Here is a 144,179-nt window from a genome sequence, read left to right on the forward strand (position 1 = left end):
GTGTTTTTGTAAAGGTATCCAACGATTAGGATTGCTTCCATGGTTTTGAAAAGGCTTTCCGTGTTTTTTTTTTAATTATTTTTTTTCTAATTTATCTTTTATTTTAAATTTATATTGCCTTTTTTTATTTCATATTATCCTTTTATTTTTAATTTTTTTTCATATTTATTTCATTAATCCTATTTTAAAAAAGTACCATCACTTCACTTTTATTTTATTTTATTTATATTTATCCTTTTAATTCTATTTAATTTTGAATGCTTTTATTTTAAAATATTAAAAATATGAATTTATTCAAAAATTTGTTAAAACATAAAATAAATTAATGAAGTTGTAATATTTTATAAATTAAAATTAATTTGATAAGATAAATTATTAATATAAATTTGAATATTTTTAATTTGTTAAATAAATTAATGTAAATAGCAAATAGTTGTCTCCACAATTTTGTAATAAAATTTTAGAAATTAAATCGCAAATAAAATATTTATATGAATCTTAGAAATGTTTTATTTATTTTATTTAAAATATAATAGAATATGTTTGAATAAAAATAGAATTTAATTTTTAAAATAAATTAATATAAATATATTAAAGGAATTTGAGATAATTTTTTCTAAAAAAATTGATAATATCCTTGACCATAACTATCTTAATTACAGTTACAAAATAACTTTAACATGTGTATTTTTATTTATTTTATCATTTTTTGAAAATTTTCCAAGCATTTCTATGAATTTTGAACAATTTCCACTCTATCGATATTTTTGTCAAAATATCCATTGATATTTTATCGATATTTCCAATTTATCAGTAAAATCCAAGTATTGATACATCCTTGTTTACAAATATTTTCATCATTGCTTGCAACTTATTAAATGCCTATTTTAGTGCTTGATTACGTAATTGATCGAGGCTTCAAGAAAATGTTTCTAATAATTGATGGTTTTCATTTCATACATAAAGGTTCCTTAACTCTCATCCATAAGTTATGAGTTAAATATCAATCAATATGAGTGTTTTTTATATCACCTTTGTGCAAAATCTTGTATATCCATTTAGTGCCTTTCAATCATAGTTTCTTTTGTATTGCTCAAGCTAAACTTGTAAACTAGGAATTTAATTCAACAAATTTGTTCATTATATTCTTGTGAGAGAAAAATAAAAGTGAGGTATTACTTAAGGATTCCAAAGTATGGGTATTGCTTGAGGGGTTGTTCAAGAGTGAGTATCTCTTCAGGAATTGTTGAAGGTATTTTAGAATTGAGAATCTAAGTGTAAAACTTGAAGACTTGGTTTGGAGGTCTTAGCATAATTAAAAACCTCGAGCTTAAAATTGAAGGAAGAAAATAGTGGATGTGGATTGAGATCAGGCTAAACAAGTCAAAGTTTTCATTTTCTCTTCATTTCTTTCCATTTATTGTAATTATCCATTTAATTTCTTCTTATTATTGTATTATTGATTAAATTTTAACTTGCATTCATCTAAGTTAGAACTTGTTAAAATCTTAAAAAGTGACTATCACCCAATTCTAAGAATGCCACTTACATAAACCTAACATTTAGATCCCTATAAACATATGAGATTCCCTTCCTAATTCTAAGAAATCTAGGGGAATAACTTGAAGGATATTTTGAATGAAGGAAAAGAGTTTGAGATGTTTAATGATAATTGTGTAACTTCATAACCGAAAATTTTAAAAATATAATGAATATTATAAAAGAAAATTTCAAAAACTAAAATCTAAAAAGAAAAAGAAAAAAAAGGTAAACAATAATTCAAAATAAAAGGAAAAAGGTTCACATAATAATAAGAAAGTTGAATATTTCAATTATAAAGGACTAGGACATATGGTTGTAGATTGTCCTAGTCATGGAAATATTAAGAAATCCAATCATGTGAATTGGAGTGATTCTTGAAAAATGGTATTACTCTTAATGCCACTTGAAAAACCATCAAAAGTCCAATAGGGAACACCCAAAAGGGGGTTGAATGGGTGATTTAAAAAATTTAAATAAAAATCATATGTTATACCAAAACTTTATCTCAAGAGATATCAGGGATGTCCTAAATATATAAATGGTTAAACCTAGAATCTTTAGGAATATAAAAATATGATTTTATCTTTTAGGGATACCCTGCAATTGGTTAGGGATAAAAATAATATAATTGTTATTATCCAAAGTATACCTAAAGAGATGTTAAGGAAAATAATAATTAGTTATAGGTATAACAATCATAATCTTCAAGATAACCAACCTAGTAACCTCAATAACAAACTAACCAATCAATTAAGAAGGTTTATCAATATCATCAACTAGAATATAAGTAGCAATAAAAGGACATGCAATGAGACACAAAATTTTTACGTGGAAAACCCCACAAACTATGGAGATAAAAAACCTCGAGGTCTAAGACCTACCAATATAAATCTACCATTTGATATCAAGTTGCATAGATTTACTTGACCACTTTATCCTAAAGACATACTCTCCAACACTTATAACTTGATCCATGTCCGCAACGCAACAACTCCCTATTGCTCCCTAATAGATATTTCAGTCTTATGACCTAAGGAGAAGATGCAAAATTAAGAGAATTGAGAGAAAAAATTTTCTCATTGAGAATAATTTTCATGTCTTTCCCATTACACTCTCCCTATTTTATATAGGCTAGTAAATAGAAATAGAAATGGAATAAAATAGAATCTAAATAAAATAAAAACTAATCCTAAGGATCCTTTATTTTCTAAACTAAATAGAAACTAATTAGGAATAGAAATAAAGAGTGAGGGATCCTAGGGATCCTTTATTTGGGTGTAACATTCTCTCTCCTATCAAAAGAAGCCTTGTCCTCAAGGCTAAAGTTGTGGAAAATTTTGTTGAATCTTGTAAGCATCTTCCCATGTTGCATCTCTTGGAAACACGTTGGACAACTACCATATTGTTCATTTTCAACTTTATTTTTCTCATCCTCCCTAATATTATTTTCATACTTCTCATCACAATAATAACAAAGTCTTTTTTCCTGTCTCTCTTGCATCTCTATGGTTGAATCCTTTTAATAGGTAGTAATTGGCTATTCTAATTCATTCTAATTCCCATATAATTCATTGTACTCTCCCTACTTTCGTTAGAGTCCTTGACTTCCTTGGGAATTGCCTCCATTGTCCCTTCTTACAACAAGGCTAACCTAATGGTTTGGGCTAGTGTGTTTGGTCAAAACATGGTGACTTGATTTTTAATTTTCTCTTTCAAGCCACTAATGAAACATTGAACAAAAAATTCCTCTCACTACCCTCTAGTTTCAATCATTATACTTCAAACTGCTCTTGGTGTGCCCTAACTATAGAAACTTGTTTCAATTTGTTTATTTGTCCAATAGGGTTATCATAAACACTAAGGCCAAACCTAGAAACTACATCTATAGAAAACTGTGTCCATTTGATTTCCTTATTATTGGCCTCATACCCTTGAAATCATTCCAAGGCCCTTCTTTCTAAATGTAAGGAAGCCAATCCTATATTCTCTTGGTCCCCAATTCCATTAATTTTAAAAAATCTATCACATTTGCAAATCCACCCTCTAGGATTCTCACCTTCAAAATTTGGAAAATTGAGTTTTGAAAACCTAGTTTAAAAAGAGTTTGTACCATGTGAGTGATAGCTTGTCTCATTTCTATTGATTAGCACCATCCCTATTACCTGATTCCTCTTTTCTAGAAGTCATATGTTCAAATTTTAGGTTTATTGATGCAATCATTCTTGATAGTTCTGATAAAGTAGCTGCTTGTTTATTTGATGAATCCTACAACTACGATAAAGTGGTTACTTGTTTATCCAATGAATCCTACAATTGCTTAACAATATTTTCAAGTCTTGCTCTAATCCCTTCTACCATGATTGGTGCCAAGACCATGCTCTGATATCAATTCTTATGACCTAAGGAGAAGATGCAAAATTAAGATAATTGAGAGAAATTTTTTTCTTATTGAGAATTATTTTCATGTTTTTCCCATTACACTCTCCCTATTTTATATAGGTTACTAAATAGAAATAGAAACAAAATAAAATAGAGTCTAAATAAAATAAAAACTAATCCTAAGGATCCTTTATTTCCTAAACTAAATAGAACTAATTGGGAATATAAATCAATGATTAAGGGATCCTAAGGATCCTTTATTCGGGTTGTAACATTCGACCACTCCAAAGGGACTAAGGTCTTCAACTAAATATTCAAATAATCAAATCCTTGAATGAAAGATTGAGAATGGTGTGACAATTAGGCTTTCTCTCAAGGAGTTTATGTCTTTAAGAATGGAAGGTATCTAATCTTTAAGATTTCTACAATCTCCGATCTCTAACCCTTAAGGGGTTATAATGAGGTATTTATAGGCAAATACCAAAAGAGTTTCGATATCTTAAGTTTTCTAAATAGAGTTCGAGTGAAATTCATCCTAAAATCATTTCTAAACTAGTAGGACAATCATGACAACTTGAGCGGACTTAGACCGCTTGAGCACTCTGCTTAAGTGGGTTAACCATTTGAGTGACCCCTGTTTCTTTTGAAAAATCATTTTTAAAGTCTAAAAGTGATACTGAATCTTTTTATACCTTAAAGAAGCCTTATATGCCACAATCCAAACCCTTTTAGATGTACCTATGACTTCTTGGTTGGACGACCAACAACCCTTGATCTTCAATGGAGAGAAAGTCACTATCTAAACAGACATCTATGGCCAAACATTAATTATAACAAAATTGTTAACATATAAGCAAGACTTAATGTCCTAACAATCCCTCCTTTTGGCAATTTTGTGACAAAATATCATTACATAAACCCACCCGAACTCTCATAATGGAGTTTACATAACACACATTAATGCTCAATTTAAAATAAACTAAGGGAATGCTTTGCAACACTTTGTAGAACTTATCTTCCAACCTTGTAACTTGCACTAGAAAACTATACCAAAGCTAAAACAATGTGATAGATAAAATAATGTCATGAAAGCAAATAGGATAGTTAGAGTTTTGCTTGATGCCTTGTGTAAGCACGAAAAATGAACAGATTCCTGTAGTGACACCAAGGTACAAAGCAAAGCTTGAGAGGAATATAGATGTATGTAAATCAAATCAACAAAATAGAAGCTTGATAAGACACAATAAATCAATAGTAATGCCCGAAGGTTTATTTCCAACTAGAAAATTGACAGTAATAACCATAAGAATAAGTTTTTGCTACTAGGATTAGTTTTAGAGAGATAGTCAATTCAAACATAAATAATTTGTAGGAAACATTAGTGTTAGGTATCTCTCTAAACTAAGTCATGCTTCCTAAGGTTGATTTGGTTTACTCTAATGTCTCATGTTCAATTAAATTCCCTTAATGAATGATTTAAAGAATTCAAAATTCAAAAATATTTAACCCTCCTTAAATTAAGGAGTTTCTATGAACACCTTATCTCTCCTAATTTTTAACTCCCCATTTTAAAATGAATTAAGTATTCAATGATCTCCCATTTTTAATGATCTTCATTCTCTCTTTTTTAAGTGAGTTAAATATTTAATGTTCTTCCCCTTTTTGTCACAAAAATGTCAAAGCAATTGAAATATAAACAAGGAATCACACAAGAAATAAGGAGAAACACGAGCATCATATATATATAACAAAAATTGATTTTTTGGATACATAAGATAAGCAATGAATACGAGGAATCCAGATCAACAAACACACATAAAGAAAAACAAAATAACTAAGCGTCTGATGGGGGTGGAGTAGAACTCGAAATGCGTACCCATTATATGATCAAGAGAAATCTTCCGCACATGAAAATGAGAAAAACTTTGGATAGGGCTATGCTGAAGTATATGCACGGGAAGAGCTAGCAACACTCATTCTCTAGTGATGCACAAGCTCTTCTTATAGAATCCATCTTATGCAACAAAACTTGACTGAATTGACCTTTACTGACACCATCTTTGTAGAATATGATTTTATGAGGTTTTAAGGTTAGAGGAGGAATGGATCATACAAACTCAATGTGTCAACAATTGATAAATGAATAATATCGATAGAGAGACTCTTGAGTAAAATTCCATTGGTAGAACCACAAGGTCGAAAGGAACTTGAAGCGAAAAACCATGAAGGAGTTCAAATATCCTAGATAAGGTCACCTAAGCCATATCTAAAAGTACACGAAAGGACACAAAAATTGAGAAAATTTCAGAGAAAAAACTAAATTGCTAGAAATGCTTTAAACGAAGTGTAGAACAATAGTGTGAAGTTAAAAACTCAAAAAATGATGAAAAATAAGGTCAAATGTCAAAGAGATGGAGTCTTAAAACGCTTGAGAGAATAACAAAACATTTGAACTATAAAAATGCGCATTGGATAGGTTTTTATAGTTAGATGCAATGTTACATACATATTAATGCTTGAACGGGATGCTTGATGGATGCGTTGTTGGATGTAACTACGAGTGCTTGAACAATAGAGTCGTTGGATAAGGCTTGAGTGTTGAATACAGTGCTTAGGTGGTCTGAGACTATTTTAAATTCTAAAAAAATGATAGAATACTCAATTAACTAACTTAGAGACAAGGATTGGCACCAATTGAAACAAATTTTAATGATAAACTAAAATGTGCAAATAATTAAGTTCATAAACTTTCAACATTAGCTCAATCAATAATAGATTAACTAAGTTACTTTAGATAGTATACATCAATCCATCAAGAATGAAGTTTCAAGTTCATTGGTCAAAGTTAATCATAATCTCATATTCGAAAACCCAATGCATAACCATCAATGTATAAGAGAGTCAACATAGAAACATAAGCATTGATGTTCAAGGGAACACGACTTACTGTCTAGTTCTATATTTCGAAATTGATTACTTAAAAGAGATCCACTCATGCCTTTGGTCAAATTAAAGAACACATCTAATCAATTTGAACTAAGATTGACAGATTTCTGTTTAATATGGCCTTGTTAATCTACATACAACACAACTTGACTTCCCCTCCCCTTAATTTAATATCTTTTTATTTTTTGTTATTTTTTTTCCTTTTTCTTTTTCTTTTGAAAATGGAAGCATTGTACACCATGATCAATATTGATTTTTTTTTCCATTCATGGTTACCTTTTCATTCAAGTAAATAAACAAAAATGATACGTTCAAAATAAGATAAGGCCAAAGGAAACACAAAAAGATACAAACACTAAGCTAAATTTTTTTTAAGCCTATACCTATGATGATCAATAGACAAGGCATATGCCTAGGGATTTCCTAAGGTAATCAAACCTAAGAGAATTCAAGGGTTTGGTAAGAATTTATGCCAATTGATGTTCAGTGGGGACAAACTCTAGAGAAACAACATTTTCTTCAATAAGATCCCTAATGAAATGGTGATGAATTTCAATGTGTTTAGTATTGGAATGAAGAACATGATTATTTGAGATATTTATAGCATTAGAGTTGTCACTGTGTATATTCGTGGTCTCTTGCTCAATTCCATAGTCTTTAAGCATTTGCTTCATTGACAATAGTTACGTACAACAACTCCCAATAGTAATATACTCACTTCAGTAGTAAATAAGGATGTGAAGTTTGTTTCTTACTAAGCTAAGCCACAAGACAATCAGCAATAAAAAAAAAAAAAACAAGCACTAGATGTGCTTTTTCTATCCTTAAAATTTTTGTCTCAATCATCATGGAAATATCTAGTAATCACAAAAGAAGAATCATAGAGATACCACAAACCATAATCAAGATTCCCATTTATATAGTGAATAGTTCTTTTAACAAACATTAAGAGTGACTATTTAAGGTTTGATTGATACCTAGCACAAACTCCAATGCTAAAAGATATGTTAGAATGGCTCGTTGTGAGGTAAAGTAAGCTTCCTATCAAACTTCTATAAAGTTTTTTCTCAACATCTTTTCAAGGTGCATCCTTCCTAAGCTTAGTGGTAGTGCTCATAAGTGTTTTAGAGTGTTTGGAAGATTCTAGATTGAATTTCTTAACTAATTCCCTAGCATACTTGGATCATTTTTTAATTGCCTAAACTGAAATCTTAGGAAGAAGGTTAGTTCACATACCATTCTCATCTCAAATTTAGTTTTCATCTCCTTAGCCAAACTAAGGGCAAGGTCACTAGAGGTAGCTTAAAAACTAAACCATCAACATAAATTTGAGCTACTAACAATTCATATTTAGACCTATTTATAAACAAGGTTCTATCAACTCTTGCTTTTTCAAACTTTTTCTCCAAAAGATAGGTTGTGAGCCTCTCATACCAAGCTCTAGAAGTCTGCTTTAATCTGTAAAGGTCTTTCTTTAACCTATAAACATGATTGAGGAATTTTGAAAATCCATTTTGTACATATGACAGGTTTATCTTAAGGTCTAGGGACTAAGCACCATACATCATTCTTAGTGAATTGATTTAACTCTTCCTAGAGTGTAATAATCCAAGATTCATCTCCTAAAACTTCATCCGCATTATTTGACTCCAATTGGGAGTTATATCATACAAGACCCATCTCATTTAATCTTGATTATCTCCTAGTAGCCACTCGTTCATTAACATTTCCTACAACATTTGAAATTAGGTGGTTCTTAGGTATTTTGGATCTATGGTTACTCCTTATTTCTTCAGATATATCATCTAGAGGTACAAATTCATCAATGTTATGGTCAACGTCTCTTTTAAGGATATCATTAGGGTTTTCTTTAGTAGTCTCAACATCTTTAAGGTTATCCCCAATTGATTCCTAGGTTAAAATTTGATTATCAATTATATCTTGAGCATACCTAGTATCATTTATAACCACATTAGAAGACTCCTCAATAATATGTGAATTTTGATTATAAGCCTATAAGCTTTACTAGAAATAGAATAGCTTATCAAGATACATAAATCAAATTCATCATCGAATTTACCAAGGTTCTCCCTATCCCTAAGTATATAGCATTCACTACCAAAGGTCCTAAAATATTTATGGCTAGGTTTTCTCCTAGCCTATAATTCATAAGATGTTTTCTTTGTTCCAAGCCTAAGAAAAATCCTATTAGCAGTATAACATGCAATATTAATAACTTTTACCTAAAATTGCATAGGGATATCATGCATGAGAATCATCACCTTAGCCATTTCTTGAAACACTCTATTCTTTCTTTCAACTACTCCATTCTATTGAGTTCTAGGGGCTAAAAACTCATGTTTAATTCCTTTTGATTCATAAAAGAGGTCAACATTCACTTTTTCAAACTCTTTATCCCCATCACTCCTAATTCTTACAATTAGAAGACCTGTTTCCACTTGTATTCTATTGAATAATGACTTCAAATGTTCAACGGTCTTAGATTTCTCCCTAAGAAAACTCACAAAGGAGTATCTTAAAAAAATCATCTACAACCACAAGGACATATCTCTTGCCATCTCTACTTTTAGTTCGCATTGGAACTATAAGATCCATATGAAGAAAGTCTAAAGGTCTAGTGGTCCTTATTTCTTTAACCTTCTTATGTTAACTCTTAGTTTGTTTGCCTTTCATGCACTCATTACAAATGGGTTTGGGTTCACCACTAAGTTTAGGGATACCTCTAACTTTTTCATTATTCACTAAGTATAAGGTCCCTATAGTTTATGTGACCTAGTCTTCTATGCTAGAGTTCAACAGGATCAAGTTTTTCCCTACTGCACACAAGAGGTGTTCTAGAGTTAGGATTTATGGCATAACAGTTATCAACTGTCCTATATCCTATGATGACTGCTTTTCCTTCTTTAAAAACTACCTCACATAAGTCTCGGTGAAAATTCACCTTATGGTCTTTGTCACACATTTGAGTAATGCTTAAGAAGTTTCACTTGATTCCTTTAGCATATAGAACTCCATCTAGTTTAGGACAACTAAGGATAACTGTACTATCCTTGCCTTTTACATGAGCTAGGCTTCCATCTCCAAAAGTAATAGGTCCACCATTATAATTTTCAAGAGAAGTAAAATAGGTTTTATCTCCTATCATGTGTCTAGAGCAACCACTATCAAGGTACCATTCACTAGAAGATTTAGCTTTAAGAGCATTGAATACAACTTGACATTTAAACCTATTCTTTCTCAACAAAACTTGCTTAGTCTTATATAGTGACTTGGAGAAACTAGATTGACTTCTAGGCTTCTGATTGGTTTTATTCACTTTCCCATTGTTCAAGATGTTATTTTCAAGGGAATTAAAGTCATTCATAAGTCTATTCATTTGAGTTTCAAACCTTTCTAAAAACCTAGTGTAGCATTTAAATTGGAAGTGTCCTGTTTTCTTATAGTGTGTACATAGTGACGTCTTTTTAGGAGATTTTATTTAGTTAGGGGTATCATCTTTACCTTTGTCAAACACATTTTCTCCACTAGAGGGAGTTTCATATTTATTAATGTACCCCAAACCTTTTTTTTTTTTTTTTTATCTACATTTATCAAGTATTTCATTAAGCACTTTTAGGGTGAAAAGTTTCATTCATAGATGAAGAAGGCTTATTATACTTGATCTCTTGAGTGAGAGCATTATTCTTCTCAAGGAAAGAATGATACTCAGATTTAAGAAATCTAATTTTCTCAAGCAAATTAGTCTTTTCAACATTAAGCATATAAATCTTGTTTTTATGAGCATCAAGAATATCATGATCTTTCATATAACTCTTAATTAGTCTTTCATGCTCAACAACAAGATTATTTAAGAATTCAACCCTTTGTTCATCGGTGAACTCATCATCATCTCTATCACAATCATTGGGATTGTACTTTGCATCTTTAGAAGTTGTGGAAACACTTCCTTGAGAATTTGCCACTCCATGTTGCTTGTATAGACTTTTTGGCATCTTTAGGACTAGGACAATTTTGAGCATAGTGTCCCAGACCTCAACAATTAAAGCATTCAACTTTCTTACCTTTGGATGAACCTTTTTTTTCACATTAGATGATTGTTCATTAGGTTTTTTTTTCATTTTCTAGATTCTTAGTTCTTGTAGAATCTTTTATTGAATTTCATGACCTTTTTAATCCTTTTAGCCATATGGGTCAATTTATCATTGGTTATATCATATTGTATTTCAATATCTTTATTCTCATTCTCGAGAGCCTTAAAAATGAAGTCTTTAGGCTTTTGGAAACTAGGTGGGGTCATCTCATATGTTTGAATGGAGCCTACAAGTTCATCAACTCTCATGGAATTGATGTCCTTGCTTTCCTCTATGGAAGTTACTTTAGGTCTAAATTTTTCTAGAAGAGATCTCAATATTTTTCTAACTACCTTAGAATTAGGAATAGGTTCTCCAGCATTAAACATAAAGTTTATAATATCACTTAATTCAGAATAAAAGGAAGAAAAAGTTTGATTTTCATACATCTTAATATCCTCAAACTTAGTAGCAAGCATTTGTAATTTAGAAATCATTACAAAAGACATACCTTCATGAGTGACTTGAAGAATATCTCATGTTTCCTTTACACATTTACAATTTACTATCTTGCAAAACTCATTTAGACAAACTCCATTAAAAATACTAAATAAAGCCTTAGCATTGGCTTCACTACCTTCATTATCTGCTTTGTCCCATTTATGTTTAGGTTTAAGTTCTCCTGTTAATTTTCCTTGAGCATTAAGGATCAATGGTGGTCCCTAACCATATTTAATTGAATTCTATACCCCTTTTCCTTACATTTTAATAAAATAAACTTCCAGACCAAGTGGCTGGAGTAGTATAAGGAACTATTAGGATTGATTGTGAATTCATAGAGAGCCCTAGATGGAGTTGTTCCACAAGGTTGTTCCGAGCCAACGCGACGATCCCAATATGCACAAAAATTGCTTTTGTATTGGATAAAACTCCTAAGCACTATAACCAGACCTAGTTACTTTGGTACTTAATTGGTTGAGCACTTGAAACATCCACTTGCTGCTTGTGCACTTCTAGATCAACTTCAGAAGCCAGATGCTAAACTTGCATTGCGGATACCGGTAAGAGAATATCTTAAAAATTCTTTCTTTCTTTTTATTTAATGACCTTGTTAAGAAATTCTTTTAGAATTTTTTTAAGGAGCATATAAGGAACATAAACTCAAGTTAAAAGTAGTCTCCATTCTAGGTTGAACATTGTTAGATTAGTTCTATGCTCAATCTTTTGTCTCTTAATTATGTTATTTTCGTTTTTCAGGTTTTTAAGGTTCTTAGTTAATTGCAATGTATCAACGAAGTTTGGGAACATGTTTTATTCCAATCTTTTGAGTGACTCAAATGATGAACCACTTTTTAAAACCATAAATTTCATATTTAAAGCTACATTTCAATGCCAACATCTTCCTGGAGTAGTATGCATAAACACATTTTGAAAGACTAAATGGGACTTTTCTCATATTATAACATGTTTTATATTATTTAATGTTTTTTCCTTTATTTAGATTTAACTTTTTTTATTCTTTTTTGCAGGTAAGATCTATTTGTGTTAAGTTAAAACATCTAAGTGCTGAAGTATCTCTTTATATTGTTGATTTTTGAGTAAAACTTAAAATATTAAGGTAAAATCTATTCTTGTTAAGCTAAAACATCTAGGCCAGATCTATTTTCGGAAATGGAAGGTATATTTAGAATATGTTATTAGAAATCACTATGTTTTCAAAACAATTCTCAAAGACTTGTGTTGATAACAATTGATAGTGTGTTTCTAAGTTGATTTGTTAACAAAAAACTATTTTTAAGATCCCAGACATTCTAGTTTTCCAATAGTGATTTTAAGTTCATGACAATTAATGGCATTATACTTAATTTACTACAAAAGTAAGAGTACTTGATCATTGTATTTAATTTACTACAAACAATTTATGGTATTGTACTTAATTTACTATAATAAGTGTCCTAGTATACCTTGATTATGTATCCTATTGGGTATTTGCTTCACTTTTTTTTAGCTTTCATAGGTTTTATGTTCTTCAATTGTATTATGTACCCTATTTTTCTTTATATTCTCTTACTTTTAAAAGTAATTCCTTCTAGAGTCTAGACATGATGTTTTATACATTTGCTTCATTTTTTTGCTTTTGAGTATAAAAGACCTTGGTATAGTAGTGATGGTATATTTTTCTCTAATATGCTTTCTTTCTTCTATTCTTTCCCTCTTTTGTAGTTGATGTTATATACTTTAAGGTTTGTTTCCTTTGCTTTGTTATTTCTCCTCAGGTTTATTAATGCAATCTTAGGTATCTTTTGTAAAAAGAATATCTATTCTAGGAGAAGAGTATGTGAATAAGCCTTCTTACATGAGTAAGTGGTATGCATTCAAGGTGGTTGTCCAAACTTCCTATAGATCCCACATCAATATTAATACAATAAGATGTTTTTTAACCATTGGCTATCCTATTTTTTAGGTAGAAGAGAAAAGATTAACCAAAGGGGAAGTTGAATTCAATGCTCACTATCATGCAATTAGGTTGTCTTAATTTATATTTCTTCCAAAGGTAACATTTAAAGGTGTCTCTAAACTTGTAGCTTCCCCATAGATATGTCATTTTCATGCATATGTCATAATTATATATAGGATTGAAACACTTATGTTGTAACTGGTAAGGAGTATTCCTCAATCAATATCTTTCTATGATTCAAATCCCTAGAGTGTAAAAGCATCTTCTAAATCTATTCATTTGTTTTGGTTACTGCTATGAGACCATTGTTGTTGGGATTGACCTCCAATAAGAAAGACATGATGTAACAAATTTAGAAATAACTATCCTCTTGTTATCCTCTTGGTATATTGACATTGATTTCAGTATTAAGCCCATGTCTCTTACATTGTACATCACTTGGGTGCATTAAGAGTTGCATAGAAGATACAAGTCATGGGTTCCTTGTAAGTAGACAAGTTATCCATAATTGGTTCATGGATTTGGGCAATCCAGTAAAGACTATAGTGCACCACCTCCTAATTAGAGGGATGATTTATCTTGGCCGTTGGGATGAATTTCCCCTGGTGAGTGCACTAGTGTATGTGATGCACACTAGACATGACCTACGATAAATCATGACACAGGGCTATCAATTGTCATGATTCACCAAGCTACTACACTTAATGGACTCTCAACCTTGAGAGGATATTGAGCATGTTTCAAAATCAATAGAAGGCTTTGACCTATGGGTGAGACCTTAAAGTGGTCATATATCCCTATGAATTAGGTCACTGTTGATGAAGGCTGATAGCAACAAGTATTCTCGATAGAGGTACCATGATATCTCATAGGATTGAGACAATGTGTCCCCTTAGGTGGTCCAAAGGACATATGATCATGAAATTCGTGGTCACAATAATTCCTTTAGTGGAATTCCACATATGCTCCTAGGAGGTAGAGTATGTCATTTGATCACATAATAAGTAGGATATGTAACCTAAGGATTTGAGAGGTAATCTTGATAGGTGATAGCACTACCTTGTTAGATTACGAACACCAATTCATGGGAAGTTTGCCCTTATGTACAGTGATGATTGTATAGTGATGACTCTACCCTTATGTATACATTTCACCTTCTGATGAATGGAAGATGGTATAGCACCAACTTTGTGAATCCAAGGTATGGACCCACATTTTTCACGCACATCCCCACTTGATGGTGAGACTCGTTTTCTTAGTGAAATATTGATTTTTATAAAATTGGAGTCACCACTAATTTTTATTTATTTTTTTAAAAAGAAAATAAAATAAGAAATAAAACCCTAAAAAATGACTCCTTATTTTTGGAAAATTGTGTCTTTGAAAAACCCAAGTTTAAGTTTGGAGATCAGGTTACCTACCATGAAGGTACTATAAAGGTAACACCCATCTAAGCCTTGAAAATAAGTCTCTATTAATTAGGTTGACAGGAGTATGAAAATTAATCAATAAATCAGAAATATTAAAGGAAGCAGAGGTGATTAAATTTGAAACCAAATAACATGTTATTCACATCCAATCACACCAAAGTAATCAATCACATAAGAAGGATGTAAGTGTACCTAGGTTGCATCCCAAAGCACTATCAGGAAAACATCAAGGTTAATTTAAACAAAACAATATACAATATGAATTCTATCTCATTTAAGGAAAACAAGCATTGATCATACCACAATGAAATAATATCAAGTATGAAAAGATTATCACACAAAGTATACATATTCACATAATTGAAAAGATCAAAGATGTGGGGGATGTACTTAGATAGCCTGAATTACTTACAAGATGTTTCCATAAGCTAAAGAGGGTTAGATTATACATAATAATAATTTGTAAAAAAATTACATGATCAAAGCCTCAAAAGATTACATGATGTATATGTAACTTAAACGAAAAGCTAAGAAACCAAGGAAATGTCAAATATCATAGAGGACATGCATACAAACTCATTGTTAAAGTTAAACTATGTATAAGAGAGCTAAAACACCAAAATGAGTGTCTAAATCAAAGTATGTAGCAAGGGATGGAACAGTTGCATTCATTTAAAAAGTCATAAACAAATATCTAGAAACATTATTTCAACATGAAAAAAAAAATCATATAGCATCCTTATTATGTCTATCTTACAGGATGCAAACTAAAGTCAAGTCAATATATGCCAATTAGCACTAGATTAAATGATAAGAAAATCACTATATAGAAATTCTAACATTCAATTAGGACAACAAGCTTTATAAAACAAATCCTAAAAACTATCTAGAATGAGAATTTAATTACAAAAATATTCATGGAACATCTCCTACATGTCTAGTTTATCATCCAATTGACCATGAAATTTATTAAATAACTAATTAATCATAATCTACAAAAATATCCTAGAAGGTCCAAAATAGGACAGAATCCCATGACATGCATAAACTAAATTTTTTTAATTAACAAAAAAGTGTGATAATCATTAAAAAATAAAAAAATTAAACGTGCTCAAAATGTCTAGTTTACGAGAAAAATAATGGCAAGGTCAAAAGGCAAACAAATCAATTTAGAAAACAAAAAATCAACCCTTATGTTTAAAATAAAGTTAGTGTAGTGGTTGCAGTAAAGGAGAATTATTTCTCTTAATTAGAAAAACATTTTTAAATCTTTTATATGTCTAAAATCTAATTTAGGAAATCTAGAATCAAGTAAAAATAATAAAATAAACTTATAAATTAATTTAATAATCTAAAAACTCATAATCTAATTGGATATCCAGAATTGGGTAAAAATTGAACCTACCAAAAGATGAGTTCATAACTCATACTTCAAAATTGATTTTCATTGCAAACAAAGTTTTAATATCAAGTTCAAGAAGTTTACAATATCATACAATCACTAGAAAAATTTTAGAAACATCCCAAGTAAGCCAAATTGAATTTGCTTTTCAGAGATGCAGTAAATTGAACAAGGTTGAAACAAAGGTTTTAAAAAATGATTTTTTATTTTTTTATTTTTTATTTTAATTTTTTTTTTTTTTTTTGTAGGGGTTTCAACAAATCCCCATTTGATTTACATGAATCTAACCTATGCATTCCCAACGTCGCATAAGCATTGATAAACTCATTAAAGCCAAAAATTATTCCATTTATTTGAGACCAAGAGCTTAGATTCATGTGCTACTTAAAAACAAAATTTTATTGAAAACAGAATGAAAATGTGAACTGAATGAAATCTAGTTGCATGCTTTAAAAAAAATGGACCTTAAGGACCCTAAGTGAGTTTTTGAAATGCAATTTAATAAGGAACATTTTGAGAAAAAGATTTCTTTTTTAAAAATGGAAAAAATATATTTTCAAACAACAAAACATAAGCATCAAAACACCAAGCAAAGCAAAAGAAAATAAAACCTACAAAGCGAAATTTTTTTACAACTAACCAAACTAATATGATGAGAAGATGGGCCAATCTTCATCATTTTCTAAGGGCCTCTAAAAATCAAATTTAATAAACAACTATGAAAAAAATAAACTAAAAACTTCTAAATCAAGTTAAATAACAAGATATCAATCAAGAACTAGCAATTAGGATTCTAAAAACACATAAAATAAGATAAAATTAATCAAGTACTAACATTAATGATTTTAAAACAAAGGCTAATAACATGGGATCAATTAATATTAACGATTTTAAAAAAATAACATGAGGTCAATCAAACTAAAAAACTAAAATTCCTAGAAACACATGAACTAAGATACAATCAACAATAACTAATATACATAACTTTAAAACATAGTCACATGAGATCGATCAGAATAATAACCAAAATCCTAAAACAAATAACTAAGATAGATACAAACAAAAACTAATATTAATGATTTAATACCTAAACAAAAAATCATGGGATCAATAAAATAACTAGAACTCTAAAACAGATAACTAAGATAGATTCAATCATGAACTAAAATTGAAGAACCTAAAACATAAAATAGGATTTGTCAAAGTAACTAATTAAAAATAAATAAATAAACTAAGATAGATTTAATTAAGAACCAAAATTAACGAACTTGAAACATGAACTAAAAATCATGGGATCTATTAAACTAATTTACTAAAACCTTAAAAAAATTATAAACTAAAATATGATGAATAAAAAATTGAAGCTAATAAACTTAGAACATGAAGATAATAGTATGAGATAAACTAAACTAAACAATTAAAAATCTAGAAAACACACAAACCAAATTCGATGGATTAAAAACTAAGATTGACAAACTTAGAACATGAAAATGATGACATGAGGTTAACTAAACTAATCAACTAAAATTCCAAAAAACATACAAACTGAATATGATTGAGAAAATAAAGGCTATGCTTAAAAGAGAAAAACACCCAAGAGAGGGGTGAATTGGGTTTTTCAAAAACTTTTTCAACACAACAAATTCAAGCACAATATAATAAAAAATAAAAATATAGAGTTAGAGAATTCAAACTCGAGTTTTATTGTGGTTCGGCACTTCCTTGCCTACGTCCACTCTCTTCAAACTCCTAACCGAGTGAGGGTTCCACTAACTTGAAGCTTCAACCAAGCTTCCAATCATTTACACTTGGATTTAAGCTCTAATGGGCTCTTACATAATCTCTTCAAGATTCAAACCTCTTGAAGGCTTTAACACTCAAGTTTTACAAGAACGAATCCCTCAACCTAGCTCAAAGATAGCTCAAATACAAATTAAAGTTAGGATGACTCACAAGGGTGCACTAAAAGATATGCAAGTGAGGATTTAATGCACTAAGAAGGAAATGAGAGCTTTTAAGACAAGAACAAGTAGGTAGACAATTGATTGCAAGTGTTCTCTATATCATAAATGAAGTGGAGCTCTCAATTTATAGGTTTCTAAGCTCAGGAGCCAAGAATAGCAAAAAATAGCCTCAATCGGTCGAATTGGGAGTCAACCGGTTCACTAGCCGTTGGAACATTTAATGCTTTGGCAGGTTATCCTTGCCTCGATCGGACCTCGACCAGAGATCGACCAGGAAGGGGAGAACCTCAATCGAGAAGGGAAGGCTACTGGAAGAGAGAGTGTTTTTTACACTCCTCGACCGAACCTCGACCGGACAAGGGCGACCGGTTGACCGGTTCCCCAACCGGTTGAGTCGGTTGGCCAGAGCCTCGACCGGTTCGGCCTTTTGGACCCGAAAACCTATCTTTTTCACTTATTTTCTTTTCTAACACTTAAGCAAGGTCTTTAGGTAAATTAATATGCCAATTTTGAAACGTTTTGCCTAAGGTATATTTGATAAAACTCGGGCTTTAATGAAATCGTAATTTTAAAGAATAAACCGGGTTTTCAAATATGCATGAAAAGATATGAAAACCCTAAGTGCACCCATGCATTCATCTTACATTTGTTTCCTATGATTAAAAGTCTTCCGAAAGTCTCGATCTTGTATCAATTTGGTCCTTTGATGAATTTCCGAATTTATACCTGAGATTCTTTACCATTCAAACCAATTAGTCACTTAACCATGGTTTGTTATCATTAAAACTAGATTATGAGAACCCTTGGGCTAACAATCCCCCCATTTTTTTATGATGACAAACCTTGGTTATCTAGGAGAAGAAAAAAAAAACCTCCCCCTCAAACCAATCATGGATCAATCAATAAAAATTTATGAATGTAAAACCAAGATAATTAGGAAATGCGACTTTTCAATAGGAAACAATGTAAATCATGAAAATAGCATATCATATATATATATATAGTAAAGTCAAATGTACACGAAACATAAACATATAAGCTAATCCAAACAGATATGACAATGATATGCATGTAGGTCTCCTAGATCCTAGATATCTCTCCCCCTTTGGCAAGATAAAAAAGAAACGAAGGGGGTCTCGATGAAATCAAGGCTGAGGAGGTGGAGATGGAAACACGGAGCGGAGGTAAGCCATCATTTCCTCATGCTGACTCTCCTAACGACTCTCAATGCACTCAATCCTCTATTGGAGATGATCAAATGCAACCTACTATTGATCCATGCGATCCTCTATACTCTCAAATCTCTGTTGCAGATACTCAAACTAAGAAGTGAAGCCAGTCTGATACTGATCCATGTGATCTTCCATGGATTATAATCGAGTATCACTAACTACTGCAAGCTCCTCCATGCGAGTGCCAAGTGAGCTGATCCGAGTAGATAAATCCATCCAAGGCACATGATCAAGAGCATGAGGTGCCTGATGAGGTGATGGCTCGGTGTAAGGAGGCTCGGTGAAAGATGGATGAGAAGATGGTCCCGCTGTGTAAGCCGGCTCAGACATCATCGGCTCAGGGAATGTGACCTCAAAGTGAACACCCTCAGACTGGAGTGGAGAGATGTCAAGCTCGAGCTCTCTCTGCTTAAAGCCTCTCTGAGGGTTTAACCCACTCTCCATCTCTTGGATCTCGGCCTCCTCCTCTACTTCGGGATGCACCTACCCCTGTCCCCGGGCCTATGTTGGTGGTTGCTTTGCTCTCCTAATCCAGGAGCCATTGGGGGCCTTCTCAAACTTCATTCACCCCAAAGACTGCTCATCATAAGTGTCGTAAATACTGGGGGCCTCAAAATCTGTCTCTCTACTCAAATAGACCTCGACATCCTTGAATACTCAAGTGAGGAAGCGGCCATAGGGGAGTACGCAGGTCGTGCTCTCGTAGCATGATATCATGCGCATCATCATTAAATACCCCACGTGAATCCGTCTCCCTGTCAGAATGGAGTCCATAATGAATGCCTCAAGGTAGGAGATCTCATCTTGGTGTCCACCTTGTGGCAGCAAGATGAAGCAGATCATGTGGTGAAGGAGTTGGCTGATCACGGTCAGGCTATGGGCCGATAGTTTTCCCATCGCCTAGGCATTTGCAAGGCTGCACATCCTCTGAACTGCCTCTCTAGGCTCAAAACTTGGCATAGTGGCCAAGCCTTGGACTCATATACCATGAGTCCAACTAGAGCAATGTCTAAAATACGACAAATGCTCTCTGGGTCCAATTGGATCTCAACACCTTTAACGGTGGAAATAATCGGTCCACCAAGTCCATATGTCACTCGCAAATAGAATGCCCTCACTAATGTTCGAAAAAATAGGCTTCGAAATAGTCACTACAGGCAACCACCCCATCCGTTCGAAAAGTCCCTCAAACCCAAAATGTTGTAGTTGGGAGAAGTTGATACTTCTCCTTAAAACCACTTTCCTCTGAGCGAACTTCTACTTGTACCTCTGATAATTCTCTACGGAATCGAAAAGAGTCATGTCAAACCTCGCCTTTCGGCGAGCCTCCGTTTGAGTAGGCTGAGACGGCTTAATAGGGCGCTTGCCTTGTGCCCTAGAGGCAACCGTCTCTCTCCTAGGAGCCATGAGAATGAGTGAAACAGTGAAGAAGAAGCTGGTAGAGAGAGAAGCACACACACCTGAAACCCTAGGTGCATGGGAAAAGTGCTGAAGTTGGCTGTGACACGCGAACAAAGGAGAAGTCGTCCCAAATCCAAAGCCCTAGGCCCTAAATTCAAAGCCTTAGCCTCCAAAAATCAATTTGAACCCCTCAAATTGCTGCAATGGCATCAAAAATCACTTCTGGGCAGCTGAATCGACACAACACTTTGAAGAACCAAAGGAAATGATGAGAAAATGAAGCACGGGATGGGTATTTAAATCGACAGCCCCGACGAACCGGTCGACCGATCTTGATTTGGTCGACCGCCTGGTCAACAATCAACACGGTTTGACTTTTCTCATTTTGTGCGTTTTCTCATCTCGTGATCCTCCCCTTGTCCTTTACAGCTGAAATCCTCAATTTTTTATGCCCAATGCCAAGGGAATTTTGAGTTTGGGTAAAAAATTAACCATTTATCTACTTATATGTCTATATGATGCATATGACATGAAATTCATGCAATCAGAAGGTATATTCATCAAGAATTCATTAAGCAATCATTAGATCATAAAGAAATCACCCCTAGTTGTCTTCTAATATCAACAAATTGTTCTTCACTTAGAGGTTTTGTAAATATATCGGCAAGTTGATCTTTTGTGCTTACAAATTCAAGTGTAATGTCACCCTTTTGTGCATGGTCTCTAAGAAAATGATGTCTAATCTCTATATGCTTAGTCCTAGAGTGTTGCACGGGATTTTTTGAAATATTTATGGCACTAGTGTTATCACATTTAATAGGAACATACTCAAAAGACAAATTAAAATCACTAAGTGTTTGTTTCATCCAAAGAGCAACATAAATCGGCTGCTATGTATTCAGCTTCCATCGTTGACAAAGCTACCGAATTTTGCTTCTTACTATGCCATGAAACAAGTGAGTGCCCTAAAAAATGACAAGTGCCACTAGTGCTTTTTCTTTCAACCCTACAACCGGCAAAATGGGCATCCGAGAATCCAATTAATTCAAAGTTATCACTCTTAAGATACCATAAGCCTTTGTCCATTGTCCCTTTCAAATATCTAAGAATTTGTTTTACGACACTTAAGTGAGATTCTTTAGGACAAGATTGAAATCTAGCACACAAGCATACACTATACATGATATCGGGTCTACAAGCGGTCAAATATAGGAAAGAACTTATCATGCCTTTATATATAGTTGAGTCGATAGATTTATTTTTCTCATTTTTATCAAGCTTAATGGATGAGCTCATTGGAGTCTTCATTGTTTTGGCTTCTTCCATGTTGAACCTTTTGAGAAGATCTCTTATATATTTTTCTTGATTGATGAAGGTTCCTTCCTTTAGTTGCTTGATTTGAAGTCCAAGGAAGAAGTTGAGTTATCTCATCATGCTCATTTCAAACTCACTATGCATGCACTTAGAAAATTCTTCACAAAGAGAGACATTAGTAGCTCCAAAAATAATATCTAATAAAAGGATCTAAGGCTCAACTTACAAGGTTAAGGTGACTCTAAAAAGAAAATGGTTGGCTGAAAAGGGTTCCTAACAAAAACGATCATATCTACTAGCAGTATGCAACCTCCTACACGCTTCCAAAGAGACGAAGTGCTTCCATGTAAGGTGATGATCATCTCCACACATGCGCTACCTCACATCCCAAGGATTTCCTATGGTGAAGGCTCTCACATTTCTTAGCACTCGGTGGTGATCTAAAGTGTATAGTGAATGGTGTGGGTGCATCCGAAAAACCTATCAATCTCAAACTGCCAAGAAAATACATTTGTCACACAAGTATCCTAAAATCTAACTTTGGGTTATACAAGTTTTCAAAGATGGGACTCCAATCAACATCAACATGATAACCTCCTCTAAAATGCTCTTAAACATACATGTAGCCCATTACAAGACCTTACTCCGAATCACTAGCTTGGCTAAAGAGTAAGCACAAACAAGGTCACACATATACAAATGTGAAAGCCAAGACAAAAGGAACGATTGAGAGTAGAGAGTTAGAGATAAAGGGATAAATGTGTGTCTCACATAGACAAGCAACATACACCATGTAGAAGAAAAGTAGTCATACAACAAGCAATCATGCAAAGAACAAGTATATCATCCATATCTACACACAAACTAAGGAAGACTATAATAAACAAGATGATTATACAACAATAATAACCAACATGCTAAGATGAACAAGACAATATACAACAAAAAGAATCAACATATCAAGATGAACAAGACATACAACAAGGAGGATATACATGCTAAGATGAATAGAATGAATATATAACAAGAAAAAACATGTTAAGATAGGCAAGAGAATCAATCAATATAATCAACATGTCAAGATATCAAATGAATATAACAACAAAGCATGCGCCATAAGGAATCATCATGTCAAAATTCTTAATGTGTCATCAAGACTCAAGCATACAAAAGCACAAAAAAAAAAAAAAAGGAGTATCCACTTATCGACTAATCAAATGCCACATTTTCCTCAACTAGACTTCAAGCTTGACCCGTATTCATTGTTCCCTAGTGGAGTCAACATTTTCTGGATCTGTGATACATGCCCACTCAAATAAACAATGAGACTCGCTTTTTATTTATATAAAAAAAACTTATTTTTCAAAAAGATTTTGGAGTTGCCACTTATTTTTGTTTCTTTTTAAAGGAAAACAAAATAAGAAATAAAACTCTAAAACATGATTCCTTATTAGGAAAAGCATGTTTTTAAAAATCGAGTCTAAGTCCAAGGGTCAAGTTACTCATTGGGAAGGTACCATAGGTAGCACCTTTTTAAGCCCTTAAAAACAAGTCTTTACTAATTAGGTTGAGGTAAGCATAATAATTCATCGGAAAATCAATGGATACCAAGGTGAATATAAGAATATACAACAAGAATGATGAGAGTGTGTCTAGGAACAAAATAAGACATAAATAATGATGAAAAATAAACATATAGACAAGGAGAAAATGAGAGCATACCTTTAGCAGTAAGCAATATGCTTTCTTAAGAAACAAGGTTAGTTTACAATAACATGTATAAAAATCTTATATATATATATATATCACAATAGCAATGCAAAAATAATTGATGTTGAACAAGTGCAATATTTAGGATTGATAGAAAAAAGTGTCATGGATGTTAGGCCTTACCGATGCCCAAGTTTATTTGCATGAATTAATTTACATTTTCTTGCTTTCTAATGATCATAGAAAATAAACAACAAAAAGGTAGAAAAAATTCCATTATTTTTGGAATTGTAAAACTTATTCATATGATTAAAAATTGGTAAAATTGGAAAATTATTAAAAATCAAAGAAAATAAAATGAAAAGTGCATGCCAAAAGAAAAAATGGCAGCAACTAATTATTAAAAATTGATTTTTATTGATATAGAATTACTAAGGAGGAATTTAAAAGTCAAAAAATTGAATTTATTGAAAATAGGATTTAAAATCAATTTGAAAAGCATGTAAAATCTTCACAGAAACCTAGATTGCACTCTTAAAGAAAAAAAAGTGGACAATTGCCTACCTAAAGGAGAAAAAATGCACACATTGGGCATGTGCACTACAAGGTAGGATTGTGCATTGGGAGGAAGGGAAAGTGTGCATAGGAAAGACACACAGAGAGGGACCAAAACTGTGCATTGAATTTGCACACTAGAAAACAAAGATGGGGACACACACTAAAACTGTGTGCAAAAGGTGCGCACTCAATTGAGTTTGTGCACTTAGAAGAGACCAATGCACTAAGTTGAGTAGAGTTTAATGCACTAATGATGCATACCAAGGAAAGGTAATGCACACATTAAGCATGTGCACTACAAAGAAAATGGGGCATGTGTGCTTAAGATAGCACATTAGGAAATAAAGTATGCACGAAAAAGAGCACACATTAGATCGTAGACTAACAAATTGCACATTGCAAGGGAACTTCACCTAAGTGCATACACAAAGACATTGCATAGTAAAAAGGGAAAGTTCACACAACTCACTCACTTAAACAAAGGCCAAGAAGTGAGTAATGAAAGTACACTTAAAAAAGTTGATTGTGCACTTGGAAAAGGAATTACACATCAGGATGAGAGAAAAGAAACGTGCATTAAAACCATAATCAAAAGGGTGCATGTACGAGTGAGTTTGTGCACCTAGGAAGTGCACTTAGAGAAATCACACCAAAGAGGAGCCACGTTGCTCCTAGGGAAGATAAAAAATGGTTCACTTTGCAATATGCAAAAAGTAAGAGGAAAGAAGTACGCTTAAAGAATGCGCACTTCCATAGCCTACAAAAAAAGTCATGATGTATAGGAGAAAAAGAAAATAACAGGGAATCGTTTGTCTGTATATGAGCATGCACAAACTCAAAAACCAACCTTTCCATGGCCAAGACTGGTCATGAAATTATGAGCAAGACAAGAACATATGTGTGCTATCAAACATGTAGATAAAAATGAAAACACTTGTAGAACAAGCATGGTATAATTTGATGCGTAAAAAAAAAAAAAATCAGTAAACAAGGCAACACACACTAGCAAGCAAAGCAAATGCAAAACAAACTACGCATTTGAGGTGCACAACAAAACTGACTGATTCGACTCATGGTAGCTTAGCTTTAAAGGCGTATCAACAAAATTTATACCTTAAATACTATTACTAAAGTAGCCAAGCTACTATAGCATAGTGGTTCTAGGATCATTCACTGGGAAGGGTTTTCGCAAACACAAGTGATATTCCAATTAGGAAAATAGGTGATTTTCTTATGGATGTTAGCTTTAAAAGAAGATGTAAATGTTTTAGAAAGATTTAAACTAATTTAAGCTAACATTAAAGACTAAAAATGAAAGGGTGTAAAAACAAGTTTCTCAAAGATAGGATAGCTATGCTCTGGCTCTTATGCAAATTGGAAATCTCAGGATAGACTCCTCGCGTTGGGGTTGCAACTATGGTGATGCTTGCTTCCCGAACCGGTATGGATTTAGCAAATCAAGTTTTAATCCTTTAAAATGGCAAAACAGATGGTAGTGAATTTCATCAATGGTTATTCACATTAGACTTCCTTTGAATGGCTCATAAGAGATAACTAATAGTCTAAAGCTAAAAGCTTACCAAATATTGGCAACTCAAAGTCATTCCAGGTGATAAACTCACCTTTCAATGGCCATTGAAATTGGTTCTAACGGATTATGCAAAACTTGGAATTGAAAACCTCACCTTCCAATAGCTCGTAGGAGATAACTAATGGATAGAAATCCAAAAGCTTATCAAGTATTGGCCGTTGGAAGTTGTCTAAAGGAAATAAAAACCAAACTTTGCATTAATGAACCATTTATGAAAAACGACTACCTTACCTTCCAGGTGCGAGAAATTTCCATGGGATTGCATCCAAGCCATCACATAACATCCATACTTTGAGAAACTTAAAAGGTTTTAGCCTCTCATCCTTGGGGATTTCATCCTCCAAGGATGTTTGGCTACTAAGAAAATGAGAAAGAAAGAGAAGGAAAAACAGAGCAAGGCTCTGTGCGTCGATTCTATATATTTCAATAATAATCTATATATTTCTATATATTTCTATATATGTTACAACGGATGCAAGGGAATATAAATAGAGAAGTTTTTCCAACCTTCCTAGCTAAGAAATCTTATGATTGGTGGATTACAAGGAGAAGAATGGAAATTTATACAAAAATATCTAAAAGAAAATATCTAAAGTGGAGTCGGCAAAAACAGAGGAAAATTCGCACCACGCATGGGCTGTGCGAATTTGGAAGGTGGTGTGCGAATTTCGCACACCGTTCGCACAAGCTGAAGGTGTTGTGCGAATTTCGCACAAGCCTGGAGCAGTTGTCTTCCGAAGGCCATATCTTCCTCATTTCAGCTCCAAATCAACACGGTTTGAAGCGTTGGATTCTTGACTTCCTGAGCTTTGAAATGGTATATAGTATGTAGAAAATGGACTTCGGGAAGTGCTCCAAAAGTGCTAAAGAAGACTGCAGTTGTTGTCCTCTGTTTTCTTCACTTTGCTTGCTTTTCCTCTTTGCTTCTCTTTGCTTCTTTCATTTGCTTGGCTTGTCTTAATGATCCAAAAAGCTGTCAAAACACTAAAACTAGCCACAAATATGATTAGAAGTCATTGCTAGGTCCTTAACATGCCAATTGGAATAAAGATGGAGAATTACTACACAAAAGTGCTTAAAACATAATGACTTAAAGGTGTAAAATAACACTTTTTGGGTAGTAATCACTCCCCCCAACTAACACATTGCTAGTCCCTGAGCAATGAAGGAGAGAAAAATAAAGAAAAATAGATAATATAATATTTTACAAAATCATGCTGATCACTCCAAAAAATAATCAAGTGGCATGATTGGATCAAACTCTCACATGGCAAGTCAAGCATATAAAACTCAATCATCAACAAAAGTCATCAAATAACTTACCTATCACAACATGCAAAGAGCGGGCATTATGCAAATTTGAGTATCAAAATAATTTCCACTCCCAAAGGACAAACTCTTAATCTTCCACAAAAATCTGTGTTATTTATTAGTTTCCGGATATAATATGTCAAACTAATCTCTCCCCTCAACCTAGTTCTTTTCAAAGCTTAGCAAACTAATCAACCTCCAATAGGCTAAGAACGCACCTCTTTTCTTTCACAATTTTTTCTTGTAGGAGTGCAAAGCTTAAAGACATTCTTTTCTAAATTGTCCATGTAACGGGGGTCCATCGATGACTCCCAACCAATTAAAGTTTAGGGCATCAAGCTTTAAGGATTTTTCAACCACTAACTCCTCGGATTTCACCCCGGACTTTTGAGAATGAATTTTTAAATACCCAAGCACCTACAGTATGTTAAACTCCACCTATCCACCCTTGTAACGAGCATTGAGGTCGGTGACTCCCAACCAATTAAGGCTTAGGGCACCAGGTTTTAAAGATTTTCACCATATACCCCTCGGACCTTGCTCGGGTTTCAAGGCAAGCAAACATTTTTCTTTCTTTCTTTATTTTCTTCAAAGACTCACTGGCCTTTTACAAGGTGTCCCAACACTATTAAATTGAGGTCAAAGGTACCAAGTCTAAATTTTCCTAAGTCAAGGGGGAAAATAGTTTTTCATCTTATAAACGGAACCTATTGTGCACAGTGTGTGGATAGCTTAAAGTGGAAGAACTAAGCTTGAATTCAATAGAAGTTTCAACAATTCATCAACTTTAGTAAGCATAATACAAACTCTAAGACTATGGCAATAAGATAAGAATTTAATTTCTCCCATTTACTTTTGAGAATTTTTCCTTAATAACCATGGAGAGTAGAATAAAAACTTTAAAAAAAATTTAAAATTAAGCAAAAAGCAACTAAATTACCAAAATAACTTAGCATTAATAACAATACTTCCTTCCTCAACTCTCCCCCCAACCAAGCTGAACATTGTCCTCAATGTGACAAAAGCGATTGAAAAATAGGAAGGAAGTGGTACCTCCTGAGTGACATGAAGTCTGAGTCATATTGGAGAAACCACATGTTTCAAAGAAAACATAAGAGTTAGTGAGTAGAGGAAAAAGAAAAATGTCAAGCTTAAACAAAAATGATGTTTATATATGATGTATCATCAGTAATACATCCAATCCCAGAATATAAAACATCAAAACATGGAATTGTCTATACTAATATAATATGTAAAGACAAAAAATAAAGAGATGATCAAATAATGGTAAGGTCCTGTGGAGCTGATGCATCTGTGGTGGCCTTCTGAGTGGGTTGGATCAGGACTTTGGCCTCTATTCTGGTATTCTCCTTAGATGGCATAGTCTCCTCAACTGGAGCTCTCAGTTGGAGCTATGGGCTTTGATAGTTTAAGGAGGTCAGAAATGGAGTGAGAGGCTTCATGTGTGTGATCCCAGGGTGCGCGGGGCTCTTTGACTGCTCTGGGGAGCTGAGGCATAGCCTCCTCGGGTCTTAGGCATAATGGAGCAAAGAAATGAGGCTCAAAGGCTTGGGATTGGGGAGGGTAGGGATGAAGAAGCTCAAAAATTCGCACAAGGGGGGGTGGTGTACGAATTTTTCGCACAAGGGAGGGTGGTGTGCAAATTTCGCACACCACAAGGTGGTGTGCGAATTTTTCGCACAGGGCACTATTCACCCGCGCAAATGCGAAATTGTGGTGCTTTGCGTGATCGTCTTCAAACTGCCATAACTTTTTCGTTTCAACTCCAAATCGAGTACTGTTTGAAGCTCTGGACTCCTGACTTCCCAAGCTTTGAAACGAGATATAGTACGCATGAAATGAACTTCAGGAAGTGATCGAAATGTGCCCAACAGTTGCCAAAATAGGGTGGTGCGAATTGCTCTGTTTTCCTCTGTTTTTGGCTTCCCCTCATGTGATGTGGACTTGGAGTTGAGAAGGTTGAACCACCATGCACTGTCACTGTGCGAAAAATTCACATTGACTGTGTTCATGGTGCGAAATTCCACTGAGAGCTTTGCTTATGCATTTTGGCTCCCCTGTTTCCTCTATTTCACCTCCATTTCGATTTTTGCATGCATCGTACCTGCATGAACACTTCAAAACTCATCTTAAAAACATATTAAAACTAAATTAAAGCTAAGAATTCAAACTAAAACATGCATAAATTTAAAGAAAGCATAGAATTTAAATGAAGCTGATAGCATGTACCCCAAAAAGGAGATGAACTATTTAGCTCATCCTCACTCACACACCCACGTCATGCTGAATTCCCCCTGGATCCCAAACAAAATTGGCATCCTTCCCATTTGGTCCAAGGGAATTCGTTTCTCTTCTCTTCCCTGTAGAAGTGGATGCTTTAAAGGGTTCAGGTAACCCTTTATCATCTTGAACCTTATGATTTTCAATGGAAGGTTGGTCCATAGAGTTGTCATAGCAATCCCCCACCAAAGTGTCGATCTTCAACACTTTCCTTGATCTTTTTGTATTGGTTCCTTGAAGGTTATGATGGGGTTGAGGAGGAAGCTTCCTTTTCTCCCTTACTATGTCGAGATTGGTGAGCTTCTCAATGGAGTCTTGAACTTTTTCTATCCTTAGTGATAGATCATTATAAACCTCCTCCATTCTTACATTTATTGAACTCTCCAAATTATCAATCTTTTCATTAAGATGAGAGTTGATATTTTGTTGCTCACCTACAAAGTCCTCCATGACTTTGCTTATCTTCAAAATGGCTTGCTCCAATGAAGATGTACTCATTATGGTTGAGGTTGAGGTTGGGTTGTAAGGTTGGGATGGTTATTCCAACTTGAGGTGTAGGAGCTTTGGTAACCGCACATGTCTCTCACAGTTGGAATGGTAGGGCACTTCCCTACCGTATGCTCATATGAATCATCTCCATTCAAAGCATACTTACTACCCCATTGGCTTTGTTGAACTTGCCTTTTCCCTAATTCAATCCGATCCCTCATGGATAGGTATGCAAATTTGTCCTTCGGTTGATGTTGTGAGAGCTTTGATCTTCATATGGAATTTCCATTTCTAAAAAAAAATGATATTCAACTAAGGCTCTTTTCTTCAACTTGTACCAAGGTTCCCTCTTGGTCTCGAATCCAACAAGGAATGCACAAATTGAAATTAAAACAAAAATAAAAGAAAAGAGAATAAAAAATTTAACTAAATAAAAACTAAACTAAAAAAAAATTATAAGAAAACTCACCAAACTTGTGATGAAGATCACAAGTTACCCTTAATGGTTGCTTCACTGTGCTTGTGGCACCTTCCCCGGCAACGACGCCATTTGATTCGACTCATGGTAGCTTAGCTTTAAAGGCGTATCAACAAAATTTATACCTTAAATACTATTACTAAAGTAGCCAAGCTACTATAGCATAGTGGTTCTAGGATCGTTCACTGGGAAGGGTTTTCGCAAACACAAGTGATATTCAAATTAGGAAAATAGGTGATTTTCTTATGGATGTTAGCTTTAAAAGAAGATGTAAATGTTTTAGAAAGATTTAAACTAATTTAAGCTAACATTAAAGACTAAAATGAAAGGGTGTAAAAACAAGTTTCTCAAAGATAGGATAACTATGCTCTGGCTCTTATGCAAATTGGAAATCTTAGGATAGGCTCCTTGTGTTGGGGTTGCAACTATGGTGATGCTTGCTTCCCGAACCGGTATGGATTTAGCAAATCAAGTTTTAATCCTTTAAAATGGCAAAACAGATGGTAGTGAATTTCATCAATGGTTATTCACCTTATACTTCCTTTGAATGGCTCATAAGAGATAACTAATAGTCTAAAGCTAAAAGCTTACCAAATATTGGCAACTCAAAGTCATTCCAGGTGATAAACTCACCTTTCAATGGCCATTGAAATTGGTTCTAACGGATTAATGCAAAACTTGGAATTGAAAACCTCACCTTCCAATAGCTCGTAGGAGATAACTAATGGATAGAAATCCAAAAGCTTATCAAGTATTGGCCGTTGGAAGTTGTCTAAAGGAAATAAAAACCAAACTTTGCATTAATGAACCATTAATGAAAAACGACTACCTTACCTTCCAGGTGCGAGAAATTTCCATGGGATTGCATCCAATCCATCACATAACATCCATACTTTGAGAAACTTAAAAGGTTTTAGCCTCTCATCCTTGGGGATTTCATCCTCCAAGGATGTTTGGCTACTAAGAAAATGAGAAAGAAAGAGAAGGAAAAACAGAGCAAGGCTCTGTGCGTCGATTCTATATATTTCAATAATAATCTATATATTTCTATATATTTCTATATATGTTACAACGGATGCAAGGGAATATAAATAGAGAAGTTTTTCCAACCTTCCTAGCTAAGAAATCTTATGATTGGTGGATTACAAGGAGAAGAATGGAAATTTATACAAAAATATCTAAAAGAAAATATCTAAAGTGGAGTCAGCAAAAACAGAGGAAAATTCGCACCACGCATGGGCTGTGCGAATTTGGAAGGTGGTGTACGAATTTCGCACACCGTTCACACAAGCTGAAGGTGTTGTGCGAATTTCGCACAAGCCTGGAGTAGTTGTCTTCCGAAGGCTGTATCTTCCTCATTTCAGCTCCAAATCATACACGGTTTGAAGCGTTGGATTCTTGACTTCCTGAGATTTGAAATGGTATATAGCATGTAGAAAATGGACTTCGGAAAGTGCGCCAAAAGTGCTAAAGAAGACTGCAGCTGCTGTCCTCTATTTTCTTCACTTTGCTTGCTTTTCCTCTTTGCTTCTCTTTGCTTCTCTCCTTTGCTTGGCTTGTCTTAATGATCCAAAAAGCTGTCAAAACACTAAAACTAGCCACAAATATGATTAAAAGTCATTGCTAGGTCCTTAGCATGCCAATTGGAATAAAGATGGAGAATTACTACACAAAAGTGCTTAAAACATAATGACTTAAAGGTGTAAAATAGCACTTTTTGGGTAGTAATCACTGACACCGATAAAAAGAGAAGTAACCAGACAACAAAAGCAAAAAATAAAACGTGAACTAGGTACACAAACATAGAGAGGAGAAAACTAGTAGAAACAAAATAGAAAAAGAAAAACAAAGAGAAAATAAATCAATAAACATGAAATCACATGAAATTATGTTTCATGCATTATTAACATGTAAAAAAAAAACAAAAAAACAAAAGAAAGAACCAAAATGGGTTTAAAACTAACATAGGGGCATAAAATCCAAATATCCAAATATAAGGTATAATGATGGATTTAGATCCAGGTTTCTCAAACAAAACTAAATAATCAATAAATAAAACAACACCAAGGACAACCTATGACCATCTTAGAATCAATAGAGTCAAGTGTGTGGTTTTTTATATTCACACCCAAATCAACAAGCAATGCCCAAAAACAAAAGAAGGATGAAGAACAATGTGATATAGAAGATAAACATGAAGCTCACAACAAGCATACCTAAAAATACTCATCTCCAGCAATATATGCTAGGCTAACACTCTTTCATTTTTGAAAAAACCTAAGAATCGGCGAGACTCTTTCCTCTTTCTTCTTCCTCTCATGTTTCTTTATTCTCTTCCAAGTTTTTCTCTCTCTCTAAAAAACTCTAATAGTAGAATATTCTTTGCTTCTCTCTCTTTCTACCTCAAAAATAGACATGCTCTCCCTATCCGAAAAAAAAAAAAAAGAGTTTCTCCCACATAAGACTTAAAAACCTTTATAGAGAAAATGGATGAATTTGTCCACATCTTCATCGAAACTGCCAAGGTTCTCTAAAACCCTATAAACCCTCTCTTAAAGCTAACATAGGCCTAAAGAACATGGACAAGGTTCGGGCATCCTAAACCAAAGCTCATCAACAAGCCACTCACATAGGCTAAACCTAAAGGACTTCTAAAAGTCAATATATGATCCAAATAACTCCCTAATGGTCTAAAAATTTTGACTCAAAATCAATAATCAGTCAAGTAACCACATACCAACAAGAGACTTAATGAATGACTATGTAAAAGGATCATAGACATGCACTACAAAGGATCACAAGATGAGAGAAAGAAAATGAAAACTATATGATATGTGCTAAGGGAAAAAATGGAGGGTTAACACCTAGACTCCAAAAAATTGGAGTTTACAAACCAATCTATGAATAATAAAAATGGATTTTTACAATAGATAAAAAATCCTACACCTTTTATAAGGTTTACAACTCAGCTAAAGATCAATAAAAAACAAATCCAACCAATATAATAATCACAATATATAATCATCATGTTAAAGATCACAAAATCACATGCGCATACATTCATCCCTAGAAAGGATCTAACATGTTTTTTCCTAACTAGGCTCTAATATTAGTTGTAGGGAATTTTGGATTACTCAGTTCCCTTTCCTATGATCAAGTTATGTGCATGCAATAACTTCTTGGGGCATCTAGATCCTAATAATGAAAGCAAAAATGCATTTTTTTTTTTACAAAAATAAATCTAATTATTTGAATAAGAAAAATTTACCAACGATTTGGATTTTCTTAAATCTTTTTCTTTCAATGAAGAACAAATCTGAAGTCTCTAAAAGTCTCATAGACCCATGATCTTCTGCCCAATGACTCTACTTTGAACCTTGCCACTTAAATGATGGGGGTTTGGAGAGTGGAGGTTAAGGCTCTCTCTTTGTTATGGGAGAATGGTAGAAGAATATTGAAACCTTAACCCTTAAGAGGGTATTTATAAGGTTCCTCCTAGACTTAATTAACTTGAGCCCACTATGGGCTTTGACCACTAAATCTAAGCCTAAAAAGGTCCTAATTGATTAATTAACTGAATAAGACTATCTAATTAATCCATTAGCCTAATCTAGAGACACCATTGTGCAATCTTATGAAATTATCAAAACACCCTTATGCACATAAGTGAACCAAGAGTTGATCCAATCCTCATAAAATATGTCATTAAGATATATGAGCTTGAGTGGAAACCACAAGGACCCATAAAACAGTACTAACTCCCTAAAAATCCAATTTTGAAGTTAACTAATCATCCTACTACAAAGAGTCAACTGTGCTCCAATCTCCCATGAACTAGTGTTTGTGATTTAATAAGATGAAAACTATCAGCCTCTTAAGACTACCTCTACCATCCTTGAGTTTCAAATCCTCTTATATAGTGATCAATTGACATTTCTTAGCTCACCAAAAACTTATTTCCACTTAAGGAACTACTATGACCATAGTTTATTTGAACACATATCCTTAGGATCACCTAAGGGAACACACATGTGGACTTGTATTTTTCACATGCTTTCTCACTCAATAGCGAGACTCACTTTTTATTATAAAAAAAATTATTTTTAAAAAAGGTGGAGTCACGATTTATTTTATTCTTTTAAGGAAAGAAAAATGAAATAGAACCCTAAGAGTGACTCCTTTTGGAAGGAAAAGTATAGTCTAAGAAAATCATGTTTAAGTTTAGGATTCAGGCTAACTATCAAGAAGGTATGATAAGGTAGCACCCCTTTAAACCCTATAATAAGTCTCTACTAATCAAATTGAGGTAATTATGACAATTGATCAATAAATCATAGATACTAAGAAACAAAGAATGTAGCAAATAAAAAGGACACTCAAACAAGGCATGTATATCAAGTAAAATCAAGCATATAAGAAAAGGGAAAGAACTCGTCTCAATAGCAATCCAAAGCACTTCCATAAGATAATAAGGTTAGTTCAACAAGTATAACATAGAAAATGTCCTATAACACACAAACATGCATTTCACTCAAATAAAAAATCAAAGAAGTAATTAAGGCATAACAAGATGTAATCAAGCATGAGAATATATAAAAACAAGGCATAAATGTCCATGAAATTAAGTAAATATGGGATATAAGATAAAACAGTTTCATAAGATCAAATGGATTAGCTTAATGAATGAATTAATAAATATAATATCATAGACAAGGTCTCATATTATATATAATCAAATCCAAAATAAAGAGTAACGAAGTAAAACAAGATGAAATAATGCACAACAATTAGGTTAAAGAATAAAACATATATTAACTCACTAAATAATTCTAAATAACATGTCAAAAAAAGTATAAGAATATGAAATAGAACTCGTCTAATATATATAATATATCTACAATATATAACAAAAGTCAAAACAACCTAAAAACATGCCTAAAGAAGCTAAATTATCAACAACAAATAAGACTTTCAGCAGTAGGACATGACAAAAGCAGATGAACTTATAAAATAAATCCTAAAAAATATCTAGAAAAGGAATTTTATCATAAACAAAATTAGACAATATCTCTGGTGTCTATATTACAACCCAAAAGGTCAAATTATTTAATTATGTCTTGTTTCATACCAAATTTAATCACAATCACATTGGTAAAAAACCTAAGCAAATTTCAATTGTATATTAAAATGAATTTATTTGACTAACCTAGAAGCATCGTAAAATCAAGAAAATACATTGTAGAATACATTAAATATGTTTATTTTATAGGAAAAATAGCAACATGATCAAATTGCAAAAGGAGAATATTTAAATTAAGCCAAATTGTTGTTGACTATAGAATACGATCAATGCAGTAGGTATAGGAAAAAAAATTTATTTCTCCAACTTGGGGAATTTATTTTCAACAAAAAAGATCCTAAAATTAACTTCAAGAAATTTAAATTAAGAGAAAAATAAGAAAAATAATTAAGAAAGTCAAAAATTAATTTAATGTAGCAAAATCAATTTGGGTGTCCAAAATAGTGTTAAAATTGGACTTGTGTAAAAATTGAATTAAATCTCTTAATTGAAAAATGATTTTAAGCCCAAATTAAATTTTTTTTAACAAGTTTAGGAAGTTGGGAACATTATAAAAATATCAAAATAATTTTAGGAAAATTCTAACTATGCTAATTTTAATTTTTTATTTCAGAAGTTAGTGAGTTTAACAAAGTGGTAGTAGGCTTTTATTTGGAAAAGTTGAATATATGTTGGACTTCACCAAGGTCCAAATTAATGTGCACAAATTTAATCCATGCTTCCCAATCCACCATAATCATGGTGAAACTTATGAGAACCTGGAATTACTCGTCATTCTTCCAAAAAAGAGTCATCTCTCTAAATCCCCATGATGTGAATATTTCTTTCCTTCCTAAATCTCATTTCCTTATCTTCTCCCAATGGCAACCATGTATATCCTCATTCCTTCACAAATCTACTTCTTTTCTTATTTTCTCCTCAATGTCATGTATATTTTTCTCAAATCTCAAGGACCTTGCTTTCCTTATGTTTTTTTCATGTGACAATCATATCTTCCATCTCAAAGACTCCTCAAATTTCCTCATTTTGCCAAACAATCCCTATACACATATCATGCAAGGTGACAATGAAATGCTACCTTAAAGTGCAACTAAGAATTTTCCTCAAATGTGCCTAATTGAAATGAACTAAGAATGCATATTGATGAATTATCCTAAAGTGCACCTAAATAGAATGAACTAAAATGCATCTAGATGAACTATACTAAACTGAACCTAAATGGAATGAACTAAGAATGCATCTAGATGAAATATCCTAAAGTGCACCTAAATGAAGGCGCAATTAAGTGAACTAAACCTAAAATGAAATTAAGTGAACTAGATAAAGAATGCAACTAAGTGAACTAAACTAAGAATTAGATTTGTGATATCTTAATAAAGGTACAATTGTATCTCATAGGATTGATATAATGTGTCCTCTTGGTGATCTTAAGAATTTGTAACAAAGTTAGACTTAACTATCTTCTTTCTATCCCTTTGGTGTATTGACAATGATTAGAGCATTCAATTCATATATCTTATATTGTACATGACTTGTGTGCATTAGGAGTTGCACAGAAAATATAAGTCATAGGTTCCTTATAAGTAGATAAGTTATCTACAGTCGATTCGTGGATATGGGCAATCCAATAGAGATTGTAGTGCATCACCACCTAATTAGAGGAATGGATAGTCTAGGCCATCAAGATGGGTTTCCCATAGTGAGTGCACTAGTGTGTATGATGCACACTGGACATGACTTATGGTGAATCATGACGTAAGCTATCAATTGTCATGATTCACAAAGCTACTATACTCTATGGATTCTCAACCTTGAGAGTATATTGAGTCTATGCCAAAATCAACGAGAGGCTTTGACTTATGGGTGAAGCACTAAAGTGGTCATATATCCCTACGGATTGGGTCACTATTGATAAAGATTGGTGCTAATAGGTATTCTAAATAAAGGCACCATGATATTTCATGGGATTGAGATAGTATCTAGGATAATCTAAAGGAAATGTGATAATGAAATCTGTAGTCACAATAATTCCTTTAATGGAATTTGACATATGCTCATTGGAGATAGAGTATGTCATTTGATCACAAGACAAGTAGGATTTGTAACTCATGGATTTGAGAAGTAATCTTGATAGTTGATAGCACTACCTTGCTAGATTATGGATACCAATTCATGAGGAGTTTGCATGCAGTGGATAGTAGGTCACAGAACTAAGCACTTGGTGTCTTGTTGTAATATACATTAGGTATTGGAGTGCAGCTGACTCTTTATAGTAGGATGTTGAGTCAACTTCAAAATTTGATTTTAAGGGAGCCAGTACTCCTATGGGTCCTAGTGGTCTCCACTCTGAGCTCATATTCTTTGATGACATGGTTTATAAAGGTTGGATGGGTTTTTAGTTTGCTTTTGTGCATAAGGGTGTTTTGGAAATTACGCAAGGTTGCACAAGGATAAGTGAGTAGTATCTTTGACTAGGCTAATTGATTAATTGGGGTTATGTATGGTTAATTAATCAATTAGCAACTATTTTACGCTAGATTAAGTGACCTAAGTCCATGGTGGGCTTAAGTCACTTAAGACCAGTAGGAAACCTATAAATACCCCTTTAGAGGTTAAGGTTTCTATACCTTGCCATTTTCTTCCTATAGTCCAAAGAGAGAACCCTAGCCTCCACCTTTGAGATTTCCACCATCTCAGTGCCTAGACACAAGGAAGAGTCAACGAGCAAAAGATCATGGTGTTAACGAGATGCATTACGACTTTGGAGTAATCTACATCGATTGAAATTGATTCAGGAACATCTAGATCAAATGTATGTGGCTTTATTCTCTAGATCTATGATTTATGTGGTATCCATATTATTTTTTAATACTTGTTTATTTGTTACGATAGATTTAGAGAGCCTAAGATAGATTTGCATGCACCCTACACAATCCAAGGCATGGGAATGGAGTTATCCAAGGTTCCCAACAACTGGTATCAGATTCCTAGGGTAGGTTTTAACTATTAGATCTATTCTAGGGTATGCTAACTCTGTTTTTCAAGGTTGTTTTATTCATCTCATGACCTTAAGGGATGAATGAATGAAATGTTTTTATTCATTCAATTAAATATATCAATTTAGTTGGACTGATTGGTTAAAATTGTGATATCATCTTTGCCCTTTGATTCTCTAGATTGGGTTGTACACCACATAGGGGCATAGGATTTTTATTTGGTTGTAAATTTTTTTTTTTCAATAGAGGGTTGTAAGCTCTATTATAGAAGGTAGAAATTTTTTATTATTGAACAATTTTCAGTTTTTTTGTATCCATCTATGGTGACCTAAGAGAAAAGAAAGATTTGTGAAGGTTCTTTTTGAGATGCTATGGTGGTTAAAGAAAAAAAAAGCATTCTTGGAAGTTTTTGGTTTGAGATCCATAGTTGCACAGTGATGTCAAATTAAACTCAAAATTGGGACAACCTCCTAGTAGTTTCTTAGAGTAAGCCACATATGGATTTGAATCTTAGGAAGTTATGAATCCAATGGTTCAAGCAAATTGCAATTCAAAGTTGAAATGAGGGAGATAGGGCCAATTAAAGCAAGGCTACACAAAGTGCATGGCAGCATAGTGACATCAACTTTGATCCAAATTTGGGACCATTTACACTAATTTTCTAGGGTAAAATCACCTATTATTTTGAAGCTTAGGAATTTAGGAATCCAATAATTCAAACGGATCACAATTTGAAGTTGAAATGAGGGAAATATGGTAAATCGAAGCAATGTTGCGAAAGAGCATGCTATTACAGGATTACATACAGGTCTAATCTCTTTTGGTTGTTTAGGCTCATTTTAGTGGCAATTGGGCCTTTGGGGTTTTCAATTTTCACTAACCTTATCTTTAGTTGCAGGGCTATTTTTGGTAATTTGGATTTTATCTAATTTTTAATTACCAAATATGCAACAAGATCCCTAAAAGTCATGATAGATAATTTATGATAAGAAGGGTTACCAAAATAACTTTGGAAAGTTTTAGTAATTTAATGGAGATATAAAATATTTTGAAAATACTTTCCAAAATGGATTGTTTAATTCTTTTATGGAAATAAACATTTTTTTGGAGTTTTTCATAAAGAATATTTTATCTATTAAGGAATTACAAAAATGTTATATTTTTGGTAGTATTTAATGAAATAAATTATTATGAAATTTTCATCGAAATATTTATTAAGTTGAAAAAGTGTAATGAATAAGGAAAGTAAATCTTACGAGGATTTTTTAATATAAGAAGTAAAAATTCATTTTTTGGATAAGGTGCTCTCAAGATTATTCAAAATCTCATAAATTGGTAATTGCCTTATTAAACAAGAGTTTCCAATTTGGAAAATAAACATTTTAGAAATTTTCATTAGAGATAATTTATCATTAAAATATTATAACTAAAAGGCTTAGTAATTTGATGGAAATAAATTTCTTTAAAATATTTCCTAGATAAAATATTTATTAATTGAAATTGTGTATAGAAAGAGAATTGTATAAAAATAGTTTTTAAAATTTTGAAAGTGGATATTTTATCAAAATTCTTTTTAAAAATTACTCTCATGGACATTTTAAAATTTTCATGTCCATATTCCCCTATTACATTAGGTATCTAATTAGGAAATAAATATTTTTGAAAATTTTCAAAGTAGATAATTTATTCATCAAGGAAATTACTAATGGTTTTAAAATGATCTTATTTATCTCAAAAGATTAAGTGGGAGAGGACTTTAGGCAAGCCCACAACCTCCATTGTTGAGCTCATCTTGATTTGGGTTCATCACCACCCCACCGGCGAGTTGGGCCCTAAGAATCAAAGGATATGGACTCTCCATTAGGACGAGACTAGACATATCTATAGTGGGAGAAACCACCCCACCGATTGGATTTTCTTATTTGGTGATATCGATAGTTCAAGGACAATGGTTATACACTTATCATTGGAATTAAAGTAGTTGAATTGTCCACCACAGTCCCACTTGCACAATCCATAGGCTAAATAAAAGGAATGTTGATCTTACCAAATAAAAAGTATGATGATAGTCATGAACTGCCTACCCTAAGTTTGATTCTTATGATACTAGGATACCTTGCAAAAAGATATGTAGTTTAAGAGCATTACATTTTTGCTAAATTAATTATTAGATGCCTTGAATGCTCAATTATGTCATATGTTTAGTTATATTCTTTGTTACAGATATCATGTTGGTTTTATTATCATTCTCTTTCTCACAATAGACCCTAATCACTTGGACTAATTTTATTCTAGATATAGTAACTAATTGCATAAAGGCTAGTTTAGGAAGAGCTAGCTATTCCATATCAGCTAACCTAGCAAAAGGAAAGAGTGGTATATCAAGGTGGCATTAGATGGATCAGAAGACCAAGTGTCTTATACTTGTTTCTTTGGATAATGAGTTGCAATAGCAACACATGTCTATTACTAGAGACTTTGATGTTCTCTTTCTAGTTTGCAATGGTTATTTGGTGATAAAGGTAGGTCAACTTTGACAAGCTACTCTTAGAATTGTTATGAACACTAGTATTCATATGATCTTAAAGACATTTTTATTTTCCTTCGGGAATGGGTAGGAGGATTCTAAAAGATTATAGGATGTTCATATGGAAATCAAAGGTTCTTCAAGTTCTTCTATCAAGAAGAAGAACAACAACACCAAATAAGAAAAGTTCAAGATAAAGAATAAAAGAACAAACTTAAGGGCAAGTGATTCCTTGGTGACTTGTTAGGACACTAGAAAAGGAATGCCTAGTTTACCTAAAGGAAAAAAGGAAAGTATACATCATTTTCTCATAGTTGAATATTTAGTGGTGGATTTCACCATTAATGGTGGATAGATTTCAAACCCACTATTTGTAAGTCCTTATAGGATATTCAACAAGTGAGAAGGTTAAATGATGGGATTATATTTACCTTAACTTCAAATACAAGGTTAGTTATGTACGTTAGTAGGAGATAATATCATTTTCTTTTATATGTATTCCATTATCACTTTGCCAAGTGATGAGAATAGTCAGATCTCAGGATTGAACCTAGCACTAATTAAACATTTGGTATCTAGACATAGGTCATATTAATCTAAATCGGATCCAAAGACTAGTAGAGTTTGGACTCTTTGATTCCATAAGATCTTCAAGTCTATGAATCTTGTATTGATGGTAAAATGACTAAGAGGAGTAGAGTTAATGAATGTTTGGAATTAGTGCATACTAACATGTATGGAACTTTTAGTGTCCATGCATGGGGAGGGTATGGGTATTTCATCACTTTTTGTGATAATTGCTCTAGGTTTGGATATGCACATAGTGATTCGTGCCCAGTCGGGTGTTTTAATAAAAAATATTTATAAATCCTATGACCTCATACTAGCGTAGCAAAGCTACTATAGTATAGCAGCTCTAGGGTCGAACTCTGGGATGGGTTTTCATTCTACCAGTGATATACTCAATATTAGAAATTGAATCTGATGATTTCCTTTGTCAAAAACTTAAAGTTTAAAAGAAAATAAAATTTGTTTTGAAAGTGGTGTTTGAAACTAAACTAACATAGACTAGGTAAAAATGGAAGAAAGAAAGTCTCCCGGAGCTAAGGGTTGCTAGGATCAAGTTCAGAATGCAAAGTGGAAATTCCGGATTTCTCATCTCGTATTGGGGACAACAACATAAAGGATGGTTGTTTCCCGAACCGGTATAGGTTTAACAATGAAGATTTAATCCATAAAAAGTCAATAGAAATGGTAGTCAAGTTCCATTAATGGCTTTAGACACTATGGGTCTTCACCTTGAGCCACTTTCCAATGGCTCGTACATGATAACTAATGGACTGATGTGGATCTAGCAATAAGTATCCACAGAGACCTAAAGCTTATCATGTATTGGTCATTCAAAGTGATTCTAAGGGATTTAAAACAAAACTTTAGATTTAAAAACCATTTATGAACTCCAACTACCTGTATTTAATGCACGAGAGTTTTCCACCTTTGCATCTGGACTTTTCACCTAGCTTCCTTCACTCCAAGAAACCAAAGGTTTAGCCTCTCATCCTCTGGGAAAACATCCTCAGAGGTTGTTTGGCTTCCAAGAAAAAGAAAATAGAAAATAGTAGAGAGAAAAGGAAAGCAAAAGAGAGCTCTGTATTTTACTAAGTGTAAAATATACAATATCTTAGTGTATTTCGAGAGATGATTTACACCCCTCTTATAGTCTTTACAAAGCAAAGCCTGTGATTGGCTAATTACAGGGATAAGAAAGGAATTTACATCAAAAAATACAAAAGAAAATATCTCATGTGGAGTCGGCAAAACAGAGGAGATTTTGCACCAAAGTCGCATGGGCTGGTGCGAAATTCGCACTTGCATGGGCTGCTGTGCGAAATTCGCACTTGCTTGGGCTGCTATGCGAAATTCACACATGCTTGGGCTGTTGTGCGAAATTCGCACATGCTTGGTGCAGTTGTCTTCCGAAGGCCATATCTTCCTCATTTCAGCTCCAAATCATACACGGTTTGAAGCGTTGGATTCTTGATTTCCTGAGCTTTGAAATGGTATATAACATGTAGAAAATGGACTTCAGGAAGTGCTCCAAAAGTGTGAAGGAAGACTGCAGCTACTGTCCTCTATTTTCTTCACTCTGTTTTCCTTTGTTTTTTCCTCTTTGCTTCTCTCCTTTACTTGGCTTGTCTTAATGATCCAAAAAGCTGTCAAAACACTAAAACTAGCCACAAATATGATTAGAAGTCATTTCTAGGTCCTTAACATGCCAATTGGAATAAAAATGGAGAACTACTACACAAAAGTGCTTAAAACATAATGAATTAAAGGCGCAAAATAGCACTTTTTGGGTAGTAATCATATAGGAAATCTAATGCCTTGGATACATTAATTGAATTTAAGGCGGGATCGGATAACCTAGTGAGTATACATACCAAGTCACTTTGATTAGATCAAGGTGATATGTTTAGTAGGTTTGATTTTTTTTGTTGGAGCGTGAGATTATTTCCCAATTATGTGCACCAAGGTATATTTTGCAAAATAGAGAAGTGAGAAGAAGATATCAAACTTGGATGGACATAGTGAGATCATGGATAGGTTTCTCATTATTTTTCCCATATTCTTTTGGGTATATGTCTTATAGACTGTGTAATACCTCTTTTTCTTAAGAGGTATATCAGTTTATAGAATATATATAAGAGGATTTTAAGGTTGTTACCTTTATAGTCAAGATCATCAGAAGATATTTGTTAACATAAATGTCATGTTTTTTATGTAGACTATATGATAAGGAATAATGCCAAGAGTGATATATATTGGAGAATATATTAGAAGATAGTCCCACATTGCATATGATACTAAGGATCCAGAGGGTTAAAGGCATAGCATTCCTATGATTTCTAGTACACCAATGCTTCATCGTAGTGGAAGGTTTATATCCCATAGATTATGTTGAAGTAGTGAGTAGTGTTTGTGCTCACTTAAGGCAAGAAGCTATGAAGAAGTAGTTAGAATCTTTGTATTTTAACATAGTTTGGGTTCCTGTAGGAGCACGTAAAGGGATAAAACTCATAGTAGTAAGTTGGTCTACAAGAGGAACACAGGAGTAGATGGAAAACCTGATTTTTGTGTGGCTAAGACTATAACTAAAGGTTATAGTTTGAAACTTTGTTTCAATTGTGGAAAACATTTTCAATAGTGGTCATACTCAAATCCATCATATTACTCATATATTGCAGTATGTCTCATTTATAAGATACAACAATCAAACATTTTCATAGCAAAGAGCCTTGTATGTACAAGAAGGCATAAAGAAGTGTGGTGATGTGCTAAGATCTTATAGGTAGATGATAATATACTCATTGGATATGATGTAAGGATATTGTCATCAATCAAGATCTAGAAGTTTACTTAGTTCTAGATGAAAATATAGAGGAAGACACAATATATTCTTGGGGTTAAGGTCCTTTATGTCACAAGATGCTTCAAAAGACCATCCCCATAGGGGTTATATAGAGGGCAGGAAGTTTCTGGAGACTCCTGAAGCCATCTACACTAAGCCATTGGTGGGAAGAGTGTGGAAGGTTCTAGAAATGCCTAGAGATGTCCACACATCTCTACACTTGGCTAGGAGAGCATTGGGATAGTGTGGGGTGTTCTTGAATCTTCCAAAGTCATCTTGTACATACCCTTGTACATGTGTAGGAGCTTCTAGATTATTCTTGATTTATAAGGAACCCTTCAAGGTTCTAGAGACTTTCTAAGGTGCCTATGAATAGGTGAGGCCCTCATTTGGCCAAGGCACCACCCAAACCTCTTCCTAACCAAGCAAGTGAGTTCCCAAAGCACGTGTAAAGCTTCCTTTGAGCAATAAAAGCTTTCATTATTTAAGAGTTGCCTACTATGCCTTCTAAAGCTTCCAAGTCGTGAACATCTTAGCTTAGAAAGCTAAGCATTAGGAGTAAGGCTGACTTAGTAAGATCAAGTGTCTTAACTTATCTAAGGGTCGCATGAGCTTATGAAAAGATTAAGTCTGTGACAAGTGGTATCAGAGCGCCGTTACGAAGCGGGGATAGTAAAGAAAGCATGTTGGGCTCCAACGTGGAGGAGATTGGCAAGCAAACCTATGGAAAGAAGACCAAGCTTACTGCACGAGGCAGGGGTATGAAGGATAAATCTCGTGATGTCATAGCCAACCTAGAGGCAAGGTTAGCCAAGGTGGCACTAGCCATGGCAGACACCCGAGAATGGATGGACTTGATCGAGCAAGGCATGGAGAAGGGCTTAGAGAATCTAAGGGAGAAGATCTAAGACCTTCGTGAGGGGGTGCTAGACTAGCCGATGTCACACGAGGAGTTCATGTCCTTCCAAGAAAAGGTCTTGAGCATGCTTGCTAGCATGGAGTCAAGGATAGAGGCCTTAGCCACTCAAATGAAGTCCTGAGACCAAGAGGTTAGGCAGAGTTGGCCATCTACAAGGCTGTTGTGTTGCACGAGTCATGGCCACACACGAGGCATCTAGGGTGGAAGTGCCAAAGCCATAAGGGTTTAGTGGCAAGTGGGAAGCCAAGGAGTTGGACAACTTCTTATGGCATATGGACCAATACTTTGAGGTTATTGCACTGACTGATGAGGTGACTAAGGTAAGGAATGTAACCCTCTACCTTACTGACACAACTACTTTATGGTGGCGTTGGAGGTTCGTCGATATGGAGAAAGCCTGTTGCACCATAGAAACATGGGAAGACTTCAAGAGGGAGATCAAGAAGCAATTCTACCTCGAGAACATGGCTTACCTGGCTAGGAAAAATATGAGGCATCTCAAGCACACAAGCTCGATGCAGCTACTAGGTGCCCTCCAAGTCAACCCAAAACCTAGTACACCTAAGACCTCCTTACTATCAAGGGTGCAAGTAAAGGAGGCAAAAGAGGAGTGAACTGAGGTAGCCCGCACACACATGGACAAGGTCACTAAAGGAAAGGTAAACTCGATGGGCAAGAGGAAGCAACACTCCAAGCATTGAAAATGCAAGTGTCTGCATCCATCCGAGGCCTCACGGGAGAAGAAGGTGAAAAATATCCTTGCTAAATGGGTCACCAGGAAACAAGGGGTCCCTTATATGATAGAGTATCTAGTCCAATGGAAATGACTACCTAAGAGGCAGACAAGTTGGGAACATGTGGATTCCTTGAGAAGGTTCTAGAGACACATCGAGAGGCTTCAAGAAGAGACAACGACGGGGACATCGACGACATAAGTGGGGGAGAGTGTCACAAAATGCTTCAAATGACCCTCCTCATAAGGGTTATATAGAAGGCAGGAAGCTTCTGAAGACTCCTAGAGCCATCTACACAAAGCCATTGGTGGGAAGAGTGTGGAAGGTTCTAAAAATGCCTAGAAATGTCCACACATCTCTACACTTGGCCAGGAGAGCATTGGAATAGTGTGGGGTGTTCTAGAACCTTCCAAAGCCATCTTGTACATACCCTTGCACATGTGTAGGAGCTTCTAGATTATTCTTGATTTGTAAGGAACCCTTCAAGGTTTTAGAGACTTCATAAGGTTACTATAAATAGGTGAGACCCTCATTTGGCTAAAGCACCACCCAAACCACTTCCTAACCAAGCAAGTGAGTTCCCAAAGCACTTGTAAAACTTCCTTTGAGTAATAAAAGCTTCCATTCTTTAAGAGTTGCCTACTACACCTTCTAAAGCTTCCAAGTCGTGAACATCTTAGCCTAACAAGCTAAGCATTAGGAGTAAGGCTGACTTAGCAAGATCAAGTGTCTTGACTTGTCTAAGTGTCACACGAGCTTAGGAAAAGACTAAGTCTGTGACATTTAGAAGCCATGTCACCTACATTAATGAGCATTTGGTCAAGTACATGATGCAAAAGTTCAAGAAGGGTTTGTTACCCTTTGGGTTTGGGGTTGTCTTTCCCAGGATCAATGTCCTTGGACATCCATGGAAAGAGATTACATTAAGGCGATATCTTATGACTCTACAATGGATAGTCTTAAGCATGCGATGTTATGTGTTAGACCAGATATTTGCTTTGTTGTAGGAATAATGAGTGGATATTAGTCCATTTTCTTATTAGAGCTTTGGGCGGATGTCAAGCATATACTCAAGTATTTTTAAAGAACAAAGGATTATATGCTTGTGAATCTTTGTGATAAGTTGGTACTCTTTTCATACTAGGAATTGGACTTCTAAGTATGTATACACTCTAAGTGGTTTTTGTTACTTCTATAACAACAAAAGAAGCCTTTTGGCTTATGGTTAGTTCCTTAGGCTATATCGTCTGAGATACTGTTATGTGATAAAAGTGGGATGGTGGCATAGTCTAAAGAACTAAAGTACCACTAGAAGAAGAAACACATAAAGAGCAAGTGATAACTTGTTGTGAGATAGTATAGAGAGGTGATGTGATTGTAGAGTAGATTCTTTATATAGTACCTAGTCTACTTTTAGGGCTAGTAAGAGTTTGTTGGGATTGAACCACTAAAAGCAAGACATGACATAACGAAGTTAAACTTAACTGTCCTCTTATTGTCCTTTTGGTGTATTGACATTAATTTGAGCATTCAACTCATATCTCTTACATTGTACATGACGAGTGTGCATTAGGAGTTGCATAAAAGATAGAAGTCATAGGTTCCTTTTAAGTAGATAAGTTATCCACAATCGGTTCATGGATTTGGGCAATCCAGTAGAGACTGTAGTGCATCACCTCCTAATTGAATGGATAACTTGTCTTGGCCGTCGCGATAAGTTTCCCATGGTGAGTGCATTAACGTATGTGATGCACACTAGATAGGACCTACAGTGAATCATGACAAAAGGCTATCAATTGTCATGATTCACAAAACTACTATATAGCATGAACTCTCAACCTTGAGAGGATATTGGGACTATGTCAAAATCAATAAGAGAAGACATGGGTGAGATCCTAAAGTGGTCATATATCCCAATGGATTGGGTCACTATTAATGGAGGTTGGTGGTAATAGGTATTCTTAATAGAGGCACCATGATATCTCATAGGATTGAGACAATGTGTCCATTTGGGTGATCCAAAGGACATGTGATCATGAAATTTGTTGTCACAGTAATTCTTTTAATGGAATTTGACATATGCTCCTTAAAGGTAGAGTATGTCATTTGATAACATAATAAGTGGGATTTGTAACTCAAGGATTTAAGAAGTAATCTTGATGGGTGATAGCACTACTTTGTTAGATTACATACAATAATTCATGGGGAATCTACATGCAGTGGATATTAGGTCAGGGAGTGAACTACACTTCGGTACCCTATATATATATATATATATATAGGGTACCGAAGTGTAGTTCACTATCTGTAGTGGGATGTTGAGTCAACTTTAAAATTTGATTATGAGGGAGTCAGTACTCCTATGGATCCCAGTGGTCCCCGCTCTGAGCTCGTATTCCTTGATGACACGGTTTATAAGGGTTGGATGGTTTTTAGTTTATTTTTATGCATAAAGGCGTTTTGGTAAGTACGCAAGGTTGCACAATATCTCTGGATTTGGATAATTGATTAATTAGGGTATTGTATAATTAATTAATCAATTAGCAACCTTTTTGGGCTAGATTAAGTGACCCAAACTCATGGTGGGCTTAAGTCACTTAAGCCTAGTAGGAAACCTATAAATACCCTTTTAAGGGTTAAGGTTTCTATATCTTGTCATTTTCTCCTTACAGTCTAAAAAGAGAACCCTACTCTCCACCTTTGAGATCTCCACCATCTCAATGCATAAACACAAGGAAGAGTCATTAGGCAGAAAATCATGGTGTTTACGAGATCCATTACAACTTTGGAGTTATGTACATCGATTAGAATTGATATGGGAACATCCAGATCAAAGGTATGTGACTTTATTCTCTATATATATGATTTATATGGTATCTATATTGTTTTTTAATACCTATTTATCCATTGCAATTGATTTAGAGGGCCTAGGATAGATTTGCATGCACCCTATGTGATCCAAGGTATGGGAGCTAAGTTATCCAGGATTCCTAACATTCTTATAGGTTCCAACAGTCCTTACTCAAGCTCATATTCCTACTAGCATCATTTTTGAGGGTTAGTGGGGTTATTTATTCACATATGTGCATCTTGTAAATGTCATCACTAGACTAGGTTAATTGAATAATTGGAGCCTATTTATTCATTGCAATTGATTTAGAGGGCCTAGGATAGATTTGCATGCACCCTATGTGATCCAAGGTATGGAAGCGAAGTTATCCAGGATTCCCAACATTCTTATAGGTTCCAATGGTCCTTACTCAAGCTCATATTCCTAGTAGCATCATTTTTTTAGGGTTAGTGGGGTTATTTATTCACATATGTGCATCTTGTAAATGTCATCACTAGACTAGGTTAATTGAATAATTGGAGCCTAATAAGGTTAATTAATCAATTAGGACCCAAGTGGGTTGGATTAAATAACCCAAGCCTAAGATGGACTCAAGTCACTTAAGCCCTTAAGGAAACCTATATAAACTCCCTTAAAGGTTAAAGCTTTTGTCTTATTCTTTAGTTTTCTAGAATCTAGAGAGAGGAACCTTAGCCTCTACCCCTTTGGGAGGATTCCATCATTCTCTAGCACCTAGATCCAAGAAAAAAAAGTAATCAAGTAGAAGATCTCTTGGTTTTCAAGATCCACACTAGCTTTTTCACCTGTTGGAATTTATATACCTAGATCTATAGTTTTGATGTGATAAATGCTTTTATCATGTAGATTTAGGGATTCTTAGGATAGTTTTATATGCACCCTAATCGTTACTTCAAAATGTTCATATATGTCAAGATAATTATTGTTTTAGAACTCAATTTATGTTAGTGCAAAACATGACTAAACCTTTAATTCTAGGAACTCCTTTTATTACACTGCTTTACTTTTTTCAAGTAATCAATGAGTGTGTCAAAACTACAATATTAGAAAATACCATATTTTTCCCTTTTATATATTTATTAACTAAAAAAGTCATACATCAAGTTAAGAGTGATTCAATAAATAAAAGGATAAATTTAATTCAAAGAAAACAAGCTCACATAAATTTTCTATCAAAAGAAATTCAATATAAGAAAATAGAAGAACAACTTCTAGAATATAAAGTTCAAAAAAGAATAAAAGAAATTCAACATCTTTTTCAAAAAGAAACGTGAAGTGAGTTTACCATATTTTCAAAATTTTGATGAGTCCACAATTTCCATTAAACCTAGACCTATACAAACGAATGAAAAACTTTTAGAATATTGTAAACAAGAAATTGATTCATTATTAAAGAAAAAATTAATTAAACCCTCAAAATCTCCTTGGAGTTGTGTCACTTTTCATGTTTAAAATGTTGTTGAGATAGAAAGATGTGCACCCAAATTAGTTATGAATTATAAACATTTAAATGAAATATTACAATGGATTAGATATCCTATTCCTAATAAGCAAGATTTACTCAAAAGACTCCATAGTGCTATAGTTTATTCAAAATTTGATATGAAATCAAGATTTTGGAAAGTTCAAATTAGAGAACAAGATGATACAAAACTGCTTTTATAGTCCCTTTTGGTCATTATGAATGGAATGTCATGCCTTTTGGTATTAAAAATGCTCATTTTGAATTTCAAAAATATTATGAATGACATTTTCAACTCTCATTTTCAATTCATTATTGTATGCATTGATGATGTCCTAGTATTTTATGATTCATTAGAAAAACATTTTGTACATTTTAAAAAGTTTTTCAAAGTAATCAAAGCAAAATGGAATGGCATGTTCCACTCCAAAACTAAAATTATTTTAGATTTTGGGACATGAGATTTATTAAGGTAAAACAAAATCGATTCAAAAGTCAATAGAATTTGCTGACAAGTTTCCTGATGAAATAAAAGATAAAAAACAATTGCAAATATTTTTAGGATGCTTAAATTATGTCTCTAATTATTTTAAAGATTTGAGAATCATTTGTGAACCTTTATACAAAAGACTTAGGAAAATGCACTTGCATAGACTGAGTCTCATACTAAGTTAGTCAAAGAAATTAAACAAAGAGTCAAACATTTACCATGCATTAACATCCCTCATCCCAATGCATTACTCATTGTAGAATCACATGCATCTAATATAGGTTATGGAGGCATATTAAAGCAAGAATATAATAATCAAGTGCATATAGTTAGATATCATTCAGGGATTCGGTTGGACACTCAGATAAACTATTCAACTATAAAAAAAGAAGTTTTATCAATAGTTTTATGTATTTCAAAATTTCAAAGTAATTTGATAAACAAAAAAATTATTTTAAAAATTGATTGTAAAGCTGCAAAAGATATTTTACAAAAGGATGTTAAAAATTTGGTTTCAAAACAAAATTTTTCAAGATGACAAGCTTTACTTTCAAACTTTGATTTTGAAATTGAATTTATTAAAGAAAAAGTTGAATTCCCTTCCTAACTTCCTTACTCGGGAGTTTTTGTAGGGTAAGGATTCTCCTCCATCCTAATGGGTACTCCTGTTAGGCCTCGACTTCTTTCATCATCTAAGAAAACCAAAGCTTCATATGCTATGGTGTCAAATGTCCCAAATATTCGTTCTTCATTTCCAATACAAACATCAAATTCCTTTCAAGTCCTGAGTCCAGACTTTCCTCCTCTTTAGCCTTCAAAAAGTTTTATTAAAGTTTCTAAATTAACTTTTTAAAAGTCTTCTTGTTCAAAGTCAATCTAGTCCTAGTACTATTTCAAGAGTCATTGAGCCCGAGTTCAATTTTGAAGAAATTCCTCTTCATTTCCAAACATTCAATATGTCAAAAAACCCAAAACATTAGAAATTGCTTTCATTAGGCCCGAGTTCAATTTTGAAGAAATTCCTAGAATCCTTCCTTATGTCTTTTCTCAAGGAGTCAATTTCAATTCTAATGATCTTTTAAAAACTCGTCAATTTTATGAGTTTATCTTTGTTGATATTGATTCAGTTGAGATTACTCATAGTATTGATAAAAAATAATCTTCAGAAGATTGCATTTTCCAAGAGTCAAATTCTTAGAGTCATGACAATTGCTAATTAGAATAAAAAAAAAAAAAAAAAACCCTTCACTTGCAAAAGCATTTAGTCAACCTTTCCATCCCATGAGTTATAACTACATAGATTATATGGATGCCTGGTACAATATGTTTTGTTTATAGAGCTACCAACATTCATGGTTTATTCAATTTTCAAAAGGCTATAATGTAAAATTTCCTGTTTGGTTTAAAAAATGGTGGACTTTCTTTGGTTTACTAGAATCCATATTTCCTCCTGAGATTTAAGAAAAAATAAACTTCTACAAGAGGAAGACTTCAACTCAGTTTATTAGTTAACCGAGACTCCTAACATCTTGTTCTATATTAAGAATTCTATGGATTCTGACATAGAATATTATCAAGAAACAAGAGCAACCTCCTTCTTTTCCACTTTCTCTCTCCAAGGAATTCAACATTAAATGGTGGGATAAATTCAATCAAGAGTTCGTATGCCAATAAAAGATTTTGAAAATAATTTCAAGGTTGGGATCATCAAATTCAAAAGATTCAGCAAGCTCTTCTCAAGGGCCAACTCAAGCAAAATTCATCTCTAAAAAGCAAATGTCAAGCTTCATTAGCAGTTACTACATATTTAGAACAATATCGTCAAGGACTTATTCAAACTCTTAAGCAATTTAGTGACAATCAAGACAATGAAGAGACTAAAGACATAACCTTATCAGATGACTCATATGTAGACCCAAAACTAATCCTTTATGGTGGACCTATGGGATAATCTAGATAAATATCTTTGCAAACTTTTGTATATATCCAAAGGATAAAAATAAAAAATAAAAATACACATGTAAAGTTTTAAGATGTCGAAAGATGATAAGAATGATAGAAGAAGACAAAAAATCAAGTCTTTTCAAAACTATTCAAGATAAACTTCAAGCGGTGGATTTCTAAAGGTATCAACCCCATGGATTTCAACAAGCATCAAGTCCATCAAGTTTCTTTATAAATAGAGACTTCAACTTCATCACAAGGTAGAACGGAGAAAGCAAAAATTAGAGCTATCAAGATTGTTCTCTAAAATTTTTCTCTTAGCTTTTGTAATCTTTCTCTTTTCAAAAGTCTTTCCCTTTATAATCAAATCTCTATGTTGTCAACAAGTCAGTTTGTAATTAACAACTTTTTTGTACTCAAGATATATTTTCAATACAAAAGTTATTTCAAATTCAATTTCTGTATTTTTGTGTTCAATTTCTGTTAAATTTTAGACAAAATTAGACGTTAAATTATGTTTTGATTCATAGACAAAATTTATCTTTTGATGTTTTTGAACCGTTTTATGTCTTGGGTATGAATGGTTTTCATAATTAAAATTAAAAAATATGTGATTTATCTACATCAAATTATTACTAGTTACAAATCTTTATTTTTTAAAATTATATATTCCTTTATCTCCCAAAAATTCTAGTTTATAAAGGAATCAAATACACATTAAGATATCATTATTTTGTTAACAATCCAACCAAACCTAATCCCAAATCCTTGTCTTTTTAATGCTTAATAACTAACAGCCTCTAAAGACCTAAATTTCTATTTTCTTCACCTGATTTTTTGGTGCGAATTTCAACCTTAGACTTCTTGTATCTTCTCATCTTCAATTATGACAACCCCAAAGTATTTTTAATAATGTGTGACATAAGACAAAAATGTTTTTAATATTAGTAAATTACCAAAAAGCATAAAATTTAATTATAAAAAAATTTATAATAAACCAATTATTTTTCACACAAAAGGATATATAAACATTTAAAGTAATATATAATAATACTAATATTACTACTAATAATAATAAAATAATAATTTTAAGTAATTAATCTTTGAATTATTAAGGTATATCTAGTATTTTTCTTATTTTTATTAAAATTTTAAATTGTACTGAAAAAAAAAATTGAAACCATTGGGATAAATATGTGTCTTTCTTTTCTCTCTCTTTTTTTTTTTTTTAATTTTAATTTTAATTTTAATTTTTATGTTGAAGAGAAGTGGTGAGAAGAATAAGATGACACATTTTATTTTCAAAAAATAATTTTTGAAAGCTATTTTTTTATGTTTCAAAGAACGAAATTTGTTGGAGAGCCTGAAATATTCTAAAGCATTTTTAACATGTAATTAATATTTTTAAATATATTTTAAAAATAATTCTTATATCTAGTCTTTTATTTTTAATTATTTTATATGTTTTATAAAATAATATTTAAAAACAAGTAAAAACAACTTAAAATAATTATAAAATGTTATTTAAAACTATTTTATTTTTTAATTTTAAAAATAATAGATGAAAAATAGTTTTTAATTGACAAACACATTTTCCTTTTTTTTTTTTTTCCCGGAAAAAACTAAACCGTGTTGGAAACTTGGAAAACGATTGCCTAACGCCCTATTGTATCGTCATCAGACATTCTATTAAGGTGATATAATAAAACTCATGGATGTCTACCTAATAATCAATAATTATAAGGGTATAAGCGTAATTTTCATTTTTATGTTTTTTGAAACAACAAAATTGAACATGACTGAAAAAATATTTCTGAAAAACTGTGTTGAAAGAGAACGTATATAAATGGAAAGCGAAAAGACTTGGACCTGCGGGTGACTAGTTCCCACTTGCCACATTCCTCCTTTTTGTCTGTATATGTTCACTAAAAATACAAATCTAGGGTTTCAACTTTTCAATTTTCTATGTACTGTTTGCACTTTTGATTCACAATCATCGTCCAGTTCAGATGAAAGTTGTGTTTAATCGATTCATCCTTGAGGAATATGGACGCATCATTTTCAGATAATCTCACAGGTTTCATTCTCGCCGTCGTCTCCAGCGCCTTCATCGGATCCAGCTTCATCATCAAGAAGAAAGGTCTCCAGCGAGCCGCCGCGTCGGGGCCTCCAGCCAGTGAGTAGAGAAGTTTCTAGATTTTCAGTACAGGCGTAACCCAATCTTCATGTTTGATTTTCCTGCTCTGTTGATTTGGGCATTGGTTGCATACAGTTCCAACTGTAGTGAAAATCGAAATCTTGTTTGATTTGATTGGTTTTAGCTATTTAGTTTGATATTAAGTTTTTTTTCCTTAAAAAAAAAAAACGCTTTTGCATTGAACTTGATTGAATTTGATGGACTTAAATGCTAAAATCATCAAATGAACTGTCTTTTTTGGTCATCTTGACAGGGCTACGTGTACAGTTCCCACTGTACTGAAAGGTAAAGTTTGTCTCAGTTGATGGGTTTTTAGCCGTTCAATTTGGCATTTTTTCGATTCTTTGTGTTGAATTGGTATGAATTTTGATTAAATAAGTGCTAAAATCGTTTAAAAGGTGATTTTTTGCACTTCCTGATGGGCGATCTGTACAGTTGGAACTGTATGTGAGTGGATGCCACTGGCTTAACTTCATTGTGATGGAGGATTGTTTTGTTTGTTAATATAAGGTTCGGGTGGATACGGGTATTTATTAGAGCCACTTTGGTGGATTGGCATGGTGACGAGTAAGTCATTACTGAATTGTAAAACTCTGTAAAATTCTTCTTTTGTTGATTTTTGAAAACTGTGTGGAAATTTGATATGGGTATTTGTATTTCTTCAATTTTTGGCAGTGATTGTTGGGGAAATTGCCAATTTTGTAGCCTACATTTTCGCCCCTGCTGTGCTTGTAACGCCACTTGGAGCATTGAGTATAATTGTTAGGTGAACTGGATTTTCGTTTTGTGATCTGTTATGTTGAATCTTAGTGAACCTACATTTGGTTGCTCTGAATTGGATTTGGTTTGGATTTTCCAATTCGATGGAGTATGAAATTCTTTCTTTTGCAATTATTTTAGCAGAAATAGGGCCTATGAAACTTAAATTAAATGACATTTGATTGGCATACAGAACAACAAACAAACTGTGGATTTGGAATGGGTGCCGCTCTGGCTCTCTGCTTCCAATTCCCAGGCACCAGGCTCCAATTTCATACAACCAAATGCAGTTTGAGTGTTTGAAATAGTTAACTTTATGGTGTTGATTATATTTGTTGCATTTGCAGTGCTGTTTTAGCACACTTCTTACTGAAAGAGAAACTGCGTAAAATGGGGATATATGGGTGTGTTCTGTGTATAGTGGGGTCTACACTGATTGTTCTTCATGCACCTAGTGAACATAGTTTGAGTTCAGTCGAAGAAATCTGGGAATTAGCAACTCAACCAGGTATATGGATGAACTTTGGATGTTTTTTTTGTTTTTATTTTATTTCTGTTTTTTATTATTTAGTTTCTCTAATGATATTGTTTGATTTAATTGGTCCAGCCTTTCTTTTGTACACGGCCTCAGCAATAGCTGTAGTTTTGGTCTTGGTGTTGTATTGTGAACCACGCTATGGGCAGACAAATATAATGGTTTATATTGGCATATGTTCCATAATTGGATCTCTGACGGTTAGTTTTTTCCCTTTTTTTAGCATTTTATTTATAGCTTTATAACAACATCAAATCTAGTACAATGGATGTCAGAATCACGATGTTCCAAGATTGATGATGTAATATCTGGCTCATATTAATATGAACTAATATTTTAGAATCTAGAAATTGAATTGATGAGAAAACCTATATTTAGCAGAGCATTTCCTGCTGTTTATCAGAGAAAAAAAGTTAGAAAGTCTTTGTATTCATTTTGCTAGTACAGAGGAACCTCCTCCTATACCTTTGTATGGCAGGTGTTAACATCAGATCATTCAAGAAAAACAAAATGTTGACTATTAACTATTAATAGAATGTAGGGATTAAAAAATTCCAATCCATAGGGGTAGCTCAACTGTAGATGCTCTTACTGCCATATGGGAGAACAGTTCTAGGGGGAGGGGTCATGTATTTGTGGTTTTCCCCATGGGTATATTCGTCAAAAAGGGGAAATTTTTTTGATCCTTATATCAATTATATGTTTATAAATAATCAATATCTTAATCTTAATTGGATAATAGATAGTAAGATTTTTGTTGGATCAAAATGACATCTGAAATTCGTTTTATTATTTTAATTATTCAGTATTTGTATTGTTTTTTTCACTTTATATTATATTGTATTTTATTTTATTTTATCGCATATTATATATCATATATTTCTCTATAAAAATAATCTAATTATTAGATTGGAAGCTTTTTGTGTGCTATACATATACACTGTACTTCTAGACATATAATAACTAAATACATAGTGGAAATAGATACTCAATCAACCCAATCAACCCTGTCATGTAATAGAGTAGGAGGTTCCTCCTCGCCAGTTTGCATCAAAGTATTATCCCTTTAAATATGCTTGTCTAATGCAATAAATTCTCTGCAGAACGCAGACCCCTGTATGTGTATGTCATTTAAGCATCCATTCTTTTGTGCTATGACAAAAGATATTTACTCTTGGATTAGCTCCTATTCTATTGGTTTCATATATCTATTCTCTTTACTCTTTTTGCAGGTTATGAGTATTAAAGCTATAGGCATTGCAATAAAACTCACGTTGGAGGGTTCAAGCCAGGTAGCTCACTTCCAAACATGGGTTTTTGCAATGGTTGCTATTACCTGTATTATCACTCAGTTGAATTATTTAAACAAGGTTAGTTCCGTTTTGTTCTTTTTCAATTATTTAAGGTACAAGTGATACTAGAAGTTTGTGATATTAGATTAATGGTCATCTAATGTGTAAATCCCTTTTATTTTTTCTAATAAAACTGTTGTTTCCTATAAAAAATGCTGAACAAAAGTGTAATGTTATTAGAGAATCGACTTTTTCTGTACTTCAGCTCATGAGAATACAACTTACTCTAATGGCCAAAAGATTGGACTGGGGATTTTTAACTCCTTGACTGGGATGAGCTTTTCTTGGACTTCATTTAATGCAGATATTTGACTTGCAAAGAGGTTTTGAGAGTTAAAAATGGTGTCATTGTGTGTGCTAGAAATCTATGACCATGCACACAAAGTTTGTGTTTGGAAAAATGTGGACAAATTTGTGAGTTTATAAACTTGAATAAACAGGTACAATCTCGAAATTATCATCTGATTTTTCTTTAATAAAGAACAATGAAAAGAAAAAAAAAAAAAAGGAAAAGAAATATGCAGTCTTGGAGCTCAGGTACTTGATCTTGGATTATAGGTGCTTCAAGCTTGAACTAAATTTGAATACTTGAATCTTCAAGGTTAAACTTGAAGAACTTTGAACCTCTGATCTTAAATTTGAAGGCTTTGAAGGAGACTTGAAGAACTTCAAGGTTTTGAATGCAAGCCTTAGACCTTTTGAAGTGTGTTCTAAAAGATTGGAGCCTACTCTATTTATTGAGGTTGGAAAGATAACATTTAGGTTGTCTTAAACCTCTTCAATATTACTGCCTTATTTTTTTATAAATGCTTAAATATATTTTGGTAATTATATTTTGATTATCAAAATTTAATACTTTTATTCATTCTCTTTTTGTTAGGAAAATAAACAGAAAGCATAAAAAGACGCATAGAAAATTGTAGGGGATGCATTCCATCTACAAACACAGTGTACAAGAAGGGCACAAAATGATAGCACCAAGGCTAAGATACTCAATTCCTATGTTATCCACAAAATCCAAAGAGGGAAATTAATGAAAGCCCACAACAATGAAGACTTTAGGACTGCATCTTTCAACTTTATGCAAGATTGATTTATTTCTTTAAAAGATCTTCAAAAACTGGCAGATTCTTGGTACCTACTAAAAAACTGTTCCAGCTGAGAAGGTTTTCTATAACTAAAGAGGGAAAAATCCAAGACACAAATTATAACTCATTTGCCATGAATGTGAATGTGGGCTGTCAATTCCATATCATTATTACGAAGACAACACCCATTGGCTAATCTCTAACCTCATGATGTGGTCTTAAGTTCAATCTTTCTCCTAGGCACAGAAGAGAAAAAACCAAAAAAAACAAAAAAAAAAACAAAAGAGCTTTGAAGGCACTCTAGAGTTCCAAATCAGCTTAGGAAGGAATGAGAAGGGTTCTTTAGAAACTTGGGCTGGGTTGTATGATTTGATGGACCGAGGCTTCTCACACCCAAACTCCCTATGGTCTTTTCAGAACAAACAATCAGCATCTTACTGGATGAATTTTCTTTTCAAGAAGGCCACCACCCACAAAAGATTTGTTCGAATTTTTTCTAGCTTGCTTTGCACCTTTATTCATTCTTATAATTGTATTATAATTATCAAAATACATTATTTTTCAATTTGATTGGAAGCCTATTTGCCTTCCTTTTGGTGTGAGCCTCATGTGACATATGACATTGTTTTATTTGTGGATCTCCCTCAACTATAATGTTACTTTATTGGAAGGAATTATTGTCACATGAGGAATTTTGATGTCTTGCATCATATGCCTTGTGACATGTGTCAAGTTTCAATTTAAGCAAGATAGATATGTTGTTTGTGATTTTTCCATTAATTATGCATGCAATCAATGAGAAAGGGAGGTTTTTTTTTTTGGTCTTTCCTCTCCTTTTGGCTTGTGCCATTTGACAGTTGTTATATGTCTTGTGTACTTTGGTGCACTCATTTGGGCACTCTTTTTATATTATACTCTCTTTATTTACCTATATATATATATATATAGAACTATACAAATTAATATTGAAACACTTATAACTTGATGAGGTGTGTTTGGAATTGTGGTCATTTTTATGGTGTTTATTGCAGTTAGATATTGAGATGAGAGGGGAAAAGTGTTGGGTTGCGATAGAGTCGAAGACGTTTGAAGTTTCGATAGAGGAAGTTAGAGGGAAGCTAAAAGGTACCATTGTGGAGAGGAGTAGAGGTCTCTCCTCTTGGATTCAGTTTGGAGCTTTAAGTTTGAGAAAACTGTTGGAAGGTTTTGAAGAATGTTGCAGGGAGGAGAAGGAAGGAAGAATGGTTAAAGTCTGGGAGGAAGAAGGAAGAAAGTTCAGGTTGGAGAGGCATGTAAACGGGGCATGGAGATATGTCTTATGTTCTGTTGTTGATGTAGAGACTAAGGGATTTTGCTTAGTTTTCCCTTAAGGAAAGGGTTTGCTAGAAGGATGGGCCATTCTCGCTGAGAAACTATGGGCATTAGGGGTAGTTACTCAAGAGGAAGTAAAGATTGAAGAGGCACTCCAAGTCGAATCAAAGACGAAAGTGGTGACAATAGAAGGCAAGGATGAAAGGTGCCTTGGAAAAAAGGTGGAGGATGAGAAAAAGACCTTCGTGGATGTTGCTAAGGAACTGACTGGAAGGCTAGGAGATGCGTTATGGCTTTAGGTTGGAGGGAGAGGGTTGAGGGGTAGGGAGGAAGGGCTGGGTCGGTGCTTAGTTGGAAGGTGCGGTGTCGGGTCGGTGGTGGAGACGGAGATGGTTTCGTTTAGGAAATGGGGGGAGCGCAACTGGAATCCTAAAAAAGGTGTGAAAGTTTTGAAGCTGGGAGGACCTTTCTTTTTGCTGGAGTTTGAAGATGAAGAGGAGGCAGAGAGAGTGTTAAAGAGGGGGGCGCGCCGCTATAAGGATAATTTGCTGCACTTAGAGAGATGGAGTGAGGAGGTGGGGTGCTTGCAGTTAGGAAGCTAAGCAAAAGAAGTTTGGATGAGGGTGGTGGGGCTCCCGCTTCACTGTTGGAGTGGAGAGATGTTTAAAAGAATTGGTGACTGCTGTGGAGGTTTTATTGAGGTGGATGAAGAAACAAAAAATTTTTCTTAGCTTCAATGGGCCAGAATTTTGGTGAAGAACGAGGGCAAATTTTTTTCGGGGATGATGCATTTAGTGGTGATTTTTTATTGTTATGCAGTCCAATTGTGGTGGGAGGTGCTGCCATGGATTTCTGCAGTGGTGCCGATGAAGAACTTGAAAGGGAGAGAGGGGGAAAAGGTTAGGGAAGAGTGGGATGTGGGTTCGTGCGCGAGGAGCAGTGGTGGTATGGGGAAGGAGAGTTAGTGTGTAGTAGAGGTTGATGGGGCAGGTTTAGTAAGAAAGAATGGGGGGAAAGAAAAGGGTGATGGAGACGGGACGATAGGTTCAGCTGATGGATTTTCAAGCTTTGGGAAGGGGGCTGGAGAAAAGGGGATTGGATGGGTGGGCTTAAGTGAGGAGGGGTCTGCTAGGTTTGTTAGTTGCAAGCCCGTTTGTGAGGTTGTTTAAGCCCAAAGGAATTCAGGCTTGGAGTGTGAAGGCCCTGCAATCTTTTCTAGCTCTAGAATGGGTTGGGCTTTAAAAGAAAGGGAGACGAGCGGGCCCAGGGCGTGTTGGGAGGAGGGGCAACCCAGCAGAGGTGTGGAGCGGGCTTCTTGGGATGGCCCTCCAAACATTCTAAGGGATGGGTTGGGCTATTTGGAAAGCGGGGCAGCCCAGTGTTGGAGCGATTTGAGCTTTGAACCCACATAGGGCCTTTGTCGACGAACCTTTAAAAGAAGCTAAGACTTTGTTTTGTCGACTGCGATCTGAGGGGTGGTTTGCAGAAGAGTTTCTGGCTGGTGGGATGGTTTTTGAAGTGGAGAAAGGGGAGTCAGGAAGGTTTTCTCTAGTGGATGCGTGCCTTTTGGAGGAAGGTTCCCAATATTCCTTCTTTGAGCCTTCTTCTGTTTGCATTTGGGGGGGAAGGGTCTCTTCTTCTTCTTCTCCTTTCTTTGGGGTGGAGGGGGCTTTGATTGAGGTAAAGGGGAGCTGTGGTGCTGATGCCTTTTTGAAGGAAAACAAAGGGGAGTCTATAAGTCCTCTGAGTGTGTGTTTGGCGGAAGAAAGGCTTGGTGAGAAGGTTGATGATGGGTCTTTCCCATTAAAAGAGGGAAGGGATGAAAGGGTTAAGAAAAACGAGAGGGGGGGGGGGGGGGGGGGGGATTTGTGGAGGTACGGTTGTTTGGCAAATTTTTGTCATTGTTTGGGAATGCCCACTAAGGGATTTGAAAGTGAGATTTTGAAACTTCTTAATAGAATGAGGGAAAGAAGAGACCGATTTGAGAGGGTGAGCGGAAAAAAGAGGAAAGGACAGAGATCCTCGAGATTTGACCACGAGCTGAAAAAACTTGAATGGTCGGTAAATTACGGTGGGTTAGGAGGGGATCGGGGTCATCAAGAGTGTGTTAGATGAGGCTTCGAATCCTTTCGTGGAATGTGAGGGGGGTAAATGATAGAGACGAGAAAATTGATAAAGGATGTGATTAAAACTCAGAAGGTGGACTTAGTGTGTCTCTAGGAAACAAAAACTCAGGAGATGACTAGTGGAATTATGAGAAGTCTCGGGGTAGGAAGATGTTTGGAGTGGGGGGCTTTGAATTCAAGGGGGAGGAGGGTGGTGTTATGGGATAATAGGGTGCTGTAGATGGTGGAGATGGAGGTGGGTAAATATTTAGTCTCTTGTCGCTTTAAGAATTGTGAGGATGGTTTTTGATGGATTTTTTCTGGAGTGTATGGGCCCACTGTGAAGGTGGAGAGAGAAGATTTTTTGAGTGAGGTGAGGGCCATTAGAGGTTTGTGGAATGAGCTGTGGTGTGTAGCAGGAGACTTTAACATGATAAGGTTCCTTTCTGAGCGTAGTAGAGGAGGCCGTCTGTCACCGACAATGAGGAGATTCTCAGAGGTTGAGGATTTAAAACTAAGAGACTTGCCTCCTCTTCAGGGGAGGGGCTGTTCACGTGGATTGGAGGTTTTAATAATCGGTTAAAGTCGAGAATTGATCGGTTCCTCATTTCTGAAGATTGGGAAGTTCATTTTTAGGGGGCCATTCAAGTTGTTTTGGCTAGGCCGGTATCTGATCACTCTCCGATTCTTCTTGATGGGGGAGGGATGAGGAGAGAGCCCACGCCTTTTAGATTTGAGAATATGTAGCTGAAGGAGGAGGGCTTTAAAGAAGTGTTGAGAAAGTGGTGGGAGGGGATTCAAGTTAGTGGGTCAACCAACTTCATTTTGACTGAAAAGTTGAAGGCATTAAAACCGATTCTAAGAAGTTGGGATAAAGAGGTTTTTGGTTAGATTGATTCTAAGAAGCAAAGTGCTTGGAATTTATTGGATTTTTGGGATAAGGAAGAGAGTGTTCACTCTCTGTCTTTGGAAGAAGAAGAAGCGTTGTGGAGGCAGAAGTCTAGGGAAATTTGGCAGAAGGAGGGGGATAGAAACACAAGGTTTTTTCATTAGATGACTAATGCTCATAGAAGAAGAAATCAGCTGCCTAGAGTAAAAGTGAATGGGAGGTGGTTCACTGAGGAAAGTGAAATCAAAGAAGAGGTGAGCAGAGCTTTCTAAGGTCTGTTGGCAGATCTTGGTGATTGGAAACTCAGTATGGATGGTTTGGTTTTTGAGAGGCTGGAAGAGTTGGATGTGGAGGGGCTGGAGAAGCCTTTCTCGGAGGAGGAGGTTTTTGGTGTGCTATTAGGTTTTTGTGGGGAGAAAGCGCTAGGTCCTGATGGTTTCTCAATGGCATTCTGGCGGTTTTGTTGGGATTTTGTAAAGGAGGAGGTAATAAACTTCTTCAGACAATTCCATGAGACTGGGAGTTTTGATAGAAGTCTGAATGCAACCTTTCTAGTGCCGATCCCTAAGAAAGGGGGGGCTGAAGACTTGAAGGATTTTAGGCCAATTAGCTTGGTGGGAGGGTTGTACAAGTGGTTAGCCAAGGTGTTGGCTAACAGAATGAAGGGAGTGTTAGCTAAGGTGATCTCAACGTCTCAAAATGCTTTTGTGGAGGGACGGTAGATTATGGATGCAGTGTCGATTGCTAATGAAGCAATAGACTCCATTTTCAAAAGTAATAGAGGAGGGGCGATTCTTTGCAAATTAGACATTGAGAAAACCTATGATCAACTGGACTAGTCATTTCTTTTAGCGATGTTGGAGAAGATGGGGTTTGGGGAAAGGTGGCGTAGATGGATAAAGTGGTGTTTATCCTTTGCTAGGTTTTCAGTTATGGTGAATGGAAGCCCTATTGGATTTTTCCAGAGCTCAAGGGGTTTAAGGCAAGGAGACCCCCTTTCGCCTTACTTATTCGTAGTTGTGATGGAAGTTTTTAGTTGTATGCTGAACAGAGTAGTTTTTGGAGGTTTTTTGTCGCCTTGTTTGGTTCGAGGAAGAAGGGGTGAAGGGGTCCAGGTCTCTCATTTGTTGTTTGTTGATGATACGTTGATTTTTTATGAAGCAAAGGAGGAGCAGTTGACGTATTTGTGCTGGCTGTTAATGTGGTTTGAGGCAATTTCAGGGTTAAGAGTGAATCTAGAAAAAAGTGAACTGATTCCGGTTGGTAGAGTTGAGAATGTGAAAGAGTTGGCTGATGAGTTCGGTTATAAGGTGGGAAAATTGCCCTCCACCTACTTAGGAATGCCGTTGGGTGCTCCTTTTAAATCTGTTGTCGCTTGGGATGGAATAGAAGAAAGATTCTAAAATAGATTGGCTATGTGGAAACGTCAGTACATCTCAAAAGGGGGGAGGATTACCTTAATTCGAAGTAACTTGTCCAATTTTTCGATCTATTTTATGTCTATTTTCCAGCTACCTAGGGTGGTTAGAATGAGATTAGAGCAGATTCAAAAGGATTTTTTGTGGGGTGGTGGGGCTCTTGAGCAAAAACCGCACTTAGTAAGGTGGCCGATTGTGTGTGTAGACAAAAGAAAGGGAGGGTTGGGGGTTAAGAGTCTTAGGACTTTCAATAGGGCTCTCCTTGGCAAGTGGGTTTGGCGCTTTGCAAATGAAAGAAAGGCCCTTTGGAACGAAGTGATTAGTACGAAATACGGGGAGGAAAGAGGAGGGTGGAGCTCTTGTGAGGCTAGGGAGGCCTATGGAGTTGGGTTGTGGAAAGCAATAAGTAAGATGGGACATCTAGTAACCCCTTCTTTTGGCTTTGTGGTGGGTGATGGTAAGAAGGTGAGGTTTTGGAAAGACAAGTGGTGTGGAACCACCCCTTTGTGCGAGGATTTCCCTTCATTATTTGCTCTAGCAACTTCCAAAGAGGCTTAGGTAAATGAAGTTTGGACAGTCGTGGGGGAAAGGGGGGAAGTTGGACTCCTCGTTTCAATAGACCTTTCAATGATTGGGAGTTGGAAGAAGTGGAAAGGTTGCTTTGTTGCTTGGATGAGAAGAAGGTTAGTGGGGATGAGGAGGATAGGGTGAGGTGGATGCATTCAAAGGATGGGGTTTTTTTAGTAAAATCTTTGTATAGGGCTTTGCAGCCGGTGTCTCTTGCTTCTTTCCCTTTGAAGATTATTTGGAACTCTTGTGTGCAACCCAAATTAAACTTCTTTGCTTGGGAGACTTTGTGGGGAAGAGTTCTAACCTTGGACCGTTTGCAAAAGAGGGGTTGGGTTTTGGCTAATAGATGCTTTCTGTGCCAAACGTGTTAAGAGTCGATTGATACCTCCTCCTCCATTGTGAAAAAACAAGGGAAGTGTGGATGTTGCTCCTTTCTTTTTTTTGGAGTATCTTGGGTTTTTCCTTTTTCGGTAAAGGAAACATTTTTAGGGTGGAGGGGCTCTTTTGTGGGTAAGAAGAGGAAGGTGGTGTGACAAGTGGGACCGTTATGCTTGTTTTGGGTCATTTGGAAGGCTAGGAATAGAGTTGCTTTTGAGGATTGCGTGCTGTCTATTCAAAGGCTGAAAGTTTCTTTTGTGTATTTACTTTGGTCGAAAACCAAATTGTGGATAAAAGATGGTCCTTCGACCTTAATAGATTTTATAGATTGGGTGTGTTTGCGATGAGGGAGAAGGTTTTTTGTTTTTTCCTTGTTGTTTGGGTCCTTTTGTAAGGGGGTGAGTTTCTCTATACTGTAATTCTGTGGGTCGCTATTTTAGCGCCTCTTTGCAATATAATTTTTTGCTTATTGATAAAAAAAAAAAAAAAAACTTGATGAGGTAATAGAGGCTTGTCCAATTTTTATGGTTAATTCAAGAATGGTCATATTTTGCAAAATTAATCTAATATAACATTCATATCTGTTGAATATAATGTATATATAGTGTACAGTCTTTCCTTTTTTAATATAGGTTACATGTATGGTAGTTAGTTCTCCTAGGCTTGTATATATATATATATATATATATACTTCTCAATTGTAAGTTGTCAATTATATATGAATGAGAATTAAGGTTTTCTTCTCTCTCTCTTAACATGGTATCAGAGCCAAGGGAGAAAACCTAATTCTTTTCAGTTTCCCCGTGTCATCCATTCTGGGAAACCTTCCGGTGACCGTGTTTCATTCCGGTCACCTTCCCCATCTCCCAAAACTTTCCGGTTATTCAAATAGTCGTCAGAAAACACTCACTGCCGGCAACTTTTCCGGCGAACTTTTCCGGCGACATCTTTTTCCGACACCGACCACACCAAGAGGAGCGCCTGGAGGAGATCTCCAACTTTTCCCAAAGCACCGGAGCCAGAAAACAGTCCACGCGCCGGCCACACGCACTTCTACGGACGACGACTGAATCTCACGCGCCGGCGTGTGAGGGCGCGTGAGGCCTTTTCCGGCGACGCACCTCCTCCTCCAGCTTCGCCTGACGCCGACCAGCCTCCCTATATCCCTGGTTTTCCCATCAGAGTCCTGCACGTACCTCTTTTGGGGATTTTTGTCTCCGTCGGCCCTCCAAACAGTCTTTCCGGCGAAGCTCCGGCTACTTTTTTTCCACCCCAATCCCTGCACGTGCCTTGGGAAGTGTTCTTCTACCTCTCTGGTGGTACCACGCCGCGATCTGAGGCCGTCTCCCTTTTTCGGTGGTGCCACGCCGCAATCTGAAGCCGTATTAGGGCTCTCTTTGATCCAAACATACTTCATTCTCCAGATAAGTGGATATGGCTACTAAAACTTCCATTTTTTCTTCTATCATATTTGGATCTCCTATGATTACTTCGGAGAAATTGGTTGGCAGTGAAAATTATCTTTCCTGGTCTGCCTCTGTTGAACTTTGGTTTATGGGTCAAGGATATGAGGATCACTTGGTTACCCAGGAGGCAGATATCCCTGAGGTTGACCGCGTACAGTGGAGGAAGATAGATGCACAATTATGTAGTGTATTATGGCAATCGGTTGATCCCAGGATTCTTCTTCATCTTCGGGCCTACAAAACTTGTTTTAAATTTTGGACTCAGGCCAAAGGATTATATACGAATGATATCCAGCGTCTTTATAAGGTGGCTTCTGCTATTGTCCATATCAGCCAACAGGACTTGGATCTATCTACTTATATTGGTCAGATTGCCTCTCTTAAGGAGGAGTTCTTGACTGTGATGCCTCTTACTCCTGATGTTGGGGCTCAACAAACACAACTTGACAAGTTCTTCATGGTCCTTACTCTTATTGGCCTCCGTCCGGATCTTGAGCCTATTCGTGATCAGATTCTTGGTAGTTCATCAGTTCCGTCATTGGATGATGTGTTTGCTCGCCTCCTCCGTATCTCGTCCACTCAGACTTTGCCATCTGATAGCACTTCAGATTCTTCTGTGTTAGTTTCTCAAACTACCTCTCGAGGAGGACGCAGTGGTACCCGAGGTAGAGGCCAACGTCCTCATTGCACCTATTGCAATAAACTTGGCCACACTCGCGATCGTTGCTATCAGTTACATGGACGGCCTCCTCGCACTGCCCATATGGCCCAGTCCTCTGATTCTCCGCTGCCTCAGCCTCCGAGCTCCTCCGCATCTCAGACATCTCAGGCTTCTATTGCATCTGTTGCCCAGCCTGGTAATGCCTCTGCCTGCTTTACCCACACATCTTCTCTTGGACCCTGGATTCTAGATTCTGGAGCTTCTGATCACCTATCTGGTAATAAGGATCTTTTCTCCTCTATTACTACTACCTCTGCTTTACCTACTGTTACCTTAGCTAATGGTTCTCAAACTGTGGCTAAAGGTATTGGTTGACCCTTCCTTTGCCTTCTCTACCTCTCACTTCTGTCCTTTATATTCCTGAATGTCCTTTTAATCTTATTTCCATCAGCAAAATCACTCGTACTCTTAATTGCTCTATTACCTTTTCTGATAAATTTGTGACCTTGCAGGACCGGAGTACGGGGAAGATGATTGGCATAGGATGTGAGTCTCAAGGCCTCTATCACCTCACCTCAGATTCATCTCTTGCAGTTTGCATTTCCACTGATGCTCCTCTCCTCATTTACAATCGTCTAGGTCATCCTAGTCTCTCCAAGTTCCAGAAGATGGTCCCTCGTTTTTTGTCCACTTTGTCGTCGCTTCCGTGTGAGTCATGTCAGCTTGGGAAACATACTCGTGTCTCGTTCCTAAAGCGTTTGAATAATCGGGTAAAGTCTCCTTTTGAGCTTGTCCACACTGATGTTTGGGGTCTTTGTCGGACTGCATCTACTTTAAGATTTCAGTATTTTGTCACTTTCATTGATGACTATTCTCGATGTACTTGGTTATTTTTAATGAAAAATCGAGCTGAGTTTTCTCTATTTTCCAGAAATTTTATGCTGAAATCCAAACCCAGTTCAATATTTCTATTCGTGTGTTACGCAGTGACAATGCCAGGGAATATTTTTCAGCCCCATTTACTTCGTTTATGTCTCATCATGGGATTCTTCATCAGTCTTCTTGTGCTCATACTCCTCAACAAAATGGGGTAGCTGAATGCAAGAATTGACATCTTGTTGAGACAGCTCGTACTATCCTCCTCCATAGTAATGTTCCTTTTCGTTTTTGGGGGGACGCTGTTCTTACCGCTTGTTATTTGATTAATCGTATGCCCTCCTCTGTCTTACACGATCAGATTCCTCACTCCCTTCTCTTCCCTGACCAACCACTTTATTTCCTTCCTCCTCGTGTCTTTGGTTGTACTTGCTTTGTTCATATTCTCACTCCTGGACAGGACAAACTTTCTGCCAAAGCCATGAAATGCCTCTTCTTGGGATATTCCAGACTTCAGAAGGGTTATCGTTGTTATTCCTTTGAGACTCATCGATACTTTATCTCCGCTGATGTCACCTTCTTTGAGGACTCACCATTCTTTTCCACCACTTCTGAGTCTCTTCCTGTTTCTGAAGTCTTGCCCCTTCCCATTGTCTCCCCAGCTGCTGTCGTGCCTCCTCGATCACTTCAGGTTTATCATCGTCGCCCTCGTGTCGCCGCTCCTCTCCCTTTTGCTGAGGAACCTGCTGACTCACTTCCTACCCCTTCGGCTTCTCCTACCCCGGCTCTGCCTTCTCTTGATGATTTACCCATTGCTATTCGGAAAGGTACTCGCTCTACTCGTAATCCTCATCCTATTTACAATTTTTTGAGTTATCATCGATTATCTTCACCCTATTCTGCTTTTATTTCTGCTATATCCTCTGTTTCTTTTCCAAAGAGCACCCATGAAGCTCTTTCCCATCCAGGCTGGCGACAGACAATGGTGGATGAAATGGCTGCTCTGCACTCTAATGGTACTTGGGATCTTGTTGTTTTACCCTCTGGTAAATCTACAGTTGGCTGTCGTTGGGTCTACGCAGTTAAGGTTGGTCCTGATGGTCAGGTTGATGGCCATACTCAGGTTTATGGTTCTGATTATGGTGACACATTCTCCCCTGTTGCCAAGATTGCTTCTGTCCGTTTGCTTTCTCTCCATGGCTGCTATGTGTTCTTGGCCTCTTTATCAGTTGGATATTAAAAATGCCTTCCTTCATGGTGATCTTGCCGAGGAAGTTTATATGGAGCAACCTCCTGGTTTTGTTGCTCAGGGGGAGTCTGGTTTAGTGTGCAGGTTACGCCGTTCTCTATATGGCTTGAAACAATCTCCTCGAGCATGGTTTGGCCGTTTTAGCTCTGTTGTTCAAGAGTTTGGCATGCTTCGCAGTACAGTAGACCATTCAGTTTTCTATCATCATAACTCCTTGGGGCAGTGTATTTATCTGGTTGTTTATGTGGACGACATCGTCATTACAAGTAGTGATCAGGATGGTATTCAGAAACTAAAGCAACATCTTTTTACCCACTTTTAGACTAAAGACTTGGGGAAACTCAAGTATTTCTTGGGAATTGAGATAGCTCAATCCAGTTCCGGTGTGGTCCTTTCCCAAAGGAAGTATGCTTTAGACATCCTGGAAGAAACCGGTATGTTAGACTGTAAACCGGTAGACACACCTATGGATCCGAATGTCAAACTTGTACTAGGACAGGGAGAGCCTTTAGGATACCCTGGGAGATATCGATGACTCGTAGGTAAATTGAACTACCTCACCATTACTCGTCCAGACATTTCTTTTCCTGTGAGTGTTGTTCGTCAATTCCTACAGTCACCATGTGATAGCCATTGGGATGCCGTAATCCGCATTCTTCGATATATCAAAAACACACCAGGCCAAAGTGTGTTGTACAAGAACAGAGGTCATACTCAGATTGTTGGTTACACAGATGCAGATTGGGCTGGCTCACCCACAGATAGACGTTCCACTTCAGGGTACTGTGTTTTTATTGGAGGTAATCTAATATCTTGGAAGAGTAAGAAACAAGATGTAGTGGCCAGATCTAGCGCTGAAGCCGAGTATCGAGCTATGGCTCTGGCAACATGTGAACTCATATGGTTGAGACATCTTCTTCAAGAGTTGAGATTTGGAAAGGATGAACAGATGAAACTCATCTGTGATAACCAGGCCGCATTACATATTGCATCCAATCCAGTCTTTCATGAAAGGACTAAGCATATTGAAGTTGACTGTCACTTCATTAGAGAGAAGATCGCATCAGGATGTGTTGCTACAAGTTTTGTTAATTCAAATGATCAACTAGCAGACATCTTCACTAAATCTCTCAGAGGTCCTAGGATTAAATACATTTGTAACAAGCTTGGTGCATATGACATATATGTTCCAGCTTGAGGGGGAGTGTTGAATATAATGTATATATAGTGTACAGTCTTTCCTTTTTTAATATAGGTTACATGTGTGGTAGTTAGTTCTCCTAGGCTTGTATATATATATATATATATATTTCTCAATTGTAAGTTGTCAATTATATATGAATGAGAATTAAGGTTTTCTTCTCTCTCTCTTAACAATATCCTATGTTAGATCTAGGGGAAAGTAAAAAATAGAAGCAATCCCCTAAAAAAAGAGGCAATAACAAGAAAAAAACATGAATTTTTTTCTAACTTGATGAGATGGTCTACAAGACATACTCCTATGAAAGTGGAGGGCTAGGCCTCTAGGCCTTAGAAATTTGCTTGTCCTTAATAGAGCTTTATTAGGCAAGTGTCTGTAGAAGTTCATTATTGAATGAGATAAGTTGTTAAGGTCAGTGATTAAGGAATATTTTGTGGAACTAGAAGTGGGGATCTGCAGAAGGATGTATAAGGGTACGATAGTTTGTGAAGCAAGCCATGCAGAAAGATTGGGAGGCCTTTAGTGAATATGCGTGAATCTTGATAGGAAATGGGGTGAACCTAATTCTAGCATGATGTTTGGTGTTTGGAGAGAGCCCTCAAGGATCAAATCATATGTCTTTTTCCTTAGTTATAGAGAAAGGGCCTCAGTAGATTTGGGGAAATATCATTATCGATTAATAAATGTGGATGGGTAATGGTATCTTGAATTTGTGTTGATCCTGTAGGAAGTAAGAGGATCCTGGTAATGAGGTGAGGCATAAGGCTCAACTTAAACAAATAAATAAAAAATAATAATAATATTCTCAAAAAAATCATAAAAAATATTAATAAAATCACATTAACATTAAAGAATAAAAAACCATAAAATTCATAAATACAAAATTAATTGTTTGTCATTGTCAATAATTTTTAATTTAATTCCTCCTCTTTTCTAAAGTTCAACTTTCTCTTGTGATTACATCAAATAATCTTCAGCACTATCATCACTATTACTAGTCGGATTCTTCAATGAATCATAATTATATCCAATTCTCTATCATCCTTTCCATTAGTGTTAATTTCAATGCATTCTTTTTCTTCATACATCAATTTTAGTGGTATTTTTCTTTATTTATTAATTATAAGATAATGTTGTTGGTTGAGTTCTTGCTAAAAGATAGACTATTTGTTGATCCTTTAGCGCGCATTGTATACAACCTATGTACCTTGGTACACTATTTTATTTTATTTTATTTTTTGGCGCTTGGTTACAAAATATTATTATTGCCAATAAAAAAAATAATAAGATGATGATTATATACAAGCTCATTCACTAGTTCCCCCTTTTCTTCTTCTCAATCTTCCTTTCCCCCTCCATTTAGAGGGATAGTTGGAAGTGAACAAAAATGTTATTTTGTAAAAAGGTTTAACCCAAATTTCCCTTTTCCCCCTCCATTTAAAGAGACAATTGGAAGTAAACAAAACTGTTATTTTGCAAAATGTTTAACCCAAGCCTAGACTAAGATGAAACTTATACTATCATAAGCAAAAGCCCACAAGAGGATAAAACCCATTAAAAATCATTGTATTGTGGCTTAAACCTCTTATAAAGTATGTACCAAAAGCCCACAAAAGTTCCAAACCCATGAAAACCATTTGAATATTTAAGGCTTAAAGCCTTAATAGTCTTGAGACTATAACCTCAAAGCTCTAAGTCTTGTTATGCTGAGGCTTAAGCCTTAATTACCCTAAGGCTATCTCTTGAAGGCTAATTTAGATAGTCTAGCCTTGAGGTAGGTCTCAAGGCATAAGCCTCGATAACATTTCAAAACACTGCATTCCATGTACTAGGGTTCACCCTGTATTGACACTTTTGTTGTCATAGCAATTTACACCACAAAAAAAGAAAAAAAGAAAAAAAATGAAAGATGGTTTTGCTTTCTATGAAAAAATAAACAAATATATTGAAAACTTGGGGAAAAAAAGGAAAGGTTAATCTAGTTAAGATCTTTGAGCAAATCATTCAAGCATTGATGCCCTTCTTTCTTGTAGAAAATTTTGTTAGCTAGTTATTGAGAAGGTTTGAAACCCACGAAACCCCACTAATGGTCAATTCAGATTGGTGTGTGATGATTGCAACAATATGAAAGCAGCAACAATTTTCATCTCATGCTTCTCTATTATCATGACATATATAGATAAAATAAAAAGGACGTCATATTAGAAAAAGTTGATACTTGATTGGAGGTTGCTTGATGGTGAGTAGTGAAGGTCACCTCCCATCCAATGAAGGGGCATATGTCATAAGGGGCAACAACTTTAGTGGTAACAGTGGTATCGAAAAATGTGATATTGGCTCAATTAAATGTAGTTTGATTCACTATTAGGGATGATAACGGGACGGGTTCAAGGCAGGTTGCCCCCATCCAATCTCCGCCCTAGTTATATAAATTAATTCCCATCCTTGTCTTGACAAAAATTTAAATGATGTGGGTAGAGAAATTTTCCATACAAGCCCCGTCCTACTTTGCCCCATTTAATTCTATTAATTGTTTATTATTTTAAAATTTCTAATGATTTTAAAAATAAATATAATTTATAGATAAAAATTTATAAGTTTTTATACTATATTTATAAAAGATATAATTTTTTTTTATAAAAAATTGTGTTAAAAAAAGAGAAAAAAGAAAAAATCAAATTAAATTATTTTTATTTAATCATATATAAACAGGGCAAGACCTGCCTTAGCCCTATTTTTTCAAACCAAATTAGGTTTTTCACAAACCTGTCCTATTGGGGGTGGATACCTAGAAAAACCACACCGTCATCCCTATTCATTGTTAAAGGTAATGACGAATGAAATTAGAAAGTGTTGAATATATTTTCCTTTTCTTTTCATTTTATTTAAAAATTTAGCCTACCTTACAATACATGATACTGAAAATTTTCGTGGAACATTTACTAACACACTGCATTCAATTATTATTACTAGTTCCTGCATGTTAGTGATCTCTTTTTCCCAACTCCCAAAGTCACTTTGCCTTATTCACTTGTAAGATTGTTCACTTACTTGAAGCATTTTCCCTATTTCTGAAGGTCACATTTTTCCATATCACAACATGGTATATGAATTCTCCATTGTCAGTTATCAGCAAATAGATAATCATTTTACATCTTTTCCTATCTCCTTGCTATGACTTAGGTTATCTAAAAGAAATAGGCAATAAATTGGGAAATTGGACCCCATGGGAAGTAAAGCAAGGCTCTACCTTGTGATACATGATACTGAAAATTGATTTCTGGAACCTTTACTTTGATACTGGATTTGATGTTGTTTCCAGTTTCCAGTTTCACAAATTTCTGTAACTTGCTATTTTAATTCTTCCACTTTATTAGCGAATAGAGAATCCTGCTGCATCTTTTCTTCTCCTTGCTATTGACCAAGGTTAACTAAAAGAAACAGAAAATAAATGGAAAATGGGATCACAGGGTTCCCTTTTGTTGAGTGGATAGATGAATTACCTAGTCAGATGCAGGTTGTATTAAATTCTCATCTATTGGTCCCTTCTAATTAGTACTTGGTAATTACTTTAAGAGTTCTCATGAAAGTTAAGAGTTCACTTTGGTTGTTGACATAAACCTATATGGGCCATTGGTCATACAGTGAGCGTCTCTAATAGGAAGGCTTAACCAGACAAGGTTGTGTCACATCCACATGCTTAATTATTATCATGATTGTTTATGCGTTTTGCATGTTCTTTAAAGCTTAACTTTCAGATCAAAGTCAGAATTCAGTTAACCAAATTTTGTTGCGTCCAAGTTAATGTTCCATAAAGTTATAGACTTCATCTTTTAAGTCAAGTAATTCTACTCTTAGTGAACCACTTATTCACATTTAACTGAAGGCATGTGGTCATACACCATTGAAAGGTTCAGGGCCCTTTCTTTGTTTTTTTTTTTGTTTTGTTTTTGTTATTTATTTATTTATTTTAATTTTTAATCCCATTTGCCCCAAATAGATCTAATAAGCATCTGGATGGAGATTATCCTTTGATATTTTAAGGTACATTTTAGCCTAAGTTCAGCTTGATGTGTATTGGCCTATTATCAAACAGTTTAAACTTTTAGATGAAATCTGGCATTTGTTGAGCCCATGTGCAGGTGAGATTGCATTTGTGGTAGGGTGTTAGGGCTTTATGATGTACATGGTCGACTCACTACCTAATAGTTTAAGCATTTGAATAAAATTGGCTACTTAACAAGACTAATGTTTTATGGTCTTAGAAGTGTAACACATTCAAAGAAAAGCTACAAGTTGAAAAATTCAATAAGATATAGATGTTACATGCAGGGTTGCATCCTCTTTTCTATTTTGGTGGAGTATATACTCTCAAATCAAAGCATGCTAACTAATCAGAAGAAAGGTACTTAATACTGGTCTTCTTTGTTTTGTGTTTTGCACTTTCTGAGTTTAACTGTGAGAATTTTGTCTCATATTTGGAAGTTTGATAATCTTCTTCGTTTTGCATTCTCATATTTTCTTTTAGTTTGTCAGCTTCTATTCTCTTGGGATTATAGACTGTATAAAAGTGAGCTACCTACTTTGTTGTCAAAACGGTAATCCACCACATATGGTTCAGAAGGCCATGATTACTTTCATTCTTTTTTTTCCTTATTGCATTTTTTTCCTCATTACCGGGTGGTAGTTTACAGAATTGGTGGATTTTGGGGTTGATCTTCTGTTTTCAAAAGTTTTGTTGAACCGTGTGGAAAGATGGAGGAGGAGGTTTGGTTTTGGTTTGGGTTGTCAAAACCAGTTAGGATCTATTAGCTGAGTTTGAGTTTTGTAGATAAAGACAAGTCAAGTCTCTGTATTGCTGCTTCTCAGTTTCTTAAAGTGTCATATTGTTGTTTTAGTAATGGTTGGATTCTTTGTTTTATTTAAATATTAACAGCATGTTTTTTTATTGAAGTGGATCTCATCAAAATAAATATGTAGAACCGAGGAATATTTGGGATTCTACGACCTCTCAGATTGATAAGAATAATGTGCTTATTAGAACTGTCATATTCTTTCCTGCTATATTTGAACTATTGAGTTAGATTCAAAAGTAGTTGAGTTTGCAGTTAGACAACATTAATACGAATGTAATGAGACCATGAAAGAACATATTGTGGATAATTTATTGTATACCAGCTCGAGGAAATGCTAAAAATGTTTAGATTGTGTGATATTGGGGAATTAGAAAAGCAATATTTAGTGCCAGAGCCTACCATTTTGATTAAAGATGTGAACATTTTCACTTTCATTTTTGCTATTTTCTTAGTCTGCCAAGGTCTGTTTTAGAAAACAATCTAGATTAATGACTGAGTTTGGCTTGTCTCCAGGCTTTGGATACATTCAACACAGCGGTTGTTTCTCCAATATATTATGCTCTGTTCACATCATTCACAATTTTGGCCAGTGCCATAATGTTCAAGGTACTTCCATGTTCAATATATTGAAATGCTTCCTCCTTTTCTATTTTAAACTGTAACATACTTCTCTGTTATTTTAGGATTGGTCTGGTCAGAGTGCTAGCAGTATTGTTTCAGTGCTGTGTGGATTCATAACTGTGCTTTCTGGCACTATGGTTTTGCATAGTACAAGAGAACCGGATCCACCTCTTATTACAGGTATGTACATGCAAGAAAATCTCTGACAAACCATGCATAGGCAATGTGTTGCACTTATTCATGCTTGTGGGAATTAAAAAGGTGTTTCAGTAGATTTGATCCAGTATGTATTAATTCATGCCATTGAGTGGCCTCATGATTGTGCATATAAGTACCATGCATAGGCATTGTGTTGCACTTATCCATGCTCATGGGAATTGAAAACCTCTTTCAGTAGATTGGATCTAATTTTTATAAATTCATGCCAGTAAACCTGTCAACCCTCATGATTGCGCATATAAGTTTGTGTGTGTGTGTGGGCATGTGCTGCCATAGGTAGCTTGGCTGAGAGGTGTGTTCCCCTATTCATGATTGGGATGTTCCAGGATTGAGTTTTGGACTTATCTGATGCATGATTCTTGGCATCGAGGTTGTGTATCTGTGGTTTTCTTGCTCTTATGATTGTGAAAAACTTATGATACTTTTTCTTATATAAACAAAATTTCTCTAAGTACGTCATCTTACATGTATGTTATGAAGCATATATGATACACAATATGGTACATGATAAAATGATACAAGATATTGTCTATCATATATGATGCAATTGTTTATATAGTTTTTAAGAGGAAAAAAAAAGTCAAATTTAAAAATTTATTTTGGAGAAGTCATGTTAATTGTATGAAATGCACTTTATGATAAAAAGGAAAGGAAGAAATAGATTGATTGTGAAAACCCATTCCATTATATGTAGATATTATTTGCTTTGGGCCTAAAGAGCCCTCACAACTTTGAAATGCGTTTACGTTAGTAAGAGAAGCTCATATATATGGTATAAAAACTTTTTCTCCTATTGGATGTGAGATATCACAATCATTCTCTTATACAGACATAATGTTCTCATTGTGTCCTAAAGGATTGCAAGACCAAATAGATAAACACCCCTTGTGAGATCAAAAAAATAGTCTCACATCGGAGTCGGTGATCGGCTTTAATACCATTTACAATGATCGGTTCCCTCCTGTGTAATTATTGTTTACTTTGGAACTATTAGATCTTCATAGCTTTAAATTGTGTACACAAATTGAAAGAAGCTCATTATACATATATATATATATATATATATAAAACTGATATTTTGAATCAAGGAATTTTAAAGGTTGTTTTCACATTTGAGAAAACAATTAAGTATATAGCTTTTAAGTATAATTTAACTGATTGGATTATTTTAAACCCTAATTTTCAAATTAAGTTTATTAAAGGAGAAAGTTCCATTCCTAATAACTCAACTTGTGGAATTTGCAGGGTTTATGAGACCATGACCCCTAAAAAGAATAGTCTCTCTGATCTCCAAGAACAAATAATAGAATTGTCAACCAAAGAAACCTTATGGATATTCCAAAATCTTCTCATGTTAATGATAATGAGACAGATACTTTTTTGAATATTGTGAGTAGGGTTATCTTCCAGAGGTGGGAAGTCTCCCTTACTATAGTAGTCAAAGAAAAATTTGTCCTTGATATTATTGCTTTTATTGATTCAGGAGCAGCTGAAAATTGCCTTCAAGAAGGTCTTGTACCTATTCCTTTATGCGAAGAGACTAGTCAGTCTCTATTTGGAGCCAATGGCAAAAGACTTGCCATTAAGTATAAATTAACAGATGTCCATATCCGTAACCATGACATCTGTATTAAGCAAACCTTCCTTGTAAAGGATCTTAAGGAAAAAGCCCTCCTAGGAATACCCTTCTTAAGCTCTATTTATCCCTTGTGGGTAGATAACCAAGGTATAAGAACAAAGTTTTTTGATAAGGAAATTCTTTTTGAATTTGCTAATCCTGTTGAAAACATCACTCTTTGTGATCAAGAAATTAATCTTGTTAGAATAGATGATCCACCTAAGATATTAGGTACCCAATTCATTCATAATCTCATTATAAATAATATTTTAAGCATTCCTTTATGCATTTCAAAATTTCAAATTGATATTTTGAATCAAGGAATTTTAAAAGTTGTTTTCACATCTGAGAAAACAATTAAGTATATAGCTTTTAAGTATAATTTAACTGATTGGATTATTTTAAACCCTAATTTTCAAATTAAGTTTATTAAAGGAGAAAGTTCCATTCCTAATCACTCAACTCGTGGAATTTGCAGGGTTCATGAGACCATGGCCCCGAAAAAGAATACCCAAGCTCCTAACCAAAAAACCCAATCCAATCAAGCTCCTTCTCCCCATAAAATGCTATGGAGCCAATAAGTTGAAGAAGAAGAAGCAAGGCTTCATTCTTCTAACTCTATGCCTAACAAGATGATGACCTTGTACTATGATCATTCTGATCCATCTAATCCAGTCAAGGCCACCCAGTACCCAGCCATTTCAGGGTCTCAGACCTTCAAGCAAGTCATTAAGGCTAATCCCTCTCAAAAGGAATTAGCATCAAGCTCCTCTTTTTCAAACAAGCAAATTGTGGTGGCTGTCAACCCTACACCTCTTTCAACAAAATCAAGATATTGGCAAAATGATTTAAATCAATCTCTTTTGGTTATTGAAAGAGAATTTTTCTCTGAAAACCCCAGAGAGATTGCTGCAAAAGCTTTTCAAGAAAATTTTCATTATCTCTCTAGTGATATTTTAAAAACAAGAGAGTTTTATGAAGCAGTCCTTACAGAAACTGGTTCTGTTAAAATTAAGCATAATGCTGACAAATTCAGTAATATGGGTTTGGCATTCTCCACCTGCCATATCTATAAGATTCTTACTGTCAAGCAATGGAGTGGAAATCCTAATCTTTTAAGGGAATTTTCTGAACCATCAAAGCCAAGGTTTTTTAATTATTGGGATTATCAGAGAGCATGGTTTAATGCTTTTCTGATCCAGAATAGGGACTTCCATCATTCATGGATGTTCTATTTTCCATCTAAGAATCAGCTTTCCTCTTTCCCATTTTGGTTCTATAGTTGGTGGACTTATTATGGTCCGACTATTAAGATTCTTCTTAAGCCCATCCTGGATGGCTTTGAGCTATTCAGAAGTTCTTTTGATATTCCTAGAGAACTTTCAGCTTTTCCCCCTTTACTATTCTTTTTCAGCAATTTTGGCCTTGCTTGGATAGTCCAGTGGGACTATATTATCATTACAGACGAATCAACAGCCTTTCCATCTCTGGGAAGGACTTTTAAAACTAAATGATGGGATGCCTTGAAAAATGATGCATCTATTGATGCAGTCAAGCAGTATTTCCTCAAGAACCCCACACAAGTCTCAGCCAGTGATGATATGTCTCAGTTTCTCCTCAAAAAGCAACAACTACAAGCCATGCTCGCAGCAACTAAGACCCCTCAAGAATTCCAGAAAATCCTTGAAGAAGGAAGCTCAAGCTTCTCCCAAGAAAATTCTTATGCAGAGTCTGATGATTCAACAAGCTACCTTCCAGACAATGGTGATGACTGTGAAGGAATCCTTCCTCCAATAAGAAGATCTAAGTAATCATCAGCCTTATGTCTTCCATCAAGAATATTTCAAGCTTTGCAGTTTCTGCACCAAAAGCAGCAAGTATGTGTCCACACAAGCCTGTGAGAAGTCATTTCAGCCGAAAGCAAGATTCCGGGTCAAAAGTCAAAAGTGCTACAGTTCCCTCTTACTGTTCACTTTTACTATTCAAGCACGGGTCTACTGTTCATTATTACTATTCAAGATTCCTTTTTGCCTATTTAAGGAGGTTCGGTCCTCATTTGTAAGCATGCATAATTTTAGATCTGAAACCTCTCCCAAACTTATGCTCTCCCTTCTCTCTTCTTTCTCTCTCATTATGTAAGCCCTTCAAGCTTTCAAGCTTTCTTCAAGTTTTCCTACCCTCGTCTATTGTAAGATATTTCTCCTTATGTATAATATAAATATGTTTTGATTACCTCCTACATGGATGGTTTTTAATTAAGTTTTGTTTTTATTTCATTTTATGTTCTTGTACCTCCTATATGGATGGTTTTAATTAAACTTTGTTTTTAATTTTATGTTTTTCATTCTTGTACCGCCTATCATGACTGGTTTTAAGCTTATTATGAACTAACAAGTTTTTTGGTTCCTTCTCTTTAAATTTCTTGTTGGATATCTTTTGTATTCTTCTAACTCCTCTTCTTTGTTTTGAATCATGGCATAATTCCTTTCTTATTGAATTTGCTAATCCTGTTGAAAACATCACTCTTTGTGATCAAGAAATTAATCTTGTTAGAATAGATGATCCACCTAAGATATTAGGTACCCAATTCATTCATAATCTCATTATAAATAATATTTTAAGCATTCTTTTATGCATTTCAAAATTTCAAATTGATATTTCGAATAAAGAAATTTTAAAAGTTGTTTTCACATCTGAGAAAACAATTAAGTATATAGCTTTTAAGTATAATTTAACTGATTGGATTATTTTAAACCCTAATTTTCAAATTAAGTTTATTAAAGGAGAAAGTTCCATTCCTAATCACTCAACTCGTGGAATTTGCAGGGTTCATGAGACCATGGCTCCTAAAAAGAATACCCAAGCTCCTGACCAGAAAACCCAATCCAGTCAAGCTCCTTCTCCCCATAAAATGCTATGGAGCCAACAAGTTGAAGAAGAAGAAGCAAGGCTTCATTCTTCTAACTCTATGCCTAACAAGATGATGACCTTGTACTATGATCATTCTGATCCATCTAATCCAGTCAAGGCCACCCAGTACCCAGCCATTTCAGGGTCTCAGACCTTCAAGCAAGTCATTAAGGCTAATCCCTCTAAAAAAGAATTAGCATCAAGCTCCTCTTTTTCAAACAAGCAAATTGTGGTGACTGCCAACCCTACACCTCTTTCAACAAAATCAAGATATTGGCAAAATGATTTAAATCAATCACTTTTGGTTATTGAAAGAGAATTTTTCTCTGAAAACCCTAGAGAGATTGCTGCAAAAGCTTTTCAAGAAGAATACAAAAGACATCCAACAAGAAATTTAAAAAGAAGGAACCAAAAAACTTGTTAGTTCATAATAAGCTTAAAACCAGTCATGATAGGCGGTACAAGAATGAAAAACATAAAATTAAAAACAAAGCTTAATTAAAACCATCCATATAGGAGGTACAAGAACATAAAATGAAATAAAAACAAAAATTAATTAAAAACCATCCATGTAGGAGGTAATCAAAACATATTTATATCATACATAAGGAGAAATATCTTACAATAGACGAGGGTAGGAAAGCTTGAAGAAAGCTTGAAAGCTTGAAGGGCTTACATGATGAGAGAGAAAGAAGAGAGAAGGGAGAGCATAAGCTTGGGAGAGGTTTCAGATATAAAATTATGCATGCTTACAAATGAGGACCGAGCCTCCTTAAATAGGCAAAAAGGAATCTTGAATAGTAATAATGAACAGTAGACCCGTGCTTGAATAGTAAAAGTGAACAGTAAGAGGGAACTGTAGCACTTTTGACTTTTGACCCGGAATCTTGCTTTCGGCTAAAATGACTTCTGACAGGCTTGTGTGGACACATACTTGCTGCTTTTGGTGCAAAAACTGCAAAGCTTGAAATATTCTTGATGGAAGACATAAGGCTGATGATTACTTAGATCTTCTTATTGGAGGAAGGATTCCTTCACAGTCATCACCATTGTCTGGAAGGTAGCTTGTTGAATCATCAGACTCTGCATAAGAATTTTCTTGGGAGAAGCTTGAGCTTCCTTCTTCAAGGATTTTCTGGAATTCTTGAGGGCTCTTAGTTGCTGCGAGCATGGCTTGTAGTTGTTGCTTTTTGAGGAGAAACTGAGACATATCATCACTGGCTGAGACTTGTGTGGGGTTCTTGAGGAAATACTGCTTGACTGCATCAATAGATGCATCATTTTTCAAAGCATCCCATCATTTAGTTTTAAAAGTCCTTCCCAGAGATGGAAAGACTGCTGATTCGTCTGTAATGATAATATAGTCCCACTGGACTATCCAAGCAAGGCCAAAATTGCTGAAAAGGAATAGTAAAGGGGGAAAAGCTGAAAGTTCTCTGGGGATATCAAAAGAACTTCTGAATAGCTCAAAGCCATCCAGGATGGGCTTAAGAAGAATCTTAATAGTCGGACCATAATAAGTCCACCAACTATAGAACCAAAATGGGAAAGAGGAAAGCTGATTCTTAGATGGAAAATAGAACATCCATGAATGATGGAAGTCCCTATTTTGGATCAGAAAAGCATTAAACCATGCTCTCTGATAATCCCAATAATTAAAAAACCTTGGCTTTGATGGTTCAGAAAATTCCCTTGAAAGATTAGGATTTCCACCCCATTGCTTGACAGTAAGAATCTTATAGATATGGCAGGTGGAGAATGCCAAACCCATATTACTGAATTTGTCAGCATTATGCTTAATTTTAACAGAACCAGTTTCTGTAAGGACTGCTTCATAAAACTCTCTTGTTTTTAAAATATCACTAGAGAGATAATGAAAATTTTCTTGAAAAGCTTTTGCAGCAATCTCTCTGGGGTTTTCAGAGAAAAATTCTCTTTCAATAACCAAAAGAGATTGATTTAAATCATTTTGCCAATATCTTGATTTTGTTGAAAGAGGTGTAGGGTTGACAGCCACCACAATTTGCTTGTTTGAAAAAGAGGAGCTTGATGCTAATTCCTTTTGAGAGGGATTAGCCTTAATGACTTGCTTGAAGGTTTGAGACCCTGAAATGGCTGGGTACTGGGTGGCCTTGACTGGATTAGATGGATCAGAATGATCATAGTACAAGGTCATCATCTTATTAGGCATAGAGTTAGAAGAATGAAGCCTTGCTTCTTCTTCTTCAACTTATTGGCTCCATAGCATTTTATGGGGAGAAGGAGCTTGATTGGATTGGGTTTTCTGGTTAGGAGCTTGGGTATTCTTTTTAGGGGCCATGGTCTCATGAACCCTGCAAATTCCACGAGTTGAGTGATTAGGAATGGAACTTTCTCCTTTAATAAACTTAATTTGAAAATTAGGGTTTAAAATAATCCAATCAGTTAAATTATACTTAAAAGCTATATACTTAATTGTTTTCTCAGATGTGAAAACAACTTTTAAAATTCCTTAATTCAAAATATCAATTTGAAATTTTGAAATGCATAAAGGAATGCTTAAAATATTATTTATAATGAGATTATGAATGAATTGGGTACCTAATATCTTAGGTGGATCATCTATTCTAACAAGATTAATTTCTTGATCACAAAGAGTGATGTTTTCAACAGGATTAGCAAATTCAAAAAGAATTTCCTTATCAAAAAGCTTTGTTCTTATACCTTGGTTATCTACCCACAAGGGATAAATAGAGCTTAAGAAGGGTATTCCTAGGAGGGCTTTTTCCTTCAGATCCTTAACAAGGATAAAGGTTTGCTTAATACAGATGTCATGGTTACGGATATGGACATCTGTTAATTTATACTTAATGACAAGTCTTTTGCCATTGGCTCCAAATAGAGACTGACTAGTCTCTTCGCATAAAGGAATAGGTACAAGACCTTCTTGAAGGCAATTTTCAGCTGCTCCTGAATCAATCAAAGCAATAATATCAAGGACAAATTTTTCTTTGACTACTATAGTAAGGGAGACTTCCCACCTCTGGAAGATAACCCTACTCACAATATTCAAAAAAGTATCTGTCTCATTATCATTAACATGAGAAGATTCTGGAATATCCATAAGGTTTCTTTGGTTGACAATTCTATTGATTTGTTCTTGGAGATCAGAGAGACCTAAACTTATGAATTGTCTTAATTCCTTAATTTCCTTTTTATACTGCCTAACTTCATCATGAAGTTCCTTAATGCTAATATCCTTGGGAGACTGTTGGTCAAACCTGTTTAAGATATCATTAAGGTTATAAGGATTAACGGTCTTCTTGGCTTCTACCTTAACAACAGATTTCTTAAAAACTTCAAAAGATTTTGCTTAGTCTTTTAATCCTCAACTTTTCTTAAAGTATCTAGGATAAATTCCTGATCTTGGCTTATGACATTTATAGTTTTAGGACGACAATTACAATTACCTTTAATACATTGTGCTTGGTCACTAGAAGATTGGCCAGAAACATCACCACTACTGTCTAGTTGATTAATGTCATCTTCATTATCTGAATCAGTCCTTGATTCAGAATCTGTGGAGTTTAACATTACCTTACAAAGCATATTTTTTAGGTCATCTGAGACACTTAAGTTATTAATCTTTTGCTTAACTCTACAATCTTTTTTATAATGGCCAACTTTGCCACATTTAAAACAAATAATTGGCTTGACATCTAAAGGAGTTTCTACCTTTTTCTAGGTATCTTTGTTGACCCTTCTTTGGACGTGCCTTGACTACTTAGTATCATTCATCCTATAGTTGTCATAGGTACCTCTCTTACTGTGGTAAAACTTATCTTTGCTAGGCTTCCTGCTTGGTTTTTGCTTAGAGGGAGGCATAGTTTCCTTTTGGCTGAAACCAAACTAGCTACAGAATGATCTAAATTCATTCTTGTAGATTTTTTGTTCATTCTTCATTTGTTGCTTAAGCTTGAAGTCATTGCACAACTTAATCCCTTCAGCTGTGACAATGCTTATAATCTCACCATAGGTTAGCTTATCATAAGGGATTTGACCATTATACTGTTCCCTTATCTTGATCCTAATTCTCTCAGAGAAAAGCTTGGGTAATCCTGAGATGAATTTTTCTTTCCAAAAAGACTGGTTACAATCTGACCTTAGCATGACTTTGGTTAGGAAGACTTCCTTATACCACCTAAAATCATGAAGCTTAGGACACTTAAGGTTGGTTAAGAGATCTGCAGTTTTATCTTTAATTTTTGCAGGATCTCCAATGAAGTGCTTGGATATTGAGTAGATTAGAGTAGTCACTGCATCCTCTATATCTTGGCCATCTTCGTCCTTAACAACTTCACTATTCTCATTAATCCTATAGGCTTTAAGGATACTATTTCTATCATCAAAAGTGAGATAATTATCCCACCAACCCTTAAGCTGACCTGTAAACCCAGCAACAATGGTTTGAGTTACAGCATGATCTGACAGTCTATTGTTTAATTTATAGGCTATACTTACCATGGTCATTTCTTAAAGCTTAGTGAGTATGTTATACTCGGTCATACCGTCTATGTTCCATTCATAGATAGTACCACTGGTGTATGAGGCTTGAGTATACTGATTTCTTTCCTCAAACTGTATGTCAGGAAATGTAGGTCTAGGATAGTAATTCCTAGTCTTAAAGGTTTCTAAATTGTTAATATCTTTTGAAATAATTTGATTATGGGGTTCCTCAAACATTTTAATTAGTTCATCAGCTTCTTCTTCTGAACTAATATCACCTTTAACCATATTGATTCTCTTATGAGGCTGAACAGTCAAAGGGGCAACAAGATTATCCTTAATCTTCTGATTAATCCTATCAATAAAAGCCTGGTTGATTTGGGGATTTTCCTGGAATTCCTCAGAAAATTCAAAGGGCTCAATTTTATCAGTGCTCTTACGCTTATAAGGATAATCTGGATAATCCTCTTGTTTGAAGAGTTCAAACCAAATCCAAAACTTAATATTTTTCTTTTCTTGTCTTAAGTAGGCATAGAATTCTTTTTGGTAAATGGTTCTAATGACCTTAGGGACAGTGCTAAAGAACCAATCATTTCTTTGCTTATTGACTTCAGAATATAATTCTTTTCTTAAGAGATCCTTGTTGATCTCAAAGTCTTCATCACTTAGGCTTATTGTATTAATCATCTGGGAATAGGTAGGAGACATTACAGGGGACTCATCCTGTTGGGATTCCTGAGTAGACTCATTTTCCTCGGTGTAAAATGGTCTAGCCACGTTGGTGTGACTTCTAACACTTGTTAGCTTAATATTCTTAGGATTTCCCGAGGTGGAACGTTCTTCTTCCCTAGTGGTTCTAACTGGGATGGAAGAGCTTGAAGCTCTAGAGGGTTCATAAACAAAAACTCTAGGGCTGCTAGAATGTCTGAAAGAGTTGGAGAAAACCAGTTCTCCTCCTCCATCAGGATATTGAACAATTTGTTCAATACTTTCAGATCGTTGTGCAATGGCTGGAACAACATTAGCAAAATGCCAATTTTCAGGAAACTCAACATCTTTCCACAAGATCTTCTTGGGGATGATGAAATCTGACTTATCTAGCATATCTGAGTGAAAGTAAGTGGTCTCACCTTTAGGACTGGTGCAAAGAGCCCCAGATCCAACGCTTGTGTTCATGCTCTTATAGGCAAACCTAGTTATGATTGAAACAAGACTGTTTCCTGGTTTGATCTTAAAGTCATGGGTCTTAATATGCAGGACAACGGAATCTAAGATGTCTGCATCTCTTATTCTAACTGTGAAGTTAGGATAGCATTGGAAATAAACTGGGCCATCATTCAGTCCAGCTTGGATTGCGCCTATAATAGAATCTCGATATTCGAGATGCCTATTATCCCTTAAACACATGACAATAGAGGTGTTTAAACCTAATCTTGTCAAAGGCTTAGCTGCTACTTGAATCATACCAAAGTGTATGAAATTATAGCCATCTTTCTTATGCTTTTCAATGGATCTGTTATCTAGAAGTCTTATGACTTGGTCGTCTTGTTCTAAGCTGACTGACATTTCAGAGGTCTTGATGGTATAATCTGTGAAGAACTTAAAGGTTCCTTTCTTATAAATTTCTTGATTAGACACCTTGGGTAACTTCCAATCATCTAAATCATTTTGGATCTTAGGATAGTTGATCTCTTCACTGTTTACAACAGTATCTTGAGAATCACTGGATCTCCTAGACATGGTTCTGAAAATTGAACTCATTTTAGGGTTTTGATCTAGAGCCTAATAGCAAATTGACAAACCTTATGAGACGTCACCCCAACCCTCTTACAGCCTAACAAACGCCTATCCACGGCTAACAACGGCTCAACCGGCAGGGCTCGCGCTCCTAGGCACACTGCTACCTATCCTAGGATAGGCCAAAACACCCAAAACAAACCCAACTTCCCTTCCCGATGGCTCTGATATATATATATATATAGATATGTAGTGTCTAGAACTTATTTTCTTAACCGATGTGGGATATTGCAATTACCTCTATGTAGATATAACCTCTTCGGTGTGTCCTATGGGATTTTAGGTTAACATACACAATCATCCTTTATGGGGTCAGACAAATAGATTTCCACACTAGGGGCTCTCTAATGACTTGAACCTGAATGTTAGGGTTCCATGGTCATTTCACAAGGGAAGCCCGAAGGCTTGACATGAGAGTCACCCAACAAGTTGAAATAATTAACAACATGCTAATCACCAAACCTATCTAAAGGAGTGATTAAGCCAACAAAATATCTTAACAAGAAATTGTCTTTCTATTCAAAATCCATGAATCAAACTATGATCTCCCAAAATAGTAATAGCAAAATAAACCACTAATAACAAAATGTATCCAATTAAACTAATCTCATAGCTAAAGAAATAAATGGACTTCTCGAACTCCTACCTATGTCACTCCTTACTAGAATCAAGTGGACCTAAAAGTATTTAGTGAAATGAGTAGCTTGAAAGCACAATAATAGGTAAGAGGTCCAGTCAATTTATTTCTTAAAAAAAGAAAAAAAAAATAGGAAATATTTGCAACATGAACCTAATCATGCAAAATAAACATGCATTACATGTGCTAATTTCTAGAACCGTCTCTAACAAATTTTTTCGATAAATGTGCATATATGGTCAAGAATTTTGGTTGTTAACAAAAAGTGTCTTTCATAGTGGGACTTACAGAAGTGACCATCCTCATATATTCCTTACATGTTCGTGGCCGAAACTGAAACTAATCTAATTATATACCATAGGTTAGTAACTATTCTATTGTTTGGCTTTTGATCATTATTACCCCCCTAAGGGAAATAAAGGTTAACATCTTTTCACTTGTTGATGAGGGTTAGATAGTTAGAATGCACATGCAAGGTAAAATATAAAAAATTCAAAATAATGCCTAATTTCAGTACTTCAAAATTATGTAAGCATTTTTCTGATTTACAAAAGAATATACTTGATCATTTATAGTAAAAAAAAATTCGCGGAACAACTTACTTGAGCTTAATAATTCCAAACGAATGGAGTTGTAAAATTTTCTATGAATCACTTGAGAAATTTAAAAAAATTCTTTAGATTGCCTATTGGAGTTAATGAACAAGAAATCTCATGTGCAATATGAGGCCTCCTCCGCCAACATTAAAAACTTTCTTCTAGCAAAGTTAAAGTGGTAGGTAAAATAAAGGATATTGAGGCCACTTAGCACCCATCCTTGAAAAGAAGATAAATGACTTTTGTGTTGCTAGTAAATATGCCAATGACTTATGGGATTAAGTTAGATAGCAAATTGGTGTCTAATATTCATGGCCTGATCTCATTATTAAGGGACCCAGAATCAGATGATTTTGAATTTGCCTTTTTCTAGTGAATTTCCCAAAAAAAAAAAAAAGAATTCTACTCTCTCTTAGGGTTTTGACCAGGATTTTCTTTTCTCCAAATTGATATGATAGAGACCAATTCATGTCAATAAGGCATAAATGGATCCCCTTTTAGGAGAAGTGATTTGGGGCAACAAATATATTTTAGTTTGAAGTATTCTTTTAAATATCTTAGATAATTTATAAGAAATTTTGGAACCTTGTTTTTTTAAATTGTTGCACTTAGGTAAGGGGATTCCATGAAAATATATATATACATATATATTGTTATGAATGAGCAAGTATATTCTTTTGTAAATTCTGAAAAATGCTTAGATAATTTGAAATACTGAAATTCAGAATTATTTTGAATTTGTTTATATTTTGCTTTACATGTGCACTCTAGCTATTTGGCCTTAGTCAACAATAAACAAGATGTTAACTTTTATTACCTTTGGTGAGGGTAATGATGATCTATAAATATGATTAGTAGGATGGTTATTGACCTATGGTATACCATTAAATTGGTTCTAGTTCCTTCTACCAACATATAGGGAATATTTGAGACTAGCTACTTTTGTAAGTCTTATTATGATGAACACTTTTTTCGATAAATGTGCATATATATGCACATTTATTGAAAAAAATGGAGAATTTTATGAAAATTAGCTAATGCATGCTTATTTTGTATTATTAGGTTTCATGTTGCAAACATTCCCTAGTCTATTTGATTTTATTTTATTTTGAAATAAATGTAGTTGATCTTTGCCTCTTATTGGGCTTTCAAGCTCCCTCTTTTTATTAAATATTTTTAGATTCACTTGGTTTTGATATGGAGTGACGTGGGTAGAAGGGGCTCAAGAAGGCCATTTAGTTATTTAACCATGTGATTAGTTTAATTGGATACTTTTTTTTATTAGTGGTTTATTTTGCTACTACTATTTTGGGAGATGAATTTTGAATGGAAAGATGTTCTCTTATTAAGACATTTTGTTGGCTTAATTATTTATTTCGACATGTTATGTGATTAGCATGTTGCTATTTATGGGTCACTCTTATATCAAGCGTTTGGCCTTTCCATGTGAAATGACTTTGTACCTTAGTCTTCGGGTTTAGATTGTTGTAATATTTGACATCGAATAGCTGAAAAGTTTCCGACACCATATATATATATATGGGCTCATGTTAACCATATAGATGTGTTTTAAAGCCGTGAGAGCTAATGAGCCTATAATGGACAATATCTACATGGAAGCAAGTGGGTTGTTAGATTGATCCTTAGGTAAAAACACTACATTTGTTGCTAGAGGTACACATGAAATATTAAAGCTTAAATGCAATGATTGTTGTAGTGAATATCAAAGAGGGACTGAGTTGAATGATTTGACTTTTGCTTAACGTATTAGTTTTTTTTCTTTGAATGCTTTGTTCCCTTTAAGGGAGTAAATGAAGATGAATTTGAAAAGTTCAAACTTTAAAGATGATATTAAAAAAAACACACACACATTTATAGTCTATATAAGTGCTTTTTTCCACGAGATTTTAGAGTAAGGTTATGAAAAGTTATTAAGAGATGATGGAGGAACTTTAGATCAAGATCAAATTTAAGATAGAAGATAGCAAGAGAGTTAAATTCTAGAAAGATGATTGGCTTGGTGAATCGCATTTTTGTCTATCCTTCTCCATATTTGTATTCCATAGTTATGTCAAAAGATGCTTGGATTGCAAATGAACGAGAGGTCATAGGTGGGACAGGTTTTTTTTTTTTTTTTTTTTTTAGATAATAAAAAGAGGTGCCAAAAGAGTGACTCAAGGTATACAATACCTATACACCCACTGCCAAAACTACTTAAATGGGAGAAAGAACAAATAGAAGGGGCTAAAACAATCTCAACAAGAGCCCAACCAATCAAAGAAACTAAAGTCAGAGGATAATCTTCTATAAACAACTTTGTCTCTAACCAAAAAGACCATACAAAAAACTTTTTAGCCTTTGTATCAAAAGCATGTCATCATCGAAGGTCATTCTATTCCTTGTCTTCCACACCTTACAAAAGATGCATAATGGTGTTGCTCTCTAAACCTTCTTGTGTTTTTTGCCCACAAAAGAACCATGCCCCAATAGAGTTTGTCTAACCAACAAGGGAAGCAAGCACCTATGACACCCTAAACAGAGTAAAGAGCAATTCTCATAAAACCTTTGTTTTTACATAGTGAATAAGAAGGTGATCTATGGTCTTTTCATCCTTATGGCACATATAACATCTATTTGCTAAGGATCACCCTCTTTTTTGAACTAGATCCAAGGTTAAAGCTTTTCTCCACATTGCCTCCCAAGTAAAAAAGCTCCCAAGTGTTCCAAATGCTTCTCAATGGGAAAGAAATGGAGCCACTTGGTTCCAATGTTTTGAAAACCATATTGGACTGACCAGTTCAACCATCAAGTGGACACATCTTTAGTTTGATTCTCGCTTTTGGACAATTTACATTTCGAACTGGTGGAGAGTCGCTTGAACTGGTGGTCGAACTGTTGAATTCTGCGAACCAGGTGGGTCAGTCACATATGGCTTGGGCATATTTTAAATTCAGTCCGAAACAAGCACGAGTGGGGTAGGCTCAACAAACTGAGTTGTCATTCATATGGTTGATGAGCTGTGTTGAATTGTAAGCCCATTTCACAACACTTTCAATTTAAGGACCTCATTAGTTTCTTACTTTTTCTGATGTAGGATGGGTAAGTTTAGAAAATGTTATAGAAATGCTCAAAAGTTTTTTATTGCAATAGTGGGATTTGAACACTGGACACATTTGTGCATGAAGAAAAGGAAATCACTAGGCTAATTTAGTTTTTTGTTAAAAAGAGTTGTTGCAAATAATATAATCTTATTATTATTATTTTTTAAATTATTTAGTTTTTTAAATATTTAACTTCATGTTTATTTTTATAATTATAAGTATGAAAATAACATAATAATTTTTAAAATTATAAAATAATAGTATATATAACTTTTGACATATAAATAAAATTAGATAATAGATTTTTTTTTTTTGTCTTGAATAAACCTTTACCCTTAAATACTATACATATTTTATATAATAAAATTAAAGATATTAATATATTTTTATTAATCCTTATCATGATTTAATTTGATAGTATTGAAAATAAAAAATGACATCTTAGTAAGGTTTTTAATTATTTAAATATATTTCCAAATTTTTATCATTATTTTTAATTTTAATAAAATATAAAATATATATTTATGATCTCATGTTGACACTATAGCTTGGCCACTGTTGGACAATTGGTTCGGTCAATAAATTGTGAACTAGTAACTTTTCCAATTCTAAAAACATTAATTGGAACCCTTGTTTCTTGGGGTAATTACATGATTGGAAGTTGTAGAGGGTAGTATCTCTTTTTTCAAGCTTATATATGAAAAAAAAGTATCTTTGTTTTTAAGGCTTCAAGAGAGGGGTGCCAAGGAAGTGCGAGGATTGTTTATTCTAAAGGGGCTCCAATGATGGTAAGTTCTCATTTAAAATTTTTTTATTCCTCTTTGGAGCCAAAGAATGGCATAGCCTTTACTCCAAAAGAAGTATGAGGCTTGTTAGGATACATAAAAGTGGGTTTCTTAGCTTGGAAAGCAGTTTGGGATAAAATTCTTCCTTTACATTAGCTTTAATAGGAGAGGTTGGTCTTTGGTAAATCAGTGTCCCTGACAAAGAAGAATCCATTGATCAGATTCTCTTACATTAAGTTGAGACTATAAACTGGTAATTCTTGGATGTGGAAGGCGGAAAAGGAGAAGAAAGAAAAGATGGAAGATGTTTAGGTTTTCTTCTTGTTAACTGTCCTATACCTATTCACCTATTTATATTACTGCATCTAAAAAAGAGAAGATTATCCCTAATATAAATATAACAAGAATAAACTCTAACATAGCAATAGTACACTCTAACTGTACCCCTCAAGGTGGAGCATATAAATTAAATATGCTTGGATTGGAATGCAAGCATTGAAAGGTATGATGAGGCAATGATGTCATAAAATTGGTGACTAGGTAGTTATCAGATTAACTATAAAGCATAACACTGTACTTAGGCTTCAACAAATCTTGGATAAAATAACAATCAACTTCTGTATGTTTGGTATGCTCATGAAAGACAAAATTAGTAGCAATATAGATAGTTATTTGATCGTCACATTATTTTCATGAATGGGAACATCAACACCTAAGGGGGTGAACCATAACATTTCCAAAGCACCATGAGATATATCACAATGCTGAATTTCAACTCTAGAATGTCACTACTGATTGTGCTTCTTAATGTGCCAAGTAACAAGATTACCTCCAAGAAAGATATATTAGGGCAAAAGAACCTGGAGGAGCCACGGTGGAGCTTTTCCTTGAAGAGGACCTTAATAGCTGAAATTCAAGAATAATTATTAGCAACAATAGTAGGGTCTCACTAGCAAGAATCAGATATTTAAAACCACGTAAATTAGAGTTCAAATCTCATAGCAAGGAAACAATCACAAACTCCTCCCAATGCCTATTTTGTTACTCTAAATCAGTAGTCAAAGGCTGATTTTGCAGTAACTGATCTGACAAACTTTTGAGAGTAATATGATATTCAGACAATATATTTCTGGATTGCTCAGTCGAAAGAATTTTATCCTACAACTCAAACTCGAGGAGCATCACTCTATTGCAAAATGACTTCAGAAGCAAATCAGAAATCTTTTTAAGAGAATTACAAAATTTGATGAGTAGCAATGTGGGGTTCCATATTATGCCCTATGTAAGGACCAATTTGAACAAAAAAACAATAACCAAAATAGTCCCAAATCCAGAAAGTCCAAACATTGAGGCTAAAATTCTGAAAATCATAAAACAATAGAAAAGTTTAGACAAACAACTTAAACCTCTTAGAAAATATCACTTTAGTTACTAGAAAAATTAGTAGATCCAACATTAGCATGACATCATCACAATTCCATCCTGTTGACTTTAAATATATATATATATATATATATATATATATATATATATATATATCATGGTTTGGAAAATTTAAGGGAAATCCTAGGATGGTGCTTTTATACCAAGTTGGAACTATAAACTTGTGATTATAGGAATTAAAAGGTGGAAAAGAGAATAAAGAGAAGATGGAAGAGGTTTAGGCTTTTGTCTTGTTAAATTTGTTATACCTTTCCACCTATTTATATTCTTAAATCTAAAAAAGAGAATACTGCAGTAATATCCCTAATATAATATAGCAATATGCAGAAAACTTGGTATATTTCTATATCTCTCTATAGAGCATGTACAACATCGAAATTATATATGCTAAGAATCAAATCAGTCAAATAAAAATCTAGCTACAATCTAGGAGATACACGCCTAAGAAAAGGAAAAAAAAAGTCAAAACAGAAAGTGGGAAACAAATCCCTGTTTGAATACAAAATAAAAATCCCAACAAATTAGGGATATCCATATGGAAATCAACACTCCCCCTCAAGCTGGGCTGTAGATATTCAGCATGCCCAGCTTGGACTTCATTTCTTCAAAGTTGACCCTAGGAAGAGCTGTGGTGAAGATGTCGGCTGTCTGAAGAGCTATAGGCATGTATTCAAGAGTGATAATCCCCTTATCAATCTTCTCTTTAGTGAAATGACAGTCAATCTCCACATACTTAGTCCTGTCGTGATGAACAAGATTTTTAGCAACACGAATTGCAGCTTGATTGTCACAAAAAATTCTCATAGGACTATCAATAGGAAGCTTGAGTTCTTCCAATGGTCTCTTAATCCACATGCCCTCGCAAATTCCATTGGCTTTTCAGCACTGCTCCTAGCAACAATAGTTTGCTTTTTGCTCTGCCATGTAACAAGATTGCCCCAGACATATGAACAATAACCAGATGTAGATCTACGGTAACCCAATCTGTGTCAGTATAAATTATAATTTCTCTGTTAGGATTCTTTTTGAAAAATAACCCTTCTCCAGGAGCCCGTTTAAGATACTGAAGGATTCTGTAGACAACATCTAAGTGTTCTTTGGTAGGATTATTCATAAATCTGCTAACCAAACTAACGGAGAATCTGATATCTGGTTTTGTGTGGGAAAGATATATCAACTTCCCTACGAGCCGTTGATATTGTCCTTTGTCAACTAAAGGACTATCTTGAGACCATCCCAATCTTTTATCTCAAATTCCTTGGCAAGGAGATTTTTCAAACTAACTTTCCCTTCATCATAATCTCCACTAAGACTTATGTCATTGACATACACAATAAGAATAGCTATTTTTCCTGCTATAGAGAACTTAACAAACAAGGTGTGATTAGATTGGCACTGAGTATAATCATTCTTCTTGATGACCTTTGTGAATCTGTCAAACCAAGCACGAGGAGACTGTTTAAGGCCATATAATGCTTTTTGGAGTTTACATACCTTGTTAGAGTCATTGTTTCCTTCGAAGCCAAGGGGAATCTCCATATAGGCTTCCTCCTTCCAGTCACCATTGAGGAAGGCATTCTTCACATCTAACTTGTTTAGTGACTAGTCGAGATTAGTAGCAAGAGAGAGTAAGACTCTAACAGTATTGAGTTTCACAATTGGGGCAAATATCTCCTGGTAATCAACTCCATAAGCTTGAGTAAATCCTTTTGCAATGAGTCATGCCTTCAACCTTTCAACTCTTCCCATCCCACCGTATTCTTATCTTTCGGTAGATCAACAATTTCCCATGTACTTGTCTTTTCCAAAGCACTCATCTCATAAAAAACAGCCTTTCTCCAATCTGATTGACTGAGAGCCTCGTGAATAGTTCTAGGAACCTGCACTTCAGCTATCTTCATGGCAAATGCCCTATATGATGGAGACAGTTCATTATAGGACACAAAGTTCCGAATAAGAAGTTTAGTGCAGGACCTCACACCTTTTCTACAACATATATCCTTTGTATGACCATGTTTCTTGCAATGGTCACACCAAGGTCTTCCCTTTTGTTGCCAATTTTCTCCATTGTTGTTGGATTGACCTCGGGCTGCAAGAGCAGAGCTTTTAGTAGTAGCTACAGCAGTTTGCTTGCCTAACATGAGTTTCTTCCGTCTCTCCTCTCTCTTTACCTCTGTGAAGGCTTCACGGATTGTTGGAAGGGGTTTGATACCAAGGATCCTCCCACAAACCTCATCAAGGTCCTTGTTGAGGCCCAATAAGAACTTGAAAAGTTGTTCTTTTGATACTTGGCAGCATCTTTGGGGCAATTCCAATCATACTCCTCGTAAGCATCCAATTATTGCCAGTGGCGACCAAGAATATTGTAGTAATTGGTGATGGTTAAATCCCATTGGCGGAGATCATGAAGAACACTCTTGATATCAACCTGTTCTGCTGTATTTTCTTTGGTGGAATATGTTTCTTTAACCGCATCCCACATCTCTTTTGTGGTCTTGTAGAGAAGAAAGTTTTCACCAATCTTGTTGGTCATGGAATTGATAAGCCATGATTTGACCATATTATTTTGTCTTCCAAGTTCGGAATTTGGGATCATCACTTTTGGGTTGAACAATTTCTCCGGTGAGGTAGCCATCCTTATCCTTGCTGCCGATAAACATAAGAACGGACTGAGACCATTGGAGATGGTTATTCCCATTCAACTTGTGACTTGGGATGGGAAGAAAAGAGCGATCAGATCCTTCGTGGTTATTGGAAGTGACAGTCTCCAACCTCGAGTTGACTTCAGAGATTGATTGTTGACTATCAGTAGTCATTCCGGAAGATTCGTCTGAACTGGATCAATTCGTGACAGGATTGAATCACATCTGGACTGATGAACCTAGGACAAATTGTGACTAGGTTGGAGAAGGCAATTCATGGCAAGATAGCAGCAGGTGGTTTAGGTCACCTGTTGCCGAAAAAAATGTACGCTGGAGAATAGGAGTCAGTCCTAGTGGGAAACCGTCTGATACCATGCAGAAAACTTGGTATATTTCTCTATCTCTCTATAGAGCATGTACAACATCGAAATTATATGTGCTAAGAATTGAATTAGCCAAATAAAAATCTAGCTACAATCTAGGAGATACATGCCTAAGAAAAGGAAAAAAAAAAAATTCAAAATAGAAAATGGGAAACAAATTCCGGTTTGAATGCAAAATAAATATCCCAACAAATTAGGGATATTCACACAGAAATCAACACAATAAGAAACTGAAATATAGTAATGATAATTTAACCTATTGTGAAACCTGAAACAACAACAATTAGGGATATTCACACGGAAATCCACACAATAAGAAACTGAAATATAGTAATGATAATTTTGCCTACTGTGAAACATGAAACAACAAGGAGCCTATGGGATTTCCTTCCTTCCTTTTGGTACTGCTTGTGTGATGATTGGGTTGGAATGATAGTTTTGTGGGCAAAAAGCAAAGGAGGTATGAGATCTCCATTGCTGTGTCTCTTTTGAACTATTTGGCAGGATAGAAATTATAGATATTTTGAAGCTGTAGCAAAAAAAATTCAAGCGCTAAAAAACTTCTTCATATGTGTCCTCCTCTGGTCAAGGAAGTCTCTTGATACAGGATTTTTGTTTATATTAGATGATGCACATTGTGGAAAAATAAATAAATATATTGCTCTATTACTTCGTTTATTTTTAACCTTGCATTTTTCATGAAATTGGTTATATATTGTTCTATTACTTCATTCTTGCAATAGATATATGTTGAGAGAACTTTATGGTATATGTTATGAAATGGTGCACCGTATGATTTATGGGTTGACAACAATGATTATATATGGTATATATATAGATGTCATACATGGGGTATAACTGTTTAAATCTGCATGAACTTTCCTTTTTTAATAGTGTCAATCCACCTCCAATGTGTTTATTCTTGTTATATGGAAATGTATTACGAGCTATTCTGAAAGTGGTGGGGAACTGTATTACAAGCTATTCTGAAAGTGGTTTTATTATCACAATATTAACTCGGGTATATCTCAGCATCTATGCATTTTTATGTTATTAAAAATCTCCAACCAAATAAGTTCACAAATACGGTGGCCCATTTTTCTATACTTAGCTTATACATATGACATTGCTAGGAACTTAGTATTGATTATTTCTTACTACAAAAAGTATCAATATTATCTCAGGAAAAAGTAGAATGACCTAAGATACATCTGCCAATGACAGATTCAGCTCTATTAAATTTTGAAAGGCCTTTAGCTTTCATATAAACATATTGCCCATACAGAATATTTTTGCCAGGACGTCTTTTCAAATACTTACCTCAATATTGTGTATGTAGCCCTTAAACAAGTAGTCTATGCACACATTGATCAACTACACGCCTTATTCTATATTTGGTCTAGTAAGAGATATATTAGATTGAGCTTCCACAAGTCTTCGGCACATACCAAAATCTGGTAGCGGAGTTACTACATAATCCCACCAATGACTTAACTCAATTAGAGATGGCTTTACATCTTAGCATCATATGTTGAGCTGTAAATAAAATAGGAGAATTATTTTCCTATTATGTTAGTTTCCTATTTCTGTAAATAGATAGTTTTATGATTTAGGAATAAGTTAGTTTCCTATTATGTCTCTTGTTTCCTATTTCTTCTCTTGTAATCTCCTATATAAACTGTGTGTATAGTCAATCTAATAGACAGAACTTATTATTTTTCATCCCATATTTCGTGTCATGGTATTAGAGTTGTAGGTTTTTAAGAGCTGGGCATCATTTTGGCCTTCATCGCCATTTTTCTGGCCTTCATAGCTGGATTTTTTTTTTATTCATGTGTTCTTTACAAACCTACTGGAACTTGTTCGGTAGTGAAGAAATGGAAAAGCTAAGAAGCTTGTTGGGATCCCTTGACAAACCTACTGGAACTTGTTCTTTGGCTCTTTCAGGTACACCTTCACTTTCTTTTTGCATAAATGCCTCACACAGGGTTTATGATGACTCTTGGATAATAGACTCTGGTGCCACAGACCATATGACCTCCAAATCTCAACTTTTCCATACCTATACCCCAAGCCCAAGTAACAAGAAAATTGCAGTGGCCAATGGCTCTTTAGCTACCGTTGCAGGTTTCGGAGACATATACATCACACCTACTTTTATTCTTAAAAATGTCCTCCATGTACCAAAATTGTCGGCCAACCTTGTTTTCATTCAAAAGCTTACCCATGATCTTAAATGTTATGCTATTTTTTTCCCTTATTGTGTTTTTCAGGAACAAGGCTCGGGGAGGAGGATTGGACTTGCTAAGGAAAGGAGTGGTCTTTACCACCTTGAATCATCTAAAAAAACTAGTAATAATTTGTCGTTGTCTTTTCTCAGTTCCTCAAATAAAGATACCACTTGGTTGTATCATCTACGTCTAGGCCATCCATCTTTTAGGGTTCTAAAGGTCATGTTTCCTCATTTGTTCCAAGGATTAGATATTTCCGAGTTTCATTGTAAAACTTGTGAATTGGCAAAATATACTTGTGTATCTTTTCCTATTAGCAACAAAAGAAGTTCTCATCCTTTTCATTTGATTCATAGTGACATATGGGGTCCTTCGACTATACCTAATGTTTATGAGGCTCGTTGGTTTGTATCCTTAATTGATGACTGCACTCGGGTTACATGGATCTTTCTTCTTAAACAAAAATTTGATGTTAGCATTGTTATACCTAATTTCCACTCAATGGTTCAAAACCAATTTGGGGTTAAAATAAAAAGCTTTAGGACAGACAATGCTAGAGATTACTTCAACCAGATTTTGTCACCCTATTTTCAATCACAGGTCATTCTCCATGAGTCATCATGTGTTAACACACCCTAACAAAATGGGGTAGCCGAGAGGAAAAATGGGCATTTACTCAACACAACTCGAGTCTTACTCTTTCAAGGGAATGCTCCTAAGTCCTATTGGGGGGAAACTGTTCTTATTGCCACATACATGATAAATAGAATTCCCTCACGAGTGTTAGACAACAAAAGCCTCATAGAGATACTTAAGAGTTTCTATCCACACTTCAAAACCTCAAATGGGCTCACTCCTAGGGTATTTTGGTGCATTGCATTTGTTCATGTCCATAACCAACATAGAGACAAGCTAGACCCCCGAGCCATAAAATGTGTCTTCCTTGGTTACTCATCCACTCAAAAAGGATACAAGTGTTACAATCCCTCAGCCAGAAATTTTACATCTCTGTGAATGTCACCTTCATAGAAAATAAACCTTTTTTCCCGAAGTCCTCTCTTCAGGGGGAGATTTCAATGATGGAAGATGGTCCTTGTGAGTCCTTTAAACCTCTTGATCTTCCTCATGTCTCAACCCATGGTGATGAAGAACCTGAGTCATCCGAGTCAATCACACCTGAGTCACCCAATTTTACCACTGAACCCGTGTCATCCCCTGTTCCAGCCAGCCAATGTCACTCGCAATTTTCCATAGTTTCCTAAGGTGTATTCAAGGGAAAAGGCCATTCCAAAACAAAAGCAAGTCCAAGAATCCAACTCTGACCCTGGGAATGAAATCACGGTAAGATCAGACCCACCTTTACATACACAACCTGGTAAAACTTCCACTGACTCAACAGACAACCTAGACCTAGACCTTCCCATTGCTATCAGAAAAGACACCAGAGAATGCACTAACCGACTACTCTATCCACTATCACACTATGTGTCTCTTAAGCACCTATCACCAGACTACAAGAATTTTATTGTGAGTCTAAACACCACTATCATCCTTAACACCGTTTCTGAGGCATTGACAAAATGGGGATGGAAGGATGCTATGAGAGACGAGAGAGTGCATTAGAAAAGAATAAAATATGGGAGATTGTTGAAAGACCAAAAGGGAAAAACATTGTTTATTGTAAGTGGATTTTCACACTGAAATATAAGGCTAATGGATCTCTTGAGAGACATAAAACAAGATTGGTAGCCAAAGGGTACACTCAAACTTATGGAGTTGATTATCAAGAGACTTTTGCTCCAGTTGCAAAAATGAATACTGTAAGAATCCTGCTGTCACTGGCTGCCCACTACAATTGACAACTCCTACAGTATGATGTTAAGAATGCATTTCTTCATGATGATTTAGATGAAGAGATTTACATGAACATCCCATCAGGATTTGAGGGAAACATAAGTAACAAGGTGTGCAAGCTGAAAAGGCCCTTTATGGGCTAAAAGAATCTCCTAGGGCTTGGTTTGGGAGATTTGCAAAAGTCATGAAAGAGTCTAGGTACAAACAAAGCCAAGGTGACCACACTCTCTTCATTAAGCACTCGGCTGTAGGGGGAGTAATTGCTCTTCTAGTCTATATTAACGACATCATAGTGACTAGAAATGATGAGAGAGAAAAACATGAAGTGAAGCAGAGATTAGCAACAGAGTTTAAGATAAAGGAACTAGGGAAACTGAAGTACTTCCTCGGTATTGAGGTGACATATTCCACACAAGGGATCTTCATCTCTAACAAAAGTATGTGACTAATTTATTGGCAGAAACAGGGAAGATTGGGTGTAAACCAGTCTCTACCCCAATGGATCCAAACCACAAGTTGGGAGAAGCTAAAGAAGAACCAGTGGTGGATAAAAGAATGTACCAGAGGCTAGTTGGTAGGCTCATATATCTTGCTCGCACTTAGCCAGACATCGCCTACTCGGTGAGCGTGATCAGTCAATTCATGCAGGATCCAAGAGAACCTCATCTTCAAGCTACTTATAGGGTACTGCATTATTTGAAAGGCAACCCCAGGAAAGGAATTTTGTTCAAGAAGAACAATACTCTTACTCTAGAAGCATACACCGATGCTGACTATGCAGGTTCCCTAGTGGATCGAAGATCAACTACAGGGTATTGTACTTTTCTTGGAGGTAATGTGGAGAAGTAAAAAGCAGAATGTGGTAGCAAGGTCATCTGCAGAATCAGAGTTTAAGGCCTTTGCTCAAGGGTTGTGTGAACTACTTTGACTGAAGATTATTCTAGATGATTTGAGAATCAAGTGGGATGGTCCTATAAAGCTCTATTGTGACAACAAGTCAGCTATCAATATTGCTCATAACCCTACAACACGATAGGACAAAACATATTGAGATTGATAGGCATTTCATCAAAGAAAAATTGGAGGAAGGAGTAGTGTGTATGTCCTATGTTCCATCAGAACATCAATTAGCTGATATCTTAATAAAAGGGCTTAATAGTTCAATGTTTCACGATCTTGTATTCAAGTTGGGAATGAAAGACATCTATTTCTCAGTTTGAGGGGGAGTGTTGAGCTGTCGATAGAATAGGAGAATTATTTTCCTATTATGTTAGTTTCCTATTTCTGTAAATAGATAGTTTTATTAGTTTTCTATTTCTGTAAATAGATGGTTTTATGATTTAGGAATAAGTTAGTTTTCTATTATGTCTCTTGTTTCCTATTTCTTCTCTTGTAATCTCCTATATAAACTGTGTGTATAGTCAATCTAATAGACAAAACTTATTATTTTTCATCCCATATTTCATGTCATCATAGTTTCTTTTAGTAGATCTAATGCACATCCTCTGGTAAGCAAAGATGTCTTTCTCAAACCAAGCAACAATTCTAAAAGAGTATCCTAATTGATCTCAAACTCTTTCCCTAGAGAAAAGAAAATCTGAGTTGCATCATTACTTGATAATGCAATGTCATTGACCAACTTACACAAGCAAGGTTGTAGTCATATCACCTTTATACTAGAGACACAACGATTTGCCTGGCCATTGGAGCCAAAAATTTAAGGCTTCTCAATTGCTAAGGGAAGGGTCTCCAGCCGAGTAAGGTTGTAGATATATAGTACACTTCTAGGCTTTTTGTTATCTTTAGTGGATAGAGGGTTGGGGCTATGTTTATTGGATAGATAGATAGCCAAATGTTTTTGTTTATATTTGGATTGAGTTCATGTGTCTATAGGGAGTGAGCATCCCTTCACTGATCTCACTCAAACCTCCAATAAACATGAATTTCAGAGGTCAGGAAGCTCTCAGACAGGTTCTTAAATGTTTAATTTTCTACTGTGATTAACATGGGAAAGTTATGGCACCAAAGGCATCGGCATAGATTAATGTTAATTTTAGCTGGTTTTGATTTCACCATGTGATTGCTACATTTGCCTGTTCTTTATGATGAAAGTTCTAGAACTTACAATTGAGTAATTTGAGGTTCTGGAAAAATGTGCAGATGTGTATTCATCTCTTCCTCAAATATCCTGGCTTGTCCAAGTAAATGGTAACATTTGGAAGCAGAAGGATGATGATGAGGTATCCCCTGATTTCATCACAATTCTTCGGCAAGACCATTTCAAATAGGATGGAAGATATTTGAATTTTCACATGTTGCACCAGTCAGGCCCCACTGAGGGGTATTACAAACTAGAGGCCAAATCTGAGGGTGTATTTTTGGAATGCTCCCAAGGTGAAATTGACAAATGGTTCTTCTGGTTTCTGGGATTGGTTTGGTTCATCAGTTTTGCTGCTTGAGGTTCAGTTGTTGCGTGTGCAGGCCAGTATTTTCATGGTAATAGTTGTTTCTTTTTGCTTCCTATTTTTCTTTTCTTGTTTGTTGTTTTACCAAATTTTTTTTTTCTCCATTGGATTTAAGCAGACTCATCTGCTGCAGTATTGTGCAGCCTCACATAGTTGTATACCATGCCTGACTGTGATCTGTTTTGTATTACTTTTCACCGTAGGGCCATCTGTTTTCTTTATACTACGAGTCAGGCCACCGGCATGGGGACTGTAAGAAAAGATCCAATTCTTTTTCCTTCCAAGGAACGGAATTTTGTTCTATTTATAAAATTTGAAATTCCAGTTTTCTCTTACTGCATGCAGTGCTCCTATGCTTCCATTTTTTGTCGCTCTTCATGTAACAGTTGTGTTTATATTGCATATAGAGAGAACACTTTATAATTTAGTCTGCAGATTATTTTATTGTTTGGGTGGAAACTCTAAAAGCGCCATGTATACAAGGACTCTGATGATTCCCATCAACATGGTGCACCTCTACTCTCAAGTGGAGGATTGAGGCTCTAACCTTTTCCTACGAGAAAATTTCCTCTTTTTTCTGATTTTGTGGTAGAGGGTAGAAGCTTCAAGTAATGGCAACTTGGAGAGCTTTCAAACCCAGAAAAGCAAACAAATAGGAAAATTAGGCAGGGTATCATGAATTTAAGATCGATCATGTGAACCTGGGGTCCTGCCTTGACTGGAGTTAAAGCAATTCCAGATCGATTCTTGCCCTGTTTGCCATCCTAATTGCTTATGTCAACAGTCTACTCCTGTTATGTTGCCATCTTATTTTAATTGTGTATGTCAACTATGTCTAGATCAGTATGTGGGTTAAGTGGTCCTATTTGATCTATTGGATGTTCTCTTATACGCTGCATGAATGAAAATATGTGTGGTTTGTATGCATACAGAAACCAACTGTGAGATGAATTTTAGTGTTGGGCATGAAATCTTATACCCTGATCTTCATCCACCAACAGGCTCAATCTGAGTGCAAACTAATTGGATTGGATGGTCTTTGTATTCCAATTAGAAAAATGGAGGGTGGGTGGTTTCTGGCACCACCTAAATTAGCTGTCCTGTCTGTGTTGAGGAAACGCTGGTGACAGCTGTTCTTTTTTTCCCAATAATCAAATTAGGTCCACACAGGATTAATAAGGAAAGGACAACTAACAGCTAATTTACTAATAAAGATGGTTGCCTCTTGCGAAGTTGGAAGGTTGTGATTATGACTTTTGCTTCTCTGATTTTGTGGCCAAAAGTTCATTAGATGTTAAGGAAAAAAATAGAAAAAGATTATTTGACTTTTCTGTCTTGCAAAAAGAATCCCAAGGTTTTGTTCCCCCTTTTCTGGCTAAGGCTTTAGTTGTGTGAAGGTTTTGAATCGGATTGAAGGTTGCCAGCGGAAAGGGAAGGATAAAAAGAGATGAACAAGGTTTAAGTTTAATAACCCATTTTTTAAACACTGCAAATTTTCATATATGGAAACTTGTTGGCCTGTTCGAAATAGGCTTTGAAAACAGTTTTTAATGTAAAAGTTTTAAATGAAATTGGATTTTTCCTTTTTGACCCCCCAAAGAAAAACCCATTCTCTTTTGCAGGAAACTGAAACAACAAGATGGAACTGTAGGAAAACGGAATCTTAAGTTTTAAGTTTCAATCCTCCTTTGAACTGAAATTCAAATTTGTACAAACGGCAAACTGCTCGTCTCTGATACCAGTTCCTGTCTTCATAATTACGATGTGGTACACTTTCTAAGACAATTACAAAATATATAGGGTATTTGAGCAACAACTTAAGTGCTACCAGTTCATATTTTTGGGAGTCTACTAGTTACGGAATCTGTTCTTGTGGGCAAATACCAAGTCTGGAGCTAAGTTTCTGACTGCAAAAGGCATGCAGAGGCTATCTCCACATTCCTTGCTGAAAGAGATGATGATTTCTCCACAGTCCTCCCTGAAACAAATGATGAACATCCTGTTTTTTCCAGCAATGAAGATGAGGAGTGAGGAACAGCCACTACCTTACTACTCACATTTCCACTACTTTCTCCAATACACTCTTGGGTACCGGCCTTTGGGGCTGGTGGCTTCTCAATCTCTATAATTCCTTCCAGCATTTGGACTACTTTCCCCATCGTTGGCCTCTGAGAGGGTTGCTCCTGGATGCACCAAAAGCTCACCTCAACTGCTCTCTTGGCTTGCTCCATGTTTACCTCCCTGTCAACAAGCCTCTTGTCCACTATCCCCTCCATGTTTCCCTTCTCAAACTCTTCATATGCCCACACTGAAAACTTTTTCCCATTACTTTCTGCTGATACTTCAAAATTCCTTCTCCCACTCACCATCTCCAACAGCACCATACCATAGCCGTAGACATCAGATTTTGAAGTTATTGGAAGATTTGCAAGCCATTCTGGCGCCAAATATCCTCTAGTTCCTCTCACACTCGTCAAGGTTCGGTACCTATGGTCCTTGAGGTTTATGAGCTTTGCAAGGCCAAAATCTGACACTTTGGCACTGTAATTCTCATCCAAGAGAATGTTTTCAGGCTTTATATCACAATGGACAATGCAGTCTCGACACTCCTCATGAAGGTATGTGATTCCCCTCGCAGTGCCAAGGGCTATACTAAATCGGCTTTCCCAATTTAACAATCTCCCTGAATGCCCTCCTGTTGGAAAGAGGAAGATATCGAGGGATCCATTTTTCATGAACTCGTACACCAGAAGCCTGTGACGTCCCTCAGAGCAGAAACCGATCAACCTCACCAAATTCAAATGGTGGGTACTACTTATGGTTGCAACCTCCATCCTGAACTGTTTCTCCCCCTGTTCAATGCCCTCAAGTTGTTTCACTGCAACAATGGTTCTGTTAGCAAGAACCCCTCTGTAAACAGCCCCAAATCCTCCTGCTCCAAGCTTCTCCTTGAATCCCTTAGTCGAATTGCGGAGGTCCTTGTATGAGAACCGCACAGGAGCACCAGATGCATACTCGAGAAGGGCATGTGGAACTGATGATCCCCAAAACTTGGGGGTGTTTCTACAGCAGCACCACCACCACAAACCCACCTGCAATAAAACCAAACCCAAAAGGGTACCCACAACCACAGCAGCGACTATCCACATATGCAATTTGCAAGAAGTGTCGTCTCCACCATTCAAAGATGCAGATGGGTTTGGAGACACAGGTCCACAAACCTTAATATATGAAGTACTAGGCAATGTAGGTGATTGATACCCACTTACAAAACCGGGAACTTTCATATAACACGAGCCCGTGCCGTCTGACAGTGAAGTTGAAGCAACACAAGCCCCTCCCATAAGACAATTCAACCTACAAGCCAATATGCCAACAAAGAAAACTTGTGAGGGGGACTCTGGAGGGTAGGTCAAGAACTTGGCATGCTGCAACTCCAACATGGTGACAACCCCAGCACAATTCTCAATCTCTTCCTTCCTCTTGCACCCCTTAGTACTATCCTTGGGATCAACATGCTCAAAATTCTCAGAGGGGCAACTGCAAACCGGACTGGAATCATGATAACTACAAATCCCCAGATCTCCGCAATATCCGAAAACCTCACACTGATCCTTAACAGCAGCCCACCTCACAGTAGATATTCTACTACCCCTATCGAAGCTATAAATTCTTAAGTTTCCATCACTATCTAACCTCACAAATCTGAGCATATCACTGCCTTCAGCATAATCACTACTGTAAGCCATAACTACAGAGGCGGATAATGTGGGATCAGAAAGTGTTAAAATCCCAAGCGATTGAATTCCAAAACTGGGTGAAGTCAAATTGCTACTGACTGAAGAGTTCAAGCCTTGGTTCCAATACACTATACTATTATTCCATCTAAGAGTGAGATTCCCAGATTTAGTTAGGCTAAATGAGAATGACCCAGCTCGCAACGTGTTGAAGCTTGTGAAAATTTGAGAGGGAACAATAGTATCTGTTGGGTTTTCAAAGGTGGACCACACTGAAATGGTGCCGTTTCGAAGGACGAGGTTACCTGAGTCGTCGAGGACTGCATGGGAGACGCCGTGCCCGGCGGTGCCGGACTCCCAGAGGATGGTTCCGGAACCGTTGACGAGGCGGAGGTTGCCAGAAGTGAGGAACTGAAAGGAGCCTCCGGAGTCGACGACGGTGGGTGAGGCGCCGCCGGCCCTCCAAATGGGAATGTGGGCGCAGGTGATGGCGGCGGAGAAGGAGGTGGGGGTGGCGGCGATGAAGCGCAGAGAGAAGGTGGAGTTGGGGGAGGTCCAGGAGTCGTTGAGGTGGGAAGCGTGGAGGGTGGCGCCGGGGCGAATGTCGGCAGAGGAGAAGGCGGAGAGGAGGAGGAGGAGGGCACAAAGGGGTAGAAATGGAAGATTCATTTGCTTCCCTCCAAGCAGTTCTGGTGGGGAACTGGGGACTCAGAGAGTGATTTTTTGAAGAAAAACTCGGAGCTTTGAACCAAATCAAGACTTTGAAAAAAAATCCATAGAGGAAACCAGAATTTCATACTTTGAAAAAAAATCCATAGAGAAAACCAGAATTCAAGGTAATGTTCAATCTAGGGCATTGGAATTCCACTTCATAAATTTGAAATAGGTGACGGACGTTTATTTTTTTGGCATTTTATTGAAAGTAATTTATTTTCAGAATTTAGGTGGTTTGTTTTTTAATTTTTTCATGACTTGTTATAAACTTTTTACTAAATAAAAAAAACCAAAATATGTAGTTTTTTCTAATTGAAAAAAATAACATATTAGTTTTTTTTACTTTTTAATACTTAATAGAAATAAAATACTATAATAACAAACAACTTAATATTTAACATTATTAAAATTAAGGTTCTATTTAGAATTAAGTAAAAAAATAGATACCACCTAAGCTTTTTAATTTTTTTTTTAATAAATCAAAATTATAGGTACCAACTACAAATTTAAATTTGAACTTACTTTACCTTTTCAGTTAAATCAATTAAATTTCTTACCTTTTAAGGTTTTTGCTTCGTCCATCCTTCTTGTTTTATCTGGTTTCTTATCGTTTTTTGTTTTCTCTAGCTCATCATTGGCTCAAATTCTATTTATCCAAATTTTCATCTTATTTCTTATGTCATAAGATTTATGAGTTTTTTTTTTTATTTTCTTCTTGTAAATATGTTTGGCTTAAGTGTATTTTAGTTAAGGCGGGGGCTACCATGAAATTTTTTGTTAAAGATCCCAAAAATGGAGGGACCACACCGGTTGCTGTTAAGAACCTGAGACCATAGTGGAGCCAGAAAAAAAGCGCTTTGAGGGGTTTTTTGGTTGGATTAATTGATCAAAGGGTTCCCAATCTTCTAACCGATTTTTTTTAGAAAAAAAAAAAAAGCAGAAAAAATCATCAAATAATCTTCCAACAATATGGGGGAATTTAAAGGTGATAATGAGTTTTCATTGCTTTTTAAAATATCATACAAATAACCAATTAAAAATATCTAAAATTTATCTTAAAAAAATATCCAACAACCACTTTTTTCCCCTTTTTGTTTTTCTTCGTTCCAACAAAATCTGTGACTGGATTTAGTTTTTGAAAATCCACATAGTTGTTGGTGAGCCATTTGATTGTGTCAGAAGGGTTCCATGTTTTTTTGCTGACTTTGTGGGAATGATAGTTGTTTTTTACTTCATTAGATGTTATTGCACTAAATACCACTCAACCAGATATCATTTTTTCATCTCCTATGTCACCTCTCTCCTAAATGCTACCATATCAGATATTACTATACTTAAAGATCGGCCGACGATCTCCCACCTTACCATCACCTACAACTCTTCTCATGGAGACTATCATTCATTATACCCTTACACATATTACATAGCTAAATGTATGTCTACCTAGGCGACGTCGTGATCCACATGAACATTAAGTCTTACCTTTATAAGCTCCATCTCAACCTACACATATGAAGACATGACATGTTGCACAAATAGATTCCATAAATGTCTTTGTATCGTAACCGTCTACAAAAAAGAAAAAGAAAAAAGGAAAGTCTCATCATGTGGCACTCATTAAGAACTATTTTTTAATTTTTGTGTTTATTTTTATTTGTATTACATTGTTTACTTTTTTTATTATGAACAAATTAGTGTATATATAAATAAAAATATGATAAATTTTAAACTTAAATTGAATTTATATACATATGATATTATATACCACTTACATTTTAGTATATATAAAATAATTAATTAATATAATAATTTATGTTATTTGTTTTTTTTTTCTTTCTAAATAGGCTTTCATAATTTATTATATTTTATTTATATTTAAATATAATTAACTAATTATATTTATATTAAATATAGTGCCAATTGTTTTAATAAAATTAAACAAAATATTTTTATATCAAATTAAAAATATCATTGATTTAATTTCATATATTATTATTTTTTAAATAATAAGAAAAGTTTATTAATCACTCACACATTTTTAATAAATTATAAAATAAAAATAATATAACATTTTTATTTTAAAAAAAATTAAGGTTAAATATTTTAAATGAAACAATATGATTTTATATATATATAATTAAAATTAAAATATAAAAATTGTAATTGATAATTACGACTTTGACAATTTTTAAAAGAATTCAAAACCATAGTCATCAATTAAACTTAAAATTATAGTTGATAACTACGATTTTGAATTATTTTAAATATGGGAAAAGTTATAATCACTGATTAAGGTTTTTAACTTAAAATCATGATTAGTGATTACAATTTTAACTTTTTAAAAAAATAAAATCGTAGTTATCAAAACACAAGATTGGATAATATTTTAGAAATAACTTTAGGTGATATTTGTTTTTTGACTGAATAGAAAAAATTAAAATATTTGATTTTTTTTATTCAATTAAAACTAATTTATTGACATTATTCAACATGATTAAAATGAATTTATTAATAACAAGTTTATTTTAATTATGTTAGATAATTTACTTTTAACTCAATAAAAAAAGTCAAATATTTTGTAAAAAACAAATGCGGGGATGGATTTTTGTTTTTAATGTCCTATTTTTTGTCCAAACCGAACAACTTGGAACATCTCAAAATACAAAACAGAGAGAGAGGGCTGCAGAGGTGACAGGTGTGCCCAAAAGGAGCCGGCTTCATTTTTTATTTATTTAAGCACGTGGAATTTACCAACGCTGCATTTTTTAGATTTAAGATACCATCACTCTTCAACCATTGACCGTACTTCTTTGTCAGAAAATCATTCATTCCAAGAGGGGATTCTTCTTTTTTTTTTTCCTTTTTTTATAAGCATAAAATTAAAAATATTTATACAGACTATTCAATTACCCTGGCACCAGTAATTTATGCAAATTCATACTTGTGATCAAGTAAAATGGCTTCTCATTGATAGAGACTTTCCCTCTTGACCCAAATAAAAAACCTATGGTGTGTTGCTTTTGTTGGAAGAAGGTGGTAACTTTATTGTATGAGGTTATTCAATTCTGTGAACTAAGACTGAAATTTGCCCATCTTCACAACACAAATTGGTTATAGTTTCCAACAACGAATTACAAAATACAAGACAACAAAAGTATACAAGAGTGTATATATAGGAGACTTGGGCCACAATTGCGCTACCAGTTTCTCTTTCCCAATCCGGCTTCCCAGAGCATGCTTCAGAACCGGTATTTGTAGACGGGTTACAAGCCTGGAGCAACCTCTGAGTGTAAGAGGGATGAAGAGGCTCTCTCCACGTTCCTCCCTGTAACAGATGAGGATGATTTCTCCACATTCCTCCCTAAAACAAATGATGAAAATTCTGCGTTTTGCATTGATGATGATGATGAGGGACCTGGGGCTGAAGCTGCAAAGGTGGATAGTGCGCTTACATTACTGCTCACGTTTACGCTAGTCCCACCAGCAGATACTTCCATAGCAGCCTTTGGGGCTGGTGGCCTCTCAATCTCTGTGACTCCTTCCAGCATTTGGACTACTTTCCCCATCATTGGCCTCTGAGATGGCTGCTCCTGGATGCACCAAAAGCTCACCTGGATTGCTCTCTTTGCTTGCTCCATGTCCACCCCCTGGTCACCGAGCCTCTTGTCCACTATTCCCTCCATGTTTCCCTTCTCAAACTCTTCATAAGCCCACAATGAAAACTTTTTCCTGTTAGTTTCTGCTGAGACTTCAAAATTCCTTTTCCCGCTCACTATCTCCAATAGAACCATACCATAGCTGTAAACATCAGATTTTGAAGTGATTGGAAGATTTGCAAGCCATTCTGGTGCCAAATATCCTCTAGTTCCTCTAACACTTGTCAAGGTTCGGTACCTATGGTCCTTAGGATTTACGAGCTTTGCAAGGCCAAAATCTGACACTTTGGCATTATAATTCTCATCCAACAGAATGTTTTCAGGCTTTATATCACAGTGGACAATACAGTCTCGACACTCCTCATGAAGGTATGTGATACCCCTTGCAGTTCCTAGGGCTATGCTAAATCGGTTTTCCCAGTTTAACAATCTCCCTGAATGTCCTTCTGTGGGAAAGAGGCAGGTATCGAGAGACCCATTTTTCATGAACTCGTACACCAGAAGCCTGTGACGTCCCTCAGAGCAGAAACCAATCAACCTCACCAAATTCAAATGGTGGGTGCTACTTATGGTTGCAACCTCCATCCTGAACTGTTTCTCCCCCTGTTCAATGCCCTCAAGTTGTTTCACTGCAACAATGGTTCTGTTAGCAAGAATCCCTCTGTAGACAGCCCCAAATCCTCCTGCTCCAAGCTTCTCCTTGAACCCCTTTGTTGAGCGCTGGAGTTCCTTGTATGAGAACTGCACAGGGGCACCAGATGCATACTCAAGAAGTGCATATTGAGCTGATAATCCCCCAAATTTGGGGCTGTTTTTACAGCACCACCACCACAAACCACCCTCCAACAAAACCAAAGCAGCAAGAGTACCCAAAACCACAACAGCAACTATCCACGCATGCAACTTCCACGCCCCATCATCTCCATGGGAAAAAACAGAGGGGTTCGGCACCACAGGCCCACAAACCTTAACATAAGAAGTACTAGGCAGTGCAGGCGACTGGTACCCGCTAACAAAACCGGGCACTTTCAAGTAACACAACCCTGTGCCATCTGACAGTGAAGTTGAAGCAATACAAGACCCACCCACAAGACAATTCAACCTACAGGCCGATATCCCAACGAAGAAAACCTGTGAGGAGAGCTCAGAAGAGTAGGTCAAGAACTTGGCATGCTGCAACTCCAACATGGTCAAATCCCCAGGACAATTCTCAATCTCCTCCTTCCTCTTACACCCCTTAGTACTATCCTTGGGATCAACAAGCTCAAAATTCTCAGATGGGCACCCGCAAACCGGAGTGGAATCATTGTAACTACAAATCCCCAGGTTTCCGCAATATCCGAAAACCTCACATTGGTCCTCAACAGCAGCCCATCTTACATTCGAGATTCCACTACCACTATCGGAGCTATAAATTCTCAAATTCCCATCACTATCTAACCTCACAAACCTGAGTAGATCACTGCCTTCAGCATAATCACTGCTGTAAGCCAAAACTACAGAAGTGGATAATGTGAGATCAGAAAGTGATAAAATCCCAATTGATTGAAGGCCTAAACTGGGTGAAGTCAAGTTTTTATCAACTGTAGAGTTCAAGCCCTTACTCCAATACAATATGCTGCTGTTCCAGGTAAGAGTGAGATTTCCAGACTTAGTTAAACTAAATGAGTATAACCCAGATCGCAAAGAGTTGGAAGTTGTGAAATTTTGCGTGGGAACAATCGTATCTGTTGGGTTTTCGAAAGTGGACCAGACAGAAACGGTGCCGTTTCTAAGAACAAGGTTACCTGAGTCAGAGAGGGTGGCGGAGGAGACGCCGCGGTCAGCGGTGCCGGATTCCCAGAGGACGGTGCCGTTGCTGCTTACGAGGTGGAGGTTACCGGAAGTGAGGAACCGGAAGGATCCGCCGAAGTCAACGGCGACAGGGTAGGCACCACCGGCCCTCCAGATGGGGACGCCGCCGTAGGTGATGGCGGCATAGAAGGAGGTGGGTGTGGCGGCGATGAAGCCAAGAGAGAAGGTGGAGTTGGGGGAGTTCCAGGTTTGGTTGAGGTTGGAGGCGGTGATGCTGGCACCGAGGGGGATATCCGCGGAAGAGACCGCGGAGGAGAAGAGGAGGAGGATGGAGAGGGGTAGAACTAGAAATGGAAGATCCATCTGGTAGACCGTCCAAGCATCTGTGAATTTGGTGGGGAGAGAGAGGGGTTTTGAAGAGGTGGGGATTGTGCAGCAGACTTTTGACTATGCCACAAAGAGAGAGAGAGAGAGAGACGCGTGTGCGAAAAGGTACGACTAGTCAATAATCAAACTTCCTCGGCACTCGGCACTCGGCACTCGGCAGGAACCTCTCATATTTAACCCAAAAAAATATTTATGTGACATATAAAAAAATATTTATTCATATTATTATTAAAAAAATAATATTGATTTTATATAAATTCTTCATGTCATGCTGTTGATTTTTCCATGTTTAATGGTCAAATAATTTGATCACGCGATTGTTTCATCTGACCAACCATTACATTCCTCATCCCACTTGTCCCATAAATTAAAAATAAAAAATATTTTTAAAAATTGAGAAACCCAAAAAAAAAAAAAAATTAAAAAATTAAAAAGTGATAAGTCTTTTTTCATTATACCTAATAACAAGTCACTTAATTTTGAAATTCAGCTTGTCTAATTTATTTATATACTTGACAAAATAAAAGGGAATAAGAATTTAGGAGTCTGTCTTTAAGCCTTTTTCCTCGCATCAATCAATAATCTTGAACACTGGAGGCGGCCCATTGTACATTTGAAGGCAATCACTGCCTCCAACAAAATTTGTTTTCATCTCTTTGTCATAAAAGTCTAAGACGCTTCAAAACTCAATCATTGCCCTAATTTTTTTCCCACCATCTCCTCACCACACATTGGCTACAATTAAATATAAGTTATATAACTATTGGGAAATTTTACCTATAAATTTAACTATTGTTTATTATCATCAATTTCATTAATACTTTGTAAATCAACTGTGACTTAATAACTTAAGTTAACTTATTAAGTAAATTAAATACATTTGATAAAAAAATTTAATATTATAATTTAAAATTAAAAATAATTTTATTAAATCAAAATAGTTAATTGGTTCTTAATCTCAATTTTTTTTTTTGTTTTATTTACCCATATCTAATAAAAATATGTTTAACAATCATGTGTCGCAATCCATTACTCATCTTTTACGATAGATATTTTAATGTTACCTTGTAAATTTATAATACTTTAAGTATGAATGTTTAATAAATAAATTTATTGATTAAGATTAATAATATAAGTTATTTTTTTAATAATAAGCGGTAGTTACAACTAATGGAATAAATATATGAATTTAATAATTTAGAATAAATTTCAAATTAATTTTACCAAATAAAAATTTAAAAATATAAAAATAAATAATAAGTTTTAAATTAATAACTTAAAAATAATTTAAATTAAAGTCAACTTAAGTTATTAAGTAATAAGTATTAAATTTTATTAAACACCCTGTCACTCTAATTCACACATTTTATCTATTAGATATTTAATTTTATTCCATTCATTAATTAACATAATAATGAACCCTAGTTTATATTAAAGTAACCATACTTGGATTAAAATTCTAATTCAAAATTAAACTTACACTTTTAAATATTATAAGAAACCTAAATAAATAATAATTCTTAGTGCAACTCAAATTCCTACATTTTTTTTTTGTTATTTTGACTTTTATTTATTTTTTATTTTAAGGCATTTCACATTTGGAATGCATTGGCAATTTTCTACCACATGATTGAGCGGGTAATGATGTTTATCAAGGATGAATTGTATTAAGTAAATGATGTAAAATTAACTCTTATTTTTATTTCATGTCATTATCCCAGTTAATATACCCATTTTTTACTTTTTGTATCATTACTTTTAGATAAAAGTTAAAATTTTTATTTTTATATTTAAAAATAAAACTTAACTGAAAAAACAAAAGGGTTGTAAATTAATTTAAGCATACTAATTGTTAGAGTTGGGTTTGGGTGCCCACGTGAGTTGACCTGACCCGACCCAAATAAATGAGAAAATGGGGGAGCAGTTTCTCAGAGTTTTATAACTACCCAGAAACTACCACTATTAAAAATAAATAAATTTTTTTAATTATCTTTTTTTTCTCTCTCTCTCTAAGTGAAAAATCTCTTGGTGACAATTCTTTCCTAAAAAACCAGATAGAGATATTTTGGTTCCTCTCTGCCTGAAAACCACAAAAAGAAGAAATATGTTATCTTCTCTCTCCAAGAAACAAAAAAAGTAAGAATATAATTCTTCTAAAGAAACAAAAAGTTTTTTCTTGAAGTTATTCCTAGTTTTTTCCTGTGAAATTAAGGTTAAGGCTCTTATGTTGTGAGAAACGAATGATTCACGTATTCGTAATTTTATTTATGACTTGAGACGAGAAATTTGGCTAGTGAAACAACCAATATGGATTTTAGGCATTTTAGAAGGTAATTGAAAATCTTATTATTAATTATTGGTATCAGAGCCTATTAGATTGTTTTCTAGCCTCTTTTTTCTCTATTTCAAAAGAAGAAGAATGTTTTCGTTTTCTTTGAAAAATAAATAAGCAGAAAAAGAAATATTTTTTGGTTATGGTTCTAGAAAAGCACAATTCTTGAATTTAAAAATAAATATAATAAATAAACAAACAAAAAATTTGGGATAATATGATTTTGGATATTGTTCCACATAAAAAAAGAAAAAAGAAAAAAAGGAAAAGGAAAAATATAAGAGCCACTCGGAGAAAAAAAAAAAGGTGCAAAGTGCACCCACTCAAGGAGTCTTGGACGAAATTCAAATGGACAATAAAAAAAAATAAAAAGAAGAAGGAAAAGATAGGAGCCACAATTCCTGGTTATGGTTTTAGAAAATCCTTTCTCCAAGACAAATAAAGTGAAATATTTTTTTTGGGATTTTTTTTAAAAAAGTAATAATAATACGAAAAGTTAAATATGTTTTAATCTACTTATTAACATTAGTATTCATTACTTAGTGAAAAAATAAAAAGGACTATTTGATACTCAAGGGAGAAGAGATTGTACTCTACCAACTAGCTAGATGTTTTTTTTTTTTTTTCATAAAAGACTAGTTATTAAAAACAACATCTAGAGTTATGGAAGACATTGTGTATAATCCTAATATTGTTGTTCCTTTTAGCTTTAAGAGAGAAGATTAGTTCTTTTTCTACATGTTATTTTATTTTATTTTTTATATACTTTATACATGTAATGTGAATATCTTATATACAAGACATGATATGACATGAGAAAATGGGGAAGCAGTTTCTCGGAGTTTTACAACTACCCAGAAACTGCCACTATTAAAAATAAATAATTTTTTTAATTATCTTTTTTTTTTCTCTCCCTCTAAGTGAAAAATCTCTCGGTGAGAATTCTTTCCTAAAAAGGCAGATAAAGATATTTTGGTTCCTCTCTCCCTGAAAACCACAAAGAGAAGAAATATGTTTTCTTCTCTCTCCGGGAAACAAAAAAATGTAAGAATATGATTCTTCTAAAGAAACAAAAATGTCTTTTCTTGAAGTTATTTCTAATTTTCTCCGTGAAACGAAAGTTAAGCCTCTTTTGCTGTGAGAAACGAACGATTCTCGTATTCGTAGTTTCATTCATGACTTGAGACGAGAAATTTGGCTAGTGAAACAACCAATATGGATTTTGGGCATTTCAGAAGGTAATCGAAAATCTTATTATTCATCATTGGTATTAGAGCCCTATTAGGTTGTTTTCTAGCCTTTTTTTTCTTTGTTTCAAAAGAAGAAGAACGTTTTCATTTTCTTTGAAAAAGAAATAAGCAGAGAAAGAAATGTTTTTTGGTTATGGTTCTAAAAAAACACAATTCTTGAATTTAAAAATAAAAATAATAAATAAACAAACAAAAAATTTGGGATAATATGATTTTGGATATTGTTCAAATATGTTTTAATCTACTTATTAACATTAGTATTATTTGCTCAGTGAAAAAAATAAATAAAGACTATTTGTTACTCAAGGGAGAAGAGATTGTACTCTACCAACTAGGCTAAATGTTTTTTTTTTTCATAAAAGACTAGTTATTAAAAACAACATCTAGAGTTATGGAAGACATTGTGTATAATCCTAATATTGTTGTTTCTTTTAACTTTAAGAGAGAAGATTAGTTTTTTTTCTACATGTTATTATTTTTTTTTTATATACTTTATACATGTAATGTGAATATCTTATATGCAAGATATGACATGAATATTTATCGTTTGATAAATAAGTATGTCTTTTATGCATATGCATGTCTACAATTCTTTTGTATATGTTATTGATACATGCTAGTTTTATAATATACTTTTTTTTTTTTTTTATGGAGTGAGAGGTTTTAGGCTAAAAATAAATTTAAGTAATTTCTTGCCTAAAATTAGAAATACTTGCATAGAGTATTTCTAATTTGTAATAATTAAAATTGTATATAGAAGTTGATTGGGAACATAGTGAACTTTCGTTTCTATTACAATTTAAGGTTATTACACATTAGAAGATGATTAAAGTAGGTAAAAGTATCAATATCCATAAAAGTACCGATTAATAAGATTGTGCAATATCTCTAAGTAGTTGAATATATCGACTGCCACTAGGAACATCATAGAATAATTAAACAAAGGTGAGAAACTGAATGACGATAATTACAAGATTTGGTATCGCTAAGTTCAGCATATCCTTGAAGAGTGAGAGACACTTGATACATTGAGTCATGTCATGTAAGAACCTAAACAAGGAAACTTTGCTTAACATAGAAGAGAGTAGGAGGCTTATATGGCCTAGAAGAAAAAGAGTTCTTTAACTCATATTACATTGTTAAACTATATGTAAGATGAACCCTTGATTGAGTATAAGGTTTAGCAAATTGCTCATGAAAAGTGGCAAGCTCTAAAGGAAAAAGTATGGTAGACTTTTAGCTACAAAGCTAAGAGAACTTGTAATGAAATTTAGAAATTACAAGATAAGACCAAACCATACAGTGAAACAACATCTTAGGGAGATGAAAAGAATGATAAGAGAGCTTAAGACATCTGGACATGTCTTCATTGATGAGCAACAAGTTGAGGCGGTTATCAAATCTCTACCAAAGAGCTGTGAACATATGGTGGTGAATATTACACATGATAAGAGTGTCAAGACCTTTGATGATATGGTTTGCCATCTTGAATTGGAAGTCAAGCGACTTATGGGTTGCTAGGCCTAATGAACAAGCTCATGTAGTTGAATCCAGTTCTCGCAAAAACTTCCAACTTTAAGCGTAATAGAAAATTCTTTAAGAAGAATAAGAGATTTGATGATGCTTCAAAGAAAGAAAAAATTGAGACACGCAAGAAGTTTAAGTGTGTTAAGAATGATAAGAGCAAGTTCAAATGCTATAATTGTGGCAACTAAGGTCACTTTACTTGTGAGTGCACTGAGTTGAACTAGACTTAGTTCCCACTAACCATATATCTAGAGACCAAGGAGCATATGTAAAGTTTCGATGAATTAGTTTTAGTACAAGATGAATCTATGTAGGAAACAACTCTAAATTTGAGGTCAAGGGTATTGGAACGTGTAAATTGGAGTTGTGTAGAGGATGTACCCTATTCCTACATGATGTTCTTTATGCTTCGGATATTCGATGAAATTTGGTCTCTATGTTAGTCCTTCTTGGTTTAGGTTTAGGTTTCAATTTGAATTTTCATGATTCGGTAATGGAGTTGTATTTGGGAACAACATACTATGGTTCTGGATTTGTTCTGAATGGTTTTATGGTTCTTGACATTGATAATTGTGTATTGTCTAATACTAATGATAGTTATTATTCGTAGATGACTACTTCTAGAAATACATGTGATAATGTGATCATATGACATGCTAGACTTGGGCATATTGGATAAGAAATAATGAATAGACTAGTTAGAGAAAATCTACTAGGTTAATTCACTAAAATTGATATGTCAACTTGTGAATATTGCCTAGCTAGAAAGATAGCAAGAAAACCATTTGGAAAAGGAACTAGAGCTGAAATACCATTGCAATTGATCCATTATGACATCTGTGGTCTTATGAATGTTAGAGCAAGGCATGACACCTTGTATTTCATCACATTTATAAATGACTTTACTCGTTAAGGTCATGTTTATCTGATTTCTCATAAGTTAGAAGTATTAGATTGCTTCAGATGCTACATTAATTTAGTTGATAATCAATTGGATAAAAAAATTAAAAACATAAAGAACAAACTATGGTAGAGAATATCTATCAAAACAATTTAAAGATTTATGTGATGAAAAGGGTATTGGTACACAATAAACTATTCCAAGGACTCCACGACAAAATGTTGTTGTCATAAAAATTAGGCTAATCCAATCTAAGGTAATCACCCTAAAGGGGGGCTGAAAAAGGTGATGGTCTCTTTTTGAAAATTCAAACTATGTGAATGTAAGAGACAATTATATACCGGTATATAATAAAACAATATAAAGACAATTGCATATAAATTGAAATAGTAGGGAAGAGAGAATGCAAACACAAGATTTTATAGTGGTTTTACGTAACCCAACCTACATCCACTCTCCTCTAACTTCCATCCCAAGCTTGAGGTTCCACTAATTCAAGGTTTCCAAACCAAGCCTTTAAGTAATACAATTGGATTATGGTTCCAATCCACTCTCTTGGACTTTTTGCTCCAAGCACCCTTTACACTTCTCAAGAGATACCCCACTCTTGAATAATTTCTCAAGTGATACCCCACACTTGAGAATCCCTAAGTGATACCTCACACTTAGATTCTTCCTCTCAAATATATACAAATAATTTCACAAAATCCTAGCACAAAACTTTAGGCTCAAACGATACAAGAAAACTATGATTGAATGGTGCATTAAAGGTATGCAAGTTTTAGAACAACGGTACACTAAAAAAACACTCTTCCAAGACTCAAATATATTCAAGAAAGGTTTGGGAAGGTTAAGCTCATGAAATGAAGATTTGAGCCTTTTTATAGAGGAAAACCACCAAACTAGCCGTTGGGGGTTTGATCGATCGAGCTAGGGTTCAACCAGTCAAGCTAGGGGTCAACTAGTTGATTAGCCGTTAGCATTTAATGCTTGGCAGGTGACCATTGGACCTCGACCGCCCCTTGACCGAACCTCGACCGGTTGAGGTTCAACCTTGACTAGTTGAACAACTATTTTGAAAGAAAGAGAAGGTTTTTTGCACCCTCGACCGATTAAGCTGTGGGTTGACTTGCTCCTCAACCGGTTGAGCTGGAGGTCGGCCTATTCCTTGCCGGTTCAACCGGTTGAGCCGTTTTTTGGCTTAACAACCATTCTTTTCAACTTAAAACCTTTTAAACAAGTTTGGAAAACATTTGACACAAGGTTATAGTTGAAAATATGAAATCATCCAATTTTAAAGGATTTAAAATGAAATAACTCTTGGATGATTTTGGTGCATAAGTAAAGAATGTAATGCATGAAAAAACCTAGTGCACCAACAACCTTACAAAAAGATCTTATGAAGCTTGGGTCTTGAAAAGAACTTTTCTTTGAGGTATTCTTCTTCTTAATGAATTCTCTTTGACTTGATTTATCTTTGTGATTGTCACTTTGGAAATCGTCTTGCCTAATCACACTTGAAATATAATCATTAGTTCTAAACCTTGTTTTGTTATCATCAAAACCGAGATTAACCAAACCTTCGTTTCATAATTGTTACACATGGTTAGATCAATGGTGGCTCAATCCAATCCTCTTATTTCATATTAGGGAGACACATTGTTGACTACTTCTCATGTACTTAACCAAGTACCCTCAAAGTTTGTTTCATTTACTCCATATGAGTTATGGAATAACCGAAAGCCTGATCCTAGCAATTTATGACCTTGGAGGTCAGTGACTTATGTTCACAGTCTTTCTCTTAAATATGGAAAATTAGGTCATAGAAGAAGGAAATGTATTTTTATAAGATATAGTTAACACTCCAAAGGGTATGCGTTTATAGGTGAGCCTGAAGATGGAACAGTAACTGAATTAGAATCACAAGATGTCGCGTTCTTAAAGGACGATTTCCCACGTATGAGTGAAATTGATAAGGATTTACATCTTTATGAAATTATGAATCCTGACATAAGATCCATACCTGAATAGCAATTGATGATTGAATCGAGTGAGAGTGAACTAGTACTTGTAGCAAGTACAGTAAAATAGTCAATGTTGAGAAAAAGTTCTCGATAAATTATTCCTCGATGACGATTTGAGATTGAAGAGGAAGTTTATAGTTATACAATATGATGATGTTGAGTCTAAGTCGGTTCAAAAGACTCTTACTTGTCCAGCTAAGGATAAATAAAGAAAAAAAATGGAAGAGGAATTGGAGTGGATGCGAAAGAATCACGTCCTAGGACTTGCTTCAAATTGAAAAACTATTGGGAACAAACAGGTTCTTAAAATTAAATGAAAGGCAAATAGATCCATTGAAAAATATAAAGCTCGATTAGTAGCTAAAGGGTATACCAACAAGAGGGTATAGACTATGAGGAAACCATCTATCCAATAGTTAGGTTTGCCTTAATTCACCTCATTCTAGCTATAGTAGCTCATATAGATTTAGAGCTACACTAAATGGATGTTTAGAAAACTTTCCTTAAATGAGAGTTGAATGAAGAAATCTAAATGGAACAACTAGTGGATTTCATTATTCAAGGCCAATAGCACAAAGTGTGCAAGTTAAATTGATTGATTTATGGCCTTAAATAATCATCCAGACAATGGCACTTAAGATTTCATTGTGCAATAACTTCGTATGTTTTCACAATGATTGATGAGGACTATTGTGTTTATATTAAGCGAAATAAAGATAAATATCTATTATTGTCTTTATACATGAATGATATACTTATAGCTAGAAATGATTTGGAGTTTGTATAAACCATTTAAAGATGGTTGTCATCTACTTTTGAGATGAAAGATATGGGAGAAACATTTTACATTCTTGGAGTAAAGATCCATAGTGATCGTTCTCACAAATAAGCGACTCTTTTACAAGAGCACTATATTAAGAATATCCTTGAATGATTCAATATGCAAGATTGCAATCCCATTGACACTCTATTTGCAAGAAGTGAAAACCTAAGTAAAGAAATGGGTTCACAGACTCCAAAAGAAAAGAGAAAAATAACTAATGTTCCCTATTTCAGTGTTGTTGGGTGTCTAATGTATGTTGCGATGTGTACAAGAATATATATATATATATATATATCTACTATGTTGTTGGGATGGTGAGTCGTTACCAAGAAAATCCTAGAATGATGCATTGGAAAACAATAAAGAGAATTCTTCGATATCTAATAGGCATTGTGGACTATTCCTGTTGTTATAAAAAAAAAAAAAAAAAAAAAAATTGTGCTTGTGGGTTATTCACATGTCGTTTGGGCAGGTGATCTAGATGAACACAAATCAACATCTAGATAAATTCTTGCTTAATAACGGTGTCAGATTATGGAAAAGCAAGAAACAAACTTGTATAGCTTTGTCAACCATCGAATCTGAATTTACTATTCGTTCACGTATAATATAAGTTGTATGGTTGAAAAGATCTTTGCAAAGCTTGGGAATAGTCAAGGATGTTTTTGAGCCAATGACAGTCTAAAGTGAGAGTCAATTTGAGACCATTTATGTAAATGATCCAAAATATCATGGAAGAATTAAACATCTAAATACCAAGAATAATTTTAAAAGAGATATTATTGCACGAAGAGAAAATGATCCTAAATATTTACCTATATGTGAAATGGTTGTTGATCCATTCACAAAATCCATTCTAAGAAACATGTTTTCTATACATGTAAAGTCATTGGGATTACTTAGGTTATGATCTATGTGGATCATATGTCATGGATCATTATTAATTGGATATAAGATACTTTATACATGATAAAATGATATGAATATTTGTTATTCATATAATTGAGTATGTAATTGGTACTTACATATATAAGTATTTCAACAGGCAAAGGTTGGCTCTCTCACACAAGCAACCGCCCCAATTAATATGTTAATGAGTTAGGATGAGACATAGTATATTAATGTTGATAAATGAGTGAAAAGTATACAAGAGATGATGAGTGTCGCCTTGATTAAGTGTCAAGATGAGATCTATAGTAAATGACATCTTAACCGAATGTAATAACCCACAATTACATTTTCCTATTTGAACTGGACTTGAGTTTTAGCATAAAACATTTAAGGGGAACCATAGATGCAAAACTCAAACAAGTTGCTAGTGTGAAGCTCTTAGTTTAGGTTTGTATGGTGGTAGTTTGACATACACTCTCTAAGTGAAGAGAAACCACCATAGCATGTATTTCATACTACATGTGATTGAATGTGATTAATAAGGAAAGTGAGTAATTAATCCTTGCATCCTCACCGTGTGAGATCCTTAGGGCTTATTACAATTATAATAGCCCATATTGTACTCTTTGTACTTTTGACTATGTTTTGAGGTGACAAGTTAATGTTGCTACTTTGGTATGTTTCCGACAAAAATGAAATAATTTATCTTTATGAGACATATTGGGCAAGTAGTTAATTTGGATCTAAAAGGCATGAGCTCATAAGGAAGAATTTTTTTAGTTACATTAATAAAGATGTGTTCATGGTTGATCGTTTATATTGCATTTGTAGCTGATATAATTATGAATGCATTTATAATGTTGGATGATATACAACTTTGAGGGATTAAGTGTATACATTAAAATGTAACTAAATAAGTCTAGAGTACAACGAGACATGATTATTATTGTTCACTCATAATTTTTTGTGGTTGAGCTACTATGTATCCCTAATAGGTAGATAAGTTTAATTGCAGGTGTGCTCACATAGTCACACGACCCATTTGCCTGTATGAATGACCTTAAAAAAATGGAATAGAATGGACTTGGATGAGTGATTAGGCTAGTTCCGCCCATCTTGTGCAAGTAGGAGATGTTGAAGTTGGGTTTGGGTGCCCAAGTGGGATGACCTGACCCGACCCAAATAAATGAGAAAATGGGAGAGCAGTTTTTGGGAGTTTTATAACCACCCAAAAACTACCATTGTGAAAAATAAATTATTTTTTAAATTATTTTTTTCTCTCTATGAGTGAAAAATCTCTTAGTGAGAATTCTCTCGGTAAGAATTCTCTCTTGAAAAACTAGATAGAGATATTTTGGCTTCTGTCTCCCTAAAAACCACAAATATAAGAAATATGTTTTCTTCTATCTCCAGGAAACAAAAATAGTAAGAATATAATTCTTCTAATGAAACAAAAAAAGTTCTCTCTTGAAGTTATTCCTAATTTTCTCCGTGAAACGAAGGTTAAGGCTCTTATGTTGTGAGAAACGAATGATTCTCGTATTTGTAGTTTCATTCATGACTTGAGGTGAGAAATTTGGCTAGTGAAACAACCAATTTGGATCTTGGGCATTTCAAAAGGTAATCGGAAATCTTATTATTCATCACTAATCATAAAAGACAATAAATCAAAAGATAGATTAATAGAAGCATGGATATTTACAAGCAGGCGAATGACCCATTTATTACCTTCTAAAAGTGTGTTTGGTAATAATTTTAGAAAAAAATTCTGAACTTATAAATACTTAATAATAAAAGCTTTCAAGTCTTAGAAAAGTTAAAAATACTTCATAAAATTATTGTCAAAAGAGGCTCTAAGCTTTTTATGCTTAGTCTAGGATTGGGCTTGTTCAAGTGTCTTAGGTTAAGAAGAAAGGGCTTTTAACAATTCTTCTCTTTCTATTTGCTTAAAACTTTTTTTAAATAGAAGCATAATAGTTGGTAAATATGATTTTCATAGCCTCTTTTCTAATATTTTCAAACTCAAACCAAATTAAATCACCAATCCAACCATTTTTTAATTCGAGTCATGTAATTGACTTGGTTTCCAATTAAATTGACATTAGACCCATCAACCTAATGATCACACTACCAAACCAAATAGGTTGTCTAATTTCAGTGATCACAAAAGTTAGATCCCAAATTATCAATTAAATATCAAAATAATCATGAATTTCTCCATCTTTTATCACAAATATAATAATAATAATAAAAAATCCAAAAAGACAAGCATATGCAGAAAAAAAAAAAAAAAAAGAAGGTGAAAATATATATTTATATTGAGAAAAAGGTATGAGCACTTCATGCAGTACTTGAAGCAACTTTAGAGCACTTAAGCTATATGAAAAAGTGAGAAGATGTTAATTCACATGTATTAAGCTTTTAAAATATCATTAGAACTCAATATATTATAATAATTATAAATAATATAAGCTAACTAATTGAAAATAAACTCAAATCATGTAGCATCTTTCTCAAAATTATCCAAAGAATCAAATGAATCACAAAATAGACTCTAAAATTTTTCAATAATGAATAGGATATAGTGAGGATAAAATCATCCAAGGTAATCAACATAAAAAATATCAACCTATGGTCTAATTTAAGTGGTTCAATTTATAAACTAATGTAGGTCATTAGATCATGTCATATTCTAAGATGATTCAGCATTCATTCAATTTGAAGTTTGTTTGTAAGATTTATGTTAATATGGCAAACATTGATCTTTAAAACACAACTTCATTTACTACCCCCAAATTAATGATTTTTTTTTTCTTTTTTTTCCTTTTTTGTTTTGTTTTGTTTTTAATGTGAAGACATTTACAAATGTTATAGAAAATTACCTTTCATGCACAAGTAGCCTTTCCATATGGTGGTGTTCACAAATTTCATAAGTGAAGATTTTCGTGTTTGGTTTAAAGAAATACAATATGGATTTGACCAAAGGTAACATTTTTAACTTTAGCAACCATTTTTAATGAACTATTTAAAACATTGTGAAAAATGACTAATTAAATTAAGCAAATCACCTAAAAGGGGAAAGAAGGGTGAATTGGGTGTTAGAAAACTTTTCAAAAATAGTTAAACTAATTCCTCAAAATAAACATGTCTCATTGTATTAAGAATTCAAGTGGGGACCATTGGGGCCTATAGGATAATATTAGCTACCTCATAATTCAATTTTGAAGTTGATTCAACATTTCAGTAAAAATAATCAATTATACTTCAATATCCTACGCAATTACTATTGGGATTAAGCCCTTAAAAGCAAGACATGATGTAACAAAGTTAGACTTAACAATCCCTTTGCTATCCCTTTGGTGTATTGATATTGATTTAAGCATTCAACCAATGTCTCTTACATTGTATATGATTTGAGTGCACTAGTAGTTGTATCAAAAATTCAAGTCATGGGTTCCTTGTAAGTAGATAAGTTGTCTACAGTTGGTTTATGAATTTGGACAATCTAGTAGAGATTGTAGTGCACCACCTCCTAATTGGAGGGATGACTTGTCTTGGCCGTTGGGATGGGTTTCCCATGGTGAGTGTACTATATGTGATGCACATTGGATAGGACCTATAGTGAATCATGACGCAAGGCTATCAATTGTCATTATTCACCAAGCTACTATATTGCATGGACTCTCAACTTTTAGAGGATGTCGAGTTTGTGCCAAAATCAATAAAAGGCTTTGACTTATGGATGAGACCTCAAAGTGGTCATATACCCCTATGGATTGGGTCACTATTGATGGAGGCTGGTAGCAATAAGTATTCTCAATAGAAGCACCATGATATCTCATGGGATTGAGATAGTGTGTCCCCTGCAGTGATCCAAAAAACATGTAATCATGAAATCTATAGCCACATTAATTCCTTTAATAGAATTTGACATATCCTCATTAGAGTTAAAGTATGTCATTTGATCACATAATAAGTGAGATTTGTAACTCAAGGATTTGAGAGGTAATCTTGGTAGGTGATAGCTCTACCTTGTTAGATTATGAACATAAGTTCATGGGAAGTCTATATGCAATGGATAGAAGGTCACAGATCCGAGCACTTGGTGTCTCATTGTAATATACATAGGGCACTAGAGTGCAGTTGACTCTTTATAGTGGGATGTTAAGTCAATTTCAAATTTTGATTATGAGGGAGCTAGTACTCCTATAGGTCCAAGTGGTCCCCGCTGTAAACTCATATTTTTTATTGGCACGACTTATGATGGTTGGAATTGTTTTTAGTTCACTTTTGTGCATAAAAATGTTTTGGTAATTGCGCTAGGTTGCATAGAGATAAGTGAGTGGTATCTCTAGACTGTGTTAATTGATTAATTAGGTCTTGTATGGTTAATTAATCAATTAAAAACCTTTTTGGGCTAGATTAAGTTATCCAAGATCATGGTGGGCTTAAGCCCAATAGGAAGCCTATAAATACCCCTTTAAGGGTTAGAGTTTCCAAGTCTTGTCATTATCCCCTTCACTCTAGAGAGAGAACCCTAGTCTTTATCCTTCAGATCTCCACCATCTCAATGCTTAGACATAAGGAAGAGTCATTGGACGGAAATTCATGGTGTTTACGAGATCTATTATGACTTTGGAGTTATCTACATTGATTGGAATTGATCTAGGAACATCCAGATCAAATGTATGTGACTTTATTCTCTAAATCTATGTTTTATATAGTATCCATATTATTTTTGAATACTTGTTTATCCGTTGTGATAGATTTATAGAGCCTAGGATAGATTTGTCTGCACCCTACATGATCTAAGGCATGGGAAAGGAGTAATCCAAGGTTCCTAACAATTGCAACGAGTATAATTTAGGTTTGTGTCTTACTATTCATTGCATACAAGCTCCATATGAACAGGTATTCATAATTGAACAATGTAGTACTATCACTTATCAAGATTATCTCTCCAATCATTGAGTTACAGATTCACCTATTGTGTGATCAATTAACATAGTCTAACTTCAAGGAGCATATGTCAAAATTCTAATAAAGGAATGTTATGGTCATAGTCTTCTAGATCACTTGTCCTTTGAATTACCCAAAGAGATACACTATTTCAATACCATCAAATGTCATGGTGCCTCTATTAAGAATATCTACTGTCATCAGTCTCCATCAATAGTGATCAAATTTATAGGGATATATGACCATATTAAGGTTTCACCTACAAGTCATTTCCTATTGATTTTGTTACAAGCTCAATATCCTCTCAAGGTTGAGAGTTCATGCAACATAGTAGCTTGGTAAATCATGAAAACTGATAGTTTTATTTCATGATTCATTGTAGGTCATATCCAATGTATAACCATACACACTAGTACACTCACCATGATAAACTCATACTAACAACCAAGATAAGTCACCCCTCTAATTAGGAGGTAGTGCACTACAGTCTTTACTAGATTGTCAAAATACATAAACCCATTGTGAATAACTTATCATCTTGCAAAAAAACTCATGACTTGTATTCTCTATACAACTCATGATGTACCCAAGTCATGTACAATGTAAGTGATAAGGGTGTGTATGCTCAAATAAAAAATTAAGGCAAATAAGATAAAAAAGGGAAACCAAGAAATATAAAGAAATAAATTTATAAATGAACCTCAATTTATTACATCATGTCATGCTTTCTAAAGGTCAATCCCAATTTCTTTTCTTTGTGTTCAAGATTTGATTCCTAAGGAAGTTAGACTCATTTACTAGCATCTAAAATTTGTTGAAGAATCCACTAAAGCACTTATTTTGGTCATGTCCAGGTTTGTTGCATATGATGTAATGGGAAGTTGTGGGAGAAGAGACTCCTAAAGCTTGAAATTCCTCTTTGGCTTTAATAAAAGTCATTTTCCATAAGAGAGAGTTTCAACCAAGTTCACATATCATAATCCTTATCTCTAGTAGACTTACCTTTACTAATGATTTCATTTAAAACCTTGACACCTAGATGAAAGATTTCATTCTTTAAGCCAAGTCTTTCCTCATTCTCTTAATTTCTAGAGTTAAATATTTGTTTTTCTCAGGAATACAACTATGCTCATTTTGTAGAAATATTTTATCTTTTAAAGAAAAAAAAAATTGTTTTCACATTTTAAGGTAGTATTCTCATATTATTTCAATGAATCATTTAAGGTAGACATCTTTTAGAATTTATTATTTATTTTCAAACTCTCTGTTTTGAATTTCAAACTCTCATTTAATAGGCTTCCATTTGCTTCAACTAAATCATCAAATCCATTTTCATCAACATCAATATCATTCAATAGATCAAAATCAAAATTGATAGAAGTAACAAAAAACAAAACAATTTTCATTTTGATCATATTTGTTATTTGTAGCATTTGAAGATTCACTTGATTTAGAATCACTTCAAGTCACCTCCTTGACTTTCATATTTTCCTTGGGACTAACTTTTTTCTCGTAAGATAATTCTTGAAATTATTTACTTCAAGAGTTACAAGACTCTTTATTTTTATGACACTCATAATTTTTTGTTTCTAAGAAGACAACTTTTGTATTGATTACTACTCAAAAAGTGTTATTTTATAGCTTGTAATTAACTCTTTTAAACACTTTTGAGTAGTAGTTATTACCTTTTAACTCAATTGGCATATTAAGGACCCTTACAATCGTTTCTAATCAAATTGTGTTAAGTTTTGGTGTTTTTGATAGCTTTTTTTTATCACCAAAGCAATCTAAGATGAGGGAGAGCTTTATATAATCCATGGAAAAGCAAATGGAAGCTCATTTACATGAAGAATCCAAGCTTTGGAGCTTCGTAGTCATTTGCCAAAGCTAATCAAGAATGCAAGGAAGCAAAGAGAGAAATCTAACATGAAGAATTCAAGAGAACAGCAACTGTTGGACACATTTCGAGTACTTTCTGGAGTCCATTTCATGCATACCATATGTCGTTTCGAAGCTCGGGAAGTCAGGAGTCCAACACTTCAAACAGTACGCAAATTGGAGTTGAAACGAAGAAGTTATGGCTATTTGAAGACAACCACATCAAGCTGTGCGAAAATTTCGCAGCTGCAAAACCACCTGCAAGCACACGTGTGCCACTTCGCAAGTTGACACTCCATCTTCGCAGCTGCGAACCACGTTACGAAATCACCTCCAAGCTGCGAATCAAGTTGCAAATCATCTTCAAGTTGCGAAATCACCTCCAAGTTGCGAAATCACAAATTCAACTTGCAAAATCAAGTTCAAACTTGCAAAATGGACAATTCAAACGTGCGAAATTTCACACCATGCAAATCACCTTGCGAAATCCACCTGTGTAATATCAGATATTTACTACTGACTAAGTTAGATTTTTTCTCAAGATATTTTGTGTAAATTTCTATTTTTTCCTTGTAATCAGCTAAAGATATTATTGGGATATTTAGGATATCTAAAGAGAGGTTAAAAATATCTCTCTGGATATTTCTTAGAAAATATCCTCTATATATATCTCTGATATAGATGTAATCCGACGAGAGAAGGATCATAGTAAGAAATATATCTACAGAGCACTTGCTCTGCTTTTTCTTCATATTTTTGTTTTCTCATTATTTTTATTTCTAGCCAAACAAACTCTGAGGATGTTTACTCAGAGGATGAGTGGCTAGGCTTTTTGCCTCTTGGAGTGAAGAAAGCCGAGTAAGTTTCCGAATGTAAAAATTGGAAGTTTTGTTGTTTCAGCTTTTAATGAAGAGAAAGTGTGACCCGTTAATGGTTTTTATCTTTTTAGTTAACTTAAAATTCCTTAAAATCACCTGGGTCAACACTTGGTAAGGCAAGTGGACTCCGTCCATTGAGTTGCACTAGTTTATCTTTTGCGAGCCTTTGGGAGGTGGTTTAAAGGTAGGATTTTCTAGAATAGCCAACACTTGGTAAGCTTTTGGACTCCAAGGAGACATCCATTAGTTATCTCTTGCGAGCTTTTGACGAGTAATCCAAGGTTAAGGATCACCTTGAATGGCCAATACTAGGTGAGAGGTATGAACCATTGCAAGATGCATCAGTGAGAGAGATTTAGTGTTTGAACCCATTAAGGGGAAGCATCTGTACCACACCGGTTCGGGAAATAACTATATGTTAAATCCCCAATGCGAGGAAAATATTCAAGTGACCGGAACTCCCTTTTTGTATGATGAACTTGAGCCTAGTGATCTAATACTCCAAGAAACACTTTTCTTTATAATTAAAATTAGTTACTATTTTTGGTTAGCTTAAAACCAACCCTTTTTCAACCAAAGTTTATGTTTTCTTTTAAAGCTAACCTTGAAATGAAAACGCACCAATTCATCTTTGAATTAATATCAATTGTGAAGTGAAAACTCATCCCAATGAACGATCCTAGAGTCACTATGCTATGCTAGCTGAGGCTATCCTAGTACATGGTGTAATAGGTTATAAATTTTGTTGATTACTCCCGTCTAAGGACCAAAATCAAGGTAGACCAATTGGGAACAAATCATGTATTCAATATTTTTTTCCTTTATGCAATCTTTCTCAGTCGTTGAAAAACTTTTTCAAAAGTTAAAAGAAATCTTTTCCTTTTTCTTTCTTTAAATTCCATGAAACCAAGATTAAAGATAGAAATTGAAGAAAAAATTAATTTTAACTATTTCCATGTTTAGGTACCAATTGAAAGTTTAAGATCTTGTTTCATAAAACCACCTAGAAAGAAAGGGTGAGTAAATAGTCCTCTTCAATTTAGCCCAAATTTTATCAAATATTTTTTAAATTTTCTTTTATGAACTTTTAATTAGGTTAAGATTTATTAATTAATACAAAAATTCCAATTGCACACAGAAATACATGATATATGTGGAAAACCTCCTCAACGCTTCAGTGATGTAAAATCTATAAGGTCATAGACTGTAGACCTATAATGCACTAACTATGAAGAATGGGTACACAGATTTACCTGTCAATCACTAGTGATCCCTTATACTTACATCCTATAACCTACATCTAATCTCATGTCCATGATGCAATACCACCATACTCCTTAGTAGACTCTTCACCACCTTAAGAGGATGTGATCCTTTACAATGAACTCAACGAACAAAACTAAAAAACATGGTTTTAAAAATCGGACTAGACAGGTCGATCATGGTTCCAAACCATCCGGTCAATTGGGTCGGAAAATGTTGAACAAGAATCGAATTGAGTGAATCGGCTGTCTGATCGGCAAATCGGTTGAACCGGCTGGTTCCCTCTGAACCAAACGATTTAACCAATTTTATTTTTTCTTCCCCAGCATCAAAATGACGTCATGCTTCTGACATCAAAACAACGTTGTTTTAATTGTTTTTGACATCAACACGATGTCGTTTTGACGAGTATAAAACCTGCTTACCCCCTTCCCCCATCATCATCACCGCCATTAGAGGGTGATTGTTTGCAAATGAGTTACAATCATCATCATCAGACCTACAAATCACCATTCTTGTGCGAACAACAATTCATCTTCATAGCTCGTCTCCATCAACATTACACCTACATCATACCAGTGCACTTGCAATTTTGAAACAGAGATCTCCAAAAAGTACATGCAACACCATACTAATCATCACTGGACTCGACATAGGTCTCCATCGCTACTTCTTTGTTCATGATTTCGGAGCACCGCATCTATACCGCTCATCTGTCTCTAGTGCATCTTCACCATTGCCAACATCTTCATCTGAAAGGAAGGTTTAGATTTTCGTTTGCATCTTCACCACTACTAGAAATCAACCCATCAAAACTTACAATTTGATCCATCGTTGAATTCATTATTGTTGAAGTCATTCATCACTACTATCCAAGAATCAACACACCATGTTTGTTATCTTCATCACTGTGAGAGGTTTGGCTATAATACACTCATTCCATCAACTTCAAAGCATCATTAGGCACAGGTTAGTATTATTTTCTATAATTTTAAAGTACTTTCTCATGTTTATTTTATTAGATTATAGGAATATGACTTAGTGTAGATGTAAGAAAGGTCACACGTGTTTGTTGTTTAATCATATATTTGATAATGCATATTGGTTCTCAATAGTGTTAGTGGCTTGTTAGAGTTTAATTTTTTAAAGTCAATGAAAGTAGCATAAGGTGGTGGTGATATTCATGGAGGCATTACTAGTTTCTATTAGTTGAATTCTAAATTTTAATGAAATAACTTAGAGACGCAATTGGTTTGAAGTCAAGGGTTTTTTATATATGTTGAATTAAAAATGAAAATATGAATGTAGAATTTATTATTTTTTTAATTTTAATAATATATAAAATATTTGTTTATGATGTCACCAGTTTGACCGCAATTCGATGACTGGTCCGTTTAGTCAATCGTGAACCGATAACTTTTTCGGTTCAAAGATTGGTTCGATTCTAAAAACATTGCTAAAAAGTTTTAAGAGTTTTAAGTTAAACACATAAAATAGTGACTTGAAACTTACACGTATAAACGTTTAGGAGAACTCTTCTAGTAAGAATATTTACATTAGAGAAAATCTTGTAGAATTAAATAATTTAAAAAATATACTCTATTAAAAAATAATTTATGAAAGTTAAAAAAATTTGGAAAAAAAGTCTTTTTTTAAAAAAAAATTCAAATTGATTTGGAAGTATTTATCTTTCAAAATTCTTTTCCCAATTAATTTTATCCAAAATTTTATTTTAAGCCAACTTTATGCCTTTTATGTAATTATTCTTAATTAGTTCAACAATATTTACATGTTTATTTACGAGTTGGTTATGCACCTTAAACTTTCAAAGGAAGTATCAATCATTGAGAAGTATGTACAATCCTAAACCAAGATAAATTGAATAAAATTATCAACTTAATCTAAATAGTCTAATGCATTGATAAATTGCACTTTGGAGTTTAATTACTTTCTCTAATTCTTATTATTTGATTTAATTACTTTCTCTTCTAATTCTTATTATTTGATCTATCTTTTCTTATTTATTACAAGTATACTCTAAGGTTATGTTTGATTCCCATAAAGTATCAAGGAAAGAAAAAAAATGCAAAGGAAAATGGTTTTCTCATGTTTAGTTTCACTATAATTTAAAAAAATAAATAAATAAATATGATTAAAATTAGTTAGAAATTTATACATTTTAAAATTATTTAATCTTTATATAATAGAGGAAATTAAGTGAAATGAGTTTGAAGAAATATATAAAAATATTTTTAAAAATTTTAAATCTATTTTTTATTTTCCTTCCAGTTTTCCTCTTTATTTTCTTTTTCTCACATTTTCCCTCAAATATTCCGGGAACCAAACATAGCCTAAACTAAAAGTGTTTTTAGGTGATTGTTCTTCATTTGGAAGATATTGTAAAGGGTCTATTCATACTTTTGGTGCTAATTATACTTGAATTGAACCTAGCATTTGGGGGATTCTTATGCCAATGGAGCAACCTCAAAGATTGGTAGAACTTGAGAATGTGGATGTAGGTGATATTGCACCAAATCCTTACAATTGTAGTTGCATTATTTCTGCCTATCTTTTTACACTAAATTGTTGTCTCCTTCATTACATTTTTATTTCTTAATTATTAAAATTTTAATTTTAATTTTAGTTAAGAATTTTTTTTTTTTAAAAAAAAAAACACTCAATTAACCCTTCTTCCCCGGAGATCTAATAATTTAGAACAATAATGTTGAGTAATTATGTTAATCAAAAGATAAATTTTTTATGCTATTTAATTGGGCTTAAAGAATTTTGAAGTGTTAACATGACATAGAGTTTGTTTGATATAAACACCCTTTTTGAGAACTTCTTCAAATTTGAATCATAAAAATAAATAAATAAATAAAAATAAAAAACTGAAATTTTCCAAAATCAACTTCAACTTCAATATATATTTTAAAAAGTATTTCTAATAATTAAAAATAAAAATTTTCAAATGTCAAAAAAATTAAAAATATGTTTTTCTCAAGAATCACTAGTTAAATAAAATAAAATAATTATAATGGCGAAAACTCTTCCTCTCACCTTAATTATGGTTGTACTCTAATTTTTTTCTCTCTAATACAAAACCTAAATCAAAAGAAGATTAAAAACATATATGAACCCATGAGCTCAACGGGAAGCTCGACACTTGGAATCCCTTACATAGTACAACAAGAACTAGAAGATTTCACAATCCAACATTTTATGACACATGACACTTTTTATTGAAAAGAAGCATTGTCATGTGGCAATAAATATATTGTTAGAGGTGCTTCACATCATATATATATATATATATATATATATATATATATAGATATTAATGAACACCATGTGTTAGTTGAGATTCAAATCAAACCTAAAGCTCTGTCTAGCTATAAAAGGAGCGGGAAGAACAAAAGTACAAGAAGTATTAATTCTTTGTTTAGTTGTCATAAAAAATACAAAGAAAAATCAAACATATCATATGAAAATATTATACATTTTCAATCCTTCTTTTAAAGTTTGTGGAGAAAAAACTGAAGTAGTGTTTGATTTTTTATTGAATAGAAAAAGTTAAAATACTCGTTGATATCAATTAATATAATTATGTTGCTGGATATCATCAAGTTATTTTAGCTGAATAAAAAAAAATCAAAATATTTAACTTTTTTTATTTAACAAAAAAACAAACGTAACCTTGTATTTCATCTTAACTATCAAGGTTTCCTCACCCAATTCCTTTCATTCTAAATAATCCAAGTAGGAAATCATACATTAACACAATGCCCATATATATATATATATATATATATATATATATATTACATAGATTCATCGGAATGACCCAACATGTCATTCTACCTTTTAAGTATATAGGTAGATTAGTCACTAAATAAAAACTTCTGGTTTTATAATGTACATTCATATGACCTTTTACCTCGAGGGACCAAGTTGGTCTTACAAGATTCTTCTGGATCTATCATCGTATAAAGTGTTATTCACATGGAATCAAATACTATTAGTGATAGTATAAGCTCTTCTAGAGCCTTTAATTTGGTTTTTATCACCTTATATAGTATTAACATTGTTTGTCATCAATGTTGTGCAATTAATGAGACAAGATTTTCATCAAAGTAACAAGTCATAAGACATTGTCATAAAGACTTCATCTTTATAGAGTTGAGTAAATATTATCATAGAGAAAAGGTTAAAATCAATGAAAAAAAATATTAGTCATTGATGATAACTTAACTTAATAAGTTGTGTAAAAGCAATGAGAGCATATATAACACAATAAAACAAATATGAAAAGATAATTTAAAGTTATATATTTCGTAAGTATCTCACACATTTGATTTTGTAAGTGTGGAGCAATTTATACATGAAATAACTAGGAAGTATTTCAATAATCAAACTAATTGTAGTGATGGATCAAGGTATGAGAGAGATCCATGTATCTTTAAGTATAAATAAAGAAAAGAATTTAAATGATAAATAATAAAATGTGAAATAAACTATAAAAAATGAACAATGCATTCAAAGATGATAACAAAATAAATCTATTTGCAAAGAACTAAATAAAAACATAACATTTAATCATAACAAACATTTCCATCACCAATTAGATGGTCAATTTTCCCATTAGGATTCTCAAAGAAATCTGAAACATCTAAATGGGTTAGATCCACTTAGCCACCACTATCGATGAAGTTCATTTCAACTTCCTTTCCTTTGATTGATGCATGGTAAAGGTCGACCAAATGTTTGGGCGTACAACAGGTACGCGACCAATGCCCCTTCATACCACATCTATAACACTTATTCTCATGGTTCTTAGGAGGTTTATCTTGTAAACACTTCCCATTTTCTTGTTTTACCTCAATATTATTCCACTTCTGGTGGTGCAATGAGGCTTTCCTTTTCTGAGAATTTGGTAAATTATTACTATAAGAACTATGGTATCGGGGATTTCTTCCACGACCACGTCCTCGTCACCGTCCACGAGTTTGGGACAATATTGCATTCACTTAAAGGAATAATTCAAATCTAGTTGGATGAGACTAATGATTTCTCATCAAAAGCTCATTTTTGTTAAACCTTCATGGAGATGATGACGAAGGAAAATCAGTGTTTTTACGCGATCCTGCACAAATGCTTGATTTCCTTCTTTGATCATAGCTCCAAGATTCATTGACAATTTTGTTTTAAATAACTTTTGGTTATACAAGAGAATTAGAAATTGTATGCATAACTTCTAGCTATGAAACAATTGTTAATAAAAATTGTTTTCCATAATTCCTGTAGTGAAAAATAAATGAGTACAAAATAAAAATTAAATCCAATATTTATCATAACTTTGAGTTATGATTATTTTGTCAAAACAAGAAAATATTCAAATTTGTACATAGCTTCAGGCTATGAACTATTTATGTATAACTTCTAGTTACACAATATAATTAAAATAAATTAAATAAATTAAAAGTTAATATCTTTCATTGTTTCAAGTCATTATTATTTTGTCAGAACAAGAAAATATTTAAATTTGTACATAGCTTTAGGCTATGAACTGTTCTTTTATATAAATTTGTATATAACTTCAGGCTATGAACTATTCATTAGATAAATTTGTGCATAGTTTCGGGCTATGAACTTTCATTATGTAGATTTGTACATAACTTCAGGCTATGAACATTTATTTATTTATTTATTTTATAGCTTCTGACTATAATATTGTTTGGTATAACTTCTAGTTATACCGTATAATTAAAAATAAATAATTAAGGATCTTATACATAACTTCTGGTCATGTATTTGTAATTTTATAATTTCCCATATAACTTTTGGTTATTGGGATTGCACATATTTTTCATAACTTCTGGTTATGAATTTACCCTATAATTTAGAATTTATGATTATAGGGATTGTACATATTTTTCATAACTTCTGGTTATGAATGTACCCTATAATTTATAATTTACCACATAACTTCTAGTTATAGGGATTATACATATTTATGTATTCAAATAAAATATATGAAAAGAGAGATTAAAATGTAATAAAATAGAAAATCATGATATAAGTTTATCACATACCTTTTTGTGAGAAAGAAAAGAAGAGAGAAGATCTTTCTATTTCTCTTAAGGGAAGAACGTCTTTTTATTCTTTCTTATTTCTTTGAATAGAGAAAAATCTTTATATTTCTTTTGTAAAGACTAGTCGTGCTGATAAAGTGTTGTAAAATTATAAAGTGAAAAAAGAAGAAAACAAGAGAAATTAGAATGTATGAAGAGAATATAATAATTTTCATTAGAGTTATCTCCCTTTATAGGGAGTCACAAAGAGATATACATCAATATGGATGATCATCTACAAATTACCATAATGGTATAGAATCTCATATTTTATAACAAAAACTGAATTTTTACAAAATCAACTTCAACTTCAATATATATTTTAAGAGGTATTTTTAATATTTCTAATAATTAAAAATAAAAAAAATTCAAGTGTCAAAAAAATTTAAAATATGTTTTTCTCGAGAATCACTAGTTAAATAAAATAAAATAATTATAATGGCGAAAACTCTTCCTCTCATCTTAATTATGGTTGTACTCTAATTTTTTTCTCTCTAATACAAAACCTAAATCAAAAGAAGATTAAAAACATATATGATCCCGTGAGCTCAATGGGAAGCTCGACACTTGGAATCCCTCACATAGTACAACAAGAACTAGAAGATTTCACAATCCAACATTTTATGACACATGACACTTTTTATTGAAAAGAAGCATTATCATGTGGCAATAAATATATTGTTAGAGGTGCTTGACATCAAACCTAAAGCTCTGTCTAGCTATAAAAGGAGCAGGAAGAACAAAAGTACAAGAAGTATTAATTCTTTGTTTAGTTGTCAAAAATACAAAGAAAAATAAAACATATCATATGAAAATATTATACATTTTCAATCCTTCTTTTAAAGTTTGAGGAGAAAAAACTTAAGTAGTGTTTGTTTTTTTTTATTGAATAGAAAAAGTCAAAATACTCGTTGATATCAATTAATTTAATTATGTTGCTGGATATCATCAAGTTATTTTAGCTGAATAAAAAAAAAATCAAAATATTTAACTTTTTTTATTTAACCAAAAAACAAACGTAACCTTGTATTTCATCTTAACTATCAAGGTTTCCTCACCCAATTCCTTTCATTCAAAAACCAAAACTAAATAATCCAAGTAGGAAATCATACATTAACACAATGCCCATACATATATATATATTACATAGATTCATCGGAATGACCCAACACGTTAAACAAGTGCATAAACAGATCCAAAACATCAGAAGTACTTCACCCTCTTAGGATTCAGGTGGATGCGTTTGGAGCAGAAAAGTCTAGAGATTGGCAAGCTGTTTGATATTAGTGGGATAAACGAGATCTGAATCATTAGAATGATAGGCCCTGGATGCTATTATGGCGTTCACTGCTTCTGTTGGATGCAGCCCATCAAAGAACACGTAACTGCTCCTATTTCCACACGCCTCCCCTCCTCTTTTGCATAGTATTGAGCCCGAAACGCTAGATTTTACTTCGCAACAGGGACTGGTCGTGTCCTTGAAACCTGAAATTCACAAAATCATGCGTTCTTCGTCACCTTAATTACTACTCATGCATTAATTATACGTAGGGAAGATGCTAGCTGATCACATGCTCACTTACCTTTGGCCTTAGGATTTTTTATGATAGTATTTATAATCTGATATGTGTTGACAAGAACAAGCTGAGAACCAGGCATTTCAGCCTCCATTTCATCTACCAATGACTTGAGTCGGAAATTGAAGAGGCGAGCCGCTTGGTTCAATCGATTGGCGTAAACCTTACTTGGAAGCTGGATAGCCATGGGGGTGCACCCCAGTGGATTTACAGACATCAAAGCAAACTTCCGACCTCCCAAACTGTGCAGTTTCTGCGTCCATATAAAAATATTTCTTCAAAAAACACGACCTACTCCATTTAATTTCTTTTCATTTTTAGTTTCAAAGGATTTGAAAAAAGAAATTGTCTTGAGAGGGCGACAAAGTCTCAGTCAAAGTCTAGGGTTGTACATTACATTTCTGATCAATGAGCCTACTGTTGAAGCCTTCATGATCAAGAGTGGACCAACCCCATTGAGCGGTCTGGCCCCGTTACTCAGTTCAATTGAATGAACCAAAAGCGTTGAACCCGTCAACAATGGACCACTATCTTGTCTGATGCGGTCCACTCACCAATTATCCATGGCAGACCACATCCAACACCCTGACCTTCAATTATTTTTCACCACTCAAACCACAATTCAACTTGAACTGCCTTTCTAGTTGGAGACATTAATTCATGTCCCGTGGGGTACGCAGTGGCGTACATGGCACTTTGAAATTAATATGCCCTTCACTCTTAGGCAAGTTCCTGACTTAATTGAACATTTCTGGGTCTTCAAATTTTGTATGGCTAGCTAACTCAAATTGATTCCTAATATTATTTTTTTTTTAGCTATGGGAGGAAGGGTCATTTCATAAGGTCTTCTTCAACTCCAATTTTTCTTAATTAACAAGTTAGTTAATTAAGAAACAGATCAAAAATGTAAATCCAATTATAAAAAGTAAGATAGGAAGATGTTGCACCTTGAGTTGAGCAGATAGCAGGGTTGTCATGGTGATAGTGAAGGCTTGAAGACTGATATTGCGGTTGATGGCGTGCAGAAAGTAGTTGAAGGTGATATCATTTCCCCCAACTCCCACGACAAACAAGTAGCTTGAAAGTGATTCGCTGCTCTTCACCCCCAGTTGAGCTTCCAAATCAGGCAGTGTCACCTTCTCAAAGTTTCTGATTTGTTGATTTAGGCTTGTCACTTCACCCTGAACTCCAAAACCCACCTCCATAAATAAGTGCTTTTGCAGTTTGTGTTTTTGAGTGTGCAGGGATTACAAAAAATTTATGAAAGAAGGGGGAAAATCAGTGGCAACTTTTTCTTTTCTGGCCTTTTTGAGCTTTTTTTTTTTTGTTTTTTTTTTGCTAAGAATGAATAGTTATGGATGATTGGGGCCTTTTCATTGAAAGATACCGTGTCTGCTGAATCATGGGTTTCAACAATAGATTGCAAGGTGAGTTGGGTGCCACATTGCTTTAAAATGATTTTTTATTTTCTAATATAAAAATAGAAAAATACATTTGATAACAAAAAATTATTTTTTATTTTTTATTCTTAAGAATATGAAACATTTATTTCAAGATAATAACTTTTAGGGTCTATTTTGGTAATTATTTTCAGAATTTTATAAAATAAAAATCTATTCATTTTTAGTTTCTAATTTTAGCACTACCCCTTCCTTCCAAGGCCATTAATGCTTTCATATGATGTGAAGATATAAATACCACATAAGTATTTGGTACATTCCGATGTGGGACAGGTTTTGCTATAATAATAAAATCAGCTTCTCATGGAGGGCAATTGAACCTGGACATGTGGTTTACAAAATGGGTAGGAGACCACTAAGTTACACGACAACATGATTAATAAATGTAAATATCTATATATCTTTACTTTAAAATTTTCTCATATTAAACATTTAAACAAATATAAATATTTATATCTACCATTATTGGTATAATAATGATTAATATAAATATGAAAATAATATAAATTAATTAATATAATAAATTTTAAAATTTTAAAAATCAAAATACATATATATGTAATTAAATAAAATATTATAATTTTTTTTTCATCTTAAATATATACTCATATTTAAATATTATATATATTCTATTTAATATGTTAATACATTTATATTTCTATTTATCATTTGATTTGACATATCAAATATAAAAAATAAAATATTATCAAAAAAAATTATTATATATATTTAATTTTTTATAATTATTTTTAATTTTATTAAAATATAAATTATATATTTATGACATTACTGGTTCGACTGGTGTTCAACAATCGGTTTCATCGATGAATCGTGAATCGATTACTTTTTCGGTTTTATATCTAGTCCAATTTTAAAAATATTGGTAAAAACTCTTCTGAAGTTATAATAAGGGGAGCAAATTCTAATTTGCATTATGGTGTATGGGAAGGCTGTACAAAGACAATGAAAGGTATTTAATTCCATTAGGTAGAACAGACTTAAAGTCCAACAATCTTTCTTTTTTTCTAATAAAAATAAGTGTGAGATATTTTTGTAACAGGACATCACATTAAAAGGCATAAGAATTTGACAATTTTGAATATATTAAATCTTAAACTCTCGTTCATACAAAATTAATTTTTAGGACATGCAAGTATTTAATGTAAGGCGGATCTACCTCCTCTCCAAAAGGACCTAAAGGTTGATGGCTGGCACATATCTAGAGATGACTTATGGTTTGAGCTCATCCACACAACCAATTAATGCCATTAATATTGAATGGAGGCAATTAATTACCTTACAGTCAAATCAAATTAAGTTCTTTTTTTTTAAAAGAAAAGAAAAGAAAACATATAGAAAGTTGATAAAATACGTCAAAAGGAAAAAATGGCAGATTTGGAAGGATACCAACTAATAGAGAAAGATAACAAAGATGAAAGAAGAATGAAAATGAAGATGAAGAGATGATGTGGAACTGACCAAAAAGGAGCCAGTGGTATCGAGTATGCCAGAGCCTCCAGAAGCAAAGTCTACCCCACGTAGAATTGCAGCTCCCTTTGTTGCAGGACTGGAAAAAGGAGGAATGGAAGGAAGGTGAAGGTGGTCGCCAATGAGGTCAACAACGTTCTTGCCATTGGTGAATCTACCAGAAGGCCCACCTGGGAAGTCGATTCCATAAGGCAAAAAATCAGCCCTGGTTGTTGTTTGGAGGAAGTTGTTGTTGCCAGTGTCCACTAGAGAGCTTCCAAACACAAACATTCCCTTGATTTGATCACCCCTGTCTGTGGGACTACTGGTAGTGCTGCAACTGCATGGAAGAAGAAAAGAGGCAAGGAGATAGATGAAGCATGACAGGCAGAGAAGGTTTTGTGGGGGTGTTTCTGGAGACATGTTGTGTAGGGTTGTGAATCAAGAGAGGAGGGAGGTGGGGTTGCTTATTTATAGTCTATAGAGAAGAAATTGTGGAGGGTCTGCACTACTCTTGGTTTTTTTCGTAAATTTAATGTTTCAACCACTGTTTAATATAACGGGCTGGGTCAAGTCGTCAAGGTTGAAATCAATTACTAGACATCAGATGTGGAGGACACTATAATTTGGAGCTGCTCATCTTTCTATGTACATACAAAGATGAAGTGCAAGAATATATATTTACCACCTAACCTAAATGTTGCATAAATTCATTTCACCATAAAAAGAGATAACCTCCTATTAAAATAATCTCCAAACTTGCAAGATGACTTGATTCACTAACCTCTGCCTAGAAAGATAAAAT

At 34.4% G+C, this 144,179-nt stretch overlaps 4 protein-coding genes across 9 annotated transcripts; 1 reads left to right on the plus strand and 3 right to left on the minus strand.

The window, feature by feature from the left end:
* The first annotated feature begins 54,897 nt into the window (after positions 1-54,897).
* On the plus strand, positions 54,898-104,152 carry LOC117906946 (probable magnesium transporter NIPA6). Of its 5 annotated transcripts, none has more exons than XM_034820238.1 (11): positions 54,898-55,203; positions 55,735-55,791; positions 55,900-55,990; positions 56,331-56,491; positions 56,591-56,718; positions 57,751-57,888; positions 76,452-76,544; positions 76,622-76,739; positions 103,421-103,500; positions 103,585-103,756; positions 103,929-104,152. In XM_034820238.1, the coding sequence occupies exons 1-10, from the start codon at positions 55,074-55,076 to the stop codon at positions 103,717-103,719; spliced, it is 1,131 nt and encodes a 376-aa protein (XP_034676129.1). In that variant the 5' UTR covers positions 54,898-55,073; the 3' UTR covers positions 103,720-103,756; positions 103,929-104,152. The 5 variants fall into 5 exon arrangements, with proteins under 5 accessions (XP_034676129.1, XP_034676130.1, XP_034676131.1 ...); XM_034820239.1 differs by having other exon boundaries at positions 57,751-57,810; XM_034820241.1 differs by having other exon boundaries at positions 55,150-55,203; positions 55,711-55,791.
* Positions 104,153-105,388: 1,236 nt separating this feature from the next.
* Positions 105,389-108,258, minus strand: LOC117906222 (G-type lectin S-receptor-like serine/threonine-protein kinase At1g34300). The gene is made up of 2 exons (XM_034819195.1): positions 105,583-108,258; positions 105,389-105,548 (listed from the first exon to the last, which is right to left on the minus strand). Exon 1 carries the CDS (start codon positions 108,129-108,131, stop codon positions 105,621-105,623), a length of 2,511 nt encoding a protein of 836 aa, XP_034675086.1. The 5' UTR covers positions 108,132-108,258; the 3' UTR covers positions 105,389-105,548; positions 105,583-105,620.
* Positions 108,259-111,231: 2,973 nt separating this feature from the next.
* Positions 111,232-114,111, minus strand: LOC117907081 (G-type lectin S-receptor-like serine/threonine-protein kinase At1g34300). The gene has a single exon (XM_034820450.1). The coding sequence runs from the start codon at positions 113,987-113,989 to the stop codon at positions 111,440-111,442; it is 2,550 nt and encodes an 849-aa protein (XP_034676341.1). The 5' UTR covers positions 113,990-114,111; the 3' UTR covers positions 111,232-111,439.
* A 9,032-nt stretch (positions 114,112-123,143) lies between these two features.
* On the minus strand, positions 123,144-143,821 carry LOC117906044 (GDSL esterase/lipase At4g16230-like). 2 transcript variants are annotated; one of them, XR_004649761.1, is made up of 5 exons: positions 143,387-143,821; positions 141,395-141,628; positions 140,454-140,700; positions 140,002-140,355; positions 123,144-123,165 (listed from the first exon to the last, which is right to left on the minus strand). XR_004649761.1 is itself a non-coding variant. In XM_034818981.1 (4 exons), the coding sequence occupies exons 1-4, from the start codon at positions 143,795-143,797 to the stop codon at positions 140,129-140,131; spliced, it is 1,119 nt and encodes a 372-aa protein (XP_034674872.1). In that variant the 5' UTR covers positions 143,798-143,821; the 3' UTR covers positions 139,900-140,128. The 2 variants fall into 2 exon arrangements, 1 of the variants encoding a protein (XP_034674872.1); XM_034818981.1 differs by lacking the exon at positions 123,144-123,165 and having other exon boundaries at positions 139,900-140,355.
* Positions 143,822-144,179: the final 358 nt, after the last annotated feature.

Source organism: Vitis riparia, chromosome 18 (genome assembly GCF_004353265.1).
Source record: "Vitis riparia cultivar Riparia Gloire de Montpellier isolate 1030 chromosome 18, EGFV_Vit.rip_1.0, whole genome shotgun sequence".
Lineage (NCBI taxonomy): Eukaryota > Viridiplantae > Streptophyta > Magnoliopsida > Vitales > Vitaceae > Vitis > Vitis riparia.

Bases quoted from the DNA above. Each gene is read 5' to 3' on its own strand.
- LOC117906946 (XM_034820238.1), top strand. From the start codon at position 55,074: ATGGACGCATCATTTTCAGATAATCTCACAGGTTTCATTCTCGCCGTC. The intron at 76,545-76,621 runs GTACTTCCATGT...CTGTTATTTTAG, and splicing joins CCAGTGCCATAATGTTCAAG to GATTGGTCTGGTCAGAGTGC. The intron at 76,740-103,420 runs GTATGTACATGC...AAAAATGTGCAG, and splicing joins GGATCCACCTCTTATTACAG to ATGTGTATTCATCTCTTCCT.
- LOC117906222 (XM_034819195.1), bottom strand. From the start codon at position 108,131: ATGAATCTTCCATTTCTACCCCTTTGTGCCCTCCTCCTCCTCCTCTCC.
- LOC117907081 (XM_034820450.1), bottom strand. From the start codon at position 113,989: ATGGATCTTCCATTTCTAGTTCTACCCCTCTCCATCCTCCTCCTCTTC.
- LOC117906044 (XM_034818981.1), bottom strand. From the start codon at position 143,797: ATGTCTCCAGAAACACCCCCACAAAACCTTCTCTGCCTGTCATGCTTC. The intron at 140,701-141,394 runs GTGCAACATCTT...ATATGGACGCAG, and splicing joins TGCTATCTGCTCAACTCAAG to AAACTGCACAGTTTGGGAGG. The intron at 140,356-140,453 runs GTAAGTGAGCAT...TGTGAATTTCAG, and splicing joins AAAAAATCCTAAGGCCAAAG to GTTTCAAGGACACGACCAGT.